At 42.7% G+C, this 144,179-nt stretch overlaps 5 protein-coding genes across 6 annotated transcripts; 2 read left to right on the top strand and 3 right to left on the bottom strand.

The window, feature by feature from the left end:
* The first annotated feature begins 43,534 nt into the window (after positions 1-43,534).
* Positions 43,535-51,808, top strand: LOC138610934 (hyaluronan and proteoglycan link protein 1-like). Its single transcript, XM_069683817.1, has 4 exons — positions 43,535-43,791; positions 48,310-48,651; positions 49,623-49,925; positions 50,136-51,808. The coding sequence occupies exons 1-4, from the start codon at positions 43,707-43,709 to the stop codon at positions 50,423-50,425; spliced, it is 1,020 nt and encodes a 339-aa protein (XP_069539918.1). The 5' UTR covers positions 43,535-43,706; the 3' UTR covers positions 50,426-51,808.
* Positions 51,809-53,787: 1,979 nt separating this feature from the next.
* On the bottom strand, positions 53,788-109,984 carry vcana (versican a). Its single transcript, XM_069682448.1, has 12 exons — positions 109,978-109,984; positions 105,208-105,579; positions 104,035-104,209; positions 103,810-103,937; positions 101,679-101,972; positions 59,690-59,803; positions 59,425-59,538; positions 58,430-58,588; positions 58,161-58,243; positions 56,133-56,277; positions 55,822-56,004; positions 53,788-55,716 (listed from the first exon to the last, which is right to left on the bottom strand). Exons 1-12 carry the CDS (start codon positions 109,982-109,984, stop codon positions 55,565-55,567), a joined length of 1,926 nt encoding a protein of 641 aa, XP_069538549.1. The 3' UTR covers positions 53,788-55,564.
* LOC138609688 (uncharacterized) lies at positions 76,290-98,527 on the bottom strand. Its single transcript, XM_069682333.1, has 8 exons — positions 97,549-98,527; positions 91,060-91,281; positions 90,021-90,699; positions 88,327-88,466; positions 85,093-85,326; positions 79,759-80,031; positions 76,389-76,488; positions 76,290-76,293 (listed from the first exon to the last, which is right to left on the bottom strand). The coding sequence occupies exons 1-8, from the start codon at positions 98,525-98,527 to the stop codon at positions 76,290-76,292; spliced, it is 2,631 nt and encodes an 876-aa protein (XP_069538434.1).
* A 6,229-nt stretch (positions 109,985-116,213) lies between the features above and the next one.
* On the bottom strand, positions 116,214-138,931 carry LOC138610479 (DNA repair protein XRCC4-like). 2 transcript variants are annotated; one of them, XM_069683241.1, is made up of 9 exons: positions 138,842-138,931; positions 134,549-134,690; positions 132,873-133,057; positions 124,995-125,161; positions 124,192-124,356; positions 122,847-122,947; positions 120,083-120,215; positions 118,463-118,497; positions 116,214-116,929 (listed from the first exon to the last, which is right to left on the bottom strand). In XM_069683241.1, exons 2-7 carry the CDS (start codon positions 134,685-134,687, stop codon positions 120,091-120,093), a joined length of 882 nt encoding a protein of 293 aa, XP_069539342.1. In that variant the 5' UTR covers positions 134,688-134,690; positions 138,842-138,931; the 3' UTR covers positions 116,214-116,929; positions 118,463-118,497; positions 120,083-120,090. The 2 variants fall into 2 exon arrangements, with proteins under 2 accessions (XP_069539342.1, XP_069539343.1); XM_069683242.1 differs by lacking the exon at positions 118,463-118,497.
* A 99-nt stretch (positions 138,932-139,030) lies between these two features.
* Positions 139,031-143,232, top strand: tmem167a (transmembrane protein 167A). The gene is made up of 4 exons (XM_069683226.1): positions 139,031-139,084; positions 140,734-140,843; positions 142,204-142,238; positions 142,351-143,232. The coding sequence occupies exons 1-4, from the start codon at positions 139,082-139,084 to the stop codon at positions 142,419-142,421; spliced, it is 219 nt and encodes a 72-aa protein (XP_069539327.1). The 5' UTR covers positions 139,031-139,081; the 3' UTR covers positions 142,422-143,232.
* The last annotated feature ends 947 nt before the right edge of the window (positions 143,233-144,179 follow it).

The following is a 144,179-nucleotide window of genomic DNA, read 5'->3' as shown; positions in this document are numbered from 1 at the left end:
TGCTGCTGTGGCGAAAACGGGAGTTTTCACAGATAACGCACAGATGTACAACAGAAGTGAATTTACACAAAGTAATTCAATGTGGCATTTTGTCAGGTGATGTATTTGGAGTTGCATTGGTGTTCATGTTACAAAGGAAAGTCTACGAATTATAACTGATAAGCAAAAACGTGTTTCAATCTAAAGAAAGATGTAAAGAATTAAACCAAAGTTAATCCGTGCACTTTTCAACCTCTGACTTGTTTCTGACTTAGTTAGTTTTTCAATGCAGTGCTGAATGACATGTGCACTTGGTGTCATAAGCTTGTCGTGTTGTGGTGGCCTACATATTTTGACTACATTATACATTAAAAAGAACAGACAGATGTCATGCATTATGTTTATTATATCGCCTTTTCCCCCTTAATTTTCCATCTCTTTTATGTGTCCAAAAAGATAATCCCAACCTGCTGTCAACTGCCAAAATAAGCCAACATTATCTGCATATTCATACAGTATGTTTTCCCAGCAGCCTCATATTAAAAAAAAACTCGCATATCCTCCCAGGGAGTCATACGAGTAAACAAACATTTAAATCCTTGCAGAAATATAAAATCCTTCCATTTGCATAAGCTTTTTTTATTTACATTTGGAGATGGCAGAGATCATACCAAATTGACATGAAAGCCCAACGAGCCATCCGGGTGCAGCGTTACACTTCAGAGAGCCTTTCAAACCAAACCGCCCTCTCATCTCTGCCAATGAATGCTGCATGTCATTAAAACTTAATGCCAAAACACAGGAAGCGACTTTTATCAAGAGTGAAAAACTGTGACTTGAAATCCACATCAGGAGCAAGACACGAAGAGGAAATGAAAAGGAATCAGCGCCGGGCTCATCACGGCGGTTATACATGTTTCATTGCATGAAATATATTCAGTGGTGAGATTGAGTTCAGAGAGACTAAGTGGAGCTGCGATTGGCATGCGGGTAATATTATGCTCATTCTGTTAAAGAAGGTAAAGCTGATTGCTGGTTAATGGTTTTAAACAGCAGGTAGGCTGTAATATTCACAGGGGTGGCAAATGGGATTGTGATAACATCAAACAAGTATGTTTTATTGTAAGCCATAGAAAGTGCTATCGTTTGATCCTCAGTGAAATGTTATTTTCTGAGTGTATTGGGGGATATAATACAAATGTAATCCTCTTTCTGTTCAGTCTATTGAGCGCTTTGCTGAATCTCTGTGTCAACGTGTGAGCAAAGATGTATTTGAGGAAGGATTTGGCTTCTTTTCGGCACTGTTTCACATGCTCATATGATCTCTAACAGTTGTTTAAAGTTCAAAAAAAGAGAGCAAACTTTGGAAACCAGAGACGGACAAAGCAGACCTGAATAAAGAGCAATCAGATGTGACCTGAACCCAACCCGCAGAAACCCCTAAAGCTTGAGAGACAGGAGAGGATAAAGAAGGTAACGGATGTGACTGGGAAGAGGAAATAGCTCCGATGCCTGCAATCTCAATCTGGTCAATCAGCAATCAGAGCGCGCTGAAACACTAATGAGGGGTTTCGACACAGGATCCAGCTCCACTGCTGCCGATGCAGATGTGATATGACAGTTAAATCAACTACAGGGGGAACATTTGCGCGGCACGTGTCGAGCTCCGGCGGAGTGAGCTGTGGAGTCACTCTGATTTGAAGGGTTACTTGAGAGAAAGAAAATTGTGTTCTTGCAGGTTTGGAACTGGAATCAGAGGGAAGAGGCAGTCAAACAGCACAGGAGGAGCGATAATAATATACATCACGGCTTTTTCACACCCTCTGATGTGAGAGACCTAGTTTTTTTAACAACCTCCGTCTGGCTGCGCTAAACATAGCTCATCAAACAGCACACATTTTCATTTATTATTTCTTCATCTCAGCTATATGTCTTAAAGTATTACAGATTTGTTATGTAATACATTACAATGTAAAAGGAGTACTTTTGAACCAGTCCTTATGTCGTAAACATGCAGGGTGAACACACAAATATCTGGCAGCAATCATTTACCAAGCTTGTGTGAAATAGAAGCACGTTGGCCTCTGATTGCGTGAGTGATTCTGAGTGTTCGGAGGGAAGAATGAGGATCTCTTGAATGAGCACGAGAAAAAGAACAACCCAACACTTGTCTCCTTCTTTCACACACAAACTATATTGGATAGCGTTTCAATAAAGCGGCCTGTTGAGGCAAAACGAGCGAGTCTGCATCGTCTGAGCGTTTGTACGGTATCAGACTGAGCAGCGACTCCACTCTGAGGGACCCAGCCTAATAACACGCACGGTTAAAACCCACTATTGCACTGCAAATGGTGGCATCTGTCCCCAGCAGCTGTCTCCGTTTGTGTTCCCATGCGCTCAGGTCGGGCCACCTACTGCGACCTCGGCGCTCAGACATCACCTGGACTGATGCTGCCAGTTGTTCGGCTACGAGGACAGGTAAGCGGGCTCGGCTGCGTCCAGCCGTCGCTCAGCCTGTTTGATCTTCATCATGAGCCCCTGGTGTAACACGGCACATTCGGCCAGCTCGGCTCAGCAGCAGGCTGCAGTTCAAGCATGAGCAGCTGAACTCTAACGGGTCAAACAGATGGGACGATGAGGAAATGAGATTAGGCTGATAAGTCAAACAAGGTCGATTATTCAAGAGTTTTCTTCTTCTTCTTCCTGTAATTAACCATGTCTTTGGCATTAACATTAACTAGGATGGATGGTTGGATGGATAGATGTATTCTATTCTATTCTTCTATTTATTTTGTGTCTCTTGTCTTGAATAAACTTATTTTGTTTGTATCATGTTTGGGTATAAACCACAACAGGGAGAGAAAATTGTAGACTTTAATAAGGATTGAATGCAACACAAAACATAAAAACAAAAGTCTTACAATTGGAGTCCAAGGGGGGCAGGCAAATAAAAACATTAACCACGTTACAAAAGCTCTGAAAAGCATCACTTTTCTCAGCTTTTGTTACCAAAAATGAAAACCCCCTTTGCAGCTTTTTACGAATGTCGGTTATATTGTCAGTACGCCGTGTAACATACTGTACGTCCACCTTTGAGTGAATTGACTCTACCGTCATTGCATAGCCTCGTTATGGCCCATAATCTGTAACTCTGCAGCCTAATGACGGGAATGACAGACGCAATATAACCTTTACAGCTCTTTATTATGCTAACAATCTGACAGCGAACTGGGCAGAGGCATACAGTATTAGGCACGGCTGTTTCAATGAAAATAATACAACACAGGCCCTTAGTCCCACCAGTGTTGCAGAGCTGTGTCTAGCTGCAGATGCTTCTTCACATTTGAAGTAGAGCTCTTCACAGATGACAAGCACTTGTCCTCCAGGCACAACTTACATATCACCGTCATGTTGTTCTTGTCCCTTTCGCCCAAAACTTCAAAATAATGGGAATTTTTCCTCGAATGCGGTCCTCTCTGCCATCTCACTCGTTGAGTGAGCTAGCAGAGAACTGACACAGCTACCTTTACCTTCTGCTGGTACGCAGCTACCTGCTAAGAAGTAGAAGAGAAACAGAAACAAAAGGTTGTGCCTCTATGGGTGCGGCCATTGTTGTGTGACATCAGACATCAGATTCTCTGTGAAGTCGGGGTAGATAAATCTGCCCCGAGTTCACAAGTAGGAACTCCGCCTTTGAATACCGTTCCAGAGCAATGTTTCGAGTCAGAGGTCGGAAAAACTCAACTTCTGAGTTGTCTGGAACACAGCATAAATACACTGGGAAGGAGAAGGTAATCAGGCACAGGTGTGACTAACGAGGCACAGGTGAAAACAATAAGGGCGGGGCACACAATCACACCGGCAGGAAAGACAAACACAGGAAGTGAAGCAAACAGAAAGGAAAGTGACAATTAAACCAGGAAATGATAAAACTTAAATATAGTTAATACAAAACTGAACAGGGATGAAACATGACATTGTTCTGTACAATAGTTATAGTATCGGCTGTTTGCCCACTAAGTTGCAATGCGTCATAGGTGCATGTGTGAAGCATTTAGCTTCTTTTTATTAATGCCTGTAATTGGACAGTAGCATGCAGTGGAGTATTTTCTGCATGCTGTAGAATTGTAACCTATGAAAATTGAGATAACAGTCATCATTGTAAATTTATACGAGGCTATATGTATCTAATTATTCAGAGAAAATGAGTCCAATTTATGACATTAAAATGAAAAGGCCTGACTGAAAATTAGCACGCTGGCCCAGCCCACTTAATATGCATCAGATAGGAAATATGTGTGTGTGCGGTACCTCATGTTGGTGTTGACAGGCACAGCCTCATGCATGCGTACATGTTAATATGTGTTAGTGATGTGAAGGGAAAAGGTCGTGAATCATCGCAGTGATCATGAAACCTCATTTACTTTTTTAATGAGATATTTGCACAGCATGGATATTTCTGCATATATAGGGACTCTATATTAGCCAGATGAAATGTAACTGGCTAATTGTCGCAGCGTCCTGCAGTCTGTTGCAGCTAACGTCGTCATGCATTCTGTTACTGAGATAGCTGCTGTGAGAGTGGAAGCAGCATGTGATCCGTACGGGAACATGCTAGCTCTATCTTCCTTGCAGGCCTGCATTAAGAGCTGTCTGTGCGGTCTGATAAGGAGAGCACAAATTAATGACATTTTAATTACGGCGCCATTTGGATCCTCTGTCTTTGTTTTATAACAAGGGCCATAAAATAACCTTCAGGGCGCTTGTAGAGGCTCGCCCTATCTCTGCAGCCCCTCTGCCCCATAAAACAATGCATGGTGCAATGTTAACATATCATGCTAATATCAATCAAAGTGAAGGCGTCTGTTGAAACATAAGTGTGACATCAGGATCTCTCGTCTTTTACTTCTCAATTCTGTCACACATAATGAGACTTCACACGATCACACTGTTATTTTCAGCTAACAAGTCTGCAGCTCAAACTCTTCATTCATTTTGTATCACAGTCACAGCAGTGTGTTAATTGAAATATCTTGAGGAGAAGTTTGCTTTTTTCCTCATCTCCAGGATAGATGTGAAAGTGATGATTTCTGTCATGAGGTGTTACCTCTGTGTGAAAACCTGATTAAATGAATCGAATTAATCTAATTTACCTTTTAAGGTAGTGATAAAGATTTGTAAAGTCCTCTCAGCCTCCCTCCTGCCATTAAGGACGATGACTGTGCCAGCACTAAATGGACTCTTTGGCCCACGTATGAGATAGAAGTGGGTTCGTGTTGTTTTAAACAATCTCCCTTTGGTGTTTTAGCACCTACACTCTGAGCTCATTAATGAATTACACTTACTAACTAACTCACTAATTTAGTAGAAGCAAATTAATATTAACATATCAACAGTTTTTCCGGAGGCTTTGTTTAAAATACAGCAGTGTTTGAGCTAAATGATGTCAGCATGTTAGCAAATTACAACGCTGACGTTTTACAGGTTTAATCTTTACCATGTTCATCTTAGTCACGCCTGTTCATTTTGCACATATTTGTAATCCACACAAATGATTCATCAGCTGACAAAACAGGAAAAAGGAAGCGATCACAGGTCATTTTAATCCATGGATCAGGCCCCTCTCACTGACAAGTCATCAAATACAGCTGATTGGTCATTGTGGTCCTTTGGAGGGTGTCAATGGTGGCTTCTTTTGGGATTGTAATTCTCTTTAAGTTATGTAACACACGTTAGTTACATAACGTATGTATGCTAATTACATCAAACTTTAGTTATGTAAGTTACACTGTACATATGTTAGCACTTGTCTAAACCCAAGCCATGTTTTTTTCCCTTACCCCTAAGTAGGGTATGGAAAATGCCATGACCACTTTGATGCCTAAAAATGTTGGGGTGCTGTTTAAGCTCAGTTGGTAGAGCAGGCGCCCCATGTGTAGAGGCCACAGTCCTCGATGCACTGATCGCAGGCTCAACTCCCGGGCTGCCGATCATTTGGTGCACGTCATCCCCCGCTCTCTGCTCCCCACGTTTCCTGTCTCTACTGAGCTGTTTTAAAATGTTGACATTGTTTTAATGAGTGTTGCCTGTGGAAATTTTGTAACTTACTTACTTAGTACTTAGCAATGCATATATACTGACCACAAAGCAATGCTGGTGCAAAACAGACTTAGATCATATATCTTAAAGCTTTAATCTGCCATATTTGACTAGTTGAGACTTGTTGGAAAGATCCATCCATTTTCTATACCGCTTACCCCGTTCAGGGTCGCAGGGGGATGGCGCCAGTCCCAGCTGTCTTGGGCGAGAGGCGGGGTTACTCCCTGGACTGATCGCCAGTCAATCACAGGGCTGACACACAGAAACAGACAGCCTTTCACGCTCACAGCCAATGAGCCTAACGAGCATGTATTTGGACTGCAGGAGGAAGCCGGAGTACCCGGAGGGAACCCACACATGCACGGGGAGAACATGTAAACTCCACACAGAAAAGGCCCGCTTTGTCCGAGCAAAGCGTTTGAACCAGTTGCCTAAAGAACAAGAAAGACTGGGCTCTGGATTGTGTCCTTTGGAGTTTAAATGAAGCCATGCCATTTCATATTGGCAAGAAATGGAAACTTGTAGGCTTTTCCCCCCTTGTTGCTTGTTGTGATGTTAACATGGTAAATATTTATAAGGAAACTAATGGGAAAACAGCATCACCTCTTTTCCTTGTATCATCTGTTTCACCCTGAATGCGTCCTGCTCATCTCCTCTACAGCATCACGGCCGTGTAGTTGACGCTCAGATGTGTTCAGATGCTTATCTGGTGATTTTTCTCCATGTAGCCAGAGAGGCCAACGCTGCCAGCATAGCAGACGTTTCATTAAGACATGAAAAAGAAGATGAGGGAAAACCCACATTTGCATAAAAATAACATTAGTGAAATAGCAATCAGATGGTGCAGGGCCGGCTGAAAGTGTCATCCTCCTGAGACCAGACCAGGCCTGTATCTTTAATTGAAAAGAGAAGGGGGGATAAAACCTCTCAGAGATAACATGCACAAGCGCTTTTGTCTTTTTTTACTCTGTGTTCTCATATTGTCTTCCATTCGGGCTGTTGTTTTTCTCCGCACTCACTTTCATTACTTATTTATCTCTTGTTTTTGGGCAACGCCTGTTCTGGGATTAGCGCGCTGTGAATGGAATGACTATGAAGCGCTATCTGATGCTGAGAGAGATTTTCTTTAGATGCTATAGGCTAACTTCAACATGGGAATCGTGGCAGGCACGAATTGGTTCAAGATAAAAGTATGTGTGGCCTTAGCAGTATACTATGTATCAGTTAGCTTTATCTGCTTACAGAGATGCAAATGATAAGTCAGAAATAATGGGGAAACAAGCTTGAAGAGTTTTAAATGCACACCTTACTTTAGTGTGTTCATGAGTGCGTTTAAGAATACCAAAGTGATAACCTTGTGTGTTTTCATTCTGAGTGCATGCGATCGCCTCGCCGCGTGAATGCAAAAACAAATCCATGCTTGAAGACTTGAAGTGCACAATGAGCACTCTGTTATAATTCTAACATGATTAAAGAACCTTTCGAGTGGCAAAATCGATGTCGCTGAGGCGCCGATGCCACGGAGGGCACATATCATTCATCAGGCAGAATGAGAATAGGGCTAACGAGCTAGCTGTGGTCTGCTGCGGTATCGCGTCGGGCCACATGGTCCTGTAATGCTGTAATGAGGAGAAATGGCTGAGGCGTGAAGAGAAGCCAAGTGGCGGGGTGAAGGCCACTAATTCCCCTCGTCTGGAACCAGAGATAAGAGACAGATTAAGATTAACAATGTCCAGCCTGTTGGAAGACTAATTATGAGGCACTCTGCGCACTTGCTAACTTCTGTAGGTAGCACCTCAAAGATATAGACGGGAGTTTGTCCACTTGTGGTTTATGTGTGTGTCTCTGTGTGTGTGTGTGTTTAACTTGCCCCCTCCCTTCTGTTTACTCTTTATTCCTCTGTTCAGAGTCCTCAGAGTCTTTGCTAAGCCTCTTTCTTCGTGGGTTTCTCATGTCAGCTGTTTTCACCCTGCATGACTTCACACAGTTACTTAACTCCTCTCATCTTTTATTAGAGGCAGTTCATTGGTATTTAGCTGACAGCCCACTTGTCTTTATCAGTTTATATCACTCCAGATGTGATAAAGTTTGGATGTAGCTTAGCTTGTTGGTGTTTTAATAATGCAAATTGGTTTTATTTTGAAAGAGGAAATTCCTGAGAAAACACAAATATAAAGTAAAGTATGAAGTATAAAGTTTCCTTTTACATAAACCTGCATTTATGCTACCAGACACAAACATAACAGTGACATATTATCATGTTATGAAGTTGATATGGGAACATGTTAGCACGTTCCTGTATCAACGTGTAACGAGTTAGCAAACGCTTATGCCCATCCACAACACTGGGCATTATTAGCATTAGTTTAGATTCGTGTTAAAGGCCAGCTAGTGTCTAAAATGTAGGGTCCTGTTATTCTCTGAGTCGGTCTTCCAAATGCTAAAAAGAAACCATGTAGCTCTTTAACCGCTAAATGCTTTGCTAGTATGCTAAAACCAAAACAATGATCTGAAAGATGCTAAAGGGTTCTTTAAAGTTGAGGGAAACTAGAAGTTTGATGCCAATAATGTGTCGGCACAATAACCAACCTCTTTTACACAAGTTGCAAGTAACACCAACATAAAATATTGACTATAGAGGACCTTTAAGAACAAGTACTTATCACTAGACCTTAAGGTTTTCAGCACTTACAGGGTTAAATGGTGGGACCGTTATAGAACTTATAAATATCAGGTTACGTAAAAGGAGAACAACCACATCACCCTTATTTCCATAAAATTAACTTGACACAGAGGAGAACATAGAAATTCCTACTGCCGATAAATCCACACCATTAATCTTCTGCAGCTAATTAGACAACACCTGTACAGAGCGAGGGTAGCGAACGCGCTCTACCTGCAGTATCAATCACAGAAGCAAAGCAGGACAAATGTGAACCTGCGAGGAGTTCTCTGCGGAGACGTAAGCAGCTGACTGCTGGGTGTACTGCGCTGCTGCTGACATCAGGTTTGTAATTTTTGATCACTGAAGCGATTTTACTGTAGCTCTTGCTGCCTGGCCCAGAACAGAACAACAGATGGAGAGACCTGAGACTTTCCTTTTAAAGCTGTTCTTCACCGTTAGGCACTAAAGTGCAGCCTCAGACTGCCTCTGAGCCTGAGGGAGAAGCAGCACGAAGTCAGCTACAGTGGGGGTGGGTTCACGGCTGTTTCTACATGCACAAAAGCTCACACGAATATGTGTGGGGGTACCATATACATCCTCTATATATATCTGTTTATTCTCTTGTGCTAATGCGTTTGAAATCCACTGGCTGCACATGTCAAGGTCTGTTTAATAAAGTTGCACAAGCAACAGTACAGTATGTTTCTGCTGAACTGTAACTGTGAATATCTAAGTGTGCTTTTTATATCCAGCCTTCCCTTCCTCTGCCATGCATTATTCATTTCTGTCACCTGTGCTCTGTGTGAGCGACTAATTCTCTCTGTATCAAACAATTTTCTGACCTGCAGAGGACTCATCTTTAAAACGTGTGACGCAAACACACAGGTACACAAACACAGACACACAGACGCTGCACAGTTGTAGTTGCGACTTCAGTGGAAATCTTTTTTTCAAGCTATCCTCCTATTTTTATTTCAGCTTAACTTTGCTTCTCGGCTGGCGGTGCTAGCCCTGATTCTTATTCCTTTTTAGATTTTTTGATTCATTTTTATTCTCACTGGTTCATAAACAGCAACAAACAAACCCCAGCTGTGTATCATCCGTGGGTATTCAAACATGCACACCGCTATCGCTACATCATAGAGTAAGTTATTTCCACAATATAGGTGCCGGTGGTCATGTCATTTAAGATATACTTTATTAATCCCAGAGGAGGAATTCAATTCTTTCACTGTGTTATTAGAAACATGATACAAGCATGTAGGCCTGAAATACACACATGCACACACAGGACCCTATGGACATGCATTAATGGAGAGATGTCAGAGTGAGGGCGCTGCACACAGATGAGTACCCTGAGTAGTTTTGGATTCAGTGCTTTGCTCAAGGGCACCTCGACAGTGCACCTCTCCAACAGTCCCAATTACCATACTTGGTCCAAACTGGGAGTTGAACCGGCAACCCTACAGTTCACAAGCCAAGTCCCTAAACTGAGCATAAAACACTGAATTTGTTCTATGTTTAAAAAAAAAAATCCTCTCTCACTAACTCAAGAAAAACTTTCCCAATTTGACCAAAACTCTTGTTACAAGGAGAAACATTTTTAACAAGAAAATGTGCAAAGACAAGAAAGGAAGTTAACAAGAAAAAAAACGTAATGAGACTCTTTTATAAGTGTTGCCACTGCTCTACAGAAGAAATTAGTAAGAGCTTCTGAATGAACTAATCAAGTCTTCTTCTTCGGGCTAAAACACACATACATTCAGCCTTTGTTACTGTCTCAACTTCTACTGAGAGAGAGCGTTCTCTTCTGCAGGACCACTGGTTCATTTAAGATGTTATCTTTTTCTGCCAACCTCCTGTTATAATGACAAGGTGTATATACACCGATCAGCCATAACATTTTGACCACCTGCCTGATATTGTGTAGGACCCCCTTTTGCCACCAATAAGCCCTGACTCGTTGAGGCATGGACTCCACTAGACCTCTGAAGGTGTGCTGAGGTATCTGGCACCAAAACGTTGGCAGCAGATCCTTTAAGTCCTGTGAGCTGTGAGGTGCGGCCTCCATGGATCGGACTTGTTTGTCCAGCTCATCCCACAGATGCTCGATTGGATCGAGATCTGGGAAATTTGGAGGCCAAGTCAACACCTTGAACTCGTTGTCATGTTCCTCAAACCATTCCTGAACCATTGTTGCAGTGTGGCAGGGCACATTATGCTGCTGAAAGTGGCCACTGCCATTACGGAATACTGTTTCCATGAAGGGGTGTTCTTGGTCTGCAACGTTTACGTAGGTGGTACGTGTCAAAGTAACATCCACATCAATGGTAGGACCCAAGGTTTCCCAGCAGAACATTGCCCAAAGCATCACACTGCCTCCGGCTTGCCTTCTTCCCATAGTGCATCCCGGTGCCATGTCTTCCCCAGGTAAGCGACACACACATACCCGGCCATCCACATGCGATGCACTGTGTGTTCTGACGCCTTTCTATTAGAACCAGCATGAACTTTTTCAGCAGTTAGAGCTTCAATAGCTCTCTCCCCATGTGCATCAATGAGCCTTGGCTGCCCATGACCCTCTCTCTGATTCACCGTTTTTCCTTCCTTGGACCACACTTGGGAGGTCCTGACCACTGTAGACAGGTAACACAAGAGCTGCACTTTTGGAGATGCTCTCATCCAGTTGTCTAGCCGTCACAGTTTGGCCTTTGTCAAAGTCGATCACATCCTCACACTCGCCCATTTTTCCTGCTTCCAACACATCGACTTCGAGGACAGAGGGTTCACTTGCTGCCGAACATATCCCACCCACTGCCAGGTGCCATTGTAATGAGATAATCAATGTTATTCACTACCTGTCAGTGGTCACATTGTTAGCTCATCGGTGTACCTTTTAGTTCGACCATTGTCATCTACAATTCAAATGATTAGTGCTACTTGAAATTCTATTATAATGTACATCTCCTTTCTTTCCTCTAAAATCAAGCCACCATTAAATCTACAGTATCTATTTCTGTGTGGCACGGGCTGTTAATCATACGTTTGCACATAAATAAATATCATTAATATTGTGCTATTCAGTGTAAATCAGCAGTATTGCTATTTAATCATACCCACACTGGTTTCGATTGTTGGTGTCTTGCTAGCCAAAGTGCTGACTGCACTGTCTGAGTTCAGTTTGTGCTGCGGAGCCAAACATATGCATTGCACCCAGGTTGCTCTGTGGCACACATGGATAATTGTTAAATTCTCACTGCCTCCAGCCATGAATTCTCTATGCCAACAAATGAGACTCTGAAGAGACGGCCTTATCGAGGCGCTTAGCATCTGTGACTATAAAACTTCAGTCCAACTGTCACATCAAACCTTGCTTCCCTATGGTGTGAGGGGCTGCAGTTGGTGTTCCCATGAAGCCATACCTAAGGCTCAAGGCCTAAACACATTATCACATTTTTCTTGGCATTTGCCAACATCCTAATTCTTCTGTAATAGACCTGAACACTCTCATAAAGACAAAAGACATATTTTCATGTAATTCTCTGCTCAGTCGTACCATATGCGTCTGAGTCACAAGAACAAATTGTGTAAGTAGGATTTGCCAGTTTCGGATGCCTCGTTTCAATTTTTTCCTCAACGGCTATTTGGAGATGGCAGATGCAAACCAGACTGCAGGCAGTATGGCTGTCAGAAATAATCAGAATGTGCTCGTGGAAACTGTTAAAACACCTGAGGAGAGGGAAAAAGAGGATAAACCGAACACCTGATCCTAAGCTCCAGCTGGTCTTTCAGAACGGCTCACTGCTGCCGGTATCATCACACACACAGAAACACACACGCTAACTTACTGCACCCACTTCCCAGCCCAGCCTCGAACACTAAACCCCTCATCATCCGGTGCATCTGTGTTGCAGAGATGAGATAATGACTAAAAAGTTGAATATTTAGACTTCTTCTCTTCATACTGCGGTAGGTAGTTCTGACTGCTCAGAGTTTCCAGGACAACATAACCCAGTGCGACCCATTTCTGCGTCTGCTCTTGAATAGAGGCCAGTGATCCGAGCTTCACAGATGGCACATTTATATTCATTTCACAAATGGTACACAATTCTTAAGGATCTATTGTGCGATGGGAGGTTATCATTTTGCATCCAAAATGTAGTTAAACTGAAAAGATCTCAGTTTCGTTCTCTTGGGCGCCACCTAATGGCTATATATGGTAATTGCACCAGACGTCTACCGTTGGCTCCCTTTGTTACGGTTGTAACTCTTGATTTTCCTCGCTGGCGGCCGCTTTCCTTTTTAGACTGTTTGCCTTCATCTGAGCGTCCAATTACCTCATTTGGCGATAGATAGTGACTTAATAGACATTGATTTACATGCAAATCTTCGAGATTATTACTTTAAACCAAAACATTTGCTAGACCTTAAAGAAATGTAAGAAAAATAGTGGCAAATTAAAGCTATGAAAGAAGCAGAAATAGAAAACTGTTGAAACAAAAGTATCCCCATAGTTTTCTCTGGCCCGTTTTTTTCTTTGAAGTGATGAAATTCTGCCCGTGTACGTCTCACTCTGACCTCGGGCGGGTCACGGGATTAATTGCCTTGGCATTCCTGGTGATCCCTCCTCCACCCTAAAGTTCTTTAAGTATGTGCATCACACACCCGACTGGAAAGTCATGATCTAGAAAGATTGAGCCACCCCCCTCCCTTCCCTCGCCCCCTGAAAGAAACACCCAGATGGAAGAAAGAGTTGAGAGAAATTAGACATCAGGAGAGCTACAGTAAGACATGAGATGACCTGCGCAGTGCAGATACTTCAGAGCTCTGCCCTGTGCAGGATATTAGATGGTTTACCTACTCATGTGTGAAAATATAGGAGAGCTCTGGGGGCTTTAGGAGGAAATGCTTGATGATCCACATCTTGTAGGCCTGTAGTTTATCCTGGCAGCTGCACTGATGGAACAGACAGTTCTTCATGGGCTCAAATGACCCTGACTTGAAGTGCAAGATGAAGAAAGATAGAACCATTAAAGTCAGGTTCCTTCTTGGGAAAGAAACCAAACTAGCATTATAGTGTCCTAATTTTCTTCGTTTTTCTTATCAATATTAATGTTGATGATTTAAGCGAAAAATAGTCGTATTGGTTCTTTAATCTGGGTGTGTTTCTTCTTCAATTCATTTCCAATTAACTCTTGTTGATAAGGATTAAGGCCCCTGAACTCAACATCAATGATGTTAAACCACAAACAGGATCCATTCAAAGATTTATTAACAAATGCTAATGTGCTGGATGCTTGTCTCAGAGCAGCCCTGACCCTGATTTAAATATAGCTTGTCCACTACAGCCGATCCTGAGTCTGTGACTCTGACCTGGAGTCGAGCCTTCTGGCCGTGCTGCAGCATGTTCAATAATGCAGGGCATGAAGGTAGCAGCAGCCCTGGCGGTTGTTGTGGAGGTGAGTTAAGGCTGTTCCTCAATACCACTTCACATCTGCCTCAGTAAACAAAGCACGAGGTGAAGGGATCAGGCAGGGAAAAGATCTTAACAAAGTCAGGACAAAAGACAACACGAGGATAGGGGAAGCCTTGAGGTCCAAAAATATGGCAGGGATAAATAAAAGATACATTTGTGACTCAGTTGAAAGAGTATTTTCTCCCATGTTTGTTTACTCCACTGTCTACCTCAGAGAGCCTGAGAGGGCGTCTTTAAAATCAAACCAACAGTGTACATTTAATATCATGGTCCAAAAAGAAAAGTAATTTCCTCTTGCCAGACTATGCAAGCTTTATCTGGAGCTCACTGACCTCGCAGCTGGACTAAGCACCGGGGGGACTTTGAGGGGAAGAGTGCTAACACTGATCATAGCCTGATGCTTTCCAAACTGACCAAAGACCCACAGGGCCTAATCACTACCATTAGGTGGGATTTTCACAGCGGAAGATCCACTAATGGAATACATAATCACCTGGTACAGATGCCGTAGCAGGAGACCGGTTGTTTTGGATACATTTTTAATTGGATTGGTTTGGTGCAAAAAGCCGTCATCATCAAGTTTGTTGTGATGCAATTGTTTTTGTTTCAATGTCAAATGAAAAAAGGGCTTGTTTGGAAAAAAATGACACCTCAGGTTCCATTTCTATAAATCCTGATTGAATCCAGCGTAGGATCATTTCAGACATTCGCAGTTTGAATCCAGTCCAATTCTCTGCCCAGCATTCAACTTAAAAGCCCCATTTTTTACTTTGAAACACCAAGGACTTCTACCTGAAGCGGCTATTCAAGCTTCTTTGCCTATTCATCCCGGCACTATTGTCAAGTCATTCTCCATTAAACTTATTTTTCCCCCTTTTCAAATAAAATCATTAACTGGATCTTTTGTCGTGTGGGCTCCGTCTCTTGAGAGAGGACAGAACATCAAGGATTAAAGTTGCAGACTGTTTTGTAGCAACTTCAGACTGAACAGCACAATATTTAAGTCCCAGGTGTGCCAGCCAACACTCCCAGTGAAGACCCAAATATTATCAAAACTCCAAAACCACAATTCAACAAGACTCTCATAAAAGAGTACAAAGTGTTAGAGTGACCTTTTATGTCCGCATTGGTACTGAAGTGAAGTCAGGTAAAATCCCTGAGTGATTTTAGTCAGTGAGACTTTGGCTAGTTATAATATAGTATTTAAATATGTGTATCTATGTGACGTACCTGTATACAGGAGTGGAAGAAATGGTTACATTAATTAGTTAAAGTCAAACTAAAACTTCATCCATTCATAATCTGCACCCCTTATCTTGTTCAGGATCGTGATGGGGCTGGAGCCGATCTCAAATGTCATTGGGCGAGAGGCTGGGTGCACCCTGGACTGATCGCCGGTCAATCACAGGGCTGACACACAGAGACAGACAATCTTTCACGTTCACACTCACCTACGGGCAATTTAGAGTCCCCAGTCCAAAGACACCAACGAGCATTTTTTATTTTTATTTTAATGTTTATTTGTATATGGACAAGTATGAAGCAAGTAAACCGATGCCACACACTACAGCATTTATAGCCTTGGCTAATTTGTAATGCCCGTCCCTAGATGGGCCTTTAAAATCCAAAGCACAAGAGACAGTACAAAACAGACTTAACTATAAAACAAATATAACAATACAAAATATCCTGCAATAAAACTTAATGTAAAACAGGAAGCACAAAATCATACATGACTAGAAGACTGAGCCCTCTTCAAAAACGGTTTCAGTTGCATGTCTTTGGACTGTGGGAAGAAGCCAGAGTACCCAGAGGCAACCAACACATGGCCAACAGAAAGGCCCCCCTATGTCCGAAACAGGAATCGAACCAGGGACCTTCTAACAACTGCGCCACCGTGCAGCACCCTAAACTAAAACTTAATTGACATTATTTTGTCTACCACATAATTCATATCTGCTATTTGCTGCTACTATCTGCTTTCTGTGTGGGGTTTGCATTTTCTCCCTGTTCATGCGTGGGCTCCCTCCGGGTACTCCGGCTTCCTCCCACTGTCCACAGACACGCTTGTTAGGTTCTTTGTTGACTTCTAATCTTGCCCGTAGGTGTGAATGTTGTCTGTCTCTGTGTGTCAGAGACTGCCGGTGAACCCCGCCTCTGACAGCTGGGATGGTCTCCAGCCCCCCTGTGACTCTGTATACATAATGGATGGATGGACGTTGAGAAGGCTGAGCCTCTGTTGAACCTAAACACAGCCTGATGATTTGTTGGAGAGCATCTTCAGTGTGTGCCATCATACTGTGATGTGACCTTCTTGCAGCAGTGTTACAGCACACATGTATTTATGTAATGAGACATCCCGGTGTAACATTATGCAATGCTCTGCATGGTGGGTGTTTTCTGATACACTGCCTAAGATGAGCGTATGCCCCCTCTCCACCCAGACCTCTCCTGTTTTCATGCTTCTTTGATGTATTGTAAATTACATTCCTGTGAGATCAAGCATGAATTGCAGTTATCAAAGGAACAGTTCAGAATATACATATTGTATTTAGTGTTGTTTAGAAAATATGCATTTTGAACAGCAAATGTGATGCTGAGGTATAAAAGGTCAGGAGGGAGAGTGGTGCATGTACATTATGAGCACCCAGAGAGCACTGATTGAATCCTCCTACCGCTTTCAGCCCACCTCCTTACTACAGCACATTTGTATAAAGAGAGAGGAGGGGGGCGGTAGAGGTGGAGCATGAAGTGTCCAATGGTGCTATCTGCTGTTCACTGGGTCACACTGCACCCAATCTCTGCACAGCACTATTAAAATGTCTGTGAGAGGGAAGCCCTGATAAAATGTGTTCACTTCAGAATCAGACACTTTATGGATTTGATTTTCCAAATGTAATGTGATGTGACATTAATACAGACTGCACATCTGTTCTGTTCTTTAAGTCAGAGAGCTGCAGAGCTAAAGCTGCTACTCTTCTTTGCCGCAGCCATGTTTTGTGAGCTGAATTGCCTGGTCGACATCTATTTTTACTGACTCCATCTTTTCCATCCATGTCCCACTTCACCATATCTTATCTTGGAATGCTTTTTTAAAAGCATGCAAACTCAGTACTATAACCCTGACTTATAGGCATGTATATTATGTTTTAAAACTGTATAATGTGCTATGGAAGGTGAGTTCAGACAAGGCCAATCTCTTCAAGCGTGCCTTGTTATTAGCCTTATAGCCTTATTCTAGGTCCATTAACTGTACAGACAGCTCCACCTGCTGTTTAGACTTCATTTGTAATCCACAGCGGCTCTGTTAAGGTGCAGCCTGAACAACAAATGGGGCAGAATGGATATCTTGTCTTGGATGAATCTACTGAATCCATCTTTTTTTCCCACAGCCTTTAAAAGCAATATAGTCCCGGCAAACGATAAAGGAGTTGGATGCAATAATCTTCAGAGTAGAATAGTGTGTTCTTCGCAGCGTAGGCTGACAAACGTCTTAGTCAGAGGAGATCATCAATCCCTGGTGTATCATAACACACACAGCCCTAAATGCACCTTGTTTAACCCCTCTTCCTCCCCTTCTTGTTCTGCACTCATTCTTTATGTTATCTTTTATCTCAGGACCTAAATGTGGGGGTGGTCCCAGCCCATTAGCAGCCCCCAAAGAGATGAACGATACCCCTGTGGTGATATCCATCATGGCATTGGCCCTTGAGAGACTAACAAGGGGAGAGAAAAAACTGGGGCACCTGGAGGCGGCAGTGATTGATGATGTGCTGAGGTCAATGTGACCAGCCAATCATAGCTCAATAAGGCCAACGCGCAGCGGGAACGTCCCAGGCCCGATCCTACGTGGGAGGAAAATAGAGGTTGTCAGGGTGTAACGGTTTAATTTATATGAGGTTATTCCCATGTTAGGACCTGCAGCAAGAGAAAATCGTTCCACCAGCTCACCTGAAGACTCATCTCCGCAGGATTCTATGGCGGAGCGGCAAAAGAAAAGGGATCAAACAAAGCTTACCTGCATTCGCACAGCTGTCTGCTTCCTGCTGTTACGTGGCATGTAAACTCACAGGATGCCTGTGATTTCCATGTGCTGTCATTTGCCTGTTCAAACACACCCATCACAGACAGAAGGAGGAGGACGTAACGTTTGCTGTGTGGAACAAGTGTCTGTGTCTACACACCAAAAACAATCTCCTCAAAGTAATTCTTCAGCGGGTGACAAGGATTCCCGTTACTATAAAAAAAAAGCTGTGTGTGTTGGATAAAGCTGGTTTACTCGTTCTTCCTGCTCTGAAAGCTTTCATGTAGTTTGGTTGAAGTTTTTCTGCACTTCAACATCCGCCTTCCGTCTTGCTTTAATACTCTTGGTAGGTACATAAGTCAGGAGAGATGTGCCGTCCTTGTATTGTCTGCCTCAGGTCTCCCAGTAGGAAGAATGTAAGCACACAGAGAGAGTCAATATTGACCTGAGTGTCCCGCTTTGTGACCCTCACTGAAAGATGCGGCTTGTCTTTGACCTTTGATCTTTCTTGCACTTTGTTTGCGTGGTCTGAAAACTCTGATAACTGTGGAATTTAACTTTCTCAGGTGTTGTACGTGACTGGGTCGCTCTGCAGATGGCCTACACTTATTTAAGAAGGTCTAGAAGCAGGTGTAGAAGGTGTTAGGATCACCCTTGTTTACACATCTATTAGCATACTAATGACCTACAGAGGCTTATAATTCCAGCTCCATCCAGCAGTCAGTTTAGAACTGAAGACACCTTCAGATGAGAAGTGAAACCTCTTTAAGAAGTTTAGCTGCCTTTTGGATTAAAGGGATAGTTTGGATTTTTGGACACCAAGCTGTTTGAAATACTTGCTAGTACTAGAGGATGCAAAGTATTAGCTTACGCACGAGTCCTGTGGTCAGAGTTCTGGCCCATTGCGAACATAGAATAAGTAGTACCGATGAGATGCCAGGGTCATGAAACCAAAATGTTTTACCCTACAAAAAAAACACACAGGTGATGGTGATCATTAAAAATTCACACAATTTTCGCATGTATCCAGCGTGTTCTTTTAGAAACAGCTGATGAATGACCTGAGAAACCGGCCTGCTGCAGGCGTAGTGATACTGAATTGTTCAAGAGAGTGCCAAACCTAGGACGACGATTTTGTGTTGGACATGGATCATCATTGCCTGCGTGTTGTTTTTGTAGGATAAATCTTTTTGGTTTCATGACCCCGGCATCTCGCGGAACTACTTATTTTACGTTCGGAACCGGTCAGAACTCCGACCACGGGACTCGGTGAGTAAGCTAATAGCTTTGCATCCAGAATTTCAAACAACTTGGTGTCCAAAACTTCAAACTACCCCTTTAGGCTAAGAGATGCAACTTGTAATTTTGCAAAGCCTTGTGTAAATATGCAAATCACCATCTTCACAGTAGTTCAAAAGCATTGGGGTTCTTCTAATGACTTGTTTAGGAAGAGTAATGGCGTGCTGTATCCTCCGTTTTGCTTATTTTTAATGGTGGCAAGCCCCTTTTCTTACATGCAACATGCAAGTTCAAAATGCTTTGGTTTGACCTTTGACCCTGCGCAAATATGAAAACAAGGGGCTCATTCATTGAACCTGTCGCACGTCATGCCCCTGGTATTTCTCCTCTGCTCTATTAGCTTGCACTCTGACAGATACAAATTAGTGTGGGAGCAAACACCCGGACCCAAAACCTTCGAGGTAGTTAAAATGAGCTTTAAAGGGTTCTAACACCGGCTTACATTCAGCAGCCCCTCTGCCCGGGGCATTTCTCCATATGAAAAGAGGTAATGTCCAAAAAGGCTCAGGGGGTCTACTTTACAGTCTACAAACTGCAATGCAGGCAAGAAATTATATTCTAGCACTGTGTGGTTTTAAAGCTTTGATCATATAGGAATTGTTATGTATATGTGGTAAAAGCATGACCAAATAATGTGAGCATTCAGGACCGGCTATGCTGTTGTTAACCAGAGTAAGAAGCTTTGAATTGAGCTGCTCTGTGTATTCCTCTCATGTCCACTCGCTTTTTCTTTGCTTCCTTGTGACAGTAGTTATATATATATTTCAGCACAGGGGATTATTGTGGCCTTTGATGATAGCAGACAAAGTATTTTCCATTGCTCTGGGTCCTATCTTAGGAGAGAAAACAAGCTAGCGCTGTTCAATCGACCTGTCAAAAAAAAGAAGCATAACCATAGATAATCCTTATGAGAATTCACCCAGAAAAAAAGATAGGGTTGGTGTCGTCCCCGTATCAGAGACTTCTGCTGTTTCCCGTCGTCTCCCCCGGCTTCTCCCCACAGCGTCTGAGGAGAGAAAGGGAGAGGAAGAGCAAAACGAAAGGGCAAAAACAAAACAAAAGTGCTTTTGAGATTCGTTTTGAAACCAGATGTGTTCTCTGTCTGCTTTCTGCCTCTGAGACTTCATCTCACCTTGTGAAGCCGTTTTCAAAATAAAAAAAACCCCTCTGAAATCCATGAAACTTCTCAAAAACCGGACCTATCATCAGGTGCACACATGGGAAATCAAATGCTACCATCCATTGTAGCTTCTTCCTCCCTGCGTTTGAAAAATGTGTGCAGGAGCCTCTCAACAGTGTGAAATTACTCCCCTGGGTGGGCAGAGAAAAGGCAGTCAGCCAAAGAATGTCACCTGGATTCCTCTCAATGTCCCCTCATTTGTCATGACTCCACTGCACAGCACGCGCACAACTTACAGCGATGTCACTTTTTTTTTTGCGCTGCTCTATAAACTGTTGTTGCTGATGCTGTTTTTCGCTGTCATGGTGAGAAACAACCTTGTAGCCTTCGGAATTGTTTTCCCAAGGATCCTTCTCAGTGCTCTCAGGTCCATGTAACAGTGCACGGAAATAGCTTGGTTAGCAGATTTGCACATTTAATTTAACAACGACTTGACCTTTTTTTTCTTTTCGCTCGACAGATTTGTAACATGAAAAAGAGAAAACCATCTATTCTTGATTTTTTGTAATATTCATGAAGACTGACTGTTTCTCTCTACGTGCTGAATCCTTCAGAAAAATCTGGAAATAATACAAAATAAAAATGCAAAGGCGTGCACGGGGGAATGTGGGGAAAAGAAAGCAAAACAGCGCAAGTGTTTTTGTGGCAGACTGGGTCTGATTGGTATGAATGTCACATTGTGCCCGAGGAGTGTGAAGGAGAGTCATTACATTCACAGAGGAAGCAGGGGAGGGTCTCTTTTTGAACTCTGTGCATTTGTTTTGAAGTTTGCTTCCAATTATCATTATTAAGTCACTTCCTCGGGGTAGCATTTGGTTTTTAATGCGAGCATGTCACACACACTTTCAAAGCTGGAGCTCATTTGTTAGGGACTCCATTCTGCTCCTTTCTTTTCTGAATGTGGGCTTCAAATACTAATTTTATCAGATGGGAGCGTTTTTTTGTGTTACGAGGACGTGCACAGAACCTGAATTAAAAGAATGAAAGAAGGATATTGTTTCATGTTCATTATGTCGAAAAATTAACGAGGGATATCAACAACTGTGCAGCAGCGACTGAGTGCACTCGTGCCATTTGTGTGTGATGGGCGTTACTGTGAAGTCAGATTCTCTCATTGCTAATAAAACTGTACTGGAAGTCTTCTGCCTGGTGTTGGCGCACAGCTGAATACACACAGGCTTTATGGGCTGCGCTTGCGTCACTGTTAAACAGCACTCACGTGTGCTCTCGCATGTATGTGCGCATGTAGGTGTGTTAAGATAAGCCTGTCGCACTGTTAATAAACACTGACCATATACAGGGCATAAGGGTTAAATGGTTCCATGGAGAAGTGTGGGATTTAGCGCTCACTTCTTCTCCAGGATGTTTGGAAGTGAAGGATTTGTTGCAAAGTTAAATTTATATTCAAGTGAGGGATAAAGGAAGGAAGTGTGGGCATGCATTACATACATGAGAAACCATGTGTGTGCATGTTCATCGCGGGCACACACATGTTAAATCCATGCATGATGTGTCACTGGCTTTGTGCGTCAGCGTGCATGTGTGTGTGTGTGTTTGCGCTGCAGCCCGTCTGTGCAGTCACGGAGCCTTGCAGAGCTTTTCTGTGGGTGTTTTGCTGGCTGTCACTCCAGCGATCCATCTTGTCTCCTCGTCCAGCTGCAGATTTGCCACAAGCTTCTCAGGGAATTTGCTCAATGAATTACGCCGGGGTTTAAGCCTGAATCTGGCAGGAAAACTTAATTCTTTTTAATTAAGCAACACAATGACCAAGTTTTTGCCTTAAAAATCTACAAAATGTTTGCTGTAAGTCAGAGTTTGGAGATTACATACTTAAAGCTGCCATGCATTTTGTGGCATGTGAGGAAACTTTCAGAACACAGCACATCACAGACAGTTAGACAAAAACCTACAGCGTATATTAAATATAAAGTGGTCATTGCACTGCCACTATATGTTTTAAATACCTCTCCACTCCCAAACTGCAGCTTCACTCTCACAGGATGATGTTCGAGGCACGCTTTGCTCCACAGACACCCTAAAAATGTCACCCGAGCAGCTTTATCACCATAAAACAGTTCACTTTTTATGCCCCAGGTTTGCATTTATTATCTCTTTATGGATCCTCGCTTATTCCGGAGTATGTATCCGTCTTTATTCTTCTCTTATTATACATTCAGAAAAAGTTTCCAGCTGAAGAAGAAGGCATCTATACGTGCGGACGCTACACTGAGTGAGTTACTGCGTTGGCATAATTACATAGATGCAGAACAGAAGACGACATTGATAAAGAGCACAGCTGCATGCATTTAACTGCCAGCTATATGATGCTCTCGCGCTGCTGGGGTTAGCAATGCATCTTATGTGACAGCACATACTGTGGGACCACTGACCATGAACTTTATGTCATCATTTCCTCATCTTATGGAAAGATGAACATTGCCAATCCCACGGCCAGGATTTATTTCCACGTATGGTTTCTATCAGCGTGTTGAGTCATGCTGCTCTCCAGCGATTAGCATTACTTTGATTACATAATGTTACCCCATCTATATTGTGTCACATATACAGCATGTTACAGAGCCCTCTGAGGCGCTGCAGTAATCAGTGTGGTTCTTTATCAGCGTACCACAGTGTTCACTGTGTTAATACACAGTGTTAGTTTAATGATATCACTTATTACTGCATCATCCAGTCATTAAGCAGAGCAGGAAGCCTCTTGAACAGACAGCTGGGATGAAGGCTCAGAGACAGTCATTGTACATGCTATACTGTGAACATAATAGCGCTAACATAGAACTGTTGCATAGCTGCTCTGTTAATGAGCATGTGGCTAAAACCTTTTAGTGCTGTAGTGATGAATGGTGTGTTTGGGGCTGTGACACTCAAGTTGACCTTGCTGCTAGAGTCTATGAAGGCCATTTAGAGCACTACAGTATATACAGCAGTGACACAATATAAATAATTCACAAGGAAATTACCCAACAGGGGCCCTGCAATATGCATGAGGAAACCCCAGAGCTCGGCTGTTTAAAGGAATTACAACTCATTCTTTAAAGCACCATTTTGGAGCCCATTCAGGGCAGGTTTACTGCAACATGTGAGGTACAGTACCACAAAGAAATATCTGGGGGGGAAAAGTCTTAGTAAGTTGTGTGACAACATAAGCAGAGCCATTACTTTGTTTAAAAATTTGGAAATACACTTGAAGCATTCGTTAATGCACATTGTAGCTGTGATGGTACTTAGGCGGTCAGCAATGTAGAGCTGCACGGTGGTGCAGTGGTCAGCGCTGTCGCCTCACAGCTAGAAGGATCTGGGTTCTAATCCAGGTTCGGTCATAGGGTAGCAGTATATATGTTCTCCCTATGCATGCATGGGTTTCCTCTGGGTACTGCGGCTTCCAAAGACATGCTTGTTAGGTTCACTGGTGACTCTAAATTGCTGTTAGGTGTAAATGTGAGCGTGAAAGGTTGTCTGTCTCTATAGCTGCTTTCCCACTGGTCAAAAAACCCACTAACAAAAACCTGTGTCGACACGCTAATCACCGCCCCCTTTCCGGCAAGATGCGATGCTTCTCCGGTAACTTCTGCAACTCCTTGTCATCTCGGCTACAAATTCCGCGGGTCTTCGTCCGAGCAGCGCTCGAACGTCGTTCCAAATTTGTCTGCGCCGAGTTTGATACACAGACTGAATGAGCAATAGATACAATAAAGACCTAACCACCGTAACATCTTCACTGTTAACTTACCCTGTTTTGGGCGTGTTTGTGACGTCAGACAGAGACGCAGCAGAAAAGAGACCGACAGGAGTCGCAGTGGGAAAAGAGACAATCGGCACCTATAAGTGGGTCTTCCCGGGTCTGGAAAACCCGCGTCAACTAGCTAATTTCGGTGGGAAAGGGGTATATGAGTTAGCACTGTGATTGACGATCATTCCGGCGTTTATCCCGCCTCTCGCCCAATGACAGCTGGGATAGGGCACAGACCGCCACGACCCTCAACAGGATAAACGGTATAGATAATGGATGGATAGCAATGTATTGTTTTTTTGTACTGTGCTTTTTCTTAAATGCGACAAAGTTTTTAAAAGATGTGTACTGATATGTGTCTTGTTTTATGAACTGTTTCCACTTTCCACAAAAATGTCCTACTTATGGTTGCAACCAACTGTTAACCCCTCCCCTCAAACCCAAATCCCTCTCTAGATGCAGTGTTTGGTTTGTCCATTCTGGGCTACTGTAGAAACATGGCCGTTCAACATGGTGGACTCCATGGTGGAAGCGGACCTGCTCCAAGATCTCAAGAGCTAATCCAAGGTAATGAAACACATTATTCCTATTTTCATATGACTAAAGACTAATTAAAACGTACCTATTAATATTTTATATTACATTTCCTGTCAAAAGAGCCCCCTAAATCTTACTCATTAGGTCTTGAAAGCAGCACAGCTCTGACATATTAAGTGCATTTTGGATTTGGTGGCGCATTTATGCCTAATTTAAAACAGACAGGGGTTCGAATATGGAGCTTGCTTTAAAGTTCTCTGTTTGGCCTGTTTGTAATCAACAAAACGTGCATTCATGCTTATGTAACATTTAGCATCTCTACGTCATTATTAACAGCATAGCAGCATGTCATTAGTATTACACCACTTGGCTGATGGCAACAAACAGGACATTTGCAAGTCAAATCTTAATATTAAATGTATACAATGAATTTATTGTGTAATTATCTGCAGGCCTGTAACTGTGACGAAACACCCCTTCGGTCTCCTTTCTCTCGGGCACGAGAAGCAGCCGAGCTAATGAGCTAATGGTTGCATTATGCTTTCAATCTGTTGTCGATTTATTTTGTCATGACGGTCTGAAGCCCTGTGGTTTATTATTATTTTAACTGAGCTCATGGATTCATAATTATCAGAACATCTTGTGTGACTGTTGAGTTTTAATATGTATCCAATAATCTTTATACATGTCATATTAATGCCTGCGAAAGCTCAGAGCCAGAAGACGAAAACAAAACATTGTTTTTCTCTTCGAAATCCAGCAACAGGCCGATAATGCTGCAGGATTTGTAAGTGGGATTTACGTAAGCCAGGATTGAGCTGTGCCAGAGACACCAGTAAAACATCAGTCTTAGTCAGGATTCTAATGATAATGTATAGAGCAGCGCACCAATTATGCCGTTATGTTGACTGACCTGTGCATCAGCTAATTAAGTGTTGTGCCCCCATTAAGCCAGTAGAGGCCAGGGCACATTAGTGGTTGTTTTTGTTTGTACTGACAGGAAGTACTCTGGGAGATGCAGTTAAATGAATGATTACTGTAATTTATAATCCTGTCATTGCAGGTTTAGTTGGAGATTTGAAGTGTTCTTTATTTTGAATACCAAGCTGTCTTTATCTCCCTTGTGAAATCCCATTATGTAATTTATTAGTTTGCACTGTCTCCAAGCAAAAGTCTTTGGTTTGAATCTGCCAAGAGGAGCTTCTTGCATGTTTCTAATGTGTATGTGAGGAACAACTTACTTGTATATAAGTAAATATGATCCTGAACAGATTTCTGTTAACACTCCAGGTTAAAACTCACCTCAGCAATCATAGCCCTATCTGAGAGAGGCTCCAGCCCGTCGTGGTCTGCGCTGGATAAGCGGGCACAGATGATCCGCGGTATATTTATTATCTTTCCAGCCAAGCCTTTGTTTTTACATCATGAGAAAAGCATACATGGGAAATCCCTGGCCAAACATATTCAAGCAAATCCCGCAGCACAATATCTGCAGGCTGTCATTAAATGAGCATTACTGTAGCACTACCTGTACCCACTAAACAGCAGCAACGACAATGTTCAGGGCCCTGCTGTGGACAGTTTTAGTTGTCTGTTTGTGTATCATGTGAAAATGACTCTATGGCCAGCAGCACACCACTGAAGTTAATGTGAGATGCCTTGCTTTACTGGAATATTCTCTGTTCAGAAGGACCACCATACAGTGTGTGTAGTTATAGTTCCCAGCATATGGGTCATGCATCCCCTACAGGAAGCTCCAAAGGAAAGAAACGCACAGCATGGCCGCAACCACAACAATTAAAGTAGGCTACAGAAACAGTAAGTCAAACTATATAGATATATACAGTGAGTAGTCTGTTGTCAATTTGCATTGCACACTAGCTGTGTGTACTTACCTTGGCACAGGACAGAGGCCATTAGTGGGCAGAGAGAGGCAATGAGCCAGGAAGAGCTTTTGTAAGACTCACCGTTGAATACTGCTTATGTTTGAAATGAATTAGTTTAATAAGTTTTTTTTGTACTTGACCTGCTCTGCCCTGAGAAATAATCAGATAGAACATTATCAGATAAAGACAGATCTCAGGTGTCCCTCCTTGCTGCCTGTAATGCCAAAAGGAAGCATGTGGGACCCCTCAGAAATAAGTGGAACCAAATGTTTTTCCCCCCCGTTTTTTGTAACAATGGGTCAGTGTTGAGCGGAATCGTTTGCAGCAGAGCGGCGGCTGTTTCTAAAGCTGTGGTTTAAGCCAACAAATCTGAAGAGCTAAGGCCCCCCCATCATCGATATGTTTGCATCAGTGGGCTTTAAAGAACATCTAAAACATATGCAAGAGACAAAGTGTACAGCAAATCATATGTTTTCATAGGTTTTATTTTATTTTATGCACATTGATTGACTCCATTCCAACTATATGTAAGGAGAGAACATCGATCACACGGTTGCACACAAAGGCTATCTGTCATTTATTAGCCTTCTGGATCAGATATTGATATTTATTATGCGCTTACATTTTCAGTACATTTTAAAGGTTATTCAAGGAGTGCTCTTCATACATTTCCATACATATGTTACCTATTTAAGTTCCAGCCCTGCAGCTAACTGCATACAGCAGTTGTACATTAAAGCCCTGATGGTGTAGTAGATGGCAGGACTACTGGGTTAGGTAATCTCGCTGAGGCCTGCTGGGATCCACTTGCAACTGAAAGCAAACCAGGGCCTCCCTCAAAGCTGAGCAGCTCCTGCAGAGAGTGACTCAGAGAGGACTGACACGGCTATGACCTCAGTCTCTGCTGAATCAGCATTTTGTTACAGATAGGATACTGATCCATTTCCTGCTGTCACCTGCTGTGCACACAGGCCTCTATACGCTCACGGCGGTAGATGTGAAATCAATCAACACGTCAATGCAGTCAGTGTGACGTGTTTTGTTTGAGTGAACCCAGGGTGACACGCTGTTTCTTTACATTTGAGGGGGGGTACGTATAGCATTTACAACCAGAGACCTGCCAACAATGTGACTGTGCTGTTTCCCATGGAGTTGAGTGTCAAGGCGAGGCATGGTGAGTTTCTACACTGCATGGGGCTTATATAACTATATTATTTATACTAAATGGGGTCAAACCCAAAGCGGACTCTTAAAAGAATAAATCTGTGCGCACACACGGTTACTGCGACAACTTAGCAAAAACACGTCCTGCTGGCACAGGAAATTGTTTCTGATGTTTTATTATTTCATACTTCCATTACTGTTACTCCTGTGCTTCTGTGCCCGCTGTCAGGCACTCACACCTCATACCATTTGACATACATAAAGTGAACCACACTTACATAACACTAGCGTGGTGAGGTGTTGTAAAAACTCTGGAAAAAGTGCAGAGCCCAAATGGTGACATAGGAAATAAAATAATAGGAGGAAATATTTCACATAAAAACATCCCAAACAAATCGGCAAATATCAACTTACAATGTTCTGCTTTTAGTGACAGATATACACAAGGGTCTAGTTTTCTTACTTTAGAGACTTAGATGATGATGGTGACCAAAAGGCATCTTAAAGGGACAGTTCGTTTAAGCGGGGTTGCATCTTTATGGATACAGAGTTGTTGTATTGTTAAAGATAGGGGCTGTCTGATTTAAAGCTGAGGCAGTAAAATATTAAAAAATTACACTGATGAGCCATAACATTATGACCACCTGCATAATATTGTGTAGGTCCCCCTTCTACTGCCAGACCCGTCGAGTCATGGACTCCAGTAGACCTCTGAAGGTGTGCTGAGGTATCTGGCACCAAGACGTTAGCAGCAGATCCTTTATGTCCTGTAAGTTGTGAGGTGGGGCCTCCATGGATCGATTTTGTTTGCCCAGCTCATCCCACAGATGCTCGATTGGATCGAGATCTGGAGAATTTGGAGGCCAAGTCAACACCTTGAACTCGCTGTCGTGTTCCTCAAACCATTCCTGAACCATGTGTGCAGTGTGGCAGGGCACATTATCCTGCTGAAAGAGGCCACTGCCATTAGGGAATACTGTTTCCATGAAGGGGTATACTTGGTCTGCAACAATTTTCAGGTAGGTGGTACGTGTCAAAGTAACATCCACATGAATGGTAGGACCCAAGGTTTCCCAACAGAACATTGCCATAGTGCATCCTGGTGCCACGTCTTGCCCTGGTAAGTGACACACCTGGCCATCCACATGATGTAAAAGAGAACGTGATTCATCAGACCAGAACACCTTCTTCCATTGCTCAGTGGTTCTGATGCTCATATGCTCATTGTAGGCTCTATCGGCGGTGGACAGAGGTCAGCATGGGCACCCTGACTGGTCTGTGGCTCCGCAACAAACTGCGATGCACAGTGTGTTTTGACACCTTCTTCTCAGAACCACCATTACGTTTCTATGCCAATTTGAGCTACAGTAGCTCTTCTGTTGGATCGGACCACATTGGCTAACCTTCGCTCCCCACGAGCATCAGTGAGCCTTGGCGGTTCACCGTTTTTCCTTCCTTGGACCACTTTTGGTAGGTCCTGACCACTGCAGACGGGGAACACCCCACAAGACCTGCACTTTTGGAGATACTCTGACCCAGTTGTCTAGCCATCACAATCTGGCCCTTTTCAAATCCATTTTGCTTTGGAAGGCTCCAAAAGAAAAATCCATATAGCTCACTGACTGTTAGTATAACTAACAGTGAAACAAGACAGATGAAAATCCCAGGCTCTAAAAAATTGCCTTCCTCTGTTTCTTGCTAACAACTTCATCAATAATGTATTTAACATTGAGCTTGCACAGGTCTGCCAGCACTTCGTGTTTTTGTCACATTAGTACCTGCTGGGGAGAAAGGCCGAGGAAAAGATCGGAATCAGCTCGATGTTCAGTAGCCAGTGAGGTTTTATTGCACAGCAGGGAATCGAGCATACGTGGTTCAGTCCAGGGGAATTATTTTCTATAGTGTAGACCCCATAGAGGAGGGTAATCATATCAACATGGCGGCTTTTACCTCCTTTCTTTTAGCTTCACCCCGGTACATGACGGATAGCCTAATGATTTTCATCCTGTAACCTCCTCTATTGTCAGATTGGTGTGCCTTGTTTTCTTCAGCTGCAGCATCTGGTTCATTTTACAAGACAGATGAAAGATTATTAATATGAACTGTGAGAGCACAAAGCCGACCTCCGCCCATCTTTACTCACAAAAACCAAACGTTTTGGTTTCACAGTTGCTCTTTGATGTTAAACGCTCTTTTATACTCTTCTGCATGTTTTTCTCATTACATTTGCAGGTGAAGTGGAACGTGCTGCTGAGTCACTGCTGCATGTGAGGAGATACACAGGGGATTCCCCTGAATCACTTTCTTCATATCTTTTCTTTATTATCGGCTTAAATTGCATTTCGAGCATTTAAAGCCCCATTTAAAATCCAGTGATGTTAGCCCATCGCTATATGCTCTCAGCCCTGTCACAGAAATGAACTAATGCTGATGTGTTTTTCTTTAACGTCAGCATTTTGCACATATGGGGTGTGACCACATTTGCTTACATTAATCACATGCAGCCAACAGAAGCAGTTTGACGCCAGCCGTGCATTTAGCCAAATTCTATATAATACGGGTGGTAAAACACACTGAAGAGACTGACAGAAAACATGTGGAAATACGCTGCAGGACTAGATTAGGAGTGGGCTTCAGTAGATCTTTCATCGCCTTGAATCGTCGCCGTTGGAAACAATCGTAACAAACATTATCTCAAGACAACTGCAGCTGCTGTTCGTGATGAAAAATACAACACTTCAAAGTATTTTGGGGGATTTTGCCTTTTTCTGAGAAGGATGGGGGGAAGACATTCTGATAAGCTTAGATGTTGCAATATACTGACACATTTGGGAATTGTAGTCTTTGATTGTATGCCAATGAGCCCTATTGAGATGTATCATTGTGTTGTTGCTCAAAGGGCTCCCAAAGTAAGCACATCGCATTGGATTTTTTTTGCAGTTATTTTGTGACAAAATTATAGCACAGGCGGCAAGGTAGTGCAGTGGTCAGTGGTATCAGCTCACAGCTATGAGTGTCCTGGTTCGAATCCCTGTTCATACGTAGAAGTGGAGTTAGCATGTTCTCCCCGTGCATGTTCCCTCCAGGTACTCTGGTTTCCAAAGACATGCTCGTTATAGGTTAAATGATGACTCTTATTTATCCGTAGGTGGTCGTCTGTCTGTGTCATCCCTGTGATCTGTCCACGGTGTACCCCGCCTCTCGCCCAATGAACACGCTAAGCGGTATAGACAATGGATGGATGGGTTATAGCACAAAAAGACGACTCTAGGCCTAAATATTTGCCTCTTTCCCTCTCTTCACCCCTCCATTGTTCTCCTAACCCTCTTCTCTAGGACACATGTGGAAGCTATTCCCATGTTGCATTGTACAGAACATGTAAGGAGCAGCACGTCACAGTTAAAATGTTGCAGCAAAGTCAGCCAGGCTGATTTAGACCAGAGATACACTACACTGAGCTGTAAAGCAGTTGTAAGGGCAGGACAGGAGAGAATAAAAAGACTGTTGTATTCAAGACCCTGTGAGTCATGTGTCCAATTTTCAGCTCCCTTTGGGCCATGTATATGTTCTATAGGTGATCTTTGTGGCTCACAGTCCCTTTTTATTATTAAATGACACTGTGTTGTATAGTAATATGCATCTAACGGGCAGAGGAGGAGGAGCACTGTGGGAAGAGAGGGTGTTGGCTAAGTGGTGGAGGAGAAAGGAGGTGTGAAGGGGCAAGGGCGGAGGGGAGACAGACTGTGAGGAGAAAGAAAGGGAATGGGCATGAAGAGAGCATTACACAGTCCTGCTATAAAAGAGTAGCTGTGGCTTTGCCCAGAACACACCAGTGTTTTGGACGGCCGTGGCTGAAATGTGAGCGTTCTTGGATCAGATTGCAGAGTCTGGATCAGAGCTGCAGTGCTTCATGTTTCATTACACCAGGGGAATATGTCCCTTTCTTGTCAGGGAGAGCGTATCCTGCACACAGAGGGATCCATCTGTGATCTTGCAGTTAAAGAGAATTTCAGTTAAAGGACGTATTTCTGATTTGTTGCATTTTATGGGGAAACAAAGGGACACTATGCACCGTTTTATGTCACTGCGATCCATTTAAAAGTCTCTGTTAAAGCCGCACATTTCTTCAGTTGTCCAATCTAAGGGACCTCCGTGGAAAATAGGAACAGCTGGGCACTGTACCATAACGCTGTCCCCAAACCCCTTTGAGGTTTGGGGGGTTGGCCTCCCTGTCTGTACTCCTGCTGTAGATTTGTAGGGTGGTCCTTTAAACCTGGACCCTTCAGCCCACCCTTGTTCCTTGCACTTCCATTGAAAGCATGTTTACATAGCAGCATGAGGAGAAAACAAGAGAAAGATACATCCTGTTTGGTAAGTGCGGAGATGGAACGTTTACAGATACACCCAAACACTAAGGGAATTCAGTGGTTGATACCCACAAGTAAAAGTGAGGCCCAATTCTTGTTTAGTCATCCATTTGGGAGCTCGGGTGGGTGGTTGGCGTGATTTAAGGCACCCTCGTAAAAGTGGGAAAGGATTATTCTGTTGTTGAAAGTTGAGACCTCAGAACTGTTTGCGAACACTTTATTGTCCGTTATTTTGTGTAATGTACGTCAAAGTCTTTATGAATCACTGACCTTTAAGCATCATGCTTAACCTTGGAGTGTGATCACAGACACACAGCAGGGCATGCGCCTCCTAAGATGCTGGGAAAGACTCCAGCGTTGCTATAAAACCAGTAATGAGACAAAGTAAAATATCTGCGTGGGGTGTTTTAACAGTTATAATCTTTGGGTTTGAAGCTCATTTTCTTCCTCTATTTTTCATGTTCATATTTCTTCCTTGTCTCTGGATTGAAGCACAGAGGTGATGAATTAGTCTGAGGCCACAGCATGTGAAACAGGTCGCCTTACACGGGAAAGTAAATCATGATCTCACTGAAGGTTGAAAAAGAAACAGACAGACAGACAGACAGAGACATGTCCCCTAATGATTACACCAGCCATGGTGAGGGATTAATAGCGTTTACAAGCATCCCTCCATCCAAAGGATTATTTCCTGTCAAACAGGGGCCTGTTCAGCAGCATCGACAAGAGGAGAGGATGGAACGAATTCATTCCTCTCCCATTCCCTCTCTCTTTTCACACTGCTTCCTGTTACACAAAGGATCCTCTGTGAGAGGAGATGGTGTGTGTGGCGGGGAGGGGTGAAGAGGGTGTTGGGTTGAAGGGGGGGGGCGAGGGGGGGATGGCTGTGTGCTAAACATTTAATTTATCAATTTCTACGCTGCCTTGATAAAGGCAAAGCAAGCCAGTCTGACGGCGCAGTTTCTCAATTTGCTTTAATGTAACAGAAATGTGCTGAAGGTTTAATGAATATAACCTCCAAACCCAAAGAGGAGTACAGCTGCTCTTGTCTACTGTTCATGAATACAAAGCTCAGATTACTTTAAGCTCTATTCTGATCAGGTCAGCATCAAAAGCTTGTACACTCTGGATGCTGACTCGGCGATTCTTCTTTTCAGTTTTTCATGTAATAAAAAACACACATTTCTCTGCACTTGGATCAGCCTGGTGAGCATTTAATTTTTGACTTCATATGATATCAGGTAAGTCGAGCGTGTACAATTCTGCCCAGTTTTGTGAACCAGAGTATGTGTGACTCGTGTATTTTGGCGTTAATTCTGCGCAGTATTACCTCTAAGTGAGTGCTAATAAGGGAGAGACTTTTCTAAACATCTGCAGAGGCACTCTGCGACAAAGATCTATGGGCCGGCCCTCGTCAGTTTTTCCTGTGTTTGGCTCTCTAAATGGGTTTTATGTCTAATCGATTATAAATGAAGGAACTGCTCTGGACTAATTACTGCTCTCTGTTAAACACAGCTCTCAAACAAATCATACAGTTTATCCTGAAGCCATTTTTCACTCTGTACCATGTTTGATGTTCCTTCAAGCCCTAACCTTCAGCCCCCCGACAGCATATGGTATCAATAACTTTAGTGTACTACCGGCCTGGGAGAGATCGACACTTGAAGTCTCACTCGGTTGTTCAGCTGTTCTGTGAGAATCCCTCCAAAGATCCTCTGGTTTACTGACAGTTTCCATCTCCTTCTTTTCAAGTGTGTGTGATTCGGAGGAGTTTTAACTTCTCTGACATTTTTGTAAACATCTCTTCGTTTTTGATCATGCGGCACTCTGAGTTTGGACACCATCTGTTTTCAATCTGCAAATGGATGCTAACAACCCACTTTTCAGTCTCAAGCGCAATCTGAACGTGATGCCAGAGAACTGATTGAAGGTGAAGTCTGTCTTTTCTTCACAATGCCAGGTGGCTGAGCGACCCCGCCCGTGTCCTTGGCCAGAGCTCCGGTTGGGACCCTGGAGTCGGCGTGGATTATATGACTTTTTATTAGCCCCTTAAATCAATCTTGGAGAAAAAAGCACATGTGGCTGCAGCGCTGGCTCCTGTGTTATTCATTAAATTGTTGAGGGTGCAATAATTTGCTATGAATCCACCCAAAACTATCTCCCTACACTCCACCCCTCAGACTTGTTATTTGATGCTGAATTTTCCCCTCAACTAAAGCTGCTTTCGACCGCATTTGGGCGTCCAGCAGCGCTACGGTTCAACAAAGCATTTCAAAACTCAATGTGTGTCTTTCATTTCAGCGCCAGCCGCAGATCTCTTTAAGTACATTCAATTGAGTGATAATGATTTCATGGTGATAAACGGAAATAGAGTTAAAAAACTGTAAGAGTTTTCGATTAACACCTGCATGATAAATCTGTGTTTCTTCAGCACTTCCAGTAATTTCAGCAGCTCTGACTTATAGTGCAGGCGGGGTAGTTTAATGTACAGATGAGTAATAAGGAAGAAAGTAGTTTGCAAGACAGTAAAGAGAGGTGAAGCTCGTAATCCTTTAGATGGTGACACATTACAAGTCACTCTGTTTGTGTTAACACTTAGTTTCGCTTTTACCAGATGAAAACTGAGTGCACAAACAGGTTTCCTATAGCTGATGCCTCTAATGAATGTGCTCATGTCCCGGGGCAACTATAAATTCTTGAACTGTGCCAGTGTGGTCTGTGAATGCAACCCCAAACCCAAAGAGAAATGTGCTGGCTTCGACAGCATACAGCAATTACACCTCGGTTTCCATGGCTCCCTCTTGTTTATCCTCGCACAGCTCTATCAGTGTGGAATTTACAGCTTTCCATTTAAACGTTTAAAGAGACCTGCTGTGATTGCTTCAAATCACCATCGTGGTTTTGGATGTGATGACCCATTTGAAGCACAGTTCAGGTTACACCTCACATTTTGTTTAAAATGGTATTTCTTACCTTTCTGGCGCTCAATGGGTTCCACTTGTTTGACAATCTATGCATAACTAAACTGCTTATCCTGTTCAGAGTCGCTGGGGGGGCTGGAGCCTATCACAGCTGTCATTAGGCGAGAGGCGGGGAACAACCTGGACTGATCGGCAGTCAATCACAGGGCTGACAAACTTTCACGCATGCACTCACACCTACAGCAATTTACAGTGACCAGTTAACTTAGAGAGCTTGTCTTTGGGTTGTGGGAGGAAGCCGGAGTACCCGAAAGGAACCCCCGTAGAGAATATGCCCACTTTGTCGAGACAGGCGTTGGAAACAGGAACCTTCTAGCTGTGAGGTGACAGCGCTAACCACTAGTTTGACAATCTAATTTCACAGATTTTAACCAGCTTGAGATATCTATTCCATCAGAAACCACAGCACCAATCAGCCCTGGTTTCATAAGATGTATTCATTACAACCATATCTGACAAAATGATACGAAAGTCTTTTTAAAAAATGACTAAAATACAACATTATGAGTTTTTTAATGGATCCTAATATCCCACACTGCACACACAACGGAGGAATGTTTTTATGGGTGGGTAAAAGTTATACGCTATCATATACCCATATCTCATTTTGTAGTAATAAGTAATTTTGTAAATGTTTGGTAAGTTTGTAGCGCAGATTTTAAAGAGCACTATAAGTTTGAAGAGAATTAAAGCAGACATGATGTTTCATTGGTTTCAAGTTCCTCTATGTTCAAAGCCATAAAGCGTTCTGATGGTTTGGATGGACTTACAGATAAAGGTTCTAATGATAAAGCTTTTCGTATGTTCCAGACTGTGGAGCCTGTAAGTTTGCTATTGAGCAGTGACACAAGTTTCCAATGGAATGTTCCGGTGTCCATAGAATCACAACAAAACACAGATATCACCACTGACAGACTTAGTCATCTCCAATGTATAAACTTTTCTCATCGTCTCCTCTTTCCTGGTTCCTGTAAATGATGGAGACTTTGTGCCTAGCTGCATGTATGACGGTAGTATGGCAATCTCCTTGTGTTAGTCACAGTGATGTGGCTACCCAGACTCCATTAGCTCACCTCAAACACAGTTCAAATGAATCCAGCTGCAGCTTCCAGTTGTGCCACGCTATGCGTTCAGACCATGGGCTATTTGTTTTGTGAGGCGTGACTCAGATATACGTATGCTGCTCTGAGTCATGTCCGAGTAAGGTACTTTCTGTGTGAGCTCTGCTTCGCTTTGAGGGTGTGTGAGTGTGGGTGTGTGTCAGCTGCACACTCTTACTTGTGAAGTTTTTTACAGCCGATGACGTTTTCAGAAAAGTTGAGAGGAAAAGGTTCCATTACAAGCCACCCTCTACTTCAGTAATCAGAAAAGTACCTGTGAGAAGTGACTCCAGCCTTCTCCATGGCTCAAAAGAACTTCAGTGTATCAAACATGTGCTTTCCATTTTGATCCATATTGATACGATGAATTTATCTTATAACTCAACTTCATCTTAAAACTGGTTGCTGATAGTAAAATCCCCCTGCCGGTAATCATTCACTGAAAGGTGAACAACAACTCAAACATTTTGTAAGCTGACATAACTAGTTTAATTGCTCAAGTTGTGTTTCTTCAGAGCCTCTCCCACAGTCTGCTGCAGCTGTGGCTAACATAGAGCCATACACCCACGTGCCCCCCGGTGAGAGCTTGGCAGCTGAGTTCAGGCGAACCATCAGATGGAGACAGGACAAAAAGTAAAAGAGAGAAAAGCAGAAACAAATGTCTGCTTGTGACACAGCAGTTTATAATTACTCAAACATTTCCTCATGGTGTAAAGCAATCCATATGTGTTGTGCTGTACATATGTATATATAACAGAAGTCTTATGTGAATCATGACTATGACTGAAACTTGGGTGGGAGTTACAGAAAGATACAAACCCTTTGCAAGAGTTTTTAGGGTTGGCTTTTTTTCTGTTCAAGCCACAAAAAAGTAGTAAGTAATGTTAAAGGAAAAAGAACTTAGCACTGGATGACTATTACCAGCATACTCACAAGGAAACCCTTCTTACCTGGGATGCCCTGCAGGTTTCTGGATGACTGCTTCCACCACTGTATGAGGGGCAGCAACACTGGCCCTGTAGAAATGGGCAAATGATGTGGCCCAGGTGGCTGCAGAGACAATCTCATATGAAGGCGCCCGTGCATAGCCGCCCAGGGAAGTGGAGACATTCCTTGTCGAGTGGCCCCTAACATTGAGGGGCAAAGGCAGTCCCTTCGACCTGTATGCATGCTCAATTACCTCGACAATCCAACTGTAAAGTCTCTGCTTGGACAGGACATGCCCCCTTCTATGGCCCCCATAACGCACAAAAACAGGCTATCTTTCTGAACTCGGATGCCAGATGAGGCCCCCAGGTGCGACAAGAGGTTTTGTCTTGGGCATAGGCACTATGTTCTCTATCCAGAAGCCTGTGATTCGCAGGGACCCAGGGCCTTCCTGGGGCTAGCAGAAGGATTCTGGGGTTGACTTTTTGACTTCTTGATTTGTCACTAATACAAGTGGAGATGGTGGGATGGCATACATATTGGGGCGGCTGTGGCTCTGTGGTAGAGTTGGTCGTCTTTCAATTGCAGGGCTAGTGGTTCGATTCCCACCTCCGTCAGTCTACATGTCGAAGTGTCCTCGGGCAAGACACTGAACCCCAAATTGCTCCCGGTGGCATAGCCATCGGTGTGTGAATGTGAAGTCTGATTGAAAGTTGGGCACTTTACGTAGTGGCCTCTGCCATCAGTGTATGACTGTGTGTGTGAATGTAACATGTAATGTAAAAGCAACTTTGAGTGGTCGCCAGACTAGAAAAGCGCTATATAACTGCAGTCCATTTATATTTATCATACTGGAGGTGACCTTGCCATGGGTACAGCACTGTGTGCTGTTTTATTGGACTTGTTGAGGTTGAGCTGTTGAGGTGTTGTTGCTGTGAAGTATTTGCGCAATATTTCTTCCACCACCTCTGGATGGTGTCTCCAGAAAATCTGCCACCACGTTCTGTGGCTCTGGCAGGTACATGGCCCTAAGGCTGGACAGGCGAGGAAACTTGAGAGAAAGGTTGTGCTTCGACCTTCTGTCTTTCTGAAAATTGAGGAGAAGCTGGAGTCTAACCTCCACTCTCCACGGACTTGAAGAGGCCAACATTAGGCGGGATTCCAAGGCAAGGCAAATAAACACTTGCCTTTGGGTGGGTGTGAGACATATTTTGGCTGGACTGACAATGAGGCCCAGTCTTGTCACGTGACTAGGAACGGCTGTAGTATCCTGCTCCACTCGTTCCTGTGCTGAAGCATTGATCAGCCACTTGTCTTAATATGAGAGGATTTGCATACTCCTGGCTTGCACCGGGGTTAGTGCTACCCGCAAGCTCCTTGTGAAGACTAGAAACAAGACCAAGACTGTGTTAATAAGACTGCTCAAAGGAATAGGAGGTCCTTGAGTAGCCACCAGACCAAAATGGGAGTCCAGGCCAACCGGTGCCATAAACCTGTAATGGTTGAGGCCTCAGTAGGGTTGTTCGGCCAAACAGTTCCCCTAGAACTACCTAGAGAGTGTAGGACTGTGCTAGCCATACCTGGCTGAAAGTCAGGGTAAGCATTGACATCAGTTTGCCACTACCACAGCCACTCCGTAGCGCAAAGCACTTGTAACAAAGAGCAGCGAGCTGCTTAATAGTTAGAGTTCTCCAAACTCAAACAAAATCCCTCAGTACCAAACAAATTCACTTACTGGGGAGCAGTGGCTCGTCCTCAAACTAATGTTACCTGCTTCAACAGGTGAAAGCACTCCCCAGAGAGAGAAAGAAAAAAAAAACTAAGACGGTATGGGCACTATGAAGCAGGCACACAAAATAAGTTTTTTCTTGTCCAGTAATGTGAGGTACCAGCAGCAAGAAAAAACGCTTAGTGCATGTGGCGCTAATGGCTCCTAGTGAAACAGCCACTGGCTATCTTTTCCAATAATCAACCTTCATCCTTGGATTCTTTGCGAGACGATCCTAAGAGACATCTTTTTGGATGACGTGGTAAACACAGACGGATCATATGATGAAGAACGAAATAGAACTAAGACTCTCCTTGAGATTAAAGTCAAAAGGTTAACTATAAATAAGACACACCCCATCCCTTGTTCTGTTTTTTGTGTTTCTTGTTCCCACAATGACATGATTTCAAATGTAAACTGACGACATGCACAACAGGTTTATAGCATTAGCTAATTTAAAATGCCACTCCCTAGATGGGCCGAAGTGAAGCTCATTTTCACTACTTTTAATATTGCTGTGTAATTAAATCTGCTGTGCAACATTTCTACAATAAAATGATGGCCTTCATAAACAATCAAACAAATAAATGTCATGTTTCATTTCAGTGGTTTTTGATCTTTATCTACTTGGCTGTGAAAAAATCATTTGAATCTCTTGTGTTTCGCAGCTGCTACATTGTGATTTTCTACTCCAGCAGATTGATGACATGTCCGCACACCCAAGCACAGTTGTACTACGCTGGTGCCACTAACACCCTGGCCTCCATGCTCACATATGGCACACAGAACAACCAGACAAGCCAGGCACCAACCAAGGCCATCATGTCTGGAGCCATCTCTAATCAGGATCTGATGACGGAGAAAATCCATTACAAAACACAAAATAAACCATCTCCTTTTGGTTCCTCCCTGATGGGATATGGAGTGGGACTGACTGAGACACACCAGCTGTGGGGCGTCAGAGCTGCTCTGCTCACGTATGTACCCATTCAACACATTTGCTGATTCATTCCACTCAGGACTTTTGAAGACCCAGACTCTCGCTTCAGTGTTGCAGCGATGCCTTATTACCAGGAGCGTATCACCACACGTCATCTTTAGAAATGTTTCCAGCCAATCACATGTTGTACTGGTGTAGATAATGAGGAACACATGTTTGGCGTTGGCTAATGTGATTCTTGCTAACATGGGAAAACCAATGCTTGTTCAGCTTTGACCTCTTCCTGTCCAGCCTTATGGAAAGGTTTATATAAGAGACTCCCAAAGGTCAGAGTCACTTTTCGGATGCTACGCGCCATTCTGCCCCTTATGCCTCAGATGGGCGGGACCCAAAGAGCTGCTATATGTTAACAGAAATCGTAACAATTGTCCGCGAGCTGGGAGCTAAGCCTGCAGAGAGCCAGCTGTGAATGTGCTCATGGCCCTGAGACTTGGCTCTGACACAGGAGACACGTGAGGGAGACTCTGGGTGGACTCCTCTCAGGCTTAAGACATTCAATATACATTTATACAGGCCGGTACATTCTGTACTCCCGATGGTGCACGTATACAGATGCATAAGATTATGCAGTATTAAGAAATATGCAAAAACGGACAACATATGTGCTTACAAATGTGATATGTATTGTATCAACAGAAAGACTAGCTCGGACACTTTGCCAATACCGGAAAAGTGGTGTTCATGCAGATGCCAGTGCTAATCTCCAGGGCTGCTGGTTTTGAAACAGAGCCTCAAGCAAATTAAAGTTTGGTTTCCACAACTCCCTTTCTCATCACTGAGCACAGAAATTAACATAAGGTCTCACATAAGAGAGACAGAGAGAGAGAGAGTCTTGCACCTTTATGTTTTTAAGCCTGTCCTCTCAAGTATTTTAGCTGAATTTAATTAACATTTGCAAGTTACGAATCTGTTTTCAATTGGACTTTTTAGTCTCAGTAGGTGCCATGACATCCAGCTGTGTTTATGCATATTTAAAATTGTGCCTAAAAAACCCAGAAATTGAATAAAACGCTCTATCTGATGATAGCATTTTGTTTTACCCTTCTCTTTGTTGGCGTCTGACTGGAGAATTAGAGCCACCAACTGCTCATCTCAATAAACCCAACTCTTTATACATGCATGACACAACTGGATTGAAATGCACATAAATTTGCCTTTTGTTTTGCAGATTCAGCCGCAAATGTGGTTCAAATTTACATAACATTTGGATACAAACCTTTTATCAGACAGGGACTGGACGAGTCATCAGGAATGAAGTCCTCGAGACAACAGAAACGTATGTATCTATCTATCTTATCTGTCTTTCTGCTTATCTGTCTGTCTGTCTGTCTTAGCTCTTACGGATCAGTCATGCCTTTGTTGGTACTTTATGCGTTTCGCTTCATGCAGCTGCTAATTACAGCAATTATGTAACATTTAATCTGCAAATCCAAGAGCTGTACTGTTATTCTCATAAACACTGCCAAGCTCTTTCAAATGCACTTATGTCCACTACCCAAATATTTACATATTCGTAATTCGATATATGATCTAATCTATGGATTGGAAACTCATGTTAGATCAAGTAACACTTTTTGTTGATAGTATCAGTTTGTTTTAAGTCTCTATCATACATGCTTGATGTTTCTACCCTGCACGAGCACTGCCAAAGCTTCTGCATCTTCAATTTGCTTGTCAAGCAGGTCTGAGCGGGAAAAATGTAACACGAAAGTGACTTCTTTCAAACACATGTTGGCCAGATTTCCGTGTTCCCACAAGTGGCTGGTTGCTGGGAAGGAAGGAAGCGCCTGCTTTTATGCAGCAATCTTGCCGTTAACTGTTAAATTGCTACAATTGGCTTTGATATCCTCAGAGCATCTTACAGATGCTGCCGTGATGCAGAAGGTGAGTGCAGCTCTGGTTTAAACACACAGTCTGTGTCAGGAGCCTCTGTGCCCTCACACCGGGGCCATGTATGTTTATAATTTCAGCCTGTGTACCGTCTTATGTAATAGTTCTTTAGATCTCCAGAGGATTGGGGGGTTTTTGAGGCAGGGGTAGAGGGGATGTACCCTGGGCAAGCTGGGACTTTAGAATATACAACAGGGGCCCACCATGTAATCTCTGCGGGGTTCGAAGGATTGACAGACGTGGCTGAGGGACGAAAGAGAGAGACGGAGAGAGAAAACTGTTTGGGTTTTCCCAGCTGCAATAACTCCGGTGATGGAGTGGTCCAGAACAGCATCTGCAGCGTGTTTCTGCTCTCCCTGCTCTGCCATCCTTCAAAGACAACCGGGACGGCTGAGAAAACGTTTAGAAGAGACCACACAGGCCACCTCTGCTCGTGGCTGGTCGCAAATCCATGTCATACCTCCCTAAAGCCACTCTGCTGTCGGTGCTCGGCATCAGAAAGGACCGAGAGGAGCATGCTCACACGATTTACAGTGACTGTGCAGGAATCTCTCAGAGTGGAGGGTGGGGGATATGCTGACTTGGCTACAGATGTTGGGAATTTTCAAATGAGAGAAGAGAGAAGTAAAATGAAGCCTTGGATGTATGTACAGAACAAATGCTGTAGGGGAAAGGAGGAAAAGAGGGGAGGGTAATAAATAAAAGAAGCAGAGGAGGATACGGCTAAAGTACGACTTGCAGGCAGACTTTCTGTGTACATCATTTTTATGACCTCTTTACATTTAATGGTCTTGTATCAAACATGTTTAAGCCAACAAGGCTGCAAAGTGAGTATACATCACAAGTGTGTGCGTCTGTGGCTCTGTGTGTGTGTGTGTGTGTGTGTGTGTGTGTGTGTGTGTGTGTGTGTGTGTGTGTGTGTGTGTGTTCAGGCCATTTGCAGAATTCAGACTTATGCACTACAGCAATATTTAAGTTATGAACATATTAATTTTGATTTTTTTTTAATAAAGTGATTAAACACAAAGGCTGCAAATTGGGGGACAATGGGTGTGATGCCAAATCTTTTATACATAAGTTAAGATCAGGTTCCACTCACTGCATCTATTAAGGAAAAATGTATAGCTGATCAATTTCAATTATATAACCTGAGTTGTGTCCTTTTTTCTCTCTTGTGTTCCCCACATGAGTAACTGTAGCTCCCCTTCTGTCAGATACACGTATCACTCCAGATAATTATCTGCAGGCTAATTGTCTGGAGTGTTACTGCATCATTCACTCTCCCAGAGGAGGGACTTTTTCCAAACATAATGTGGCAAAGGGGAGCCGGTATAGAGCTGTGCATGGTGATGAGGGGAGGGGGGAGTGGTCTCGACCATGCAAAGCTTCAATAAAAGGCACTTGTCTGGACCACTAAGGAGCCCAAACTTTCCAGTAGCACCACCGGCGGCTGCTGCACAAAGACTGAAAGGGACAGCAAGAATTAAAAGAGAATTCACTTAGTTCAATTTGGCTCTGCTGAAAATTTAAAGCTCAGATAGCTTTTAAATACTTTTCTTTTCAAGTTTTTAAAATATTTTATTGGAGAGGGCCCTTTGTGTGAAAAAAAAGAGAAAATGACGAGTCTGCTGTGCATCATAATATTCGTGCTGACCGTGGCTGGCAGTGCGTTCAGTCAGGTGACGAGCCCTCCTTTACCAGGTAAGATTACATTTCTGCAAAGAAAAACTTCCATATTTGACTATTTGTGCATGTTACTATGTGTTGTGAATGCATACAGTGTTGCTGTGCATGGAAGGGGGGGGGGAGAACATTATGTTGAGCTGTGTAAGGGACCTAAGAAAAGTGGTACCACAGCTCAGCTCAGGCTAGCTTAACAACAGGGTCATTGTAGCTTTAGGTAGCAGAGTCGTCTCTGGGGTAAAACACAAACACACACGCACGCACGCACACACACACATGCACACAGACAGCCAGTGTGACTCCTCATTGACCTGCTGCATACAGACCAGACCAGCACAGCATGCTGGCTGTTGAAAACTGTGAATCATTCTGTCATTCACAGAGACTCACACTGTCCACACCACTAATACTACTGGTTTTACACTTACAATGGCTGAAACTGCAGACTACAGTGCTTGTAAGATTTTGGGTTACTTGTGTGCAAAAAAAAAGTCAAGAATTTCCCACAGTCAAGTCATGACCCTTTGTCATTTTGGGGGGTTTATTAGTTGTCTTTCTTCCTCTTCCTGAGGCACACATTTAACACCTTGAAAGATGTCTTATCACAGAGCACCTGCACTCCATCATGAGGTTGTTATAATTCAGATTCACACCTGCAAACAGGCTGACACACTGAGACGGTTGTGCTCTAAAATTTCAGAATAGATCTACCGCTGTGGTGTAAGACAGAAAAAAAGGGACAGCTCCAGTGGAAGCTCTTGTGTTGTGTGAGTGATGTTGAATGTGCTTTCAGCAGCTCTGCTGGCTGACTCAGTAGATGTCAAATTAGTGATGTCTCATCTCTCTTGCATCCAAGACGGGAGGAAGTGGTTCCTACGAGGGGAGAAACTTTCACTGTGGGTGGAGATGATTTCTTTTTTCAAATCCAAACATTGAAACTGATGCTATTGGCCGGTGATGTCACACGTGTTTCTGTGTATACTGTGTATGTATGACCTCACTGTCTGCGTTATGTAAAAGCACTGGCTCGGCTCAGGCCGGCCCAATCTTTGTTCCATACAGTACAGCTTTTATTAGCCATAAGAGCGACGTATTCTCTGTCTGTCCACGGGGCGTTGCCTGTCCTTATACCTACTGACTCACTCTGGCAGTGGGAGCTTTTGGAAATCTGCCACAGTAACAGGCAGCCTGACAAGAGCGGAGTTAAGATTAACGACCCGCAGCCAAACGTATAGAGCCCCATGCTGAACGGCAGCCAAATGACTCTGTTTTTCCCTGTGAGGTAATAGTCTGTTAAGTCTAATGCTTACTGTAGTTGTTGGTTACCGGTGCTTGGCCTGGTTGTTAGGGCTGGGTGGGAAAAGGAGCTTGGCTGAGGCCGGGGGCCTGAGTTTAAAATGTATTTAGGCCAGTTGATGAGATGCTAGTGGAGCTATTGCAATTCTGTTAATTCACAATGACTCAAAACGTGAGCTTTGAGTGTCTTCTCTCTGTGCCCGTGTGAGCGATAGACACCCACACTGTTGTTTGTGCTTGTTCTGCATGACAGAAAGCAGGAAAAGAGTTTATTGGAATAAGTGTGGAGGAGTTGGCCCGCTGTGTTTGTCCCAGCTGTGCTTGTTAATTCTTTCTCCATATTGACACAAGCGGGCCAGCAGCAGCAGAGGAGAACAAAAGCTGTGGGATATGGAAAAGCATCTCATGTCTAGCTGCTCTGTCAGAGGGCGTGGCACCAACACGCAACGTGCGCTCTGATGGCTTTTATCCTTTTATTGAAGAGGGACGTGAGCCAGTTTTCCAACATTTTGTTCATTCAATAAACCTTAAGCACAAATTACATCGAGAGGTTTAACAGCGTAATTAGACTCTTGTAGTTTTAGAAAATGTAGGTCACTGAGTAGACTGTATTGTTGTTGTTAATTTACAATCAAACAGATGGTTCCAATCACTTGCTAATACAGCTTTTAACAGAGTGAGAGAGGATTGTGCTCTCATAAAGTCGCAGTAGGTCCTGGCTGCAGCTGCAGAGTTTTTTCTTTATTGTCATGCACATGTGTTCATTTACTTCTTTGCTGCAGTACACAAAAAAATCAGACACGACCATTGAGAATGATCTGACGACCCATTTTTATGCTAAACGCCACAATTTGGCACCACCTTTGACCTCAGGGAGTCTTACATAAATAGGATGTGGTTTGAGGTGTGACAAAGAAAAGAAAGGCTTCCTTCTCTTCCTGAAAGGCTGAGTACACACGCCAGGCTGTTGCTTTATGAGTGTAGTGTGCCCCACATGGTAGGGGCCACATTCTCCTGTGGGACATGTGTCTGCCGGTTACTGCAGGAGCAGGAAAGGAGTGTGGGATTACTTTCATCATGCCTGTTTCTCTGTCTGCTACTACCGTCTCCCAGGCATCATTACCTTTAATGCGTTCCAGAAAACGTGAGACGGGGCTTCTCTTTTGAGATGTATACAGTTTAGTATGTATACAATAATTCCTTCCCAGCTAGTTCTCAGCATTATGCTGTTACTGTAATGTTACATCAGTCCTTCCTTCCGTGTCACATTTCAGGATCACAAACCAGACAGGACCGACAGTCGAATGTTTCCATAAGAGAGCACAATGAACCTCTTTATTCTTATTTCCTCAGAAAAAAAAAATAAGGCGTTAATGTTGGAAGGCATCACATCTGGTGAGCTGGTGTTGACGTCACCGTCGCTCTCACCTCTGCCAGGGCGTTTGATGAGCAGTTTAGTCATCCTGGACCCCTCAGGTTCAATCACACTTCACGCAACAGCTACCCATGCTGAGAGTTTATGAGGCACTGCGAGTGTGAGTCATTCTTCAACGACAGAGCCGGAGACTGCTTTCGAAGACATTAGTAATTAGCGACGGCAGAAGTGTGTTTCCTAGCTCATAAAAACCCTGGCATCTTGTTGACCAGTCCAGAGGCTACTGGGTGGGGTGATTGGGCAGTGGACTCTGGCATATGAGATGTATTGCAGTGTAATGAAAGATGGAAGAAAAAATGGCATCAAGTTGGACTGAAGGGTGGATTAGTTCTGTCAGCAGTGCTTCTGCTAATTAAATCCTCCTGCTGCAAAGCTCAATATTAATGATCTGAGCACCACTGAACAAAGTCCAGACACGAGGCTGCTGTGTGGTTAGAACGGAGGATTGGGACAGTTTCGACATGGAGTTGATGAGAAGTCAGTGTCGGAGGCAGGTTATGGGTTGATCAGAGTGGAAGGCGGCGAACCAGTGGCTCCCATTGCTTCCTGTATCGCCCATGTGGGAAACGTACTCCCTGTGCCGCAGTATTCCAGTCACGGCTCTGAAGTCGAGGCGCCCCAACAGAAACGCTGGCCTTACAGAGACAGACTGGTTTGGACAGATTATCCATATTGAGGGAGTAGGAAGGAAATAAATCAAAAACAGAGCAGCTCAGGGTTTTTAGTGACGATAGAATTGCCAACAGACACTCGAGAGACTGAATCTCAATCCAGCCAAAAACTGCTGGTTGCATAAGATTAATACCTATGTCTGCAGACTGATTTATCCACTCATTTGTGTAACAACCATATCATCTTACAACGCCTGTGCATTGCCAAATTGGACTCATCTCACAAGGTTGGTTTTTCCAGGCTGTACCTGTGCGGGGGGATGGGTGTCAGGGATCACGTCCATCCATCCATCTGGTGCTTATTATTGCCTCGCTGAGGCCACCCCCTCGCCGGCCTGGGTCTTCTTAACTAAGCAAGCCCTGTGAGGTCTAAACATGGAGGTCAAGGGGATTGTGGGAACCCGCGGCGAGACACAAACGACCTGCTGTTTTGATTTAAAGGGTGGCCCGGTTTGGACAGGGAGGATAGACCAAAAAACGCACAGAGTAAATACACAGAGGAAGAAATAACGATGACAGCTGGACTCTGTATATCATTAACCATGTTTTATGCTTACTTTTCCTGTTATTCACTTGGTGCCTGACTTACTTTACAAAAATCAGATGGAGCAGATGAAAGATAAGTACTTTATTCTGAGAGTAATGCTGTTGAACCGATGGTTTATAAGTGCCAGCACTGACAAGAGCAGGAAGGAGACTGAAGAGGAAGATTGGCTCTGGGGGCTGAAGACTGGCTGCTGTCCAGCACTGTATCTAATAAACCAAACAGGATACACCCAGACTCTTTGATAGTGTGTGTGACGGAATGCCTTTGACCGTAACTGCATATGTGAAGTACGATAATATATGCATTATATTCATGCCAAAGAATACTATGGAACAATTATGTACAAAAAAAGACCAAAGAGAGGGAAGAACTGGAAAAAGCAGCGTTCAGGCATTTTTCCTTTTTTGGTGTTTTTTAAGACTGCCTCAGTTTCATGCCATTTTCCAATCCATCTTGCAATCCATACGCAAAACATAGCTCTAATTTATACAACATTACATATTATTCTCCGGTTTAAGTCCAAGAATCATAAGTCCAATCACCACCAAACCCCTATAAGGCTATATCATGTTTTTCCTCTTTCCCAGTTAAGGTTTTAACCGACCTTGGCGCCAATGTCACCCTGCCCTGCCGGCTCGTGTCCAAGGACATGTTCGGATTCCAGTCTGGCATCCGGGTCAAATGGACCAAGGTGGCAGACGATGAGTCCCTGAACGAGGACGTGCTGGTTTCGATGGGATTCCACAAGAAGACCTATGGAAGGTTCGAGGATCGTGTCTTCCTGGCGGAGGTCGACAATGCAGATGCCTCCTTGGTGATAAGTGAGGTAGCCATGGAAGACATGGGAAAATACCGCTGTGAGATCATCAACGGGATGGATGACACCCTGCTAGAGTTTATCTTGGATGTGAAAGCTGGAGACGTTGATGGTAAATCTCTTTCTTTATATCTACTTCGAGACGTAGCTTAGGGATGGGCCTGAAAGTACAAGTTAATATGAAAGTGTGGCTGATATTTGGAGCTGACTCACCAGTCATTTAATGTTTCCTTTCCCTGTTAAAATGCATGCAGGATTAATCATCTCCCTAAACATTTTTGGTGTAGTTATTGAAAACATCCTTTTTTTGTTAAAGAAAAACAGAAGAACAGACAGCTTGTGCTGATTCATCCAATATGACTCAGTCATGATTACGTTTGAGTTGTGTCCAGCATGAGTAACCAGAAACACATTTTTCTTCTCTTCTGGTCCGTCTCTTCGTACACCAGACTCAATGTTAGAATTTTAACCACTAACTTACCATACAAGTTAGGATTGTTAACATATTTCTACATAGATTCCTGAAACCTTGCATAGCGACACATTCAATCATTGGCGTATGTTAGAGCTCCTCCTGAGCCAAAGGGCAGCTCCCACCCACCTTTTGTTCATCATTTTTCACATGTGCGAAGGCTCAAGCTGGGTGGAGGTCAGACACGCACATGCAATTTTAGACAAAAGCAGTGTCAACACAATCACGTTAACCTTCCGCTACTTTGATACAGCTGTTACACTTTACAAAACACCCTTATTTTAATGACTTTCCTGAGGTCAAACTTGTTGACTATCAGAGCATCTCTGCGATCCAATCTACATCGTCACGCACATATTTCACTTGAATTGGACTGTAGTGATGTGTAGAGTCACTTTTAAACGGTTAGTTTCGCAGTTTCCCACTTTGCTTTGATCAGTAATGCAGCGGACCTATTGCATACAAATCTCTTTTCTTCCCTGCAGATGGGTAGACAAGCACAAAATGAATGAGTCAGCAAACTTCAGACTAACCGAACCTTCTTAAGTTAACATATGAGCAAACAAAGACCAAAAAGTTGACATATTTTTCTTCTCTTCTGCCTCATTCAGGTGTTGTGTTCCCTTACTCCCCCCGTGTGGGCCGTTACAACCTGAACTTCGAAGAGGCTGTTCAGGCCTGTGCTGACCAAGGTGCTGAGATCGCCAGTCACGATCAGCTGCTGGAAGCCTGGAAGGGCGGTCTGGACTGGTGCAATGCTGGCTGGCTGTCTGATGGCACAGTGCAGTATCCCATCACCGTACCCAGAGGGCCTTGTGGCGGTACTAACAGTGGGCCCGGCCTTAGAAACTATGGCCTCCGTGACAAGATGATGAGCCGCTTTGACGTGTTCTGCTATGCTTCTGCACTTAAGGGTGAGTTTTTTTTATGATTTGTTCTTCATTTTTCATAAATTTTCTTTATTTTCTTGGTGTTTCATTGTTCTGGTGGTTGGCTTGTGCCAGGAAACGTGAGCATTACCATGTACGGCCAGTTTGGTAGACCGATTTGTACAAACTGGAATCATTCAATCAAGAAAATATAGTTTGTCTCTTGACAGTCTGTTTCACTTTTTCTTCTGTCAGGACGTTTCTATTGGCTGGTACAACCCGACAGGCTGACCTTTGACGAGGCCGCGCAGGCATGTGAAGATGACGGTGCAGAGATCGCCAAGGTGGGCCACATGTACTCCGCCTGGAAGGTCGAGAGCTACGATCGTTGCGATGCTGGATGGCTGGCTGACGGAAGTGCTCGCTACCCCATCTTCAGGCCTCGCAAGAACTGCAGCCCGACAGAAGCTGCCGTGCGCTTTCTTGGATTCCCCGACAAAGATGTTAAGTCTTACGGCGTCTACTGCTTCAAGGCTGAGCAGTGAGAAGGTAGATAGAAGTAGGGGAACCATAACCACCAAAGAGCTGCAACGACCACATCCAGTAACATCAACTATAAAGCATACAAGCTTTGGATCTTAACTAGCATGAACTCATTACCCTTTTGAAACTGTGATAACCATTTTTAACTCATAAAAAGCCAATACTGTACATCTTACATCCATATGCAATGAATGACAACATACTTTGTAGCCATTAAGTTTTGTTTTTCTCGAACTGTGCATCCATTAACTTTAAAAAGACTGTTGAGGAAAAGGCAACAGTGCCAGTGTATGAGTGACTTGACAGAGACAGGAACTTGATGGTTGTGGAACATCATCTAAGTTTGGTTTGTCCTCCACAGAATGATCATGATGTGTGAAGCTCAAGATTTGGAGCATTTGTGCTCATGTGCAGGTGAAATTTGCTGCTTTAGAATTCAGACCTTAGATTGATTACAGAGTCATGAACACAACTTGGCTCCAACAATTGAGCTATGGATATATATACAAAGTTATACTGCAGTAAGAATTCAACTGGATCCGAGTTGAATTTTCTTTTTTCACCTCTTAAACTGTAGACGAGTTGTGATCCAATTTACAGTTTAACAAGAAAATGAATGTAAATGTCTTCTGGGGCTGTGACTTCTTCTGCATTGATAGCTCCCATTAGTTCAACTCCCAACTACATCATGAAAGACATTCTTACTATCGTAACCTAATGCAGTATTTTTTGATGATGACACTAGGTTTTTTTTTTTACATGTTTATATTATTTTTTGAAGAAAAAAAAAGATTCTGACAATTTCAGGTGTAGCTTTGAGAAATCTAATGACTAGCAAATACAACTAGCAACATTTTGCCGAGACAGTGAATGCAGAATAAGTACAGATCTCCCTTCTGCCCTGAGCACGAGCTTTGTAACTTTCCACTGTTTTATTCAGTAATGCTGAATAATAACAATAATGCTCATTTACACTCCTAAATGAGGGTTCATTGCTGTAGCGACTGGATCTGCATAAAAAAACAGTTTCCTGTGGACCACTGTTAGCATGTTTGGACATACAGAGCTGGTTACTGAAATGTGTGCCACAGCCAGAACACACCACCCTTTTTCTGTAAAAAGAAAAATCCTATTTTGTTATAAGCTTTTAGTAACATTGTCCTTTTTTTACTTTTTCTAACCCTGGGCACTGAAAACGGTATTTACTGCAGGTTACCTGTGGTAATATGATGATGCATTGTTTGTAAAAGCAAAACTTAAAACTGTCTGATATATTTGTGCATTTGTACACACTTGTGCATGAAAAAAAGGTATTTTTGTATCTTATTGCCATGTACCTTTTTCAACAAGCAGTTTGAAATAAAAAAAAATACAACTTTTAAATACATTTTGTCAGTTTTCATCACTTGAACACTTTCAACATGCATTACTTGGAGTTATCGAGGTTTACAGGGATATTTAAATAGTATTGTTTAAGCTGCCATGGCCGGGGGGGGCCTTGCATCTGGCATGTTGCCGAGAGGATTTAAGATTAGACTCCCTTCACATTCATTTATTCTCTGCCATTTTTTACCCAGAGTCAGGCTTGCCAGCCCACTACAGAGTTAGACAAAAGGAACAGTGCCACAGTCTTTGAGAGTCCTTGTAGGAATGCATGGGAATTAGGTCAGATTTAGGTTGATACAGCATTGAAATGCGAGGCAAATGTAAATGTGTGATAGACAGATAAAAGTCCATTGATTCAAGCCCTTTGTTCTGTGGACACTGGGACAGATAGCAGCAGAAGAAAAGGAGAGACTGTGCAGAACTTTGTGTTCTTTCTTCAGCATAGAAAATGCTGATTACTGTTGAATTCTCAGATAAATCTGAGCAGTAAAATATACTGTTACAAATTTCAGATAAATGCACAAAACTTCATGTTAGTTTGGGTTTGTTTAGGCAGGAAAATTACCATAAAATAAACCACTGTTGTTGGCATTGTAGATTTTGCAGGCTGTACGTTTACTTTGGTTTGCTTCTGTGGTTTCAGTCAAACGCTATACTGTCTTTTAGCAAGTCTAATTATGCTACATCACATAAACCCGTCACCCACAGGTATCCATATGCAGTAACCTGACAGGAAAATTGCAGGGTAATGAGTGAGTGATACACTGCATCAGACTACATAGAGTCTCAGGCGCCTGTCAAGCCCAAGAAGCTATCAGGAAGAGCCAGGGTGCCTTTCATTTCCAAACAAACCTAGAAAGCTTGTTAAATCCCGGGGCTGAGAGGTCTAGGTTTTGCTGCTGATCACCAATGAGACATCTGCATTTCATGAGGCAAGAATGTAGGTTTTTACTCTCGCTGGGGCATCTAGGAGCAGCCTTTAATCACAAGCCAAGTCTACTCTAATGACAGAGTGGGCAGGCACAGTGAAAACCACAGCAACCTCAACCTACATAAAGATTACATCCACAGACTTGATGTTGTTACCCTGGTTATGGTGCTTTGTGCTATTAGGCTACTTCAATGAGAACACCAATTCATTGCCATATAAGGAGACCCACTGGGAATACTTGTGGAACTCAAGAAGCTTCGGTTTTAACACCAAGGGAATTCAAGTGCTTCTTTTATGCAGGTATTTGACATTCAAAAGGAGCCACCTGCAGCCATGCTATCGACTGACAAAACTGTAGTGTGGTATACTAATGCAGGTTCACAGTTCTGCAACATCAGCCATTTCAGCATCACTTTTCTCTAACCCAGTGCTCCATATGTTTGCTATGATTCACATTACCATGTCCTATCTGCTCTTCCTCCTGAACCATCTGTCTACCAAGGCTTGTAATGCATGTCTGATAAGGTTTTCAGAAGTCTGGTTTATGTGCTAAAATTAGATTCTGGTATGATGTATAATTGTGATACACAGAAATATGTGTAAAATACAACGCAATGTTAATTGCATGCAGAGTCCCCATGAGTTGCATAAGTGCTTCACAGGGGGAAATGATATATTCACCCTGTACCCTGTGTATTAGGCAGACAGACTCAAGCCTATGGTTCAGTGTGATAGCACAACCTGCTGGTGGAACCGCTGCACTGCTAACTCCATGCAAAATTCCCCCGAGTATAAGAGGACACTTTCCAAGCAGAAAGACAAATATGGAGAATTTAGATATGCATTCAGCCAAAAACTGCATCTCTTTAAGAGGAAACCTCTGGAGATAGCCTACACAAACACAAGGAGAGCACGCACTCAAACACTATGAAGTGTTTGCCTTTCAAAACGTGGCTTGTAAAAAGTCCAACTTAAAAGTAATAATATCAATATATTTATTTTTATTTCTTTGGTGATTCAAAGCAGGAAAAACAGTTTGACCTCATTAAAAAAAACATCCCAGACATTCACATTGTAAAATAAAAAACAAACTGTTATAAATATAAAATGATATTATATGCACATTGAGGCTAAAACACACACACAGACATTCACAGGCAGACGGAACATTTTTCCATTAAAAAAATGCTGGAGACACACAAAATCATCCACATGTCCAAAAACTGTTAATGTTACAGGTCAATATTGCAGCCGATGGGGCCCTCTATATTCTTTGGTCCACTGTTGGCATTAAAGGCGTAAAAAGACATCCATTGTATCTTCTTCACTGCATCCCTTTTAGACAGTCCGTGATTGTGGCCGGTCTCCTTTTTGTGCATACAATAAAAATATATGAAGAGCACTGCTGGGCTAGGTTACAGCATCATATTTTACATGTGAGTATAAACCAAGTGAGGAGATCAAGAGCAGCTTGAAAATAAATTAAATGCATCTCTGCCTAAACAGCCGTTACGTTCAAGTCTTCTTGTTTGTTTCACAAAATACATTCTCTCAATGCTTGATTCCAATTGACCACAAAAACAGATATGTTAAGTTTGCAGAAGAAAAAACAAAAAAAACAAAAAAGCTACAGCGACAGAACGACAGATGAGAGCAAGACTCTTTGGTTTGTTACTATGAACAGCATTGCACATATTGTAAACATGCTGTAGCAACTAGCTGAACGTTATGCACTGAACACGAATGATAAGAAAACACAGGCTTCACGAGCCACACATCCCTTCTTTCGTTAAAAAAATGATGGACATCTATTTCCATCCGCGGATAAAGGCTTGTCAGTAAGTACTTGGAGAGCGCTCTCTCATATTAAATTGCTAAACACCATACAAAAGACAAATCAATATTTCTTTAATCCTCTCCTATAGGAATCTATCCATAAACGTTTCTGTTGACAAGACTTTGATGACATCCAGTGAAGGCTGGAGTTTCTTTTTGAGAGCTGCCACCACAAGGAAAGTCTCCAAGAGTAAACCGAGTGATTCATTGACATTTTCTTCTTCAGTGTATTTCCATCTGGAATCTGAATAACTGCCATGAACCCATGTTTCAGATTTTTTTGCTTCAATTGATTAGGCTCGTCGATTAAAGAAAGATGATTTATAAAGGTTCCAAGCATGTGATATAATGTTCTACTAATGTAAACAGTGAGTCCTTTGCATGATCCATCATTGACTCTGGTGCCTCCATTTGTGTTCTGAGAAACCAAACTTGGATCTCTTGACACAGAGCAAACAGTTAGAAATGAGAGGACTTCAATATGTATGCATATGCATGCATGTTCATTAAAACAGAGCCCAGCTTAAAACAGCATGACAAAATAATGGATTCCTTTACATAACATAAGCGCTATAATTTCACAACTTTTTTTTTTTTTAGGAATAAGGGACACTTATGGTGGTTTAAATAGCACAGTCGGTGTACAAAGGTGTTAGACAACAGTCAGGACTGTGGCCGAGGACAAAGACAAAAACTTCCGCAGATAAAAAAAAAAGAATAATGGGTGTCTCTTTTGATTTTCCAGTAGCCAGCTGAAAGTGTTTCATCCACCTTGGCATTGTTGTAAAACAGTGCCCCTTGATAAGAAAAGTCTTGTATCAATCTCCCTTCAGTAAAAGGCACTTCATAAGATTCCATCGTCATCCGAAATGCAAGAAAACTGCAGGTTATCCTCTTGTGCTATTCCTTTAAATCCTTTTCCTCTTTCCACACAAGCATCAACCACGTGTCCTCGTCTCAGGGAAAGCTGCACCACGTTTAATGGCAATCACTGTCTCTTCCGCTTATGCTCAGTCCTGTCTCTCCTCCCCCTGTAGCGCGGTAAGCGGAAGGCCTCGTCCTGCCATCTCTTGAAGTTGTTGATGCTGTAGAGACTATTGTGTTGATGTCGTCTGATGAAGGTCCTTTGATAGCTCGATGCTGTCAGGGAAAAACCATATATTTGATTTAATACAATGATAGGGCCGGGCCTATAATGTGGGAGAACAAAGTATATCTATTGAGAGCAATACTTAGTGTACTTACGGTTCATGCAGCTGATTTTTGGTATATCCCATTGCCCATTCCCACGACAACGGATAGTTGGGACATGTCTCTGAATGAAGCCTTTCCGGCACTCGTACCTCACCAGCGAGTTGATCTCATACCTCTCACGCTTCTTACCAAAGGTGTGAGCATTCTCCACAAGAGGGGGCTGGTTACAGGCCACTGAAAATCAGATGTGAGAATAACACGAGAGTGAGGATTTTTAAGGTAACGTATGGTGCTACATTTTTTATTATCTCCTCTCTATATAGATGCATTCAGTTAAGTAAGAGACAGTTTGCCCTTTTTACCTGTGCCTTTCTTGCAGGTGTAGGTGAGGTGGTAGTTGCAAGGAACATCATTCCATTGGCCGTCCTCATGCCATATCATCACTACACAATCCTCGCCGGAAGAGAAGAAGCTGTCAGGCTGGTTGGGCCTCCAGTTTTCATATTGCTGAAATAAGAGCAGAGTAAGGCATCAAGACGGGTTTTATATTCTTCAATCCAGTTTAAGTGCATGGTAACACAATGAAGACGAGAATGTGGTAAAGCTTGACAAGTCAGCTCATGTACTGTTACTACCTCCTACCTCCTCCAACAGAAGTTATCTAAAAACAGAGTTTCCCATCACTGTGATTCATATAATAACCTCAAGAGGGAGCACTAGCATGTTTCTGAAAGCCAAGTTAAACACAGCTGATTGACCAAATAATAATTTGTCTCCATGGACCCTTTCAGGCTCCTTGACTAACGCCAAAACCAACACATTTATAAAATGGCCTCATATGTTATAATAAACTATGCCAGCAAGATTACTACGCTGCCAATCCAACCAGCTTTTATAATGTGTATGGTTTTTAAAGTTACTAAAAGACAGTACTTCACAGTGCACTTCAATTAAAGTAATTAATGAGCAAGAGTAATCCCGTCTAATACTCGTCATGATCGGTGAAATGCTTGTAAATGTACAACTAAAGGGCTTCATGGAAGTGCTATGTCATTACCTCACACAGTGAGCATTCCTAGCACTATACATGTAATTCTGCAAACAAAAAAATCCACACACACACACACAGATGTGCATTTACACATTAATGCAGTATACACACAGCTGCTTTGCTGTGGGGCATTCAACCAGGAATTGATGCTACCTGAGGTCTTTCAGCGCATTCTAGGTTCAAACAGGCTCTTCAAAGCTGCCCCCCCCCTCCCCACCACACACACACACACACACACACACTCAACCAATCATGCCCCAAGGCTCTGCTACTCTGTCATTATGGTTAACAAACACACAGCAACTTCCTGCTCAGCTCAGTTCAGGTTAACAAATGAGTGACCCGTCAACTGCACAGCAGGCCTGCATCCTCCTCAAAATAATCAAACAAACTTTGATCACCCACACATGATCAAAGACACACTAACTTTGGTGTTTCAGTGCCCTGCTGTTATCAATAATTTTTCTTTCATTTTTTTTTTTCAATTTTTCCAAAGGTAAATATTTCACAGTTGTTTAAAAGCAGTCTTATTTATTATATTTAAATCCACTGGAGGTGACCACCCACCCAGACTCCCTGTGCTGCTTCTATCAACTTTTCTTCTAGGCACAGGTGCTGTCCATCTGTGTGTCTGCCGGCCTGGTGGCCCTTCCCCCCCGGGTGGCCCTTCTGGCTGGACCTTCTGATACATGTGGGGGTAGTAGAGGGATCATACCTGTCTACGCCTGCAAAACTCCCCTCTACAAAGCGTCACTCACACCCTCATTAAGCCTCAATCTCTCAGCTAGGCAGGGGTCTCCATAGGCGGCCTGTGTTTGTCTTTTAACCTCCGGGCCGTTTCTGTATCTCCCCTATCTCTGGTCCTGGAGGATTATCTTTGAAGTGAGGATCCGCACAACACAGAAGGACATAGTAATTTGCCACTTTCCTGTCTAGTGAGGAAACTCTTAAGCAGCTACAATCACTAAAGCAAACACACTTCCTCTTATGTAGTTTTTTTAAACTGCATTTATTAACAGTGTATATTACTCTCCCTTGCCTAGTCCTGAACATTGGATTGTGATCTTCTTGCATTGTTGCTGCTAATGGATTTTTTTGCGCTGTACTCATACTGAATAAACAGCAAGTACTGCATCAGATTTATGACCAGAGCAGTCCCCCACCAGGGTGTAGCGATATGAGGCAGAGGAGAGTACGTCATGAGAAAGTCACTACAGCCCAATAAATAAATTACTCTCCCTAGATGACCGTATTTGCATCAGCATCTTCTCCAAATATTTGCACTAAATCTGTGCCATGTTTTTTGAGACAGAATATGTGAGAAAGCAACCTATCTTACCATAGGCCTGCCGTCAGTCCAACGGAAGTCACTGTCATACATCTTATCATTCAGGCCGATCCACTGGTAGTCCTGTCCAAGACCTGCCATATAGGGTAGAATGAAACAGATTTAGTCTTCTTTTTCAGGACTGTTGACTGAATACATTTCCTGCATTTACAGTGCAACCACATTTGTCTATTTCTTATCGTTTAAAAGAAGATCTTGCGCTGGTTCAAACATGCTCCCGTATTTAGGATGAATTATCTTTGAGAGCAATCTTTACTTACGGTTGACATACTGTTGCTCCTCGTGGGAGAGAATGCTGGAGAGATGAGCCCCGTGCATGCGACACTCTCTCTCTGCTGTGTCCCAGTTTCTTCTATGGGGGAAGTACCTGTAGCAGTGGCCCTGAAACTTGTGCCAGCCATAGTCACATGTTTCTGTATCTGAAGGGACAGAAAGACAGAGGGAATGAGGAACACAGGTAAAAACTGATTGGCAACAGTTAACAGCAATGCAATGATTGAAGGACAAACTTGTCTCCTGGTCAGACATTGATATAAGCTTCATCTTTGATACATCTATTGCTGTATTGTTTTTGTGCATTATAAAAAAACATACTACAGCAACTCAGTTTGTTCCCGTTCTCAATCTAGCTTTCAAACATTAAGAAGAAAAACAGACTCTTTCTCTGGGTTGCTCCTTTTCATGTTACTTTTTCTTTCTCACTCCTGGCAAAACTTTCTAAGACAGCAGCTGAGTCTGAGTCCACAATCTGGGTGTGATTCACTGATGAGTGATCCTGAGCAAATTTAGGGTGTAGACATTGGTTAAGAGAAATCAGCCAAGAAACATGATGCTTGGCTTCAACAAACTTGGAATAAAAGTAAAACACAACTGGGATATATTGGAACTTCAGAATAAATCCATACACTATGTTCTGGTAATACCTTGTGTAGAAACGATTTGTGATGTCCTTGGTAAAAATATCAAGCAGTGATTTGAGGACTAAGACACCAAACTTTATTGGTAAAGTATTATGGTATATCCCAGGGACTCAGGTGAGCAATTACACTGAGTGTCAAAACACACTATAGTATGCAGGACCTGCAATTATTTATTGTATCATAACAGGAAAATAGTGTTAGATGAGTCTATTTGATTGAGATGAATGGTTGGAACCAGCTACAGCACAAATGACAAGAAAAAGCTTTCATCAATCTGAACCAGAACACTCAGAAATACATTTTGAAGAATCCATAAAATAACACCACAAACTTACCCTCCTCACAAAACAGCCCAGAGTAGCTTGGGAGGCACATACATATGAAGGAAGCCAGCCCGTCAACACATGTACCTCCATTGCGACAAGGGTTTGACTGGCAGTCATCAACATCTACATAAAAAAACAGAAATAATTAATAAGAAAAGAGAGCCAAAATAACTCCTAGTGCTGGCATTAATAAAAGTTATTTCAGAATGAATTTAATGTTTCTGGGCTGAAAGCAGAGAGATATTTGTGAAATTCCTCATTCAAAGTATCCTACCTGTTTCACACCGGTCACCACCGTACCCAGGAGCACAGCTACATGTATAGATGCTGCCACTCTGGTAGCAAGATCCTCCGTTCAGACAAATGTCTTCCAAACAGGAGTTACCTTCTGTAAAGACATGAAAAATAGCAAAAACAAAGTTGTTTTAAACGGGAATATATTCTGAGTTCACGCATTTTGTTGTATTCTAATGAAAGCCATTTGAAGAAACGTACCTGGAATTTCAACGGTCTCGCCAACAACAGTGTGCCCCAAGCCTATGTTAGGCAGCACAGTTGTTTCCTCCGCTCCTAGAGGTTGTCCTCCCCCATTGAGTGATGGGAGTTCAGGTATGTCACTGTTGAGTGATTGAAGTTCAGGTATGTCACTGTTCAGCGTATTATTCCCCTCAGAGAAAGATGATGGAGTAGTGGCTATGGTTGCAACAAACACCGGCTGGCTTTGTTCTTGGGCTACTGTCGTTGTGATCTCTGTAGAGGTCATTATGGGTAATACAGTGTGAGGAGAAACATCTCCCTGACTAACAGACTCCAACTTTGAAGCTGTGGTAGCATCTATCTTGTATACAGTCTGGATTTCACCCGGGGACAGAGACTGCTCCTCCATATTGCTGAAATTTGGCTTCTTTGTAGTCGTCATCTCTCCAGACAAACTCTCAGAGCTGACTGACGAGCTCTCAGAACTGACTGACCCACTTTCAGCCTTAGTGCTAATGTTGGACGGTGACTTAGTTGTGACAGGTAATTGCTCAGAGGTTATGTTCACATCCTCAAGACCATTTAGTTTAACAGTGCTTGCTGTGGACATGCTTTCTTCTGAGCTGCTGGAGCTTCTTGAACCGCTCTCAGAACTGGAGGAGGGTGCGGCACTGTTGGGAGGTGAGGCAGCAGGTAAAATAGTGATTGCTTCTGCCTCCACTACAGGTGACTTTGTTTTATTTTCTTCTGAGCTACTGTCAGTACTACTCACTGAGTCAAAAGGATGACTATCAGATGTTTGAGAAACAACAGGTGATTCTGTACTGTACACTGCTACTTTTCTTGGTGTTGTATTTTCATTTAATGGGGGAGCCTTTTCTAATATGCTTGGGTTTTGTCCATTATAATCTGGGAAGTCATCAGGTCCATAACCTCCACTGGAATAATCTGAATCTGGAGTTTGGTCAATCCTCACACCACTTGAGAGATGATCAACAGTAGGTTTAACTTCCCTATCTTCTACAGAAGAAGATACAGTTTCAGACACAGAGGAGGTGGCACCTGAAATTGAAGCCACCGATGGAGTTTCAGTGCTGAACAGTGAAGACACAGTAGGTGATGAAATATTTTTTGCTTGCACTGAAAGTAAGGACGTTGTTGCCTCTAGATTTGGTTCAACTGAACTCTCTGCAGATGTTGAGCCTAAGTCTGTAGAAGATGCAGTCTCAGCAGCAGCAGTTTCTTCTTCAGGTCTTGTAGATTTGTAAGTTTCAAGTTTTGGAGTTGTGTTTTCAACCTTGGCGTGCTCTGTTCCTGTAGAATATACTGATTCATCTGTTGGATGTGAAGTTATTGCCAAATCAGTTGATGTTTCAAGGAGGTCACTGCCTTTGTTGATGCTACCTTCAGCAAAAGTTGAAACTTCTATGGTTATAGGTGCTTTGCTTGGTGCCTCAGCTGCCTTTTGTTCTTGTGACGTGGTTCTTACTCCACTCTGGGTGGTCAAATCACTAGGGTCCACATGCTTGCTTGTCTTCTCACTGGGTAAAACGGGGCTAGTTGTGGACAAGACAGTTTTCTCTGAGATGTCAATATGGGGATGATGAGTGAATGTGATTTCAGATCTGGCCTGTTGGAAGGACAACTCAGATGGTGTTGTATCTGGTTCAGGAACAAAGGTGGTGACAAAATGAACCATGACATCAGGCTGTGTCGTGCTTTGTAAAGAAGACACCGGTGATGTAGAAATAGAGGTGATGTGGTCCATTGTGCTCACGTCATGTGCTGGGGCTGATGTTGCTCCATCAGTAGGGGATGGAACTTCTCTGAGGTTCTCTGAGGTTATCGCACTCCTTTCACTTTCATTGTCTTGGTCCATTGTGGTGGGGTTTTGCGCTTGAGTGCCTACAGTCTTTCCACTATCAGATGTCACTGTCGTAGGTGATGCAGTTGCGCCATATGAGATCTCACCAACTGAGCCCTCCATACCTTCATCATGTGTGTTACTTGGCTCTGAAAATCTATCAGTGTTGTAGGGAGAGGATAGTGTTGTTGTAGATAGAATTTGGTCCATTTTCATTGTACTGCGCAGAGGATCAGCTGTCAGTGTCGCAGACTCTGTCACATCAGTGTGATAATTTGACCTGTCCTCCCCAGTAACATCAGGATATGATGTGACAATTGGCTTCCTAGTACTATAGAGAATGGAAGCAGCACTTGATACTGCCATTTCAGATTCAGGTGAGGTAATTGAAAATCTTACTGGTGCGGCCTTCACTGTTGAAGCATTCATTGTACCAGAAGTTTGAGCGCTTGAGTCACTATTATTTACATCTAACACAGAGGTGACATATGGTTTCACCGTGCTAAGAAGAGAAAAGGAAGCACTTGTTGACTTTGCAACATCTGCATGGGCAACAGTTGGGTTCTCAGTGCTTAAGAGTGAAGAGGCTATAATGGCTGTGGTTGTGGAGGATATGGACTTTTCTTTTTCAACTGTGTTGACCATGTACTCTTCACTGGACACCACATTGGCTGAGCTTGTGTCAGATTTTTCACTTAAGGTTTGAGAAGGGAAAGATGAGGATGTGGTGAGCTCAGTGACAGACTCATTATCATCATCAGTGTCCTCAACTGATAAATCACCAGTCACAAGATCTGGAACTGGTTTGGTGCTGGTCTCAATAGGGAAAACTGTATGTGGTGTAGTAGAATAATCAGAGCTTGACTTTATGGGCACAGTAGTAGCTGGAGTGGCATGTGGTGCCATTATCTCTTCACTGGATGTCTCCATACTAAAAACACCTTCAGCAGTTGATGGTTTTGATGTTGATGACAAATCTGTGGCTGAAGTTGCGCGTAAAGTTTCTGGTGTAGGAGTAGCGTTATCAGTTCCTGAGCCCTCTGGTTCTTCTGATACCACAAACGTCTGTGTCATTGTAACTGCCGTGACACCTCCAGCTTCCTCTGTCTGGATAGTGGGGTAGAATGAAGAAGAGGGAACTATGGACATAGTATCAGCATCAATGATAGTCTCATCTATGATGAGAAGCTCAGGAGTGGGGCTACCTTCCTTCATACTGTCTGTAACTGTAGAGAAAAGGCCATTTTCATCTTTTGCATCCTCTGTAAATATGATGGTTGTGCTGGTTGATGGTTTAGACATATGCAGGACCATGGTGGGTGTTTGTTCTGTTAAGTCAGTCTTTGTTTGGCTGCCATTGGGAGTAATGATCACAACCTGTTGGTCTGTTACAGTGTGATATACAATGGAGGGGATGGGAGTGGACATTTCTACGAAACCATCATGCTTTTGTTGACTGCTAGAACTTATTGTAGTTATGTCACCTGTTGTGTGTTCTCCAACTGATGCTCCAACTGAAAGGGGGGGCATCGTATATTGTTGTTGTTGCATATGAGTTGTATATGAGGATTGTGTTATGTGCTCAGCTACAGTAATATCATCTTTCCCAGTTTTCAAGACAGGAGCCTCTGTTGCTTCATAAGTGGGGCTTTCTGTATCCATAGTAATGTCAAGCTCCTGTGAGGAAACCTTCTCATCCGAGGTTGCTGTAATTGAAACAAAGGTTTCAGTTTCACCTGTTGCCTCCCCAAAGGAGATGCTCTCTATCACTGATGGCTTTGAGGTGAACATCCCAGTAGTTTGGTTGCCAGAACTCACTCCCTCTGTAAAAGCAAAGGCTGGACTTGTTGTTTTTTCAGTTGCAGATTCAACTGACTGGGTAGATGTGACCGTATATTCCATTGTCATGATTGGCTTCTCGGTGCTGTAGGCAGAAGAAGCTGCAGTTACATCAGACATTCCACTTTCACCTTCTGTTGCTGTTTTAGATTTCTCTGTGCTGAACAAGAAAGACGCTGCACTCCTTGTACTTTCAGCAGACGCACTTTCATGAGATGCTGTTGTTACTGTTGGTTTCTTCGGCCATACAGTAGAATTCACTTTTGGAAGTACATCAACAGTATGGTCACTTGATCCATACTCATCTGTGTACATTAAACTTGTGCGGGAGGGAGCAGTACTACTCATAGGTGAATCAGCCGGCCTTTCAGTAGGTGTATGTGTTTGAACCTCATCAGTGGACTTCTTTGTTGTTTGTTCACGTAGGTCCTCCTCGGTAGGAGCAATAGGGCCAGGAGCCAAAGTGATTTGTTTTGTTGCTGCTACAGTAGTGGACATAGCAGAAGAACTTGTGACAGGTACAAATGCAGTTGACCTATTGAAAATGTCAGCATCTGAAGTTTCGTCCTCAACTACAGCATCATCTGTAAAGACCCCACTGCCCTGCTCAGTAATATAAATCTCAGTGCTTGTCATGTGTGGTGACTGGGTTGATGACATTAATTCCTTGGAAAGCAGCGTACTGGAGTGAGTTGAGGATTCTACGCTTAAAATGTCAGATGTTGTCTCAGTCTCATCTGTGGCAACAGCAAATTCATCCTGGGCTTTTTTTGTGGGCTCACTTGATCCCTCTGCACCAGATCCATCTGTACTTGACTCAAAATCATCCACTTCATTTGAGTAACCAGAGTTCTCCATGTCAATGTAAGTAGAGGTTTCCTTTGACGTAAACACTGTTACACCGGGGATTGCCATGGGTTGAGAGGTTTTAATTGTTTGGGGACTTGTAACAGTTAAAGGTTCTTGTGTTCTTGAACTTTCTTCCTTAACAACTGTGGATGAAATTGACGGGTTAAATGTGGATGTTGATAAGGTTGTACTTTCCGCAGAGGGATTCTCTGTAGCTGTTGCTAGGGATGTAACATCTGTGGATGCATATATTTCATCTCCTGAACACTCTTCTGTAGAATCACCACTTCCTGACCCAGACTCGGATATTGTCATCTCTGTTGGCTGAATTGTATCTGTTACTGAAGAGAATTGGGTTTTGCTTTGAGGTTTGCTGAAGGCAGTGTATGGCATTGTTGTAGGTTTCTCAGTAGTGTAGAGAGAAGAAACTATGGTTACATGAGATGTTATTTCACTTGTTTCAGTTTCAGGTATAACTGTTGCGTATAAAGGACTCTCAGTGTCAATCATTGAAGATGCCGTAGTGACTGGGTTTGCTGTTGAGATAGTAGTTGCTGTGATATGGAACTCATCAGTGATATCTGTAATCTTGTCTTCAGAACCCTCAAAATAAGTGGTAGTAAGGAAAGATGAAGTCTCAGGTTTTGTGCTTGAACCGCTGAATGAGGGACTGGGCTGCACTGTTGTAGTTTCACCACTGATACTTGTATCCTCATAGCCTGAAACATCAGATGATGAAACAGGAGATGTTGTTGGTGCCTCAGCGCTGAAAAGAGACGATTTAACTGTGACATGGGAGATCGTAGTGAACATGGTTTGGGTTTGGTCACCTGATCCGTCGTCCTCTGATGAAGTCAAAAGAGAGCTTTGCTCGGTCTTCCTAGAAAATGGTGTTACTGGGGAACTTTCTGTACGATCTGTGGAACTACTATCTTCTTCAGTGACTGCCATTGCTGTTGGCTTCTCCGTGCTAAACAATGAGGAGGCTGTAGCACGTGAAGTTTCTTTGACCGAGACCTCGGTAGTCTGATCCCCTGAGCTCTCTTCATCTGTTGTTGGAAAAGAAGAACTTGTCACTGGAGTAGCTGATTGTTTCTCAGTCTGACTTGTTGCTGCAGTCTCTTCTGGTTCAAGTGTTACTGACGTTGGCTTCTCTGTACTGTATGATGATGAAGCTGCAGTAACAGCTGTTTTGAGAGTATCACTTGTTTCAGTTTCACGTGATGCTGTGACTGATGGTGACTCTGTGCTTGACATAAAAGAGATAGTAGTTGCTGAGATAAGGGACTCATCAGTGATATCTGTAATCTTGTCTTCAGAACCCTCAAAATAAGTGGTAGTAAGTAGAGATGCTGTCTCAGGTTTTGTGGTTGAACCGCTGAATGAGGGACTGGGCTGCACTGTTGTAGTTTCACCACTGATACTTGTATCCTCATAGCCTGAAACATCAGATGATGAAACAGGAGATGTTGTTGGTGCCTCAGTGCTGAAAAGAGACGATTTAACTGTGACATGGGAGATCGTAGTGAACATGGTTTGGGTTTGGTCACCTGATCCGTCGTCCTCAGATGAAGTCAAAAGAGAGCTTTGCTCGGTCTTTCCAGAAAATGGTGTTACTGGGGAACTTTCTGTACGATCTGAGGAACTACTATCTTCTGCAGTGACTGCCATTGCTGTTGGCTTCTCCGTGCTAAACAATGAGGAGGCTGTAGGACGTGAAGTTTCTTTGACCGAGATCTCGGTAGTCTGATCCCCTGAGCTCTCTTCATCTGTTGTTGGAAGAGAAGAACTTGTCACTGGAGTAGCTGATTGTTTCTCAGTCTGACTTGTTGCTGCAGTCTCTTCTGGTTCAAGTGTTACTGACGTTGTCTTCTCTGTACTGTATGATGATGAAGCTGCAGTAACAGCTGTTTTGAGAGTATCACTTGTTTCAGTTTCACGTGATGCTGTGACTGATGGTGACTCTGTGCTTGACATAAAAGAGATAGTAGTTGCTGGGATAAGGGACTCATCAGTGATATCTGTAATCTTGTCTTCAGAACCCTCAAAATAAGTGGTAGTAAGGAAAGATGCTGTCTCAGGTTTTGTGCTTGAACCGCTGAATGAGGGACTGGGCTGCACTGTTGTAGTTTCACCACTGATACTTGTATCCTCATAGCCTGAAACATCAGATGATGAAACGGGAGATGTTGTTGGTGCCTCAGTGCTGTAGAGAGATGATTTAGCTGTGACATGGGAGATCGTAGTGAACATGGTTTGGGTTTGGTCACCTGATCCGTCGTCCTCTGATGAAGTCAAAAGAGAGCTTTGCTCGGTCTTCCTAGAAAATGGTGTTACTGGGGAACTTTCTGTACGATCTGTGGAACTACTATCTTCTTCAGTGACTGCCATTGCTGTTGGCTTCTCCGTGCTAAACAATGAGGAGGCTGTAGCACGTGAAGTTTCTTTGACCGAGACCTCGGTAGTCTGATCCCCTGAGCTCTCTTCATCTGTTGTTGGAAAAGAAGAACTTGTCACTGGAGTAGCTGATTGTTTCTCAGTCTGACTTGTCGCTGCAGTCTCTTCTGGTTCAAGTGTAACTGACGTAGGCTTCTCTGTACTGTATGATGATGAAGCTGCAGTAACAGCTGTTTTGAGAGTATCACTTGTTTCAGTTTCACGTGATGCTGTGACTGATGGTGACTCTGTGCTTGACATAAAAGAGATAGTAGTTGCTGGGATAAGGGACTCATCAGTGATATCTGTAATCTTGTCTTCAGAACCCTCAAAATAAGTGGTAGTAAGTAGAGATGCTGTCTCAGGTTTTGTGGTTGAACCGCTGAATGAGGGACTGGGCTGCACTGTTGTAGTTTCACCACTGATACTTGTATCCTCATAGCCTGAAACATCAGATGATGAAACAGGAGATGTTGTTGGTGCCTCAGTGCTGAAAAGAGACGATTTAACTGTGACATGGGAGATCGTAGTGAACATGGTTTGGGTTTGGTCACCTGATCCGTCGTCCTCAGATGAAGTCAAAAGAGAGCTTTGCTCGGTCTTTCCAGAAAATGGTGTTACTGGGGAACTTTCTGTACGATCTGAGGAACTACTATCTTCTGCAGTGACTGCCATTGCTGTTGGCTTCTCCGTGCTAAACAATGAGGAGGCTGTAGGACGTGAAGTTTCTTTGACCGAGATCTCGGTAGTCTGATCCCCTGAGCTCTCTTCATCTGTTGTTGGAAGAGAAGAACTTGTCACTGGAGTAGCTGATTGTTTCTCAGTCTGACTTGTTGCTGCAGTCTCTTCTGGTTCAAGTGTTACTGACGTTGTCTTCTCTGTACTGTATGATGATGAAGCTGCAGTAACAGCTGTTTTGAGAGTATCACTTGTTTCAGTTTCACGTGATGCTGTGACTGATGGTGACTCTGTGCTTGACATAAAAGAGATAATAGTTGCTGGGATAAGGGACTCATCACTGAAATCTGTAATCTTGTCTTCAGAACCCTCAAAATAAGTGGTAGTAAGGAAAGATGCTGTCTCAGGTTTTGTGCTTGAACCGCTGAATGAGGGACTGGGCTGCACTGTTGTAGTTTCACCACTGATACTTGTATCCTCATAGCCTGAAACATCAGATGATGAAACGGGAGATGTTGTTGGTGCCTCAGTGCTGTAGAGAGATGATTTAGCTGTGACATGGGAGATCGTAGTGAACATGGTTTGGGTTTGGTCACCTGATCCGTCGTCCTCTGATGAAGTCAAAAGAGAGCTTTGCTCGGTCTTCCTAGAAAATGGTGTTACTGGGGAACTTTCTGTACGATCTGTGGAACTACTATCTTCTTCAGTGACTGCCATTGCTGTTGGCTTCTCCGTGCTAAACAATGAGGAGGCTGTAGCACGTGAAGTTTCTTTGACCGAGACCTCGGTAGTCTGATCCCCTGAGCTCTCTTCATCTGTTGTTGGAAAAGAAGAACTTGTCACTGGAGTAGCTGATTGTTTCTCAGTCTGACTTGTCGCTGCAGTCTCTTCTGGTTCAAGTGTTACTGACGTTGTCTTCTCTGTACTGTATGATGATGAAGCTGCAGTAACAGCTGTTTTGAGAGTATCACTTGTTTCAGTTTCACGTGATGCTGTGACTGATGGTGACTCTGTGCTTGACATAAAAGAGATAGTAGTTGCTGGGATAAGGGACTCATCAGTGATATCTGTAATCTTGTCTTCAGAACCCTCAAAATAAGTGGTAGTAAGGAAAGATGCTGTCTCAGGTTTTGTGGTTGAACCGCTGAATGAGGGACTGGGCTGCACTGTTGTAGTTTCACCACTGATACTTGTATCCTCATAGCCTGAAACATCAGATGATGAAACAGGAGATGTTGTTGGTGCCTCAGTGCTGAAAAGAGACGATTTAACTGTGACATGGGAGATCGTAGTGAACATGGTTTGGGTTTGGTCACCTGATCCGTCGTCCTCAGATGAAGTCAAAAGAGAGCTTTGCTCGGTCTTTCCAGAAAATGGTGTTACTGGGGAACTTTCTGTACGATCTGAGGAACTACTATCTTCTGCAGTGACTGCCATTGCTGTTGGCTTCTCCGTGCTAAACAATGAGGAGGCTGTAGGACGTGAAGTTTCTTTGACCGAGATCTCGGTAGTCTGATCCCCTGAGCTCTCTTCATCTGTTGTTGGAAGAGAAGAACTTGTCACTGGAGTAGCTGATTGTTTCTCAGTCTGACTTGTTGCTGCAGTCTCTTCTGGTTCAAGTGTTACTGACGTTGTCTTCTCTGTACTGTATGATGATGAAGCTGCAGTAACAGCTGTTTTGAGAGTATCACTTGTTTCAGTTTCACGTGATGCTGTGACTGATGGTGACTCTGTGCTTGACATAAAAGAGATAGTAGTTGCTGGGATAAGGGACTCATCACTGAAATCTGTAATCTTGTCTTCAGAACCCTCAAAATAAGTGGTAGTAAGGAAAGATGCTGCTTCAAATTCTGTGGTTGAACCGCTGAATGAGGGACTGGGCTGCACTGTTGTAGTTTCACCACTGATACTTGTATCCTCATAGCCTGAAACATCAGTTAATGAAACGGAAGATTTTGTTGGTGCCTCAGTGCTGTAGAGAGACGATTTAGCTGTGACATGGGAGATCGTAGTGAACATGGTTTGGGTTTGGTCACCTGATCCGTCGTCCTCTGATGAAGTCAAAAGAGAGCTTTGCTGGGTCTTTCCAGAAAATGGTGTTACTGGGGAACTTTCTGTACGATCTGTGGAACTACTATCTTCTTCAGTGACTGCCATTGCTGTTGGCTTCTCCGTGCTAAACAATGAGGAGGCTGTAGGACGTGAAGTTTCTTTGACCGAGACCTCGGTAGTCTGATCCCCTGAGCTCTCTTCATCTGTTGTTGGAAAAGAAGAACTTGTCACTGGAGTAGCTGATTGTTTCTCAGTCTGACTTGTTGCTGCAGTCTCTTCTGGTTCAAGTGTTACTGACGTTGGCTTCTCTGTACTGTATGATGATGAAGCTGCAGTAACAGCTGTTTTGAGAGTATCCCTTGTTTCAGTTTCACGTGATGCTGTGACTGATGGTGACTCTGTGCTTGACATAAAAGAGATAGTAGTTGCTGGGATAAGGGACTCATCAGTGATATCTGTAATCTTGTCTTCAGAACCCTCAAAATAAGTGGTAGAAAGGAAAGATGCTGTCTCAGGTTTTGTGCTTGAACTGCTGAATGAGGGACTGGGCTGCACTGTTGTAGTTTCACCACTGATACTTGTATCCTCATAGCCTGAAACACCAGATGATGAAACAGGAGATGTTGTTGGTGCCTCAGTGCTGTAGAGAGACGATGTAGCTGTGACATGGGAGATCGTAGTGAACATGGTTTGGGTTTGGTCACCTGATCCGTCGTCCTCAGATGAAGTCAAAAGAGAGCTTTGCTCGGTCTTTCCAGAAAATGGTGTTACTGGGGAACTTTCTGTACGATCTGTGGAACTACTATCTTCTTCAGTGACTGCCATTGCTGTTGGCTTCTCCATGCTAAACAATGAGGAGGCTGTAGAACGTGAAGTTTCTTTGACCGAGACCTCGGTAGTCTGATCCCCTGAGCTCTCTTCATCTGTTGTTGGAAAAGAAGAACTTGTCACTGGAGTAGCTGATTGTTTCTCAGTCTGACTAGTTGCTGCAGTCTCTTCTGGTTCAAGTGTTACTGACGTTGGCTTCTCTGTACTGTATGATGATGAAGCTGCAGGAACAGCTGTTTTGAGAGTATCACTTGTTTCAGTTTCATGTGATGCTGTGACTGATGGTGACTCTGTGCTTGACATAAAAGAGATAGTAGTTGCTGGGATAAGGGACTCATCACTGATATCTGGAATCTTGTCTTCAGAACCCTCAAAATAAGTGGTAGTAAGGAGAAATGCTGCTTCAAATTCTGTGGTTGAACCGCTGAATGAGGGACTGGTCTGCACTGTTGTAGTTTCACCACTGATACTTGTATCCTCATAGCCTGAAACATCAGATGATGAAACGGGAGATGTTGTTGGTGCCTCAGTGCTGTAGAGAGACGATTTAGCTGTGACATGGGAGATCGTAGTGAACATGGTTCGGGTTTGGTCACCTGATCCGTCGTCCTCTGATGAAGTCAAAAGAGAGCTTTGCTCGGTCTTCCTAGAAAATGGTGTTACTGGGGAACTTTCTGTACGATCTGTGGAACTACTATCTTCTTCAGTGACTGCCATTGCTGTTGGCTTCTCCGTGCTAAACAATGAGGAGGCTGTAGGACGTGAAGTTTCTTTGACCGAGACCTCGGTAGTCTGATCCCCTGAACTCTCTTCATCTGTTGTTGGAAGAGAAAAACTTGACACTGGAGTAGCTGATTGTTTCTCAGTCTGACTTGTTGCTGCAGTCTCTTCTGGTTCAAGTGTTACTGACGTTGGCTTCTCTGTACTGTATGATGATGAAGCTGCAGTAACGGCTGTTTTGAGAGTATCACTTGTTTCAGTTTCCCTCGATGCTGTGACTGATGGTGACTCTGTGCTTGACATAAAAGAGATAGTAGTTGCTGGGATAAGGGACTCATCAGTGATATCTGTAATCTTGTCTTCAGAACCCTCAAAATAAGTGGTAGTAAGGAAAGATGCTGTCTCAGGTTTTGTGCTTGAACCGCTGAATGAGGGACTGGGCTGCACTGTTGTAGTTTCACCACTGATACTTGTATCCTCATAGCCTGAAACATCAGATGATGAAATGGGAGATGTTGTTGGTGCCTCAGTGCTGTAGAGAGACGATTTAGCTGTGACATGGGAGATCGTAGTGAACATGGTTTGGGTTTGGTCACCTGATCCGTCGTCCTCTGATGAAGTCAAAAGAGAGCTTTGCTCGGTCTTCCTAGAAAATGGTGTTACTGGGGAACTTTCTGTACGATCGGTGGAACTACTATCTTCTTCAGTGACTGCCATTGCTGTTGGCTTCTCCGTGCTGAACAATGAGGAGGCTGTAGGACGTGAAGTTTCTTTGACCGAGACCTCGGTAGTCTGATCCCCTGAACTCTCTTCATCTGTTGTTGGAAGAGAAGAACTTGACACTGGAGTAGCTGATTGTTTCTCAGTCTGACTTGTTGCTGCAGTCTCTTCTGGTTCAAGTGTTACTGACGTTGGCTTCTCTGTACTGTATGATGATGAAGCTGCAGTAACGGCTGTTTTGAGAGTATCACTTGTTTCAGTTTCACGTGATGCTGTGACTGATGGTGACTCTGTGCTTGACATAAAAGAGATAGTAGCTGCTGGAATAAGGGACTCATCAGTGATATCTGTAATCTTGTCTTCAGAACCCTCAAAATAAGTGGTAGTAAGGAGAGATGCTGCTTCAAATTCTGTGGTTGAACCGCTGAATGAGGGACTGGGCTGCACTGTTGTAGTTTCACCACTGATACTTGTATCCTCATAGCCTGAAACATCAGATGATGAAACGGGAGATGTTGTTGGTGCCTCAGTGCTGTAGAGAGACGATTTAGCTGTGACATGGGAGATCGTAGTGAACATGGTTTGGGTTTGGTCACCTGATCCGTCGTCCTCTGATGAAGTCAAAAGAGAGCTTTGCTCGGTCTTCCTAGAAAATGGTGTTACTGGGGAACTTTCTGTACGATCGGTGGAACTACTATCTTCTTCAGTGACTGCCATTGCTGTTGGCTTCTCCGTGCTAAACAATGAGGAGGCTGTAGGACGTGAAGTTTCTTTGACCGAGACCTCGGTAGTCTGATCCCCTGAGCTCTCTTCATCTGTTGTTGGAAGAGAAGAACTTGACACTGGAGTAGCTGATTGTTTCTCAGTCTGACTTGTTGCTGCAGTCTCTTCTGGTTCAAGTGTTACTGATGTTGGCTTCTCTGTACTGTATGATGATGAAGCTGCAGTAACAGCTGTTTTGAGAGTATCACTTGTTTCAGTTTCACGTGATGCTGTGACTGATGGTGACTCTGTGCTTGACATAAAAGAGATAGTAGTTGCTGGGATATGGGACTCATCAGTGATATCTGTAATCTTGTCTTCAGAACCCTCAAAATAAGTGGTAGTAAGTAGAGATGCTGCTTCAAATTCTGTGGTTGAACCGCTGAATGAGGGACTGGGCTGCACTGTTGTAGTTTCACCACTAATACTTGTATCCTCATAGCCTGAAACATCAGATGATGAAACGGGAGATGTTGTTGGTGCCTCAGTGCTGTAGAGAGACGATTTAGCTGTGACATGGGAGATCGTAGTGAACATGGTTTGGGTTTGGTCACCTGATCCGTCGTCCTCAGATGAAGTCAAAAGAGAGCTTTGCTCGGTCTTCCTAGAAAATGGTGTTACTGGGGAACTTTCTGTACGATCGGTGGAACTACTATCTTCTTCAGTGACTGCCATTGCTGTTGGCTTCTCCGTGCTAAACAATGAGGAGGCTGTAGGACGTGAAGTTTCTTTGACTGAGACCTCGGTAGTCTGATCCCCTGAACTATCTTCATCTGTTGTTGGAAGAGAAGAACTTGACACTGGAGTAGCTGATTGTTTCTCAGTCTGACTTGTTGCTGCAGTCTCTTCTGGTTCAAGTGTTACTGACGTTGGCTTCTCTGTACTGTATGATGATGAAGCTGCAGTAACGGCTGTTTTGAGAGTATCACTTGTTTCAGTTTCACGTGATGCTGTGACTGATGGTGACTCTGTGCTTGACATAAAAGAGATAGTAGTTGCTGGGATAAGGGACTCATCAGTGATATCTGTAATCTTGTCTTCAGAACCCTCAAAATAAGTGGTAGTAAGGAAAGATGCTGTCTCAGGTTTTGTGCTTGAACTGCTGAATGAGGGACTGGGCTGCACTGTTGTAGTTTCACCACTGATACTTGTATCCTCATAGCCTGAAACATCAGATGATGAAAAGGGAGATGTTGTTGGTGCCTCAGAGCTGTAGAGAGACGATTTAGCTGTGACATGGGAGATCGTAGTGAACATGGTTTGGGTTTGGTCACCTGATCCGTCGTCCTCTGATGAAGTCAAAAGTGAGCTTTGCTCGGTCTTTCCAGAAAATGGTGTTACTGGGGAACTTTCTGTACGATCTGTGGAACTACTATCTTCTTCAGTGACTGCCATTGCTGTTGGCTTCTCTGTACTAAACAATGAGGAGGCTGTAGCACGTGAAGTTTCTTTGACCGAGACCTCGGTAGTCTGATCCCCTGAGCTCTCTTCATCTGTTGTTGGAAAAGAAGAACTTGTCACTGGAGTAGCTGATTGTTTCTCAGTCTGACTTGTTGCTGCAGTCTCTTCTGGTTCAAGTGTTACTGACGTAGGCTTCTCTGTACTGTATGATGATGAAGCTGCAGTAACAGCTGTTTTGAGAGTATCACTTGTTTCAGTTTCACGTGATGCTGTGACTGATGGTGACTCTGTGCTTGACATAAAAGAGATAGTAGTCGCTGGGATAAGGGACTCATCAGTGATATCTGTAATCTTGTCTTCAGAACCCTCAAAATAAGTGGTAGTAAGGAAAGATGCTGTCTCAGGTTTTGTGCTTGAACTGCTGAATGAGGGACTGGGCTGCACTGTTGTAGTTTCACCACTGATACTTGTATCCTCATAGCCTGAAACATCAGATGATGAAACGGGAGATGTTGTTGGTGCCTCAGTGCTGTAGAGAGACGATTTAGCTGTGACATGGGAGATCGTAGTGAACATGGTTTGGGTTTGGTCACCTGATCCGTCGTCCTCTGATGAAGTCAAAAGAGAGCTTTGCTCGGTCTTTCCAGAAAATGGTGTTACTGGGGAACTTTCTGTACGATCTGTGGAACTACTATCTTCTTCAGTGACTGCCATTGCTGTTGGTTTCTCCGTGCTAAACAATGAGGAGGCTGTAGAACGTGAAGTTTCTTTGACCGAGACCTCGGTAGTCTGATCCCCTGAGCTCTCTTCATCTGTTATTGGAAAAGAAGAACTTGTCACTGGAGTAGCTGATTGTTTCTCAGTCTGACTTGTTGCTGCAGTCTCTTCTGGTTCAAGTGTAACTGACGTAGGCTTCTCTGTACTGTATGATGATGAAGCTGCAGTAACAGCTGTTTTGAGAGTATCACTTGTTTCAGTTTCACGTGATGCTGTGACTGATGGTGACTCTGTGCTTGACATAAAAGAGATAATAGTTGCTGGGATAAGGGACTCATCAGTGATATCTGTAATCTTGTCTTCAGAACCCTCAAAATAAGTGGTAGTAAGGAAAGATGCTGTCTCAGGTTTTGTGCTTGAACCGCTGAATGAGGGACTGGTCTGCACTGTTGTAGTTTCACCACTGATACTTGTATCCTCATAGCCTGAAACATCAGATGATGAAACGGGAGATGTTGATGGTGCCTCAGTGCTATAGAGAGACGATTCAGCTGTGACATGGGAGATCGTAGTGAACATGGTTTGGGTTTGGTCACCTGATCCGTCGTCCTCTGATGAAGTCAAAAGTGAGCTTTGCTCGGTCTTCCTAGAAAATGGTGTTACTGGGGAACTTTCTGTATGATCTGTGGAACTACTATCTTCTTCAGTGACTGCCATTGCTGTTGGCTTCTCTGTGCTAAATAATGAGGAGGCTGTAGGACGTGAAGTTTCTTTGACCGAGACCTCGGTAGTCTGATCCCCTGAGCTCTCTTCATCTGTTGTTGGAAAAGAAGAACTTGTCACTGGAGTAGCTGATTGTTTCTCAGTCTGACTTGTTGCTGCAGTCTCTTCTGGTTCAAGTGTAACTGACGTAGGCTTCTCTGTACTGTATGATGATGAAGCTGCAGTAACAGCTGTTTTGAGAGTATCACTTGTTTCAGTTTCACGTGATGCTGTGACTGATGGTGACTCTGTGCTTGACATAAAAGAGATAGTAGTTGCTGGGATAAGGGACTCATCAGTGATATCTGTAATCTTGTCTTCAGAACCCTCAAAATAAGTGGTAGTAAGGAAAGATGCTGTCTCAGGTTTTGTGCTTGAACCGCTGAATGAGGGACTGGGCTGCACTGTTGTAGTTTCACCACTGATACTTGTATCCTCATAGCCTGAAACATCAGATGATGAAACGGGAGATGTTGTTGGTGCCTCAGTGCTATAGAGAGACGATTTAGCTGTGACATGGGAGATCGTAGTGAACATGGTTTGGGTTTGGTCACCTGATCCGTCGTCCTCTGATGAAGTCAAAAGTGAGCTTTGCTCGGTCTTCCTAGAAAATGGTGTTACTGGGGAACTTTCTGTATGATCTGTGGAACTACTATCTTCTTCAGTGACTGCCATTGCTGTTGGCTTCTCCGTGCTAAATAATGAGGAGGCTGTAGCACGTGAAGTTTCTTTGACCGAGACCTCGGTAGTCTGATCCCCTGAGCTCTCTTCATCTGTTGTTGGAAAAGAAGAACTTGTCACTGGAGTAGCTGATTGTTTCTCAGTCTGACTTGTTGCTGCAGTCTCTTCTGGTTCAAGTGTAACTGACGTAGGCTTCTCTGTACTGTATGATGATGAAGCTGCAGTAACAGCTGTTTTGAGAGTATCACTTGTTTCAGTTTCACGTGATGCTGTGACTGATGGTGACTCTGTGCTTGACATAAAAGAGATAGTAGTTGCTGGGATAAGGGACTCATCAGTGATATCTGTAATCTTGTCTTCAGAACCCTCAAAATAAGTGGTAGTAAGGAAAGATGCTGTCTCAGGTTTTGTGCTTGAACCGCTGAATGAGGGACTGGGCTGCACTGTTGTAGTTTCACCACTGATACTTGTATCCTCATAGCCTGAAACATCAGATGATGAAACGGGAGATGTTGTTGGTGCCTCAGTGCTATAGAGAGACGATTTAGCTGTGACATGGGAGATCGTAGTGAACATGGTTTGGGTTTGGTCACCTGATCCGTCGTCCTCTGATGAAGTCAAAAGTGAGCTTTGCTCGGTCTTCCTAGAAAATGGTGTTACTGGGGAACTTTCTGTATGATCTGTGGAACTACTATCTTCTTCAGTGACTGCCATTGCTGTTGGCTTCTCCGTGCTAAATAATGAGGAGGCTGTAGCACGTGAAGTTTCTTTGACCGAGACCTCGGTAGTCTGATCCCCTGAACTCTCTTCATCTGTTGTTGGAAAAGAAGAACTTGTCACTGGAGTAGCTGATTGTTTCTCAGTCTGACTTGTTGCTGCAGTCTCTTCTGGTTCAAGTGTAACTGACGTAGGCTTCTCTGTACTGTATGATGATGAAGCTGCAGTAACAGCTGTTTTGAGAGTATCACTTGTTTCAGTTTCACGTGATGCTGTGACTGATGGTGACTCTGTGCTTGACATAAAAGAGATAGTAGTTGCTGGGATAAGGGACTCATCAGTGATATCTGTAATCTTGTCTTCAGAACCCTCAAAATAAGTGGTAGTAAGGAAAGATGCTGTCTCAGGTTTTGTGCTTGAACCGCTGAATGAGGGACTGGGCTGCACTGTTGTAGTTTCACCACTGATACTTGTATCCTCATAGCCTGAAACATCAGATGATGAAACGGGAGATGTTGTTGGTGCCTCAGTGCTATAGAGAGACGATTTAGCTGTGACATGGGAGATCGTAGTGAACATGGTTTGGGTTTGGTCACCTGATCCGTCGTCCTCTGATGAAGTCAAAAGTGAGCTTTGCTCGGTCTTCCTAGAAAATGGTGTTACTGGGGAACTTTCTGTATGATCTGTGGAACTACTATCTTCTTCAGTGACTGCCATTGCTGTTGGCTTCTCTGTGCTAAATAATGAGGAGGCTGTAGGACGTGAAGTTTCTTTGACCGAGACCTCGGTAGTCTGATCCCCTGAGCTCTCTTCATCTGTTGTTGGAAAAGAAGAACTTGTCACTGGAGTAGCTGATTGTTTCTCAGTCTGACTTGTTGCTGCAGTCTCTTCTGGTTCAAGTGTAACTGACGTAGGCTTCTCTGTACTGTATGATGATGAAGCTGCAGTAACAGCTGTTTTGAGAGTATCACTTGTTTCAGTTTCACGTGATGCTGTGACTGATGGTGACTCTGTGCTTGACATAAAAGAGATAGTAGTTGATGGGATAAGGGACTCATCAGTGATATCTGTAATTTTGTCTTCAGAACCCTCAAAATAAGTGGTAGTAAGGAAAGATGCTGTCTCAGGTTTTGTGCTTGAACCGCTGAATGAGGGACTGGGCTGCACTGTTGTAGTTTCACCACTGATACTTGTATCCTCATAGCCTGAAACATCAGATGATGAAACGGGAGATGTTGTTGGTGCCTCAGTGCTGTAGAGAGACGATTTAGCTGTGACATGGGAGATCGTAGTGAACATGGTTTGGGTTTGGTCACCTGATCCGTCGTCCTCTGATGAAGTCAAAAGAGAGCTTTGCTCGGTCTTTCCAGAAAATGGTGTTACTGGGGAACTTTCTGTACGATCTGTGGAACTACTATCTTCTTCAGTGACTGCCATTGCTGTTGGTTTCTCCGTGCTAAACAATGAGGAGGCTGTAGAACGTGAAGTTTCTTTGACCGAGACCTCGGTAGTCTGATCCCCTGAGCTCTCTTCATCTGTTGTTGGAAAAGAAGAACTTGTCACTGGAGTAGCTGATTGTTTCTCAGTCTGACTTGTTGCTGCAGTCTCTTCTGTTTCAAGTGTTACTGACGTAGGCTTCTCTGTACTGTATGATGATGAAGCTGCAGTAACAGCTGTTTTGAGAGTATCACTTGTTTCAGTTTCCCTCGATGCTGTGACTGATGGTGACTCTGTGCTTGACATAAAAGAGATAGTAGTTGATGGGATAAGGGACTCATCAGTGATATCTGTAATCTTGTCTTCAGAACCCTCAAAATAAGTGGTAGTAAGGAAAGATGCTGTCTCAGGTTTTGTGCTTGAACCGCTGAATGAGGGACTGGGCTGCACTGTTGTAGTTTCACCACTGATACTTGTATCCTCATAGCCTGAAACATCAGATGATGAAACGGGAGATGTTGTTGGTGCCTCAGTGCTGTAGAGAGACGATTTAGCTGCGACATGGGAGATCGTAGTGAACATGGTTTGGGTTTGGTCACCTGATCCGTCGTCCTCTGATGAAGTCAAAAGAGAGCTTTGCTCGGTCTTTCCAGAAAATGGTGTTACTGGGGAACTTTCTGTACGATCTGTGGAACTACTATCTTCTTCAGTGACTGCCATTGCTGTTGGTTTCTCCGTGCTAAACAATGAGGAGGCTGTAGGACGTGATGTTTCTTTGACCGAGACCTCGGTAGTCTGATCCCCTGAGCTCTCTTCATCTGTTGTTGGAAAAGAAGAACTTGTCACTGGAGTAGCTGATTGTTTCTCAGTCTGACTTGTTGCTGCAGTCTCTTCTGTTTCAAGTGTTACTGACGTTGGCTTCTCTGTACTGTATGATGATGAAGCTGCAGTAACAGCTGTTTTGAGAGTATCACTTGTTTCAGTTTCACGTGATGCTGTGACTGATGGTGACTCTGTGCTTGACATAAAAGAGATAGTAGTTGCTGGGATAAGGGACTCATCAGTGATATCTGTAATCTTGTCTTCAGAACCCTCAAAATAAGTGGTAGTAAGGAAAGATGCTGTCTCAGGTTTTGTGCTTGAACCGCTGAATGAGGGACTGGGCTGCACTGTTGTAGTTTCACCACTGATACTTGTATCCTCATAGCCTGAAACATCAGATGATGAAACGGGAGATGTTGTTGGTGCCTCAGTGCTGTAGAGAGACGATTTAGCTGTGACATGGGAGATCGTAGTGAACATGGTTTGGGTTTGGTCACCTGATCCGTCGTCCTCTGATGAAGTCAAAAGAGAGCTTTGCTCGGTCTTTCCAGAAAATGGTGTTACTGGGGAACTTTCTGTACGATCTGTGGAACTACTATCTTCTTCAGTGACTGCCATTGCTGTTGGTTTCTCCGTGCTAAACAATGAGGAGGCTGTAGAACGTGAAGTTTCTTTGACCGAGACCTCGGTAGTCTGATCCCCTGAGCTCTCTTCATCTGTTGTTGGAAAAGAAGAACTTGTCACTGGAGTAGCTGATTGTTTCTCAGTCTGACTTGTTGCTGCAGTCTCTTCTGTTTCAAGTGTTACTGACGTTGGCTTCTCTGTACTGTATGATGATGAAGCTGCAGTAACAGCTGTTTTGAGAGTATCACTTGTTTCAGTTTCACGTGATGCTGTGACTGATGGTGACTCTGTGCTTGACATAAAAGAGATAGTAGTTGCTGGGATAAGGGACTCATCAGTGATATCTGTAATCTTGTCTTCAGAACCCTCAAAATAAGTGGTAGTAAGGAAAGATGCTGTCTCAGGTTTTGTGCTTGAACCGCTGAATGAGGGACTGGGCTGCACTGTTGTAGTTTCACCACTGATACTTGTATCCTCATAGCCTGAAACATCAGATGATGAAACGGGAGATGTTGTTGGTGCCTCAGTGCTGTAGAGAGACGATTTAGCTGTGACATGGGAGATCGTAGTGAACATGGTTTGGGTTTGGTCACCTGATCCGTCGTCCTCTGATGAAGTCAAAAGTGAGCTTTGCTCTGTCTTCCTAGAAAATGTTGTTACTGGGGAACTTTCTGTATGATCTGTGGAACTACTATCTTCTTCAGTGACTGCCATTGCTGTTGGCTTCTCTGTGCTAAATAATGAGGAGGCTGTAGGACGTGAAGTTTCTTTGACCGAGACCTCGGTAGTCTGATCCCCTGAGCTCTCTTCATCTGTTGTTGGAAAAGAAGAACTTGTCACTGGAGTAGCTGATTGTTTCTCAGTCTGACTTGTTGCTGCAGTCTCTTCTGGTTCAAGTGTAACTGACGTAGGCTTCTCTGTACTGTATGATGATGAAGCTGCAGTAACAGCTGTTTTGAGAGTATCACTTGTTTCAGTTTCCCTCGATGCTGTGACTGATGGTGACTCTGTGCTTGACATAAAAGAGATAGTAGTTGATGGGATAAGGGACTCATCAGTGATATCTGTAATCTTGTCTTCAGAATCCTCAAAATAAGTGGTAGTAAGGAAAGATGCTGTCTCAGGTTTTGTGCTTGAACTGCTGAATGAGGGACTGGGCTGCACTGTTGTAGTTTCACCACTGATACTTGTATCCTCATAGCCTGAAACATCAGATGATGAAACGGGAGATGTTGTTGGTGCCTCAGTGCTGAAAAGAGACGACTTAGCTGTGACATGGGAGATCGTAGTGAACATGGTTTGGGTTTGGTCACCTGATCCGTCGTCCTCTGATGAAGTCAAAAGAGAGCTTTGCTCGGTCTTTCCAGAAAATGGTGTTACTGGGGAACTTTCTGTACGATCTGTGGAACTACTATCTTCTTCAGTGACTGCCATTGCTGTTGGTTTCTCCGTGCTAAACAATGAGGAGGCTGTAGAACGTGAAGTTTCTTTGACCGAGACCTCGGTAGTCTGATCCCCTGAGCTCTCTTCATCTGTTGTTGGAAAAGAAGAACTTGTCACTGGAGTAGCTGATTGTTTCTCAGTCTGACTTGTTGCTGCAGTCTCTTCTGTTTCAAGTGTTACTGACGTTGGCTTCTCTGTACTGTATGATGATGAAGCTGCAGTAACAGCTGTTTTGAGAGTATCACTTGTTTCAGTTTCACGTGATGCTGTGACTGATGGTGACTCTGTGCTTGACATAAAAGAGATAGTAGTTGCTGGGATAAGGGACTCATCAGTGATATCTGTAATCTTGTCTTCAGAACCCTCAAAATAAGTGGTAGTAAGGAAAGATGCTGTCTCAGGTTTTGTGCTTGAACCGCTGAATGAGGGACTGGGCTGCACTGTTGTAGTTTCACCACTGATACTTGTATCCTCATAGCCTGAAACATCAGATGATGAAACGGGAGATGTTGTTGGTGCCTCAGTGCTGTAGAGAGACGATTTAGCTGTGACATGGGAGATCGTAGTGAACATGGTTTGGGTTTGGTCACCTGATCCGTCGTCCTCTGATGAAGTCAAAAGAGAGCTTTGCTCGGTCTTTCCAGAAAATGGTGTTACTGGGGAACTTTCTGTACGATCTGTGGAACTACTATCTTCTGCAGTGACTGCCATTGTTGTTGGTTTCTCCGTGCTAAACAATGAGGAGGCTGTAGGACGTGAAGTTTCTTTGACCGAGACCTCGGTAGTCTGATCCCCTGAGCTCTCTTCATCTGTTGTTGGAAAAGAAGAACTTGTCACTGGAGTAGCTGATTGTTTCTCAGTCTGACTTGTTGCTGCAGTCTCTTCTGGTTCAAGTGTAACTGACGTAGGCTTCTCTGTACTGTATGATGATGAAGCTGCAGTAACAGCTGTTTTGAGAGTATCACTTGTTTCAGTTTCCCTCGATGCTGTGACTGATGGTGACTCTGTGCTTGACATAAAAGAGATAGTAGTTGATGGGATAAGGGACTCATCAGTGATATCTGTAATCTTGTCTTCAGAACCCTCCAAATAAGTGGTAGTAAGTAGAGATGCTGCTTCAAATTCTGTGTTTGAACCGCTGAATGAGGGACTGGGCTGCACTGTTGTAGTTTCACCACTGATACTTGTATCCTCATAGCCTGAAACATCAGATGATGAAACGGGAGATGTTGTTGGTGCCTCAGTGCTGTAGAGAGACGATTTAGCTGTGACATGGGAGATCGTAGTGAACATGGTTTGGGTTTGGTCACCTGATCCGTCGTCCTCTGATGAAGTCAAAAGAGAGCTTTGCTCGGTCTTTCCAGAAAATGGTGTTACTGGGGAACTTTCTGTACGATCTGTGGAACTACTATCTTCTTCAGTGACTGCCATTGCTGTTGGCTTCTCCGTGCTAAACAATGAGGAGGCTGTAGCACGTGAAGTTTCTTTGACCGAGACCTCGGTAGTCTGATCCCCTGAGCTCTCTTCATCTGTTGTTGGAAGAGAAGAACTTGTCACTGGAGTAGCTGATTGTTTCTCAGTCTGACTTGTTGCTGCAGTCTCTTCTGGTTCAAGTGTTACTGACGTAGGCTTCTCTGTACTGTATGATGATGAAGCTGCAGTAACAGCTGTTTTGAGAGTATCACTTGTTTCAGTTTCACGTGATGCTGTGACTGATGGTGACTCTGTGCTTGACATAAAAGAGATAGTAGTCGCTGGGATAAGGGACTCATCAGTGATATCTGTAATCTTGTCTTCAGAACCCTCAAAATAAGTGGTAGTAAGGAAAGATGCTGTCTCAGGTTTTGTGCTTGAACCGCTGAATGAGGGACTGGGCTGCACTGTTGTAGTTTCACCACTGATACTTGTATCCTCATAGCCTGAAACATCAGATGATGAAACGGGAGATGTTGTTGGTGCCTCAGTGCTGTAGAGAGACGATTTAGCTGTGACATGGGAGATCGTAGTGAACATGGTTTGGGTTTGGTCACCTGATCCGTCGTCCTCTGATGAAGTCAAAAGAGAGCTTTGCTCGGTCTTTCCAGAAAATGGTGTTACTGGGGAACTTTCTGTACGATCTGTGGAACTACTATCTTCTTCAGTGACTGCCATTGCTGTTGGTTTCTCCGTGCTAAACAATGAGGAGGCTGTAGGACGTGAAGTTTCTTTGACCGAGACCTCGGTAGTCTGATCCCCTGAGCTCTCTTCATCTGTTGTTGGAAAAGAAGAACTTGTCACTGGAGTAGCTGATTGTTTCTCAGTCTGACTTGTTGCTGCAGTCTCTTCTGGTTCAAGTGTTACTGACGTTGGCTTCTCTGTACTGTATGATGATGAAGCTGCAGTAACAGCTGTTTTGAGAGTATCACTTGTTTCAGTTTCACGTGATGCTGTGACTGATGGTGACTCTGTGCTTGACATAAAAGAGATAGTAGTTGCTGGGATAAGGGACTCATCAGTGATATCTGTAATCTTGTCTTCAGAACCCTCAAAATAAGTGGTAGTAAGGAAAGATGCTGTCTCAGGTTTTGTGCTTGAACCGCTGAATGAGGGACTGGGCTGCACTGTTGTAGTTTCACCACTGATACTTGTATCCTCATAGCCTGAAACATCAGATGATGAAACAGGAGATGTTGTTATTGGTGCATCAGTGCTGTAGAGAGACGATTTAGCTGTGACATGGGAGATCGTAGTGAACATGGTTTGGGTTTGGTCACCTGATCCGTCGTCCTCTGATGAAGTCAAAAGAGAGCTTTGCTCGGTCTTTCCAGAAAATGGTGTTACTGGGGAACTTTCTGTACAATCTGTGGAACTACTATCTTCTTCAGTGACTGCCATTGCTGTTGGCTTCTCCGTGCTAAACAATGAGGAGGCTGTAGAATGTGAAGTTTCTTTGACCGAGACCTCGGTAGTCTGATCCCCTGAGCTCTCTTCATCTGTTGTTGGAAGAGAAGAACTTGTCACTGGAGTAGCTGATTGTTTCTCAGTCTGACTTGTTGCTGCAGTCTCTTCTGGTTCAAGTGTTACTGACGTTGGCTTCTCTGTACTGTATGATGATGAAGCTGTAGTAACAGCTGTTTTGAGAGTATCACTTGTTTCAGTTTCACGTGATGCTGTGACTGATGGTGACTCTGTGCTTGACATAAAAGAGATAGTAGTTGATGGGATAAGGGACTCATCAGTGATATCTGTAATCTTGTCTTCAGAACCCTCAAAATAAGTGGTAGTAAGGAAAGATGCTGTCTCAGGTTTTGTGGTTGAACCGCTGAATGAGGGACTGGGCTGCACTGTTGTAGTTTCACCACTGATACTTGTATCCTCATAGCCTGAAACATCAGATGATGAAACGGGAGATGTTGTTGGTGCCTCAGTGCTGTAGAGAGACGATTTAGCTGTGACATGGGAGATCGTAGTGAAGATGGTTTGGGTTTGGTCACCTGATCCGTCGTCCTCTGATGAAGTCAAAAGAGAGCTTTGCTCGGTCTTTCCAGAAAATGGTGTTACTGGGGAACTTTCTGTACGATCTGTGGAACTACTATCTTCTTCAGTGACTGCCATTGCTATTGGCTTCTTCGTGCTAAACAATGTGGAGGCTGTAGAACGTGAAGTTTCTTTGACCGAGACCTTGGTAGTCTGATCCCCTGAGCTCTCTTCATCTGTTGTTGGAAAAGAAGAACTTGTCACTGGAGTAGCTGATTGTTTCTCAGTCTGACTTGTTGCTGCAGTCTCTTCTGGTTCAAGTGTTACTGACGTTGGCTTCTCTGTACTGTATGATGATGAAGCTGCAGTAACAGCTGTTTTGAGAGTATCACTTGTTTCAGTTTCCCTCGATGCTGTGACTGATGGTGACTCTGTGCTTGACATAAAAGAGATAGTAGTTGATGGGATAAGGGACTCATCAGTGATATCTGTAATCTTGTCTTCAGAACCCTCCAAATGAGTGGTAGTAAGTAGAGATGCTGCTTCAAATTCTGTGGTTGAACCGCTGAATGAGGGACTGGGCTGCACTGTTGTAGTTTCACCACTGATACTTGTATCCTCATAGCCTGAAACATCAGATGATGAAACGGGAGATGTTGTTGGTGCCTCAGTGCTGTAGAGAGACGATTTAGCTGTGACATGGGAGATCGTAGTGAACATGGTTTGGGTTTGGTCACCTGATCCGTCGTCCTCTGATGAAGTCAAAAGAGAGCTTTGCTCGGTCTTTCCAGAAAATGGTGTTACTGGGGAACTTTCTGTACGATCTGTGGAACTACTATCTTCTTCAGTGACTGCCATTGCTGTTGGCTTCTCCGTGCTAAACAATGAGGAGGCTGTAGGACTTGAAGTTTCTTTGACCGAGACCTCGGTAGTCTGATCCCCTGAGCTCTCTTCATCTGTTGTTGGAAGAGAAGAACTTGTCACTGGAGTAGCTGATTGTTTCTCAGTCTGACTTGTTGCTGCAGTCTCTTCTGGTTCAAGTGTTACTGACGTTGGCTTCTCTGTACTGTATGATGATGAAGCTGCAGTAACAGCTGTTTTGAGAGTATCACTTGTTTCAGTTTCACGTGATGCTGTGACTGATGGTGACTCTGTGCTTGACATAAAAGAGATAGTAGTTGCTGGGATAAGGGACTCATCAGTGATATCTGTAATCTTGTCTTCAGAACCCTCAAAATAAGTGGTAGTAAGGAAAGATGCTGTCTCAGGTTTTGTGCTTGAACCGCTGAATGAGGGACTGGGCTGCACTGTTGTAGTTTCACCACTGATACTTGTATCCTCATAGCCTGAAACATCAGATGATGAAACAGGAGATGTTGTTATTGGTGCATCAGTGCTGTAGAGAGACGATTTAGCTGTGACATGGGAGATCGTAGTGAACATGGTTTGGGTTTGGTCACCTGATCCGTCGTCCTCTGATGAAGTCAAAAGAGAGCTTTGCTCGGTCTTTCCAGAAAATGGTGTTACTGGGGAACTTTCTGTACAATCTGTGGAACTACTATCTTCTTCAGTGACTGCCATTGCTGTTGGCTTCTCCGTGCTAAACAATGAGGAGGCTGTAGAATGTGAAGTTTCTTTGACCGAGACCTCGGTAGTCTGATCCCCTGAGCTCTCTTCATCTGTTGTTGGAAGAGAAGAACTTGTCACTGGAGTAGCTGATTGTTTCTCAGTCTGACTTGTTGCTGCAGTCTCTTCTGGTTCAAGTGTTACTGACGTAGGCTTCTCTGTACTGTATGATGATGAAGCTGCAGTAACAGCTGTTTTGAGAGTATCACTTGTTTCAGTTTCACGTGATGCTGTGACTGATGGTGACTCTGTGCTTGACATAAAAGAGATAGTAGTCGCTGGGATAAGGGACTCATCAGTGATATCTGTAATCTTGTCTTCAGAACCCTCAAAATAAGTGGTAGTAAGGAAAGATGCTGTCTCAGGTTTTGTGCTTGAACCGCTGAATGAGGGACTGGGCTGCACTGTTGTAGTTTCACCACTGATACTTGTATCCTCATAGCCTGAAACATCAGATGATGAAACGGGAGATGTTGTTGGTGCCTCAGTGCTGTAGAGAGACGATTTAGCTGTGACATGGGAGATCGTAGTGAACATGGTTTGGGTTTGGTCACCTGATCCGTCGTCCTCTGATGAAGTCAAAAGAGAGCTTTGCTCGGTCTTTCCAGAAAATGGTGTTACTGGGGAACTTTCTGTACGATCTGTGGAACTACTATCTTCTTCAGTGACTGCCATTGCTGTTGGTTTCTCCGTGCTAAACAATGAGGAGGCTGTAGGACGTGAAGTTTCTTTGACCGAGACCTCGGTAGTCTGATCCCCTGAGCTCTCTTCATCTGTTGTTGGAAAAGAAGAACTTGTCACTGGAGTAGCTGATTGTTTCTCAGTCTGACTTGTTGCTGCAGTCTCTTCTGGTTCAAGTGTAACTGACGTAGGCTTCTCTGTACTGTATGATGATGCAGCTGCAGTAACAGCTGTTTTGAGAGTATCACTTGTTTCAGTTTCACGTGATGCTGTGACTGATGGTGACTCTGTGCTTGACATAAAAGAGATAGTAGTTGATGGGATAAGGGACTCATCAGTGATATCTGTAATCTTGTCTTCAGAACCCTCAAAATAAGTGGTAGTAAGGAAAGATGCTGTCTCAGGTTTTGTGCTTGAACCGCTGAATGAGGGACTGGGCTGCACTGTTGTAGTTTCACCACTGATACTTGTATCCTCATAGCCTGAAACATCAGATGATGAAACAGGAGATGTTGTTATTGGTGCATCAGTGCTGTAGAGAGACGATTTAGCTGTGACATGGGAGATCGTAGTGAACATGGTTTGGGTTTGGTCACCTGATCCGTCGTCCTCTGATGAAGTCAAAAGTGAGCTTTGCTCGGTCTTCCTAGAAAATGGTGTTACTGGGGAACTTTCTGTATGATCTGTGGAACTACTATCTTCTTCAGTGACTGCCATTGCTGTTGGCTTCTCTGTGCTAAATAATGAGGAGGCTGTAGCACGTGAAGTTTCTTTGACCGAGACCTCGGTAGTCTGATCCCCTGAGCTCTCTTCATCTGTTGTTGGAAAAGAAGAACTTGTCACTGGAGTAGCTGATTGTTTCTCAGTCTGACTTGTTGCTGCAGTCTCTTCTGGTTCAAGTGTAACTGACGTAGGCTTCTCTGTACTGTATGATGATGAAGCTGCAGTAACAGCTGTTTTGAGAGTATCACTTGTTTCAGTTTCACGTGATGCTGTGACTGATGGTGACTCTGTGCTTGACATAAAAGAGATAGTAGTTGATGGGATAAGGGACTCATCAGTGATATCTGTAATCTTGTCTTCAGAACCCTCAAAATAAGTGGTAGTAAGGAAAGATGCTGTCTCAGGTTTTGTGCTTGAACCGCTGAATGAGGGACTGGGCTGCACTGTTGTAGTTTCACCACTGATACTTGTATCCTCATAGCCTGAAACATCAGATGATGAAACAGGAGATGTTGTTATTGGTGCATCAGTGCTGTAGAGAGACGATTTAGCTGTGACATGGGAGATCGTAGTGAACATGGTTTGGGTTTGGTCACCTGATCCGTCGTCCTCTGATGAAGTCAAAAGAGAGCTTTGCTCGGTCTTTCCAGAAAATGGTGTTACTGGGGAACTTTCTGTACAATCTGTAGAACTACTATCTTCTTCAGTGACTGCCATTGCCGTTGGCTTCTCCGTGCTAAACAATGAGGAGGCTGTAGAATGTGAAGTTTCTTTGACCGAGACCTCGGTAGTCTGATCCCCTGAGCTCTCTTCATCTGTTGTTGGAAGAGAAGAACTTGTCACTGGAGTAGCTGATTGTTTCTCAGTCTGACTTGTTGCTGCAGTCTCTTCTGGTTCAAGTGTTACTGACGTTGGCTTCTCTGTACTGTATGATGATGAAGCTCTAGTAACAGCTGTTTTGAGAGTATCACTTGTTTCAGTTTCACGTGACGCTGTGACTGATGGTGACTCTGTGCTTGACATAAAAGAGATAGTAGTCGCTGGGATAAGGGACTCATCAGTGATATCTGTAGTCTTGTCTTCAGAACCCTCAAAATAAGTGGTAGTAAGGAAAGATGCTGTCTCAGGTTTTGTGCTTGAACCGCTGAATGAGGGACTGGGCTGCACTGTTGTAGTTTCACCACTGATACTTGTATCATCATAGCTTGAAACATAAGATGATGAAACAGGAGATGTTGTTATTGGTGCATCAGAGCTATAAAGAGACGATTTAGCTGTGACATGGGAGATCGTAGTGAAGATGGTTTGGGTTTGGTCACCTGATCCGTCGTCCTCTGATGAAGTCAAAAGAGAGCTTTGCTCGGTCTTTCCAGAAAATGGTGTTACTGGGGAACTTTCTGTACGATCTGTGGAACTACTATCTTCTTCAGTGACTGCCATTGCTGTTGGCTTCTCCGTGCTAAACAATGAGGAGGCTGTAGGACGTGAAGTTTCTTTGACCGAGACCTCGGTAGTCTGATCCCCTGAGCTCTCTTCATCTGTTGTTGGAAAAGAAGAACTTGTCACTGGAGTAGCTGATTGTTTCTCAGTCTGACTTGTTGCTGCAGTCTCTTCTGGTTCAAGTGTTACTGACGTTGGCTTCTCTGTACTGTATGATGATGAAGCTGCAGTAACAGCTGTCTTGAGAGTATCACTTGTTTCAGTTTTACGTGATGCTGTCACTGATGGTGACTCTGTGCTTGACATAAAGGATAGAGTAGTTGCTGGGATAAGGGACTCATCAGTGATATCTGTAATCTTGTCTTCAGAACCTTCAAAATAAGTAGTAGTAAGGAAAGATTCTGTCTCAGGTGTTGTGGTTGTTGGAAGAGAAGAACTTGTCACTGGGGTAGCTGATTGTTTCTCAGTTTGTTTCTCACTTATATTCACTTTTTGGTCAGGCACTTCAGTCATTAATGTTGCACTTTGTGTTGAGTACTGACTAAAATATGCAGTGAATGAGGCCATTGTTGTCTTGATAATTTCAATAGCACTGTATAAGGGTGAAGCAGTGGTTGTAGTGGATTCATTAGAGTGAGTCGTCTCATCTTGCTTCCACTCCTTTGTGGTGGGTATCGATGTGTGAGATTTACCAGTGCCAGGGATGGATGTATTATCTGTGCCTACTGTTTGCGACATTAGTGCACTTCCCAATGTGGTTTGATCTGTTGCACTCACACTTGACAATGATGTCACAGTCTCTTCAGAGGTATATGATGGTGGACTGGTAAACATGTTTATTGTTTTAAACCCTGAGCCGTCCTCCTCTGGTGTAGACATTGCATCAGCTGCAACTTCCTCAGAAGGTGAGGTGGAAGGCATGTCTGTACTGTCTGTACTTTCTCCCTGACTTGTGACTGTAGCCTCTGAAGTTTTAGACAGGGTAGGTGCTATTGATGCAGATGATTCAGTGTTGCCTTCATCTTTAGCTGGAGTTATTTTTGTCTTGTCTGTCAGTTCAAGAGAGGCTGAACCACTAGATATTGAAGTAGCTGTTGTGCTGAAGGTAAATTCTTTTGGGGCTTGGGTCTCTTTCCCTCCCTCCACAATCTGAGGGGAGCTCTGTGAGTCACTAGTTGTTGATGTTGGTGTTTTCCCATCAGCATCATCAGAGGAGGGAGTGTACACAGTCTGTAACATAGACTGAGTGTTGTCTTCAACAGCTGGAGTGGCAGATGTGCTCTTTGTTTCCCCTGTGGTTTCTGCTTTATCTCTGGCTGAGTAAAGTTCGGTTGAAGAAGTAACAGGGGATTGGTCCACAGCCATCTCTGTCTGAGTCACTTCTGAGTCACTTTTTACATACGTGGGAGTCCTCCCTGACTCGCCCACCTCTTTTTGAACAGATGTGGGGATGACAGTGGTGGTTTCCTTAACCTCTGTTGTTTGGGTTTCTTTAGTAGCTTTAGTGATCTGTGGCTCAGCTGATGATACTGTAGGAACAAAGTCAGCAGAGGTAGCTGTGATATCCCTCATCCCCTCTGTGGCATCTGTGGCAGTTTGACCAGCTTCAGCACTTATCGATTGAGGCGTTTCCACTGTTGAAGCAGGAACAGAGCTTATGTCTTTCTGTGTTGGGCCTTTTGTGGTTTGCTGTAGTATTTGAGAAGTTGTTGATTCAACTATTGGGATGTCAGGGTCAAATTTATCAACATCTGGGATCTCTGTAGAGGTCAGTATATCCGTTGATTCAGTGGAGCTATCAACAGGGAGATTGGTCAAACTATAATCCAAGATTGTGGCTATTTCAATGCTTGCTCCCAAAGTCGTCACATTTATCAAAATCTCGGTACCTTTGACCTCCTTTTCTTCTGGACTCTTTGGCCCCAGTGTGATCTCTTGTTTACCATTTATAAAGCTAACGATTGGAGTGATGGTTACAGCAGTTTGGGAGTAAACATCTGGGTCTCCACTCTGTAGGATGGGCTCACCATCAGCTATGGAGGGAGTGAGATCATCAGGCACAACTGGTATGGCTGGAGACTGAGAATCATATGGCTGTAGAGGCTGGTCAACTGAAAAAAAAGAGAAGAAAATGATAACAGATTGTGATTGGTTTGCAAAGCAACTGTCAATTTAGCCTATGGATAAGAATTGAGTTATGATGCAATTTCTAAAATCCTGGGGTTGGTATGCCAAGGTATGGTAGGTTAACCAATAGCTGACATGCTACATGTTGTTATTAAACAAAATAATGTTCTGAACATAAAAAAACAGATTATTTCTGAAAGTTGGATAGGGGACTTTTGTGTCTACATACTTGAAATACAGTTGTATAAACTAGTTTTGCTTATTTGGAATCTGCTTTTGAAAACATTATGAATAAAAGATTAAGGATCCTCCATCCATTGTTTTAGTAGATGTACTATTGAAATGAATTATAAACTTATGAAGTCATGAAAACCACATCGTTCAATAAAACCAAAAACATGAGGGTTGAATTACCACATTTATTTTAAACCCCTAAGCAATTCATGGCATGACTGTTATGTTAAAATTTTACTGTAAAAGTGTTCATGTTGGTGTGTCAACTCCCTGCATAAAATTTGAATAGAGGTCCAGACTAGTGATTTCAGATGTCTGCAGCTGTCTGCTCTTAATTCTAAGTGTAACACGGAAGCAACATTCAATTCCCTTCAACATGTAGTGTTAATATTTTATCAGCATCCACCTGCGCTTTGTTGCCTCAGATGACTTTTTTTGTATTTATATAAATAAACTAGGGCTGTCAAAGTGAACGTGTTAACGCACATTCCCTTTACTGCCACAAATTCTTTTAACGCGCAATTAATGCACGTGCATTCTATTATGACCCTCCGCCTGCCCCACAGTTTGAGAAATCTTGTCATCAACCGCAATGTTGTAGACAGCAAGCAGAAACAAACCTCCGTGAGCAGAAATGGATAAAGACAAGGGTCTTTTAAGTGCCAAGTTCAGCCTCAACACCCTGTTAGATGATTGTCTGGACAAGACAAAAGTTATTTGTATTTACTGTCGATGTGACCTGAGTTACCACCGGCAGTGTTTTCGCTACATACATTTTGCCGCGGCTCCGCGCTGCTTCAGATTTCTGTGCAATTAAACGACTACGCTCCAAATGAACGATCGTTCACCCACTCTCCTTGTTGAGGAAGAGCACTGAAACAGTGACAGGAGTCACATGACATCAGGACGCTCTCTGTCCGCACACAATCATATGCAGTTCTGTAACGCAAACTAAACATTCCTACTGTGTATCTACGTATGTCCCTATTGTAAATGCATTGATTGTCGCTGTTTATAAAGCTCATAAAAGGTGCAGATGTCATTCGGTAACGATCGATCGTTTGGATTGCTAGGTCATATATAACGTCCCTCGTGCACACGCGGCTCACGTGCTGTGAGAACTGAATTGCGAGAGAAAATATTTAACTTTTGTGACTTAATTAAACAGACTGCTGATGAAGACAGTCAACACAGCAGACAGACAGACAGAAAGAGGGGGCCCGGGCCAGAAGCTATGCAGGGAGCAGAGGTGCAGGTGTGTTGGGGGGACTGAAGCAACGCAAAGTGAACAGATTAAAGTAGTTTGTGAATTAAAATGTGAATAAAGGTGAAGAAGAGAGTAAACTGTGGAAGTAAGAAATAAGAATCTAGAAAGAGGGTAATCCAGACTGAGTAAGTCTGCATGTGATGTGCTTCTCACAGAAATCACTGATATATGTGATGATTGCCATGTTATGGTTTCAGAATATTTTTTGAGCATGCAGTACCTCTGAGGTTATTCTGTAGAATATTCTGGACAGTATTTGTCATCGTTTTGGAATGTTGCAATAATAATAAACATACATTTGCATAAAGGAAACATATTTGTCCATTCCCATGTTTATAAGAGTATTACAAACTTTTAAAAAATATCTCTTTAAGGTACATTTACAACAGGTAAAAAATGTGCGATTAATTTGCGATGAATCCCAAGTTAACCATGGACAACCATGCGATTAATCGCAATTACATTTTTTGAGTCGATTGACAGCCCTAAAATAAACATGCAGTCTCGCTACAAATGAGACACAACCTCTAACTGTCCAAAAACTACTATCAACAAGCTCCATTAAAACTAGTATGGTACTGCTCAGTGTAGTAACCTAATACAGTAAACGGCAAATATGGCTTTTGAAGATAAGAAAAGAAATTAAGTCCATGCCCTTTCAATAAGAAAAACACAAATTGGTGTTAGAAAGAATCCTGCTGATACAAGCCTGTAGAAAGGGACATGGAAAATATTAAAGAGATAGTTCAGATTCTTTGGGAGTGGGGTTATATGAGGCTTTCTCTGACTCATATAACTATAGTCCCTACAGGAACATGCATTCCATTGTTTTTGTATGTCTGTTAATAAAAAAATAAGCATTGAGCGTGAGCCACAGCATCAGGCTTTTGACAAATCCAGTAATATGCATAAGGCGGGTGACAAAACAGAGCCATGGTTAATCCAAAAGTAAATAGTTTGGTTCTTTTAGTCTTGAATTTTTTGTAAGTGTTTGCATAATGTAGCATAAACAATGAGGAGAAAAAGGTAATTCACAGCAACACGATGTCCACTGGTATACAAACTTTACCACCACCCCTCTCTATCTCTCTCCCTTTCTCTCTCCCTTTTGTCCCCTCTCTCTGTCTTTCTCACAAATGGTGATTCAGAAAGATTATTGGTTGCAAACAAGAACATCTGCACCAGCGCAGAAAGACATCTGTTTAAATCCCAGGCCAGGCCTGGGAACTCAGGCAATGGACCCACCTAACTGACCCACGTACAGTGCTCTCATACTACCTTTCTATCTCTCTCTTTGTCTATCTCTTTATCTCTCTCTCTCTCACACACACTCACACACACACACACACAGACACACACGTACGCACACGCATACAGGTTGTCGCCTGTAAAGAAGCCCACCAAAGCTAGTCTAAGCTAGTCTTCATACTGGAGTTAGGCACAACACAGCTGTAGGAGATAATAAGATACATCAGCTGGCAATGCACTACCAGAGTTTATTCAATATGTTACTTAATCCAAGTATAATGTAACAGCAAAATGTTTATCAAAACTACTATACAAAACTAAGTTAACGATAGAACCATGCGTTTATGACCACCCACAGTATATGTAAGAATAATGATTGAATGATAATTGAATGTTGTTATCCACTGAAGATGCCAGCGGCCTATACTATGAAGCGAGTTCAACATACCCAGAGAATCTCTTCCTGATCTGGCTTCACTTAACCTGACAAAGGCAGTTGCGCTAAGCGCTCACACGATGCTGGTTATCAGCTCAATAAGTCAACCCAGGGTTTGTATGAGCGCGTTCACATTAAAGGGGTGTTGTTTGCAATCTAAACACGGGAAAGTCTTCGATCAGCTGATCGGCATATTTCACAAACTCAGCGCAAACTATGATTTTAGAAAGATTAATCCACTCAGCTGCAGCGGCCAAATGCAGGAAGGACAAATAGGAAAAAAACGCAGACTGTGTAAATTCACTAATGTAATTATATCACTGCTCCATCATCAGAGCTAGATATATTTATCATAACACTCGTGTATTACATACTTTGCACAGATGTAATTTTGTTGTGTCAACAACAGATTTAGACTCATTCTCTCAACCAAGTCACATCAAACTGTGGTGCAAATAAAAATAAATATAAAACCACAATTTAAAGCAGTATGAATGCTTTCTTTCATATCATATAAGTACAAAAGTACTTCAGGCTTCATTGTTTTTTATCAGCCTCTGTTGTAGACGTGTCAGTAAAGCTCGATAAATATCTTTCATGAATATATTTCATAAAATCAGACGGTAAAGCGGAAGTCTTTTACTGCTCTCTCTCCCTCCTCCCTTCCACGATCAGCTCACAGAGCTCCTAAGTCAAGAGACCTGATTGGTTAGTAGGTGGTGTTTAGCACAGGTTGATCTCTTATCTCCAACATAACCTGTTCCAGAGCAGGTTAAGTGTTCAGCATAAGTTACCATGGTGATCTACCCCGGTAAGAGGTAGACCAATGAAAGCTCAGAGTTAACCCTTAAGTTACCTCGATTACCGCAAATCCTGTTTCGTAGTATACCCCTCAGCTGTTTCTTCCTTTTCCAGTCTACCAGCCAAAGTCAGCATATTTACAACAATCTCAAACCATCCCATTAAGGAACACGCAAGCTTAAGTGAACTTAGTGTTAAATAGAAATGCCTCTACAGTAGGCAGGAATTGTTGCTGGTTCTGTTTATGGTTCTGTGACATTTGTGGTTGACACGCCCAAGTATCAATATGTCAAGCCAAAACATGTTGTATCAACACTTTGTAAACAGAACATTTAATTGTCTTCAATTAATCAGCAACACATGGTAAGATTCGTTTTTTAACATCCTCATATTGTGCAATTTCTTACCGTGCAGCCAGACAGCACACTTCTCTCCGTGCCACCATAATTTCCACAAACCTTACCCACACACACTGGGAGAGCAGAAAGAGACCTGGGTGTCTCAGCTGAGCCACATCACATGATGTAGCAGTAAAAGTAGCTATAATCACTTGCTTTAGTCAGGCAGCCTCCAGCTGTCCTCACAGAGAGGGGAGACTTAGTTAGCAATGACATCACCGTTTGTGGTGGTGTCCAGTCTATGCTGAGGACAGGCATCTGTGCTTACTCAGGTTGACTGCCAACACAAGTCTTTTATTGCCAGCCTGGCTGTCAGTAAGCTGGTACATGCTCACACTAGGAGAGAAAAACTGCCACACAGATGTTGTATACCTGCGTCTTTCACATACAGTGCTGTCACTGCAAACACAAGCATACAAACTATGAAATGTGTTCTTGTGGCGAGTAAACTGACCACACTGCATAGGATGCTGATGGACTCACCCACAGTTGGAGTGTACATAATCTGTAATACAGACTGCAGCCCTCTCAGGCACATTAAGCACCTACCAAGAAGCCAGACCACATTCCAAAAGCTGCCAAATAACCAATTCATTAACTTGTATCCTTTCCAATTCACCAGATCCCTTCCCTCCATCATGAGCCTGTTTTCAGGGACAAGGAATGAGCCAACATGGAGCAAACTAAAGGAGTTAAAAGAATTGATGCAGCTGCCGTTTGCATCATTGTGCTGTTGACCTTATGTCCTGGCCTGAATATGTGTTTGAATTTTGTCAATTTGTTGTGACCAAATTTCTCTTGGAGCATTTTAGCCTGTCACCTCAACTAAGCAAGAAACACAACATAATATATAATGTCAATTTGATGTAGAAATCACAGCAGTGAACTATATTTTGTCACTTTTAAGGTCTGACAACTAAAATTGAAAGTGAATAGTGCTTTCACTATTGCTGAGCTCTATGCCTTTATGCAGTAATGACATCTGATTGAAAGCTTCGGAAGAACATCTTCATTGTCTATCTGAGTTCAACAACCTGTTTTCAATGAGGTTTTAAAACTTGTGTACTGTTTCTTAAATAACCTTTTTATGAAAGATCTTTCTTTCCCATTCTCTATCCCAACTTCTCTCTCTTGTCAATGTTACAATTATCATAAGGACATCTGCTCAGCTGCACTGACTGCAGAGGTCCCAAGGCTAAGCAGTCTTTCAGCAGCAGTCAGACACACTGAGAACACACACAAGCATAAGCCCTAAGCCATAACCGGAAAACAAAACACTTCAGCTTGGTTCATTGTGGAAGAACTTACAAGTAACTCACCATGCAAACCGAGTACTAGCACACTTTAACTGCTTGTATATATAAAACCAAAATTACCACTAAATAGTATAGTAATTATGAGAGCAAGTCACTGTAGCAGTCATTAAAATGATTTAGGAACAATCATAAAAGAAAAAACAACAACTTTCATTTGAGCACCTGATTTGAGCTGACAGGATGTTAATTAAAAAAAATAAATAAAAGCGCAACAGCAGATCTTCTATAAATTGCTTACTCTGTTAATATGACCTCCGTTTGCTACCACAGCTATACATTGTCATTGGCAGAGGATCAAAATCTCTCTCTTGCTCGTTCAGCACCCTGGACAGCACAGCATCCCCCAACTCCAAGCTTATGTAGCTCTTCAATATGAATGTAAACCAGGGGAAAACAATGCTAGTGAAAGATTGAACTATCCCTGTGTATACCAAATTATTGATGTGACATTATTTTTTTCATTATTGTGGCCAAGAAGCTCAAGTAATGCCTTTTTATATTTGCCAAACCAAATCTGAATAAAGGTTTAAGGTATTGTTTGTATGTCTTACCTGATACATTCTGCATCTGCATGACTGTAGTTCCTTGAACGGACTGTTCATCAGGGCCCACTGTTCCTGGAGTGGTGGTCTTGTCAACCACAGCTGAAACAATGGGAGCAGATGTAAAGAACTCTGTGCCAATCTCTGCTGTGCTGGCATCCTCTGTCAGGTTGTCACCGCTGCGCTCTGGCAGCTGAGTGGCGGACTCATCAAAGATGTCTACACTTGTTGATGACGTCGCATCTTCAGCCGAGGTTCCACTGTCGACGAGGACGGTGTTAACTGTTGTAGGTTCTGTGGTGCTGAACTCCTCCTCACTGCCGGATTGGGTGTTGCACATAAACGTGGTGTCAGTGGGAATGGACGTGGGGATTTCTGCTGTCTCAATAACACTAGTGGTGTCTGAAGAGCTGGGAGAGAGGTCCTGTTGGGGTGGAAGAGCTTCTACACCATAATTAACGTCAGTATAATCACTGTAAGGATTGTAGTCTAGGAATGCTGTTGTTGAATAAAGCCCTGCTGTTGAGGGGGTTGATTCTGAGCTGAACACTTCTTCGCTGGTCAGTTCAGTTGAGTCTGTTGGCCTGTCTGTGAGGTCAGAGGCCATCGCTGTGGTGAACCCAGAATCCAGAATAGTTTCCTCAGTCTTCCCCTCAGCAAACATTGGCTCTGTGATGAGAGATTCGTCTGGTTTGGGGACATCAGGTTGGATTGTGTTGATCATAATTACTGCGTGATCGTCTGGCTCCTCTGTGGGCTTGGACACTGACTCTGTGGTAGCAGTGCTTTCTGTTGTGCTTTGGGGTTGTGGGAATGTGTCACCACGATGGGGAACAAATTCCGAATCAGTTACATTTTCACTTACAAAGTCCACGTCAAAGTCTGGTGCGGCTGTAACATCGTCCTCATGTTCCTCTTTGATGGTGGGTGCGACTGTGGTGATTAACTCTTCTTCTTGGCCTGCTGGAGTGGGGCGTGGCGGAGCCATACTGGTTGAGAACATAGAAGGAACTGGAGAGTCTGGAGACTCCTCTGCCTCTGATACAGTTTCAGATGTTGGGTTTATGGTAGTGGTGCTACTCTCCAGTAAAGGGATAGAGGTCGTGAGGCTTCGGGGGGTTGTGCTGACTTCTACCACAGATACGTCAACAAATGAAGTCTGGTTGAGCACCCATCTTCTTCCTAGGATAAACACACAAGCACACAAATCAATATTGCAATTCAACAGTTGGCACTAGAAAGCCAAATCTGCTACATTGCTGAGCCAAAAAGGACGGGTCCACCAGTGCTTTAAATAAAAATTAGGGACACCCTGCGAGAACAGATGCCAAGAGTCACACAGATATCCAACCGTCAAATTGTCCATTGTTTCTCCTTTAAACGTATGTTACGAATTCCCAATATGCATAGCAGGGTGAATCATTATAATATATATACATATTTTAAACATCGAAATTTTGATGAAACAAGCTGTTTGTGAGACAGGCGAAGAGCTACATGCCACAGCTGCAATAACAGTGAGACACTTAACGTTTAAGTGACGGGCTTCCTCTCTTAATTCTTAATGTTGTTTATAACCTGCAGATACATTCATTCATGCAATGTTCTGAAATACACAGTGGAGCCAATACTTAATATAAGACTAATCTTTAATCTGCACTAGAATTGTTAGTATGTAACCTTGGTTATTAGTGAGGCCACTAAAAGCATGCTAATTTTCCATTTAATAGCCTGTTTCTCATACCTGATGAAAATAGAACTTTTATTAAAATAAACAGAAGGCTTGTCATCGGCTAATGGCAGATGAGGTCATTTCAAAATGTTTTAATTCCTGGGGAACGACAAGTGCACTTTGAATGATTTCTAAACATCCTCTGATTTCCTGGAAAGGATTCACCTGCCTGAAACAGACAAATTAAACAGCTAATAAACTTTAAAGGAACTAGTGTTGTGGGGTTTTTTAAAGTTGCCCTGACTACGTTTATCCTTTCTGGGACACTGTGCGCTGCCTCTCCTCAAACAGTTCGTCTGAGTGTTTTTCTCCTGAACAGCAGTCCATGATTCAATCTTTTTCATATCTCAATGGTCTTTAAAGTTTTTCCTAACGTTCCTTTAATGAGAATATCCCTTTAACATGTAGTTTCTCTTAAATGTGCCTTTTATCCCGAACCCCCTGTCCTCCCATGATCTCTCGTTTACTCACACCAATAAAAAGTAGCATTACAGCTTAAGAAAGCTTCCCTCACTTGTGCAGACAGATTGTTTAAAGCCAGCTGCTGACCATTACGTACTAGCCCTCTTTCTTCATTAAACTATCTCTGATGTAAGGTGTGAGACACGTTTTTCCCTACCAGGAAAAGTAGGGCCTGCTCTCAGAGGGAGTGCATTATCTCACCAATGGATTTGAGCTGTTGCTTTAACAGAGGCCTTTGTTTTACTCAAGCCAATCTAGAGACCAATCAGAAGCCAATTATTCCCCTTTTCCCTCTGCTCCAACCTTCTGTCTCCCTGTCTTTCTGTGCAGGCTACAAACATAGGTCTACATTATACTTTGTTTCTGAGATATTATTAGGAGTGGGAAAGCGGGAACTGATGGTTTGAGTCCCACCAAACAAGGGTACTTGAAAGGCACTTAGACAGGGGCGTAAATACAACAGGACTGAGAGAGATGACATGGAATACACAGAGCAGGAGGTGAGGGTGGCCTGTTTGTGTGGCCTCTGAACTCCATGTGGACTTATCACCGCGAGACTTAGCATAGCTCAGGGGCAGTAAATGGCCGGCAGGGACCGGCAGGGACCGGCTTATCTGTACAACCCCTCATTTGTAAAGATGGAAAGGCCAGGTCAGGGGTCACCAAGGATGACTGAATTTAGAAGTCCAGCAGTAGCTTTGTCCATTATCCAAACGTCTGCTCTGATAAGTACAAGTGAGAATGACAGAGGGCAAACTCTGACAGCGGAAATTAGATGAGAAAGGAAAAAGGGAGTTAGATAGTGAGACTAAAAAGGCTGGCAGGTGTTGTACTAGTTACTTTTGCTGCTTCTTTAAACGACAACTGTCAACTGTCATATAGTTTCGCCCTGGGGACGCAGATTAGTTAAGAACACTCACATTTTGAGGGATAAGCCTAATTCTACTAACTTCCAGTGAACCATGAAGTGTCACTATCTATAAAGATCCATAGTTATATTCTCCTGTCTTCCCAGGGTCAGTATTTAACATGGTTTGCGACAAGGAGTCGTTTCCATGCATACTTAAGAGAGTATGCGCTGCAAGTGTGCAGAAGGCACAAGTGATTAATTTTCCCATTCCCAACACCTTGGCTTCTCTGGTTTATTTTAAATCTGTAATGACTGTATAAACGTGGTCTGAAAAGAAAAATGTGAGTATTTTGAACAGAACTCAAAACATAAACTGTTTTAGTTTTACATCAACAGTGAGGTTGTATGAGGATAAAGCTTAGGCAGCCATGATTAGCCCAGCTGGAAGTAATAAAGAGAAAAAAACACACAGAGAGATACTGACAGTTCACAAACGCTCCAGTAAACTATTGGTCATTAATCTCCCCATTAGAATAAAACCTGCCATGTCCATTGCTTTTAAAGTAAATAGGGTTTAGCACTATTATTGGCTAATTTTGTTGCCACAGAAATGGGTGGGTAACTAAAATGTGAGACAGTGAGGTCAGCTGGACACTGCAATCTGTTTGACTCGTCTGGCACATGATATGCGCTTCTCATGAGATAATTATGCCTCTGCTTTCCTCATGTTGTTGTTCACATTGAAACTATGCAACCATAAAGCAAAAAAAAAGACACAAAGTGAACAGAACAATAGACAAAAGATGAGGCAGGTTGTAAACATTTCAAATGCTGTTTCAGATGTGGGAAAGCTCACAGTGCTGCAAAGAAGCAGAAAATCAAAGGGTGGAGGAGGCGAATAGGAGATGAGGTCATAGCTCTTCACAGTAAAGTCTGGGTTTGACAGGGAATGCTCTGTGCCTTCAATCTGTCTGAAACTTTCAAAATATAAACATGTATACCATTTAACCTTATGCATAATGAAGGCAACACTTTGCTCCATGACACACTGTAAATATACTTAATGCTAACAAGAAGACCCAGTGATGAGTTTACCTTTAAAGCAGTAAGCTCCAAGCTTTTTAGTCGGTTCTGGAAAGCCGGTCTGGTTTCTGAAGCGGTACATGGTCCTGACACCTATTAGGCCTCCCCCACACTGCACTCTGGGTACTGCAACAGGATGTCGTACACTGCCATCGAGCAGCCAGCCATAGTCGCATTTGTCCAAACCAAGTCGCCAAGCAGCATGCAGCTGACCAGGGCTTGCTAGGACAGCGTTCCTCCTCTTACACTCGGCACTGGCCTCCTCAAAGGTCATCTTACGGGTCACAGGAGCATAGAACACCTCACCTGGAATATAAATGGAAACGTGCAACAGCGACTTATCAATAAGGACAATTATGAGTGAGCATTATAGCAGAATTCATTCACAGCAGAGGGTTACATTTTTTTGTCCAAGCCAATTCCAAACACATTGCAATGACTCTGTGCAGGATCACTAACGGATGGACGATCATTACATATCCCCGTTTGAATTATTTGCACTGAAAGAAACAGCCCATCATTTGGAAAAATCTCAATCAGATTTTACATCATTTTGACCTTTCAGAAGCAGCTGACAAAAGTCACAGCTGTGCAGGGCACGGACCCAAAACTTCTCCCACCGATCATATTTAGGACAACAGTAGTTCATTCATTTTATTATTCTGAGGTGGGATAGCAATGCAGACAATGTGCCTGCCCATTCAATGAAGGTGTCTGTTCCTCAGTACATTCACTTTCCCCTTCTGTTGAGTGAGCTAGAATATAGCTCCTATGTTTCCTTCCTTCATGGTGTTCTTTTAAGGATCTTCATCATCAGAGAGGTAACTGCACTATGACTATTATGCACATTTGTCTTTGCCTAAAGGGTAATTTGAGTGAAAGAAAACATCTTAACTGAAACCATGCAACACAACAAGAGAGAATGAGTGACTGACTTCATGTTTTCAGTTAGTCTAGGGTGTAACATTTCATATAGCCCATGTTTGTTTCATCCCATTGATTAACTATGGCATCTAGATGAGGAGATATTTTCCACCCAGTTTAACCACCGGGTCAGTTGCAGTCACTCTGGAACAGTCGCTTTTAACCACGACAATTCCGTAATTTGCATGGTAATTTTATAGAACATTTTCTGCTCTTCAAATATATTGATATTGGCAACCAGTACGTTAATGGTAAGCACAAGTTTTATACCAATACAGCAGGTTTTTTTAACTCTGGTAGTGGAAAAACTTACTAGCACATTTTCTTCCCTCTCTTTCTTTTTCTTTCTTTTCCATTTATTGGGTCACTCTCTACTTTAAACCATCTATGAAGACCTACTGCCTGTCTGTTATTCAGCCATCCATCACCAATTAATATGCATGATAGTGATCCAATAAACATGCAACAAACCAATAATACTAACTGTTAAGTAGACTACAGTGTGTATGTTTACCAAAAACACACCTTCCCCGCATGTAAAACTCCAGGGTGTGGTGACGTTCCCTGGCTCACACCACTGTCTACATCTGCTCTACACCATCAATACAACTGCCACAATATTGTCTAATATCTTCATACTCAAAACCAGTTTATTTGAGCTAAAATCATCGTAACTCATCTTACATTGTTTAGCAGGGCTGCACCGTATATTGCCCTGATAAGAAGGGGCCGAGTGGAGTTTAAATGTGTCAAGAGGGATGTTAACGCTCATAAAACACTCCGTGTATCAACAATAAAAGCCCCAATAATAAACAGACAGAGAACGACTGCTGGCTGTGAAGTGAGGACTTCCTATCAGCTTTGCCAAAGACATATAAAAGCCCAATTATCACATTTTTGTTGGCGACTTCTTCAAAAACCACGAGCATGAGAACGAATTTTGATTCCCGCTTTGGTGTCAAACGTTTAGGAGCTTCTCTCTTACCCGTAACACTTATTGTTTGGCGCGAAAACATTTGTAAAAGATCACACATTGTCACCAACACTATATTAAATTAAACAATTGAGTGCATTTTCACAGCGCTGTCAAAAGCAGCAATAACAATTTGCTCTGGCTCTGTGATCATTTGAGGATCTCATGAGTTCAGCCAGAGGGTGTGCCTCTAAATGACACCTCATTACTTAGAAGTAGAGGAGCCTAATTTTGTGGTTGACTTACCGTCAAGTCTGTCGACGTAACAGTACACATCATAGGTGTCCGTGGGTTTCCTGGTCCCATATGACCTAACACCAGGTTTCGCCTTGAGGTTACCATAGCAGCCCTGCCTTGGCTTTGTAATAGGGTATCTGTAAAGAAATAATGGATCCAGTGTAAAACTCAAATACAGCATATATCATCAAATAAAAGTTTCATGTGAAAGACAAATCTAAAATGCAGCCTCACCTTACTGTCTGGTCTGCAATCCAGCCAGCATCACACTGATCAAAGCCATCTTCATAGGCTGCCTTCAGCTGTTCATATGTAGCAATGGATGCTCCAACATCTTGGCAAGTTTGCACGGCCTTCTGGTAGTCAAAAGTGTACCGGCTTTTGCTTGCCCGGTAGTGAAAAACAACACCTTAAAACAAATTGTAGTAAAAGAAAATGACCAGTTAAAAGTGATGAAATTGTATAGAAACATGAACATAGTGATCTGGGATTCATCAGAATAATTTCACTGCTATAAATTACGGTAAATGTCTTATAAAACACACACCATGACTGACTAATTGAGTCTCTCTGCTTCTTTGGAAAGGATGAACTTTGCAATAAACCCAAAGGATAAACGAAATACTCAATACAGTTCACCACAAATGAACAAGATAACTGCAGATGATGCCATGGCCCTGAAATCCCCATATTTGTGGACAGTAAACATACGCAGAAGATGTGATTGATAGTCCTAATTAACATTGCAGATAGTTGGAAAAGAGGTTGTGCAGATTGTAAACTAGTGAAAACCAAAACTATCCCAGTTTCCCCCCACCCCGCCCATGTTTTCTACATCCCCAAAACATGAGTTATAGCTCCCAGAATACTTCCCAAGTGAAACATCCCCCCCAGCCCAACCCCCCTAAGGACACTATAACTTATGGCTTGGATGTACTGCAGTAATTTGCATTATCATATAAATAATTTAGCACTCGACGAGGGAAATTGGGGAATACTGTTTAAAGAAAGTTAAGAAAAATTGGAAACACCCTCAGAACGCCCCACCAAGTGAACAATCTCCACTGACTAAGTGTCACCAAAGATTACAAGGATGGATGAGGGTTTAACGTAGCTTCTGCACATGCTGACATGTGGAATACCATCCATATTGGGACTGGTTTACATGGATGAACACTGACATTAAAACATCGCAGTACTTGGTATGGACAGGGACTTTGAAGTAAGAGTGCATTGCCTCTAAAATAAGAACTAAAAACTGTGGTTAGTCTGCATAACTACTAAGTAAGCACAAGGGCGCCCAAAGTTCTCTTATACCGTTTACATTTCTATCACCACTCGTATTGCATTTCACTATTATTAAGTCCTTGCACCATCCCCCCTCTACATTCAGGGATTGTTTCTTACCATTGACATCAAGGTTAACTGTATCCTGGGTATCTTCAATGCCGTACATGACCTCACAGCGATAAGTGCCCGCATCACTGGCACGCAGCTTGACCATTGTCAGCGAGGCGTCCCCTACATCCTCAGGGTGGCTGGGCACTGATACACGGTTCCTGTAGCTGGAGCCTATTTTGATAACCCCATTTTGTGCCACCAGCACGGTGGATTCTACTCCACCCTCGATTTTGGTCCATTTGATCCGCAAGTAATCTCTGCTTCCATTTGGACTGATGACTGGTGCTGAGGTTGGGATGGTGGAGAAGAAGCAGGGAAGATTTACCTTCCCCGAGAGGGACCCAGTGACTGGTTTGATTATTGATAACGTGTTGAGGTCTGAAAGGCAAAAAGGGAAATGGTTTAATGCATTTTCAATCTGAGGTTAAATCTATTAAATATTTTTGTTTTATTTTTCCTTACAAAACCCAAGCAAGTAGACCCTATAAACTGCCCGTCATTTACATTGACAGGGTGTGACAACTACACCCAGCCTAATAAAAAATAACATGCATCATGGCCTTAAACTGGTGCGTGGAAAGTCAACCCTCATCCTTAAAATGATGGGTGTGGGAACACTTTCAACACAGACTGTAGTGTATGTGTATGCACAGCATGTTTGTCTGAAGTTAGAGATAATTGGCTGAACTGTGGAGTCATGGTTGCGTTACACAAGTAATGCCTCCGCTGCGCTCAGTGTTAGTTTTTCTCCTAGCATAATCTTTTCTTCACCTGCATGAAAACTGGTGATGACAGGGAGAACAACAAAACAAGTAGTGAAATATTTCATCATATGTGTTGTATATATTCTGATTCTCCCTTCCGATGACCACCTGCTGTACTCTCATCTAAAATATATTGCACAACTACTTTGCGGTCCTACTCTTTGAATATTGTTTCGCAAACAGTCAAGAAAAACTCTACTGCTAAAAAAGACAGGGTGAACAGTTACACCGTGATAAAGCATCACTTCACTTCTATGTGATGATGAAAAAAAAGGGATGTCAGACAGCCTGCCAGACACCTATGACTGGCAACAGGGTGAATCACATGTAGCCCTTGTGGAGCAGAAGATGATTAACCGTTTTGCTTTTTTTGTTTGTTTTCTTCTGTGTGTGTGTGTGTGTGTGTGTGGCTGTGTGTGAGTGTGGGGATCGGGGGGTGTTCACAGGGAACAATGTGGGGAATGCTCTGGAAACAGTGGTGGGACTGCCCCAGAGGCATCAGTGTGTGTGCTTTAAGAGAGGGCCTTATTAGGCTGAGGGGTGAAACCAGCTGTTGTTTCCTGTCTAATTGAAAGGTGTCCATCCATACCCAGAGACAAGGCCAAGGGACAAGGGGGGCAGGAGAGCCAGGGGGGCAGAGGGGGGGCAAACCTCAGAGGCCAACACTGTTACCTTCACCATTGCAGGTTTCACATGAAGCAGACAGGAGGCTGCTTATCACAGGTTGCTTACTTTAAGTGCAGAGTGAAGCCTTGAGGCACCACTGACACATGAGTCAGTTTGCTGCAGATAAGCTGTAGAGTACGGACGCCAGTTGAATCAGACCATGTCAAATACTTTGCGTTTATTGCTGAGATAGATAGAGGAAGAGAGGGAGTGAGAGGTAGGGGGAAAGTGAGGAGGATAAGGGAAAAAAGGGGAAAGAAGGAGGAGAGGAGAGAGAGGGTGAGGGAGAAGCATTTACTCGTTAGAAACGTACCTGTTGCAGTCGCAGCTTCACAGAGAAAATATAACCACAGGATGTGCTTTATGTTTAGTATCATCTGTTGGAGGAGAAAAATAAAAAGTGCATTAGGAAACAAGTTATACAAATATCTTTATCTTGTATGTTTATTTTAGTGCATCAACATTTTCCTGCAGACAAGCTACTTACAATCTTTTCTACTGTGCATGGGTTTCTCATTAAATCAATGGTTTTAAGATATTTTCCTCATCTAAACTAAAAAAATCAAACATATTTAGACATTAATGCAGCCTAAAATATTTAACAGACTACTACTTAACTTACATAATCCAACCACAATTAAATAAACTTGCATTAAGTTTATTTTTTCCGAGATAACAATGTATTTACCACCCTTTTAAAAATATATTGAATCTTTGTTAAGCCCTCGGACAAAATACATTTCACATTTATCCGACATATATTAAAGACTTCAATGCAAAAAAAGTCTCATTCAATCCCCAAGGCTTATATCTGGCTCAATCTGTGTGTGGCAGGGCTGAGATGTAAAGCTTCCTGAGAGTTTCAGTAGACAGCAGCAGCAGCAGCAGTGAGCCCCTGTCCTCATTTCCACTCTTCTGTATAAACAGAGTGGTGGGTCGCAGTGGGAGCTGCAAACTGCTCTCTATTAAAACGAGACACTCCGTTTTTTAAAGCCAATTGGCAATAAAATAATAAAATATCGTCTTCTAAAAAATGTCAGGGTGGGTATGATTGTGACTTAATGCCAGCACTCCCACAAGTCAATCCCGAGTCAACGGACCCACCCTAATGGAAACTAATGAAGTGAGACTTTATGGAGTCAAGAAGAGAAATAATGCCAGGACTGATAGATTTACATCTGCCTCTGCATATTTGTTTGCAATGTGCGTAAAATATGCACAAAAAAATCCCTGGAATAAGCAGCAGGCACTCGCAGAAGGACTTCTAGGAAATTAAAAAAAAAAAAACTCGACAGCATCACAAGGCGTTTAATTGAAAGCAGATTTTTTTGAACGGTGGTCCTGCAGCCCGGAGATGTTCACAGCTGTGACATGAAATCCTCTGCTCCTGGGAGCTGACATTGATATTGTCAAAAGGAGTTATAAACTTAATGCTTCGATGCAGTTTCTGTGATTTCTTTCTCAAAAACACCTGTTGCCTGTGAATGCTAATCTAAAACTTTCGACAGAATCATATCGCATATATTATTCTCATTTCAAAATGCAATTGAATTTAAACAACTGTGGATCTCCGATCCTCAAAAATTCACTTGTCCCACTCAGCAGCGGGACACATCCCAGTAGGTTATCTGAGGACAACGCGGCATCACTGGGTGCGTTCGAGTTCAGCCATAAGTAGATTCAGAAAGTGAGTTAAATAGACTCATTTATATCTTTTGTTCAACATATCCATTATTGCCTAATAAATATTAAACACTGATAACTTTACGCCAAAATTGCATTAAAAATTAACTACTTTGGAGAAATGTGTCATTTTAAGTTCAGTTCAAAAAAGGGAGAAAAAAAGGAAAAATACTTACGTTTAAAGTTGTTTTATTCCATAAAATGTGAAATATCGATGTATGTCCTTAAATCCAGTTAGTCCCAGTGCGTAACATGCGTGCGTAAAAGTGCCCAAATATGTCCACTCCAAATCGGCACAGCAGCACTTATCTCCCCGGCGCGCTTTCCTCTTCTCCTTGATGCTCCAGAGTTGTAGAGTCCCACTCCGGGATGATCCTGGATCTGACCAGGACGACAGGAACAGCGAAGTGCTGGCAAGAAACAAATACAATTTTGCCTAACGCACTCTGTTATTTCGTCAGCGTGAGAGAGGAGGGGCAGAGTGCCCATCCGAAAAGTGAATGAGACACCTTGGGGAGGAGGGAGAAAACTTAATTTGGCCCTGTGCCTGAGAGGTACATCCTCATCCAATCAGACTGTTCTGATATCACGTGGGTCGTTTGTGCAGGTAACACATCTGTTATTTTAGTGCGAGTGCATCACTTCAGTCTGAGGTTTTCATGGTTAGCATGGAAACAATCCAATGAGAATAAATCAAACAAAATTCAAACCTTTTTAAACCATAAGTGGTAATGTTTGTCTCCCATACTGTTAATGCACTATAATGCAACATAAATAAATGTATATTAACTATAAATAGTTAATGAACTACCTTTGATAATGAAGTCTCGTGTTGATGCCCTGTTTAGAGCTAACCATATCCAAGGGTGCGCAATGGAAACGGGGTGGTGCAAACATTTCTCTGGTTGAATTTGAGTCACAACTTAGTGTTTGTTCCTACAACACATCTCTGTTAATATTGTGAGGGAGTTCCCCTCATGTCAGAGGAGTTAGCGCAGTATTGGAGTGGCAGCTCTCATTTCTATTTGATTCCAAGATGCACATTAAACAAAGAATATATCAGTATAGTTTGCCTTAAAGATACACTGTTTAATTTTACACGAACACGTTTTAGCTGGAATGTGGTTTTTGTTTGCAATATGAAGTTTGTGTTGGAAAAAAAGCTGAAGTGGATAATCTTTGATCAAACTCATTCCTTGACTGAACCAGCAAACAGGTTAACTAGAACATCTGTGCTTATCCACAGGGGGGAGAGGCTGGACAAGTTTATCAGCTCTTGACTAATAATCACCATGATTGGCTACTGTTAGAGGTGGGAGGGACTAGCCCAGTGAGCTGAAGTTGTGTGTTTGTGTCTGTGTGTGTGTGTGTGTGTGTGTGTGTGTGTGTGTTTGTGTTGTGGTAGGTAATCTTCTGTCTGGCAGTGATTATAACTCCCAGCAGTGTGGGACAGGACGCGTCTCTTCCGGTTTGTGCACCAAAATAATTTGAATATGTCCCTGAACCTGAAGTGTGACATGTTGGAGACTGAAACCCAGTGTGTTGTCTATCTGTGGTAAAAACCTTTATGTTACTCAATGCAAACATATACATTCTATGTATTATGTTTACTTTTATTATTTTTTTTGGACAATATGCTCTTTGAGGGACTGGCAATTTGTACCGTGCATGATAACTTGCTCCTGGATTAAGTGCATTTTAATCTGCCAGTCTGAAGAAAATTAATTGTGTTTGCAAAAAGAATCCTCCTCTGAGCCGATTAAACTTTAATTTACTTAAAAATTAATAAAAGTAACAGAAAACATAACTTTCTTTTCCTACAACAGACTTGACAGAGGGGCCTTTTTTAATATCACCTTTATGGTGTTTCTTAACGACAGCCTCTGAAAGCCACAGGCCTCCTCACGTTAATCAAAACTGACGGGTAGGTCTGGTTGCCGACTATAGTGGGGCGGACTAATTGTTCACAATCATGGTGCTGCCTTCTGAAGATGCTCTCACCAGATGAGAGCGGGAGCAGAGGTGATAAGCCTCTGACAGAGAAGATTGCCCCTGAAGCCAGAGGGCCCTTGTAAAAAAAAAAAAAAGCACTAGGTGCCTTTTTCATACCTGCGTGCATTGTAATCATTTCAGGCCACAGCACCAGTTACCCACAGTACATCTTTCCTCTGCAAGGCTGGACTGGTCTGGACAGCCGGACTCTGAGAACGAGAGGAGGCGAGGAAAGCAGATAGAAAGGGAAGGCTGGAATTAACTTGTTTTCTATCACATGGACAACCTGCCACTTACTGCCGCAGTCACTCTCTATTAGAACATTTAAATTAGACAGAATTAGGAAACAAACCATCAACATTGGCAGTTTGAGACACGTTTGAAGCAGAAACAAATGTCCATACACAGCAATCAATAATAGCCTGACAAAGACTGATTGCATTCTGATGTCAAAGCTCCAGGAAACAGGTTTCATGATTTAAAATACATGACAAAGCGCTCAAACTGACCTGATTCTGAGTGGAATTTGCCACCTGACCCCAAAAATAATTAACAACTACTCAGTTTTAGAGTTACGGGAACCATTTAATCATTTTACTGCTCTACCTTCTTAACTGAGTCATCGTTAAGTTGAAAGTTGCAAGTCACTTACTGCTGTGTAAAATGTCTCTACTGTATGTGTAACTGTGGAAGTCCTGCTGTCTTTCAGTGCCCGTAAATCAATGAGTCAAAGGAGCAATCAAAGAGCGTTTGATCCTGGTGATCCGCTGTGAAGGCCCCAAGATGATCTACATATCACATGACCCATAAAGGTGGTCTACCTCCGGCCCCATGCCACCGCAGACAGCATAAAACGGGCGTTAAATTTCTCTGACCCCAATGTATCCGTCTTATTGAAACGCACAATTCTGAAGGCCGAGGCTGCTCTGATTTTAATTTGTTTTTTTGATTATACACAGTACAGTTTGAACCACAGATCAGGATGTTTCTGTGCTTCTGGAAAAGGGAGTTATCCGATATCTCCACGCATTAGAGGAGTAGAGAAAATGTGGAATCACTAGAAAGTCACCTGATATGTTTGCCAATTTATTTGTCCCTGTTTAAATCAACTTAAAGACAACATCCAACAAGGATTACAAAATAACTCTTGGTGCAAAACAAGCTTCACAATTTAAGTGACCGACGAATTTTAACCTGTGACACATGCAGAGCAGATAACAGTTTGTTGTTTTAACCCTGTAAACAGGGACGCAACACCACACTTGTGGCTGGTTTTTAAGTGACCCCCTGTTCGGAGCAGAAAATGTGAGAAAATGAAGTTGCCTCTGGACAGACGTGAACCTTGATCCTTTGGAGCCCAGTGTGGAGGGCCCAGACCACCGAGGCTGATCCCTCCAGCTTTACTGAGAGGCCGAGAGAGGTAAGCGACAGCACAGGATTTTAATTATGTTTCTGAAGTCCAGAAGCCAGGTCAATGTATGTTTTGTTTTATTAAAACCATAGTCAGTGATATTGTTGAGGAAAAAAGTACAAGGGATGCTTGATTAAAAAAAGAGTAGTTCTGCATGGAGGCTAGCTTCTGATTCAGGATGTTTAAGACGACACTGACTCTGAAAAAAACATGCATAATTAACAATATACCATCCAATAAATCAACACAAAATTGCGACCGCCAAACCCTGCTAGCCAAGTCAAACATGTGTAAGAGAAATATTTCAGGCTTGCAAAGTTTATAGTTAATTATGAGATATAGAAACGCATCCAGAGAGCAGCAGCAGCAGCAGTGTAAATGCTGCTCTTCCTCCCAGCCAAACCACACCCACTTGCTTCTGCGACTTCCGAACGGCATAAAAATAATTGAAGGAAACAGAGAGAAAAGCTGCACACTGCCATTGTGGGAGCGACTGCACAAGTGGCACAACCGTCTGGAGTCCTCGGCACCAGGTGTCAATCAGGTAGGCGCCAGGTGTCAATCAACAGGCAGCTGTCAGTCACGGCAGCGACAGCTGGTGGAGTGTTGTTCAGACTGAGTGGTGTTACAGAGATACAGAGGTTTGGCCTGCTGTCTGATTGGTGCCTCTGGTGAGAGCCATTGACCTGATCTGTTTATTCAACTGGTGCTCCAGTTTTCCCCCACAATCCTGTCTGTCTTAGTCAATTCAACATGAGCACAGATAAAGTAACAGATCTTATAAAACAACATAAATCCTCACCTGGTAAAATTATAGCACAGCTGCTGAACAACAAAAAGGCCCATCTGTGATTCTAAAGGACTTGAAGAGTTTTACTGTGAAACTAAATCGTGTCCCCATTGATTACAAGACTTCATCAGATTGTGATTTAGCTAAACCTCAGCGTCAGGATCTAGTTCTACTGGTTACTTTATGAATCACTGCTTGGCCACCTTCTAGCAAACCACTTTAATCTGAGAGGATGGCAAAGCAACAAAGGCAGAGGAAGTGAGCGAGAGAGAGAGGGGGAGAAAACGGTTTGATAACCAGAAACAGACCATTCCCACGTCATAGGCTTTTGCCAATTGCAGTTAACATAACGCAGCATTTAATTCTGTAACCTCATGCTGTAATCAGCCTATACATGACCTCTGGGGAGTCAGGGTTACGATATTTCAAGCTAAGTTTGAGTAAGTGTCATATTTGACAACTTAGCACCAAGGTATTTAACCGTGTGTGATCTATGACGTCGGTGCAGACGATGTGAAAATTCATTCATTCATAGTCTCTATGGTAAAACTCCCAGGGGAGTCGTGTTTCTCACTGTACTTCAACCACAGGAAAAAGGGTGTGAGACAGTCGGTTATCGAGCCAGTGAGAAATTAGGCGTACACGAGAGAAGGCAATGTGGACAGCTCGCTGATCCTTTGGTCTCTGACCAAGAGGAAAGATAATCACATAATGCATTCCCAGACATGGAGGAGAATCAAGTCAACTGTACAAAGTCATTTTGGTTTCTTTGGTTCCAATTACCATTATAAATTATGTTTTGGTAAAAGTGCATTATCTTTCTTTTCCGGTCGTCCATTAAAATACTTGGGTGGTACACACGCACTTACAATTTCTTAGTGGTTACTGTACATTTCTGTACATTTCTTTAGCATCTCCGGTCATGCTTAAACGTGAAAACATGTTAACACACTCACAAACAACACAACTCATCCCAACAAGCCAAAATGTGAGTCAGACCTCAACCTTCTTAGACTTAAATGGTCATAAAATAAGTGGAAACATTATCTTCTGAGTATTTTTATCTGTGCATGAGTAACAGTGGAGGAATTAAAAAATAAATATACACCTGGAGCCTTATTAATCTGCTTCACAGTATGAAGACAGAGAGAAAGTCTCCCTGGAGCTTCTCTGCAGCAGGTCGTCATTATCACACTTTATGTGCAACTGCTGCAGAGCTTTTTGCTTTAATTCAAATAATGAGGCCAATCAGTTTCACACCAGCGTCTCAAAGAGAAACCACTCGTTACTTGTGATGATCAAAAGGCGGTTTTAATGGATGGGTTGTAACAAAGCGGAGACTGTTTGCCACTGGCAAAACTCGCAGGCCAGCAGAGAAGACTCCCTGACTGGAAGACGAGTCAGCAGGAAGTGTAGAGTGGAGATTGTGAGGTTTTACTTGTAACATACAGTATAGAGCTATGACTTATTTTATGTCCAACACCTGAAGCATTGTTGTCTTTGATAAAATGAATGATCTTCCTGCGATACTGGAGAACAATGCTGTGATATGAGTCGAATGTATTGAGAGGTATTGATTAGCTCTTTGCTTTCTTACACATAAAGTTTGCACAAAGAGCCCAGGCTCAATTCAAATGGGTCCAGCAGGAAGACTGACTCCTTGATCTGTATAGCTCTGAAAGATATTACCCCAGTTTCAAACAGCCGCTGCTTTACTTCCATTTGCGTGCCGCCTCGAGCGTAACGGGTGGTACTGCCCTGTGTGAGCAAAAGGAGTAACAGTTAACGCAGTCACACAGCATTGGCCCAATAAAAACCCTTTACAGTCAGATGGTTAGAGATACAAAAAGACATTTAACTGATGATGTGGTTTGTAGGTTGTTTATTGCACCACTGACCATAATTCAGTGCAATTTTACTGAATCCCAAAATTTGGTTGATTCACACAGCAAGAGGGCCGCAGAGCAACAATCAAAAGTGCAAGCACAGTGTTCACAAATTTGTCCATTATGTCTGCATTAAAATAAGTGGCCAGCTTCAGTTTAGAAACATTGGTCTTGTATGGCCAAGTTGTTTCAGACGTTACAGTAAGGCGGTGAGCAGTGAGCGCAGAGCACAGCCGGACATCACACAATGACCGCTCTGTCTCGCTGCAGCTCTGCGACGGGAAAGCAGGAAGACTCCTTTCATTTCCCTGCATGATGGGAATCCTACAGGTGCAGGTAGTAAGTGAATGACGATGATAAGCACCGAACTGAGTGGCTGAACGTTTAATTTCAGCCTGGCGCTGCCATCATCGCTCTCTAACAAGCACGTATTAACCCTTTCAGGAGCATACAGTAGGCTTCTGTAAGTCCAGCTGACCGAGTGGAAAGCCAAAGAACTTTCGCAGAATTAACCGAAATTGCTTTCTAAAGTGAAGAAAAAGAATAGACTAAGAGGAATTCAAATATCAAGGGCTCCACAGGTGTTTTAAAGTGACAAACAACAAAAACATATTTGTCAATTGGACAAAACTCAGCTGAGGCTAGCATGATTCTATCGCTGAAGATCTGTAAGACCCTGATGCTATTGTAAAGTATTTCATGGCTCCAATACAACAGCAACTTGAGCTCCCTGATAACGACTTTTAAAATGTATATGCAATCGAGTCGGGTACTTCAAAGACACATGTTCATATGTGAAATTGGGGCAGATAAACTGCCTACTTTAAGGCTTTATAAACAGTATAACATTTACCATCATGTCAGATAAGATAACTTTATTAATCCCTAAGGCAATCATAGTGCCAGATCTCCAAAAAAGAGCTCCAAAAATACAGTACAAATGAGAGAAATACAAAAAACAACTCAAATATAAGAGAAAATATTAAATATAAAGTGTATAATGCAAAAGAGACTGAAAAAAAATATTACAACAGTTATCAACAAAAGTAAGCAGGAAGTAATGGTGGAAGTTAAATTGACAGTTATTACCTAGTAAAACATTATATTGCACAAGTTTATGAATTTAAAGATGATATAGTATGTAACTGTACACAATAATTAAGAAAAGATTATATTGCTCCTGACACTGCACATGGTACTTATAAATAAGCAAGTATTGCACATGATTATGCATTCTATAAATATCAACATGAATACAAATATAAATGTGGCCAGAAACATATTATTGCACATAATGAACATAATATAGCCAGATACTGAAAGTGTTACTGCACGATAATGTGCAAATACATGTTTGTATAAAATGTATTTTATACAAACCAACCACCATGTGCTGCTGCTACAGCTCATGTAAGATGATTTCAGTTTCATATGTATTATATTATTACCTTTCCATCCTGATTTCTGTTCTTTATAATGACATTTGAATGGAGAAGAAATATGTTTCTCGGTCAGTGTGCACCACTGTTTTAAAACATTGTAATAGTGTCATCTTAATACAATTCATATTTTCACCTGTAAAGACAGAAACATGTAGAAACAGTGACATATCATGGATTCACCTTCATGTATCCGATTACTGTGAATAACGGAGAGGACGCTCCTCATAGCTGTACGGATTTAGTATCTTAGGCAATAATGTGTCGTTTGAAAAAAGCTGAAGAGGCAAAAAAGTGTTTGGATGTAAATGTTTATTCAACCAGGTTGAAATTAACATCTGAGACATCTGATAGCATTTACAATATTTCACATATTAAAGTTTTACTTCTCATTCATGTATTTATAATACATTTCTTGAGAATATTTGACACATTTAAAATCATAAAATCAATAAAAAACATCTTAAATCATCTGATTGGAAAATGAAACATTTTCAGTGCATTTCAATACAAAAACAAAGTCGCCAAGTTATATTCAAAATAGGGAATCAACACGAGCAGACATTTATTGCTATATTGTGCATTCAGTCATCAAACATGCGCTCTAATATTCTGAATGACACCACAGTGAAATATTCCTTTTCTTCTACCCTTTGTCTCATCCTCCACCTGTTATGCACTCATCTGTAAATGATCTTCAGAAACTGATCTGGACTCCTCTTTTTAAAAATGCCGTATTGATGGGAAGTGTGGAGCAGAAAGTGTGACATTCCTGTGGGGATTATTATCCCAGCAAGCGCGTGTTGTGGGATTATCCCGGCTGCCACCCGTGGTCTTAGGCAGACAGATAGGTATCATCAAAATCATAAAAGACAGCAGGACGGGCCAGAAGTCAAAGGTAGAATGGTCAGATGAAGACCCTGAGCAGGTCTCCGTAGGTTCATTACTGTCAGTGTGAAGACACACTGTGATGACCTCAGGACCTAAAGCTGGTAGCAGAAGTAGCGGAAGAGGTGAGGAGGTGAAGACGGTGAGAGAAAACACCACCCTATTAACCCTCTGTGAAACAGCCCGCAGGTAGTCTGGTCCACGAATATCTACAAAATAAAAGGACAGATGAAAATAAGAAGGGGTCAAATGATTGTAGGTAAAATGCTAGTGTAGAGAGTGGAGATGAAAGAGCTGGTGTATAGTTTATTTTCACATGAAAAGAAGGAGGAAAACATAAGCGAGACATGATGAATAAGCAGCAACAAAGCAGTTGGGCTCCTTGCTGGTGACACCCTGTTTTCTGGGTGTAACCTGCTGTCCCTCAGTAGTTGTTACTCTTCCTCAAGTCGCACACAGAGCCAAGGCAGAGGGGCCTGGCAGTCAAATCAGAGCTGTGGGCGAACTCTAGAGAAATTGCTTCCATACTCCTGATCCAGCCTCTCTACGGTGTCTTCTCAGTCATTAGCAGCAACGCCATCAGTTCCTGAGGAAGCACTGCAGGGCCGATATCACATGACCGCTAACGAACTTGAGCAAAGTGACGGCAGCACCGAAATGGAGAAAAAAATGAAGCGTTTAAGAAAAGAAGCTGCGTTCATTGTTCGTCTTATGATTCATGTAAAACCCGAGACAAGCAGCAAGGCTCTCATTAGAGCTTTGGCAGGTAATTGTCACAGTTAAAGGAAACCAGATGAAATCACTTTCACAATCTGGCATGAAATCTGGGGACACCTCCAGGACACTGTTGCCTGGTTGTCACTGTTTTGGTCTTGTGTATCAAGTGAGGGTTGAGTGGCCAAAAGTAGCTTGCCACATAGCTGAAGAAGGATCTAAAATAAAAAAAGCCTGTTTGTCAGGAAAGCCTTCAATTTAGGGCTTTAATCATGTACATAATGACTCGTGGATGTCACTGAGGAGGAGGATGGAGACAAGACAGGGAGAATGAGAGGCAAAGAGAGAAGGGAGAGGAGAAAGTTAGAGTTTAGACAAGATTTGCACTTAAAAAACATACAGAACGTTTTGAATTTAATAGTTTATCCCTCAATATGGAGATATAGTACCATGCATACTGCCAAAAAAGGTCATGTTAGTTGTTTAGAAAGAGAAAATCGATGAACGACGCAACGCATGAAATCTGATAGAAGGAGAAGGCATCAGTGCAAATGCAAAAAGGAGTGCATGTTATTTCTGAAACAGAAAAGCTATTGCTGTCACTGCTTCTTTGGACCAAGCGACACTCCACACGGCAGTAATTTCCACTTTTGTTTATTTGACAGCCAACACCCAGATGTAAGCTGTGGGAGGATGTTATGATGTTTTTAGATTTAAAAGGAAGTGTCGCCACAACAAATGTAGGAGAGTTGATCAAATGGACCATAAATTGACTGAAAACTTGATGACAAGTGAAGGTTGATGTTACTGTCCCACTGTAACCACTGGATCTGGAGATGCTATTCTTTAAAATACTTATTAGAGGATTTTCTGACTTTAGATGTAGCGCGCAGTGTAATGAATGTGGCCCAACAGACACTTTTCAAAGCAGTGGCCTCTGAACAAGATGCAATGTTAGTCTGAGCTTGCAGCAAGTGAGTACAGTATGAGAAATCATGCAGCTGTTGAATGTGAATGGACCTCACCACCTTGTATATTTGAGACGGATGTTCAGGAAACACATCTGCAAATCCAAACAAAACAGAAGCTGATTCATCTCTTAAACTCTGTCTGACACCAGGAAGCCTAAACTCCCAAAGTCATGCTGATAAGAGCTTTAAAATTATTAGAATAAGAATATTACTCATTCTACCCAGGATACCAAGGTAAAATCAGAAGTTAAAGACCTCAAATGCTATAGATTATATAGGTAAAATCAGTGTGTCTGTTGTGGTTGTTTTTTTTGCTAAATACATTTTCAAATAACACCAAATGTCCCTTACAATAACCCTTAACTACAGAATAACCCAACTTTTCTTCAGCATCTTAAAGGAGTAATTTGCTCTTGGAAAAAAACACTGTCAGTCAAAGCTGGTGTTCTCTGTAATCGATCGAAGCAATGATATTTGAAACTGACGCCACAGCTGTGGAGAAAATTGTACAAACAGCTCGTGCTTTTGCCCATTCTACATTCCTACAACACCCAGCGTGCATTGCGCCCCTTCCTCTGAAAGGAACGGCCCAGCGAGAGACGCTGGAGTGAAATAATACCGTTTGGCTGCAGGCAATGGCTCAGAGCGGAACAGAATATACCGGTTGATTGTCTAAAAACTCTTCAGGTCTGCAGTCTACATTTCAAACCTGACAATTTTGAACGAGACATGACATCGGAGGCGGGCGTCCTACATTGAGGAAGTGTAGTTTAGCAAGCTCCCTGGCCTCCGCCAGATGACGCGTTTTACGTAATCTGGTGGAGGTTTTCCAGGGCCCATTGGAGAAGCGGATAGCGTCCTCCAAAGGCACAGAGCCAAATTGCATTTTTTTTCCTACCATAATGGCATTAGCTCCCCATGATAGCATGATAGGACTGAGGTTGAAAATCTGCGATCTGGCCCTTTAAGACAAATTCCCATAGTGAGACCACTGCTGTGGTCAAAGGGAGAGGAAGGAGTTCTGCATGTCTTTAATGCGAAATGCAATCAATACTTGAACTAAAACAAAGAAAACTAATTGAATAATTACGCAGGAATTTGCAGGGCCCAGAGCTGACTGATGGATGCTGGGAAGTGTGCATGTCTGGAGGTCTTTTGCTGCATCAATGATGACGACAAAATGATGATTCAACCCTCTTTAATGAGAGCAGTGGAAGGAATGGGGGCTAAACATTTATCGGGGCACCCCACATCTGTGACTGTGGTTCTTTCAGAAGTTTGTCTGAGTGCGGAACAAAAGTCATGAATGAAATTTGAGGGTGAAATGTTTCACAGGGCCATAAAACGAAGCTTGAAATGATTTTCTTGCATTATCATTAAATTATGGTTTTGGAGCTGCATGGAAGAGCGTTTTGGTCGACTGAAAGAAGACGGGAAGAGAGATTGTGCGACATGTTCACACGATTTTAATATGAGCTACCTGAAAATCTGCAATACGATATAACCCCGTTTTCTCTTTCTAAATCTCACTGCTATCTTACTGATACTGCATGTGAAGAGAGGCTCCGGGAACAGCTTCATGTACTAAAAAATGTAAGTTATCTAGAGGAAACGGTGACTAACAGCAAGTATGATACCAAATATGGTAATGCAGGTTGCATCGGTTATGTGACTAACCTGTGATTTTATTCCTGGTCAGAAGGCTCTGGACTCAGCGTGTGAAGCAACCTCCGCTTCCGTCTCGGTTGTTCATCTTCCTCATCAGAAAAAGTGCGGTCCAGAGAGATTCCCTGGCACACCAAGTCACGACCTGCACACAAGATAGTAAACACATTAAAAGTTAAAACACAGAACCGTTGATAAAACCTCCCCTCATAATGTGGGTCCGACAAACACATATTTAAATAATTGGTCTCCAGTAAATCAAAGGAACGAGATGCTGGTTTCCAAACAGTGACCTCTGGCTGTTGGACGACAAGTTCCTCAAATGCCTCTTCACACCTCTAAACTCTCAACAACCCTGAAATCTTGTCCTGCTCCAAATAGTTGGGGGTTTACTTGGGCGGTTTCCTTACAAATGACCAAATTCTTCATCTTTATTGCACAGGCCAATTTCTCCATCAGTGACATTTGTGACACATTTGTGTCAGCTTCAGAACATACTGCCTCAGTTGACCTTTGCTGACCCTGGACGACTCCACACCAAAAGTCCTGTGAGCTTTATCGGGGATAGAGATCTTGCATTCCACACGAGGCCGGTCCCCCCTTCGGATACAATCGTTTACATGCAGACAGATGCTCTAACACACCTGTTTGCCCTTTAACAGTGCTGCTAGCCTGTTTGATTCAAAGATCGACAGATTGAGCAGATATGGTAGATAAAAGAAATACTTGATTAACAGTTTGATTAGGAGTTAAGATGTTTAATGAAGATGGTGAAGTTTTGCTGCTGTTGATATTTAATGAAAGGTAAATTAAGTCTGGTTTAAAGTTTATGTTACTGTTAAAAGACCACCCCTTCTTCCTCTTCTATCTCGACCTCTTACCTCGTCACCCCTTTGTGACTGATATGCTTCCTTTTTTGGCGTAATCAGGTGGAAAACCTGGAGGGAACTTTAAGTCATTACTCTCTCTTATCAGGCCTCACCGATAAGAAAACACACCCAGAGGCACAAGGGTTAACTGGGGCCACGCATGTCAAAGGGGGAACTGTGTATCCCACTTTGCCAGTAAAGCTTGCTTAGATTTCTAAATGCAAATAAGACAGACATGTTGCTTTTGGGCACTCTGTTTCTGAACTGGGTCAAACTTTGCACAAGCCAAATGGGTGTGGACTCAACAACTGTCAGTGACGTCTAAAATTCACTGGAGTTTGCTTAATTTGATTCCTGTACGTGTTTACTGAATGTATAAACAGTAAAACTGACTGTATGTTCCAGTCTTTATTGTGAAGATGGCTATGGATTAATTGGTTGCTGAGGTTACCACACTATAAACAAGAAGGAGAAACGATCCATTAGACATCCATTAGCATATTGTAAGCCACAGACGTGAATTTATGGCTTGTTTCAGAGCTTATGGCCAAGAGAGAAACGCTCCAGACTAATTTGTTTAAGAGCTGACTTTGTGTACATCGATAATGTCAGAAGGCTCACAATATGGCAGCTAAAGGGGGACAAATTTATCAAGGCACAACAATAAGTGATGAGTGCCAGGTGATTTTCACTGACAAGCTTAAAACACAATAAAGCTCTGTATAACCCTTCTGGCCTGCAAACAACAAAGTGTGAGCCAGGACCCTCACCGAGCAATCTGCAACCTCCATCCATCTTCACTGAGGCCAGGATGGGAGCATGCAGGGGAGGGCGTGTGTATGTGTGAGTGTAAGTGAGACAAAGTGCAGAAAACATGAGGCAAACAACAGAACCTGATGATGCCGCTACAACGTCAGTGTATTCTGTAACTGTGTTATCCCGTCAGGGGGGGGCTTGAGCTTGGCCGTGAACACAAACATGGCTATTGAGCGAGCGATCAGTGGGTTATCCCAGCTGATTGCAGCGCTGCCGTACGGGGGGGGTATGACTCAGCAGATGTGACATCACGCTTGCTCTGCATAACGCAGGAAGGGGAGTCCACCTCACGGTGGGCCGTGTTGAAGCAATCACAGCAGACTGCTCTGGGTGGGTTTATGACTCACAGGCGAGTGTTTCCCAGAACCTGGCTACCCGAGGGTATACACTCTGCTTGTGTGTGCTTTTAAGTTGATGTTTAAACCCCCTGCTTACATAATCAATTACATTCAACTGTCAGGTTTATTGGACAGTTAAATCAGTTCAAGGAAAAGCTAAAACTCAAGAGTTTCACTTTAGAGTCTGCATCAATACTGAGTCACATCTTGACCTATGAAGTCACAACGAGTACCAGGAATGGGCGAAAAGTTGCCATATTCAGTACGTTCACACCCTGCTCCACCAAAACACGTAGCATGTGCATGTAAGTGTAACACTGTATATATTTAGAATGGTGCATGAATACTAGAAAGTAAGAATTTCTTGAGCTTGCACCACCATCAAACTCACACACATGTGTTTGTTTAACTCCAAACACAAAGCTAACTGCCAGTTCTCATTATCTTATGAAGTGCACTGGTTAGGTCCTCCCTTCCCTCCTGAGAAAACCCTTTGTTTCTTTATTCTAAGAAATTAGGGATGTTTCAATCTGGTTATTATCACCGATATTTCTGTTGCAACATATCACCCGTCTGACGCGGGCAAGATGAAAAGACTTTACACTTTATTGTGCCTTATTCATTTATATTTGCCAATAATTCAGTTTAAGTAGGCAAATTATGTTTTTGTTCATTTAATGGGCGTACGAGCAATTTCCCCTCTCGAAACAACAACTGCACCCCCTAACACCAAACACACACACACACACACACCTGTGATGAGGATAGTCGCCTCTTGAGATGGATGAAAGCTCCGAAGTGACTCCGATCTTCTGTCCTGACTGTCATCTTCACCATGAGTTGTTTCGTTGTCACTGAAGGAACAAAGCATCGTGTGTAGAAAAATCAGTGTGAGTGAGAAAGAGTGTGGAAATAAAGTATCCCATTTCATTATGAGGCAAAACCTTTGGATAATCGACTTTCAATACTTATTACTGACCACGAGGGAGGGTTGTAAAGCCAGACACATGAGCAGCGATTATGAGTAAACTCTTTCATTCATACACTATGACCTGCTATGAGTGCCTATATACCACAGGCTTGTAAAAAAAAATAATTAGCCATCGTCTGCGACGCCAAAGGTGTGGCAAACACATACGTACAGCTGGCAGCTCTGTGCATTTACTAGGAAACTAAACTTGCAAATGTGTAGCTTAAGCAATGACCTAGGCTGCATTCATACTGCAGCTAAAAGTGTCCCAATTCCATTTTTTCTCCTCCTATGTGACACAGATCTGATTTTTTCAAATCAGTGTGAAAAGCAAAAAGTTTCATGATGTCACATTTTTTTAATTCGGAACTGGGCTACTTGAACATGTGGTACTAAATCAGAGTCAAAGACATGCATGCGACTTGCATTTGAACACGGAATTGGTCCGCAGTGCCTTGGTAATATCCAGTGATTCGAAAGAAGAAGAACGATAGAGGACAACGGCACACAGCAGTGGAGAGACGGCGAAATGCTATTTGGGGAGATGCCTCTATCCAATCAAAACTAAAAGGCTCATACCAGAACCGAAGCGTGTTCGAAAATATTTCGAAATTTGCTGCTCTTGTCCGTTTTGCACGTCTCTGATGGAGAAGTCGCTTACTTGCACAAAAGTTTTACGCACATCCATTATTTTAAATCGAATGTGATGTGGTTTAAGGCTGCTGGTCAGACATCAACATTTGGTCTTAAAGTTGTGATCGTTGTCAAATGTTTTATTGAACAAATTATCAAGAAAATAATCTGCAAATAATTTCATAAAGTTAAACGTTGAGTAGCAGCCTCATCCACTGACTGTTTTTGTGTTTACACGGATGCTTGGTAATCAAACATCATCTGGGCTGAAATGCAAATCAGTGAAACACACTGTTAATGTTTTTATCCTCAGGCAACACCTGGCTAGCATTTCATCAGACCCAGGAGTTCTTGTAATGACCAAATATGTTAGAATAAAACATGTTTCACTGGTCCACTTGCATTCAAAATAAGCAAAGCAAGTCCTTTATGCCAGAGCACCACAGGGTGATTTCAACAGAATAAGAGGAGGCCATGCAAAATCAGTCAGCTGACCTTTGCTTCCCCTCCTCATCTTTCTGCTGGTCATCGGCCTGCTGGAGGTGCTGGAGAGAGTCCTGCAGGCCTCTGATCTTGGCTTTCTTCTCGTTCAGCACCATGACAAAACGTGAGTACAGCTCCTTTTCCAACATCTCTTTATCCTGAACCTGCTGCTCCAGTCTGGTGAGAGAAACACAGCAGTATGTGCAAAACATACAGACTCCCGCTTGCACATGTTTGCACTCATATTAATAGACAGGTGCATATGCATTCACCTAAAGACAAAAACATGTGTAAATGCAGATGATTCTTGTTTGTTTTCCTTCTGTGAGTCATTTGCTAAGAATGATGCTAAAGCCTCCGCCCTCTGCAGACATATGTCATTCCCATCCTCCATCGCTGGCAAACTCCATTCATTCACAGAAGAATGAACAGTTCCAAGAGGTCAAGCACCAGGGATGTATAAAATGAAAGACATTCAAGTGAGCATCTGATGTTAGTTCTCAGAAATCACAAGCCTGCTTTGCAACACTGGGTGGAGCCCTCAAAACTCTCAAACCAGTGATGATGTCATACTCAGTGACTGCTGAGCATATAAACAGCTGGCAGCACAACTAATAACGCAAAGCGAGTTTGCATGCAAACAAGATAATCAACAAACAAAAATCAGTGCTGAACATCTTGAGCAAATAATTTGATTCTGTCGGGGTATTTTGCGTTTTAACTTGACATTTGCTCTCCACCAACTAATCTTTCCCAAACACGCATTTTAATGCTTCAGAACAAAACCCAGGGCTGCTTTCCTCCCGCTCTCTTACTCTCTGAGAATTCTCTGGTGCTCCCGTTTCAGGCTACGATTCTCCTCCAACAGCTGGCAGTTTTCTGACTCCAGATCCGTGCTGCGCTTCAGGGAATGGCCAATCATCTCCCGGTTCAGCTCTAAAGGGTCTGGCGCTGGCTGGAGCGCCACAGAACCCAAGTGCACCTGAAGAGAGGAGGGGAAGAGAGGAAGTAGAAACAGGGAGAAGGATAATAAGAGATCAGATCGACTGGACTAATGCTTTTTAATGACACTGAGAAGAACAGCTGTTCTTCTTGATGTTTTTCACTCTGATTACATTTCTAGTTTCTGACTTATGAGTGAATAACTGGACAGAATGTGTGGACATATTTGTAGATTATATTGTTAAAATAACATCTGTAGATATGTTTTATTGGCACGTCCTATTTGGTGCTGCAGCAGCTTCTCATCAACTTCCCTGCAGATAAATAAAGCTGTCTTATCTTGTCATTAGAGGGATTTGGAGACCTCAGCACTCAACCATTCTTCCTCTGCTTTGACAGGTGACATTTGGTTCGTGACACATGTTAAGCATCGCCTCAGGATGCCTTCCTTTGAGCATGACACAACGGGAGGAGACAGATTTAAGACTACATCTCCCAGCTGCCTCAGGTGTACCAGGGGGGACGCAGAAAGGGGGCTAGAATCTGATGCATGGATGGATGTGTTGGGGCTGTTTTCAAAACCTGTTTACAGTAAAAAGTGAGTAAGAATTTGCACCTTCACGTCATCCTAAGAAGCTCTGCACTACAGAGGTGCAACTAACCATGACCTCACATTTTCTCTGAAGTGGGAGACTCTTCTTCTGTGCAGGAGAAAAACAGGATGAATGCACTGGTCAGCAGTGAACTGTGCAGGTGAGCACAGAGTTTCCTCTCTGTTGCTTCTTGTCTGTGACTTTTGGAATCACAAGCAGGCTTCAGATGTGATAAAACATTCCTCATTCGGTTTGCATTTGGCACTGAGTCACAGAGCAGAGGCTGAAGCAGGCGGCGAGCGACAGAAAAAATTTAATTTATGTGTAACATTTTCTAAATTCTACCACAGCTCTCCGATTCTACACGAGTAAACCAGGACAAAGCTACTGTAAAATAAAACCCCGAGCACAGAAACACCTTTCCACCTGGACCTGCCACACCAAACATATTTTCAAATAGCTGGACTATCTTTGTTTGCCTGTCGCCCTGGAGATTCTCCCATGCACATAAACACACACACACACACACACACAAGCCCAGCTCTGATGCACTGGGAAACCAGAAGGTGATGAGGTGCTAAATCTTCACTGGGCTGCGTCGGGGTCGCAGACCTATTGTAATAAAGCCGCCATCTTCAAAAGCTCTCATAAAATACTTGTCATTTTTGTCCCGGCCTGATGCTGTCCTGGCAGGCCACACAGCTGTTTTTTCCCTCCACTGGTGAACCTCAACATGTTTGACTGAGTGGACACTCGCTTCACATCGCTCCCAAAGCTTCACTCCCATAGCCTGCCTTCTGTTTCAATCATTCCTCTGCTCTTTGGCATGCTCTTTCTCTCAATGTCAAATGTTAGTCTCTCTCTTCTTCAGATTACTTGTATTATAAGATAATAACTCCCTTCAGTATCATTCCATAACTAAATTAATATTCTGAAGAAATCTCTGTTTATACTGACTCTCTTACTCAGTGCCTGTGCTTCCAATACTTCCCGCCCTTCTACAACACGGAGATCGGTGATTTTACTGAAGTCCACTTTGCAGGATTGGGACACAGAAGAGACCACCCGGGATCTAAAGAGGGTGAGTTTCCTGAGAGCTCATAAAATTGTAGAGTAACATCAGGATGTCAGAGTGATCCAATGCAGGCTCCTTTTGGGGATTTCAAGGCGATTTGTGTCATACTGAGCTCTGTAAGTTACTACAATTTGACGTAGCTGCGATTCAGTGTCCATGCAAGATGGTTCAATAGAAAGAAACATGCAGAGCTGCACAACAGAGGTGTGTCAGCTGTGAAAAGCTTTGATCTCCTCCTCAAACCCCTCCTTTACCTATCTATGCCGAAATCTCCTGTTCTTCCAGAGGAAAAGTCACACCAATAAATCATCCACGTGAGAAAGGATAATGTGAAGGGCAAAGACTCTGACATGCTGACTACACTAATATTTGCACACTTTGAAGAGTGAAATGTCCTACATTTACTGTACTAGGCTCGATCTATTATAATAACCGGGACTTTGTCATCAAACTTAGACCCACTGACACCGTTTAACACCATAAATCTTCCTGAGCAGCTTGTTAACGTGTTATTACCTGTTTAAAACACCAGATACAGAGATCTAAACTGCTGGAAGCACAACCCTTATTTACTGGATTAACACTGGAAATGAAACTCAGCGGCTGTTTGTTTCTTCTGCTCCTTCTTTTAAATACCACAGTTTGGTGTGTTCCACGGTTTCTGAGAAGTCTTAGTGCAGTAAACATACAAATTCCAGATCAACAAAAGTTTACCTTTACTTGGGAGGATGCACTAAACAAGATATAAATCTGACAATACAGGTAAACATTAGATAGAAATTTCTTTTTAGGGGATTAAAATTGTTGTTGAAAGCCAAAAAAAACAACTAATAAGCTCCGTTTATTTTCCTGAGCTTCTGTTTCTCTCGTGAGACTCGGAGATAAAGTGAAAGGTCAGACTGCAAACTGCTGCCAGCTTGTGCCAAGGTGTGGGAGGTCAGACTGTTTGTCTGTGATCCTCGACCCACTGCCACATTTTTCCACTGTGTAACTTGACTGAAAAAGAAACAAAATAAGCAAATTGTTTATTGCTTTTTGGCCTCTAACAGTACCCATATGACTATGGGTTAGGGTGGGCCAGCTAGCCAACATGACAGAAGAAGAGATGACCTCTAACGGACGACGTTTCCTACATCATTGGAGTCAATGACCTCGCAAACCCTGAAAGGTCAACATTGGGATGTAACATACTGTATGCAACATCATTAATGCAGCAAAATGTGACTGTAAGTTTGTCCCACATTAGAGCAAGGGCAGATGTGTGTGTGGTCTGACTGTTTGTTTGTGTGTGCGTCTCCAGACAGCCAGCCAGACCAGAAGGTCGAACCCGTGGAGAAGGGGGGACGTAGGTGTGGAGGACAAAGCCAGGAGAACACAGTCCCTGTGAAAATGATACCATAACAAACTGTGGGCACTGAAGGAACAAAGCTTTCCTTATCACACTGTCCAACACACTGCTGTAGGCAAAACCCACCATGTATTCCAGTGGAGCAGAGGACAATCACCCCCATTAACCAAAGACCAATAATCAAGATAATATAGAAGGTTAGAATCATTGATAGGCATATTCATATTTTTTATCCACTGATTAAATGTTGCATGATGTTTTTAGTACAAGTTATTACTTATTAATATAAAGAATGGTAAAAATATGGTGAACAGGTAGGTGGTCCGAGCCCCTCTGTCTTTTTTCCTGTTTTAAAACTCATTATTGCGTCTAGGGGAACAGGGAAGTGAGTGGGTGAGCAGTGTGCGCATGATGACAAAGACGCAGTGTTCAAGGGCAGGCAAGGTCCCTCAGTATGGGAAGTGTGGGCACTAAGCAGAGATCGGCTCGTCGCATCAGCTCCCTCGTCCGCCGTGCAGAGGCGTGAAGCCAGATAAAGAGCAGGAAGTGAGGGGCGATGGCGGTCAGTCTCTCCGATAACACGAACATTCCCAGCACCGACTGGGGAACAGATAGTGGCTGAAAACAGCTCAATCATTAATGTTAAAATATTGAGTTCAGAGATTTTATGATTAATATCGCTCACATTAATATTGCAAACATCAAGCAGCAAGGCAAACCATGGCTCAATAAGAAACTACTTTGCGGTGGAACTTGCCGGTGATGACAGCAGGAGAGATGCGTCGGTGTAGCGGAGTCTTTAATGCGGTAAGGAGGAAAATCTGGCGTCCAGTTGTGCAACAATCTCCCACACACTAAAACCAGAACAACTTTTATACATTAGTAAAGTTAAAACCAAACATGCAACAGACTTCTGTCATCTTGCTTTTGAAGTATGAACGATGACAGTTTGTTTTTTTCTTCTCTGAAACTGCAGGAAAAGCATTTTCAAACAAAAATCAGCATCACCAGGAATGGTTTACTGTCCATGTCTGTTTGGGTCGATCAAACTAGGGAGCTGCTTACAACAACTAATCAATAAAATCACTAAAAATATGAGTCTTCATCTGTAGGCAGATGTGCTCTTTTGCACAGAGAGATGAGATAAAAGCCAATAAATAATTAAAATGAAGGCTAAAAAGAAGTGACAAGGAAACACAAAGGTCACCTGTTAGCACAATGGCATAATGTAAGCTGTTATGTTTTTGCTTTTGTTCAATATAGCCTATATATCCATTTGTCATATAATATATTGCATTTAATTTACAGCCTCAAACATCTAACCCTGAACATTTTACTGTGCATGATTTACAAATATTAGTTTTTGAACATTTCGTATAATTTCACGCTTCAGAATTCAGGATGATTCAATCAGAGTAAGAAAACATGGACTACTCCAGTGAAATTTGTGGCTGGCGTCACACTGCGCAGCTGGAATCCCCAGTGAACTATAACACTAGCTCTTCTTGGCAACTAAAAACATGGAAACAATCAGTGTCACATTTATCCTCCCAGTCTCATCCACAATACTGTGGTTTCTTTTACCACAACTGTCAAGAATCGGAGTCCCAATCCCCCCGCTCTGAAAAAAAGAACCGAGCTGTGAGTGCCACTGACAACAAGACTGTCAAGACTGACAACTGGTATAAAAACCGGGACGCCTCTGGATATCTAGTATCATATAGCCAGACCTACCTCTACACATATACACTGAAGCACTGTGACAGGGCGGGAGACATGTCTGGCAGAACCCAACTTAATTCAAGGCAAAAAGACAGGACGCATATTAGTTCTACTAACAGATCATGGAGCAAAAATGTTTGTGACTATTATGTTTCACAGCACTGCATCTTTTTATTGAACAGAAAGAGGACAATGCAGTAAGTGATTGATTTAAAGGGGACATATTTTAGCCATGTAATAAATTATTATTCTAATGTGTTTTTGAATCGCGTTGGCAAAGTTTGTTTCGTTTTAAAAATTGGATATATATTTTAATCTTATTATTTTTCGGAGCCTCTCCTTCCTCCTGAAACGAACAAGCTGTTTTGCCAATCAAAGGTCAGACCTTAGCCACGATTGGCTGACCGCGTAGCCCCTGGGATCACACACGTGGGGGAGCGGCCACACTGCACTGTCACTCCAGAGTTGTAGAGAACATGTCTGCTCTAGCATCGGTTATTCGGCCTTATACGTACGAGCCAGAATCGCCAGGAGGAATCAGAATGGTAAGTTGAAATCTTGACAACGACTTGACTACAAGCTAGTGCATGAAGGCAGCCCGAGGGGAATGACGGTGAATGACGATTGGTCGATTTCAGCGAAAGCAAGGTTCTACGTAGGAACCTGCAGCTGTTCTGAACGGTCCATTTCAGAGGCGACCTTTTTAAAAATGTAACTCTGGAAAAACACGCAATTATGCAGTTTTCACTTTTTCCACTGTGAACAATAAACACCCAAAAATGTGAAAAACATGCAACATATGAGAATATCCATTCAAAAGATACGGCCCCTTTAAAAAAAGTAATCCAAGGGAAAGACTGAAATACCATTGTATAATTGTGTAATCAAATTACTTACATCAAGGCCTTCGTAAAAATGACTACACTGAAAAAATATATAGTTCAAGTTATGTGTCATATTTAGGATCCAAATTGAACTCGTCTAAAACAAAGTAGAGCTGCAACTTTTAGTCAGTTAGTTGATAGCAAGAATATTAGTTGGCAACCTTTGAAAATTGATATTAGTTTAAGTTATTTTTTAAGCAAAAACACCGAACATTTGCTGGGTTTAGCTTCCTTCATGTCAGGGTTTGCCACATTTCTTTGTTATTTATGATAGTAAATAGAGAGTCTTAGGTTTTGACAGTTGGTTGGACAAAGGAAGCAATTTTAAGACTTTGGGTCCTGGGAATTTTTTTGACAATTAAATGATTAAACGAGGTATCAATTAATCAAAAAAATAATTTATAAATGAAGTGATAATAAATAATAATCATTAGTTGCAGGCCTAAAGGATCTGTTGGCCTCAGTCGGAAAGAGCCTAATGTGTCTAAACTGACACTGAAGAGTCAGCACTGGAATAATCATTTTTCCACCAATGACAGATTGGTTCTTAAACAGACATTAAGGAGGAGATAATGTCTGACTTAGCCTCGTAAGACACCTGCTTAGTAGCTGTTTTACAGCAAACATCCAAATTACATAGATCATTACAACTTCAGGGGTCATATTCATAAAATATTAATGTCAGGTTAAGTTCACCACCTGTTTCGTCTGCAATCTCCTTTCTTCTCCTCCCAGAGGAAAATTGACTCATTTTTGGTCATTTCTGCACCCTCAAATTATCCAGCTGGGAAAATATGTTCCAGTTTTTAACCTCTGTGACGCGTTGAAAAAAAAAGGCAAACGAGGGAGAGCGAGAAAAGAAAGGAAGGAAAAAAAGGAAAGAAGCAGGTGTTAGACAAAAGTGGTAGTTTGCACTTCATGCAAATAGTCCCAGAGGATTCTTAGATTTGTGTCTACCACACACATACAGCACACACTGATGAATACTGTCAGCAACTGCGTGAGCACTGATTGAGTTTGTAGAAAACACACTTGGGCCTGGACATATCTGGGCCTTTATGTGTGGTCTAGCTGCTCCCTGAGGCTACATCTTTTCCATGTGCAAGACACAAAAAGAGCCGAACACCGGCTTCACAAGTGCAACGTGAAATTCTTTAAGTTTGAGATACAACAGTAAAATGATGGCTGCTGTTCAGATGCTTGTATTTATAGTGGTTTATTCACTGGTGATCATATGCATTCAGAATAAGGTGAAATCCTGTATACCTTTATGTTCTTCTGAGTCAAAATTACATCACTGAAATAAAGGATTCAGTTACATAAGACAAAGTCACACTCACTTGATATAAGGCACCCAACAACTGAGAATCTCCTTAAACCTACAGTATGCCTGCACATGTCCTGACACGGACACACAGGCACACTTGTATACACAGCAAATGCTCACAGAGACAAAAGAAAGCCAGGGGGAGTTGGAGAAAGAAAAGAAGAGAGGCTCTAATCAGTTGTTGTTTAACATTGTTATACGAGGACGGCCCTGTCCATAAATCAGAGTTTTATAGTCTCGAACATGTTCCTAACCCCCCTGGCCTTCTCCCTCTGGTCGCCTCTACCTGCACAGAACTCCCAGGACCCCAAGTGACCTGCTCCCTGAAGGCAACAGCATCATCTTTTAGTTTGGAAGAATAACACCGTAATCCACTGGAAGCAGCGTGACCTGTACTCCATCAAACCTGTCACTCGTGGTGAACTATGGAGGACTGGCCTTGTACAGATTCTGATGTTTTCAGACTGGGGTTTCATTTTTTTCATTAACACAAACGAGCTACAACTTACCTTTCAAATGTTTTACCTACATGTTTACGAGCTGCATCCATTAGAGAACTGTCCTATACTGTTGTTATTGGGCGACTGCTAACAGAGTGATTCCTATCTGTGTGGCTTTTTATATATCGGCCTAAAGGCAACCAAGCCTTTCTAATCTATAATGTGGGGAGACTGTAAACCTTATCTGTTTAACAGCCCCCTGTAAAATAGAGACTTCCTTTCTATTTGCTTGTATGTCGTTGGATGCATTTATCCTCAGGGTACAGTCGGATTATAAAAATCTACCCAAAGCTTTTGCTCACCGAGATGTCATTACAGATCTTCTGGTATGAGAGATGACAGTGATCTGGAGTGAGGTGGAATGAATAAACTTCCTCCTTGCCTCGCCTCCTTCCTCCTTCTGTTAGTGCTTGAAGAAGATCCTCAACATATTTCTCTCTCGTGACTTCCACATCACCGGCTTCCCTTGTCACCTCGTCTTCTGAAACTGGACACAAAGAAGACATTTTTATCATTTTTGAGTCGCACAGTTGAGAGAAACCTGCCAGAGGGGTGACGGCAGACCTCAGAGCAAAAGTATAAACATTTATTATGCAGTGATGCGTTGATGCTCGTGACTGCGGATTTAAAAGGAAGCATGCAGAGAAACCAAGGGGAATGTCATCAGCTGTTGCACAGCTGCTAACGCGGGGTTGAGGGTCCCAATTAGCACATCAAACACAGAAACACTGACGACCCAGAAGCCTGCACATAGCTGTCACAACCCCATCTCTGCCTGTCAACTCTGCAGATGGACAGCAATAGAAAACTAGGGAGCAGTTATTTTCCAGGTGTCCTTCCAGGGAAAATGTGCTCATGTGCATATGTAAGCACACACACACACTCACACACACACACTCTGAACATTGACATGTGCATACAAAGACGAGCCTTGTAGAGTTTAATCTACTATATACACCTGTAAGCTGCAGCACGGGAGTGAAGAGCGACGATTAAACAAGGTCACTGCTGTCCCTCTGGTTAAAGGACCAACAGTTAGAATATTATGAGATGGGGTTCAGCCAGGTGCCTGCACAATCTGGGCAGTCTGATTATTGGTAGACCTGGTGAACAGCCGGGCTGGTCAGTGGTCAAAAGATATATGTGTCTATAATACACATAAGATAAATAATTGTGGGTAAAAGTTATAGTCTCGAAGATTTATATTTAAATAAATGTCTGTTAAGTCTCTATCTATCGCAGAATGAGGTAACACAATGGTGATTGAGCCTATGGCCCACTGATGAAAGCCTTTGCAGAAATATGGACTAGGTGTCGGGTGCGACTTTCGCAAAAAAAAAAAATCACAAGCGGTGCCCAGACGCGTTTTCCATCACCCAGCAGTGGTTGGTCTGCCAGAGAGGGTAGGCAGAGCTAAGCGGCTGCTTTTCGGGTCTCTGCAAGTGTCGCGAGTAAACAGTAATCTACTATGGCTGAACAAACAAAGAAAAGATGGATGACTACAGATACAACTTCAAAAATAAGTGAAAATCCAAAAAAAGGAAATAAATTCGACGCTCAGATGAAGGCAAACAGTCTGAAAAGGAAAGTGACGGTCAGCGAGGAAAATCAGGAGTTACAACCGAAGCAAACCGTGGACGTCACACATGCGACCCTGTTTGGATATCTGGCAAGTGTGCTCCTGCAATTACTGTTTATCGCCATAGGTGCCGCCAAAGAGAACCAAACTGAGATATTCAAGATTACCACTTTAAATTACAACAAATTTGGCCTAAGAGTGTTGCACTGTGAATAACTGGAGTTATCCTGTGCAAGAATCTGGCGATACGATACATATCACGATAACATTGGTACGATTCAATATTGAAATCGATACAGTATCACAAAATATAATATCACGATACTCAAGTGTACTAAAACATTCTTACCCTCCTAGTTCCTCAAATACGTCTTTTTGTACTGTTTCTGAGATCATTACCTTCTCCGATCCACGCTGAGCTGCCATCAGTCAGCGCTAACGTGAACCCAGCACCAAGGTCCACGGCCCAGTCCACTCGCAGGAAGTACGGTGTGTCTGGATCAGTAGTTAAAGTGATCTGTCGGACTGCACCACTCATGACCTGCAGAAAAACAAAGATGTTGGATAAATAAATTCTCCAGGTGCCATTATGATTCATTTAGCCAGAAACAAGCTTATTGCATCGTAGTCCGGGTATCTCTAACGCCGTACTCTTACTATGTGGTCCTAGGACCTCCTTCGAACGCCCTCCAACCGATCTGTTTTAGTGTTGTAAGGTTGTGTTAATCTCCCAGTTGCATCAATGTGCCTCATTGTTTCACTGCTTGGATTTGGTAATAAACATCTCTGTGTGTGTCTCTAATGGGGGTCTTTGCGAGTAAGAGGAACCACACAGAGATTAACAGGTTTTGGCAGGTTTTTGTGAGGAAATGTGGGCTCTCGACCACCAGTACGGTAATTACACGCTGTTAAAGATATAACCCAAAAGCCCAAGTTGTCCAAGGAAGTACATGCATTTCTTAAAGCAAGTCTGAATATCATATTAAGGTCGAGATTACAGTCTGAAAACATCTACTTGAGAATGGATTAAGTTTAAAAAACAACTTTTAACTTTGTAGCTCCATGATTCTGCAGCTGCATGGTCTATTCTTCACCTCATACTCATTTAGATTTTGGTGGATACTTAGGGAGGCATATGAAATAACTGTAAGACACATAGACCATTGACTGCCCTGCAAAATACGGGAAAGAACTCTTAATCATCTAGGCCTATTGCTACAGCCTAACACCTCTCCAGCTGATTCATCCACGGCCATGCCAGACCACAATGAGCAGAGCAAAACCCGAGGGACTCGAGCTCTCAGAATGACTTAATACAGTGAAACTAAATCACCTTTTTCTCATACGACATTGTTCAATGAGTGAACCGAGCAAGATGTTTGGTAATGTCACCTTGCCCTCAGGCGATTGTCTTGGCTAACTGACTCACAGCTGCAGTTAAAGTTAAGCCTCCTGCCAGAATACAGCCTATGCTCAACAGATCAGTTTCAAAAGATGTTGATCTAGGGATTACAATATGAAATGTCGCTCTGGTTTGCTGGCTACACACAGTTTTTTTTTTACTTCTCAGAGGGCTTGAGAAACTTTTACTTGATTACGGATGTCCAGGCCAGAACATGTGATTACTGCTTCCACGTGAAGTGAGAGGTGAGTTGGATATCTTCCCTGCTTAACTACAGGGCAAAGTGTGTGGAGATGGAAGGAAAAGGACAGCTAAAGTGGCAGTTAGCCAAGCTGGACATGTTTGAAAAAATGAAAATGAGCGCCTTCGGACACGCTGCTATAAGTTAGAACGTGACAGCACTTCTTTTTTTTTTTGTATTCTTTCTTTGTATCCCCCGTCATATGTGCTGACAAAGCAGGTGGTCAAGGTCATTCAAAACGGGACGTACAGTGGAGATCTGACATACACACAAGCCCTCTCCACAGATGCACGCACATCTGCACATGCACAAAGAGCCTCGCAGCGTATTAAAGTTGAACCTTTGTGCTTCGAGAAGGGGTGTGGCTGGACGGAGGGGCTACACAAGATGAGGGAGCTGAAGGGTTCAACTTTAACCTCATAAAGTGAGCCCAGCTACTCATTAGTAACTGTAACATCTGTTGTGCGAGGACGATGACCCTCTGGTAATGACAGAAGGACCGTCCAATTAAATGAACAGTGCTGTCTGTCAGGAATGGAGAGCCGCGCAAGGCCTTCAAAGTCAATCCCGAAGTCTTCCTGTTCAGTCACTCGATCGGCAGAAATCAATCACTCGAATGCTTAAATCAACCGAAGCTCCTCGACAGCTTGAACACGCGGCTTCATCCTCTTTTCTGTCTCCCTCTGTAATCTTTTGCTCAACCTTTTCATTGTCACTTCTTCACACTGCCGCATATGAAACTGCAAGACATAACTGTGCGCAGGAAGTAATAGACAAGTGAGTCACAAAGAGAGCCTGTCATTATGCATCTTGTTGCTTAAATGAGGAGTACATGCAAGAAGTAAAAGCCATGGCAATTAACCGTGTCTTTAATAGACCCTGACAATTAGGCCAGTCCGCTGACTGTCCTTTCACTGGACTTTCCCCTCATGCTCTCTCCACCACAAAGGTCTCAAGATGAAAAGGAGAGCTCGTTGGGAAGTCTACTTTTATCATGATCAGTCAGGGATTAAAACATGCTGCCCTAAAAAGCAGCAGGCTGCGTCAGACTTTTATTCATTATTCCTTCAAAGTAATGGCTATCTCAGGCCACTTGACAAATAGAAAGGAAATGTAACACCTACTTCAAGAAGTCAAAGCATTAAAATCTGTCTCAGCTTATACCAGCTTGATGTCAGAGGAAGATTTAGTTGTGTCAGCATCAGTTGACCGTTACAGGCCTCAACATAAAGACCAGGTTTGAAAAACCACTTCAATTTAACGGTTGACACTTTACATACTTACATCCCTGCTGCTTGCAGGAGGAGTGATGTAGTAGGAACAGGTCAGGGTCATGCATCGCCTTGTGCTGTAAGACAAGATGTGGCTAACACCCAGAAACTATATTTTTCTGAACTCCTTTAAGATTAAAAGACTTCTGACTGAAGGCAGAATATATAGACAAATTTCAGACCTAGATGTAACATCATTTGTAAAGTGTCTTCTCAGTGGATCGTGTGGTCAAAACAGCATCCATTTCAGCTCCACAAAGATCACACAAGGAGAAGGAATATACAACTTCGGTCAATAACACATTTCAGAATATAAACTGTACAAACGGGTGGTTTGAGAAGGAAAAGTAATCTGCAATCTACTTGAACAAACAGGAGACAGCCACAGCCAAACAGCAATAATCACACCAACTTCAGCTCTGCATTGAAATCATTAAAGAGATGACTAATTTAAAAAAAGAGGGCAATCCTTCTAAACAAACCCTGCAAGCCTGCAAGGGTTTTCCTCCCGACCTTGGCTCGTCCTTACAATGTTGTTTATACCGTCTTGCTAACCCTGAATCCAGCTGCACAATAACAGGTCATTTTCACATCTCGAATATTCAGACAGGAAAAGGTGACTGTTGTGACCTAAGCCAAGCCAGGCTGAGGCACAAATGTGAGCCATTCCCAGTGAAGGTTACAGTTGTGTGTATAGAGATCCTGGCACAATACAACCTGTGATGGCACAAAACTGATCATGTAATTATATCAACTTTTATGCCAATGTGCTCTGCAGTTTGCAGAAGTCTTATTCTGTTTGCGTGCTAAATTAGCTTAGCATCAAACTATGAATTTGATCTGATGCCATATTAATTATCGTACATGCATACTGAAATGTAGCCCTAATGGGTCAGTGCACCTTTAACTATAAAACTTTATCACATTAAGAGGAACGTCTGTCTACAGTTAACACTTGCTGATCTCTTGCTCTGATAAACCAGACTCTCCAGTCCAAGGCAAAATTTTCATTCGCACTCTTGTACTAAAATATGCAGAACATTATTTATGTGTGGTTAACAATCTGACAGATTTCTTCTTACATGAAGAGCTCTCTTGGAGTGTCTGGGAAGGAAGGGTCGAGGGGGATTTAGGAAACATGGTTTAAATGCAATCAAGATGCTGCCGTGGCTGGTTGGAGGGAGGGGACTTCATTGTGAAAACTCTGAGAGAAAAGTGGACCACAAAAATGTAAGTCTTACGTCACTAAGAGAGAACAGGATATATTAGACTGTTGACAAATAACTAACAGTTCTCTATAGCATGTAGGAAACCATACCTACATGTCAAAAATATAGGCAGATGTCATTTCTAATGTTGCAATGTCGGTATGTTTCTTGTGAAATGGGGAAATTTAACTAAATACTCAATATTTCGATAGTAAATATTTCACCTGATGACATAATGAATACACTTTCTTTTGAACAGCTATTTAAACATCCCGAGCACTGCATTAGATTTATGATACATATTGTCGCTTCCCTCTTAGTGCCATAATACCTGAAATTTTATTATAATTTAGGCTACAGCCTCATTATACTTCACATCAAATAAACTTGCTTGTTCAGAAAGAGCCTGACTAGCTTACCACTACCTTCACCGTTGGCGGTGTACATGCACGGCAAGGCGCCAGTGCTTCCGCCCTGCTCTCATAGAAGAGTGGTTTTCTCTAACGGAAGGACTAATTTTACTTTAACTTGCATGTGGTTAACGTATGTAATTTTTCTTTAAAGACTTACGGTATTGTATGGGCTATAACTACCGTGTTGTCCGCATGAGGCGTGTTTTGTATGGAATCATTGCCGCTCTCTGTAGACTGATTTTTGACAGACGTCTCAACCTTCAACTCCTGTGCTCTCAGCCAATCAGCAAACAAAAGATTTGGCTGCGAAGTGCGTCATTACGTTACGCAAAAGTTGGTTACGTTACGTAAGTTCCAGAGAGCAGGAAGTGTGATGTGGCTTTGACTCACAACAAAAATGGTAAGTTCGTCTTAAATTAGCGCTTCTGCTCTTTAATAGCGTCTTTCAAAGATTATCTATAAACACGTTCTACAAAATCGATGTCGGTAATACACTATGACAACATCCTATGCTAGTATTCAGTATGGAGCAGGACGTATTGTGAATGCTACACTGCAAAGCTAGCACTAGCTAGCTTATATAGGCTAAAAGTTTAGCCAGTTTGGCTATCGCATTATGTGTTTGTTGATAAATGTAATTAAATTATAGATTTATATCACCGCGTAAGTTGCCGTCTTGCAGTAACGCCAGTTAATTGATACCAAAGGCAAAGTGCATAACTTATTAATGAGCAAAATTACTGCGAGTATCACAATGTTTTGGGGTGTGTGCCACGTAGCTGCAGCAGAGTTCAGAGAGCGTGCATTTGTACGTGTCTGGTTCACATACTGATTGAAGATTTACATTACGCAGATGCCGTCTATGAGTTTGCGTTAATGTCTGAAACAAAGGCGTAAAATGTGTGTCGTTAATAAAGCACTTATCACTGAATACATAATTTCAATTAAGTTTTTAGGACTAGTGGAAATCGATTACCTTAAAGTTTTGATTTCATCCCAAAGCATATGTGCAGCACAGTTTGAACAGGGAAGGTGGATGATGACCGCAGAGAGAAATCCAAAGAAAATAAAATGTAAAATAAATAAAACATTTTTAAATCGATTTTTTTTTACATTATACTTATTTAGTTAAAAGTTATATCAAGTGTTAATGTAGGGACAAAACATAGTAAAATAATATACATTAATCTAATGTATACACCTAAATGTCCCTGCTATTTTTTAGCAATGAAATTACTTAATTAAAATATCTCACACAGGTGAAAGGTAAATTCTCTATTTACTAGATAAGAGTGCCTATAAGCTTGTCCTAAATTGACACTGGATGAACACAGAAATTGTTGAATTTACATAATGTATATCTGTGAGCGGAAAGAGATCGTTCCAAAGAAGGGTTACAATAACTAAAAATAAAAAAAATTATAATAACTAAGCTACACTCCTGATTTGATTTTCCACCACATTTCCTAACTTTACAGGACATGCATGTAAATGACAAAGCCACTTATTTATACCCAAAAAGGGAAGAGTTAGCCTTCATTTTTATGTTCATTTAGAGTGTCACTGTGTCGGGATCAAACACTAAAATCTCAAATCTGCATCAAGTTTCTTATGTTTTACATTTTATTATGACGCGGATTACAAAATTAATTTAAGCTTTAAAATAATCTAGATATCTTAAAGCGAGGCAGAACAGGCTTGGCTCTTTGTTTTGTGGCACACGGCATTATGGGACTTGGATTTTTCCTACATCACAATACCTCTTAGCCATGTTAGCTTGTTAATTTTACATAAACCATTAAAAGATCATCATTTGACTGTAAGTCTTAACTCTATCGGTCCTCAATCTAGCGTTCAGTCTTTTTATAATCATGTGACTCTAACTGGGTCTGCACAGCAAACTGATTTCTTCGGCACAGTACAAGAATGAACAGCTGATACAACTTTAAGAACTATGTTTTCACTTGTTGTAATTTGTATGACTTATCACTGGTGAGCTGCTTCAGATCATGTCAGTACTAAATGTTTTATTTTCATTTTATTTTTCAGTCGGCCATTTTCAACTTCCAGTCACTACTAACAGTGATTCTCCTCCTGATCTGTACCTGTGCCTACATCAGAGCCATGGCTCCCAGCCTGCTAGACAAGAACAAGACTGGGTATGATCCGCCTTCTGTTCAAGATGCTTAATGAAGCTGCTGTGAAGGTTTTTTAGTAAAAAAAATGTACCCATCACCTATACAACAACATTTTTTATCTTACTGCATAACCAAAGCAAATGTGTTGGTGGACTCAGTTAGTAGCACGATGTGATGCTTCCATCAGAACTTCAACATACAAGTGAACCACGATGCAGCACTTTGATTTTTAGAAATGCTTGTCAACTCTCCATTCATTTGTTATTTGTGTTTGGTCATATAATGTATGCCAAGTGCATTATTGTGATTCTGTAATTAAGCATGTGGTTTAATTGGACCATTTCCACAAAAGAAAGTACTTTGTTCCCGTGGACTTTTTCTCTAAGCCTCGGGGTGAAATAAGGACATTGAAAATACTCCCACCCTAATCTTGTAGCCACTATATTTTCAGTCGGTGCCTGCTACTCTTTAGTGGTATAACAAATTATCCATTCCTCTCTAATTCGCTACAGCTACTTAGAAAACGTTCTTATTTTTCCACCTAATAAGAAGCTCCTCATCGAGGCGAGTAAAGTAGCAGAAGGCCTACATTTTCACCATTATTGAATCATTATTATTCTTGGATGTACAAACTCCATGATTCACTTCTAGCAAGTCTGGCACAGCCCTGGAACAGCCGCACACATTCTCGCACACTTGCTTTCACACACTCTTCACCCACACACACACACACACACACACAGCTATGGAGCAGGGAGGGACATCCTTTTCAGACAAACACATGAGACTGAGGGTGGCAGATGGGATGATTTAATACTTTTCCCTCTTGATTGATTTGTTGACTGAGGAATGAGACATAATTTTTGTTGATTTGTTTGTAGGGATGGGTCTAGAATCTGATGAGAATAACACCTCCGGGCAAATTCTAAGAATTTGTGCAGAAAAACATGTTTACATTATTAAAGAAGTAAATTTTCCTATTGTAGAAAATGTAACTTTAAACCAGGGTTAATCTAGGTCAATAAAAGCTAAGATCCCAATGGGATGCTGACACCATCTGGTCAGTTTGAAAGTTGAAGAAAGTTGGTGCAAGATACACTCGCAGACACGCACACAGGACCTCACACAGGCTGACAGACGCATTAGAAAAGTGAAGGCCTGGAATGCCACATTTTCCTCAGCTGTCACCAGAGATAGTAAGACCGGCCTGCTGTCCCCCTCTCTTCCACTTTGCACACTCCTTACATGGACATCTGATGGCTCCTTGGGTTTTGTAAAACAGTTTTCACAGCTCTCATATCAAAGTATGACTAGTAGTGAAAAAATAGGGGGCATTAAATAGTTTCTGCTTTTAATTTTTATACTTTCTGTTATCTTTCAGGCTTCTAGGAATTTTCTGGAAGTGTGCCAGAATAGGTAAGCCTGTGATTAATCCAAATGTTCAAATTTTGTCTAATTTTTCTTAGAAACTCAGTGACATTTTGCTAAAAGATGCTGCTGCGTACTTAAAATTATTTCTATTCTCTAGGAGAGCGGAAGAGTCCCTGGGTGGCGGCTTGCTGTGTCATCATGGCGTTCAGTATACTGTTTCTACAGTAGCAGTCCAAAGAAAACCACAGATGGAAACCTTGGGGAAATAAAAGGACAACAAAGCATGGACAGTACGATCCTAGAAGCACAACAGGACCTAAGGTGGTTGTCACTGAGTGTAAAAAAACGGCGAGCCATCACCACCTAACGTAGCCACGGAGAGAGAAAATGTGTCAGTGTGGGGGGCGGAGGGGTCAGCTGATAGCCCCAGAGTGTGTCTTGATCCCTCTGGACTTCCAGGTCTGTCCCTGTGTTTGCTTATGTGGAATGTTTACTCCAGATGTATGTGTGTGGGGGGCCAATGCTTTCTGTTATCTGCCACTCGGTCTAAAGGAAAGAATACAGAGGTGGCTTTATTTCTGGGATCAATTGTTGTCTAAACATTTCAAACACATTTTCTTCCCCCTTTGAGTTCGTCACTATCACGTCGACCTGTTTGAAATTCTCCACAAAAAGGACCTTCATTGATCTACACTACTGTTCTCTACATGGAGGCTTATATTTGCAAGCTGAGTTATAAGGAGGTGTGACTTTGTATCATCTCAGCACCTTCTTTGTAACGCGTGCCCTGTTTGTATCGAGAAACGGTGATCAGATTCCACAATGAACAAAATGAAAGTACACAGATTTGCCTCAAAGTGCTGATGTTTTTAAAGTCAGTCAGTTTTCCGCTATTTATTAAAGAACCTTTTTGGAAAACTGAGGAAGCAGATTTGTGTCATTTGAAATCCACCATTTTTGCTGTTTTTTCTGTCTGTTGTAATAATGCCTCGCTGTCATTAATAATGACTTAAAACTTGCAAAATACATGTTGATAAATCCTTTAAACCCTTTGTCAATGTTCTATCTTTAAGGACTCCATTACACACACTGTTTGTGTGAGGGTGCAGCAACTTCAGAGACAAAAGCGCTCTTGATTAAGAGGAAGCTACAACCTGAAGTACAGTTTTAGAGCTGACATCTGAAGTGCGGTCCTCAGGATTCCTGGCCGAGTGAGATGGACAGTGAAGAGTTTTGCGATAACCTCTTGCATAACCTTGCAGTCAGCACTCATCTTCACAGGGTTTACTGCAAAGAACTGTCAGCTGATTGCACAGAACAGCTCCAGATTGGTTTTAATTGAAGCTGTATTAGTGTATTTAAAGCAGCGTTTAAATTCATACCGAATCTTTAATGAATTGGCGTGATGCGTTGGATGACAATCTGGAGATTTAAGAATTTCCCGAATGTTTTGGGAAAAGTTACAACCATGTGTAACTGATTGATTTAGATGACAAATCCTCTAAATTGCATCTTTAAACTGAGCACAGTTGTGACGGCATAAAAGCAAAATAATTTCAAATAGTTTGACAACATAATTCTTGACATAATTTATATAGACAGCAAAAATAATGACTAATCACAAATATATATAATCCTTATAAATCATACTTGGAAATAGGAAATGGAATAAATCATGCGTTGGTTTGAAAAAAGTTGAATTAAAGGGTTCAATCAAAGTCGGTTAAAGTGAATAAACAATCCCACACACACACATTCTCCCTTCTGTGTGGTGCAGAGCATTTAAACACAGGAGGAGACTTGTTGACACACTCATCTTTGATACTCTGATCACTGATGAGTGTCCAGATCCCAACACCCCCTCGCACAGTCCCTTGTTAGGGAACGTGGGTCCCATGTTGGTGCGCATCCGTTTTGGCACACCCCAGCTGAGATAAAGCATGAAGTGAAGGCTGCCGGTAAAGTCGTGATTATCAGGCTGTGACG

This window comes from Semicossyphus pulcher, unplaced genomic scaffold (genome assembly GCF_022749685.1).
Source record: "Semicossyphus pulcher isolate SPU_LCO1_2020_fin unplaced genomic scaffold, fSemPul1.0.p SCAF_6, whole genome shotgun sequence".
Classification (NCBI taxonomy): Eukaryota; Metazoa; Chordata; class Actinopteri; order Labriformes; family Labridae; genus Semicossyphus; species Semicossyphus pulcher.
The sequence above is the reverse complement of the archived record's forward strand: the minus strand, read 5'-3'. Positions and strand labels throughout refer to the sequence as shown.

Coding starts and splice junctions, on each gene's coding strand:
- LOC138610934 (XM_069683817.1), top strand. CDS start 43,707: ATGACGAGTCTGCTGTGCATCATAATATTCGTGCTGACCGTGGCTGGC. Junction 43,792..48,309: donor GACGAGCCCTCCTTTACCAG/GTAAGATTACAT, acceptor CCTCTTTCCCAG/TTAAGGTTTTAACCGACCTT. Junction 49,926..50,135: donor CTATGCTTCTGCACTTAAGG/GTGAGTTTTTTT, acceptor TTCTTCTGTCAG/GACGTTTCTATTGGCTGGTA.
- LOC138609688 (XM_069682333.1), bottom strand. CDS start 98,527: ATGGCTCCGCCACGCCCCACTCCAGCAGGCCAAGAAGAAGAGTTAATC. Junction 90,700..91,059: donor AGAAGAAAAGGAGGTCAAAG/GTACCGAGATTT, acceptor TTGTTCCTACAG/TATCATCAGCTGAGCCACAG. Junction 80,032..85,092: donor ATCGAGGGAAACTGAAACAA/GTGATACTCTCA, acceptor CTCTCAAAACAG/CTGTTACTGCAGCTTCATCA.
- vcana (XM_069682448.1), bottom strand. Junction 101,973..103,809: donor TTACGTCGACAGACTTGACG/GTAAGTCAACCA, acceptor TTTATATTCCAG/GTGAGGTGTTCTATGCTCCT. Junction 56,005..56,132: donor CACCTGCAAGAAAGGCACAG/GTAAAAAGGGCA, acceptor TCTGATTTTCAG/TGGCCTGTAACCAGCCCCCT.
- LOC138610479 (XM_069683241.1), bottom strand. CDS start 134,687: ATGAGTGGTGCAGTCCGACAGATCACTTTAACTACTGATCCAGACACA. Junction 124,357..124,994: donor CACCAGAGAATTCTCAGAGA/GTAAGAGAGCGG, acceptor TTCTCTCACCAG/ACTGGAGCAGCAGGTTCAGG. Junction 122,948..124,191: donor GATGAGGAGGGGAAGCAAAG/GTCAGCTGACTG, acceptor TTGTTCCTTCAG/TGACAACGAAACAACTCATG.
- tmem167a (XM_069683226.1), top strand. Junction 140,844..142,203: donor CTAGACAAGAACAAGACTGG/GTATGATCCGCC, acceptor GTTATCTTTCAG/GCTTCTAGGAATTTTCTGGA. Junction 142,239..142,350: donor CTGGAAGTGTGCCAGAATAG/GTAAGCCTGTGA, acceptor TCTATTCTCTAG/GAGAGCGGAAGAGTCCCTGG.